This window comes from Schistocerca americana, chromosome 8, assembly GCF_021461395.2.
Source record: "Schistocerca americana isolate TAMUIC-IGC-003095 chromosome 8, iqSchAmer2.1, whole genome shotgun sequence".
Classification (NCBI taxonomy): Eukaryota; Metazoa; Arthropoda; class Insecta; order Orthoptera; family Acrididae; genus Schistocerca; species Schistocerca americana.
Genome location: NC_060126.1, coordinates 25,272,757 through 25,416,935, shown reverse-complemented (window position 1 = coordinate 25,416,935; position 144,179 = coordinate 25,272,757). Strand labels below are relative to the sequence as shown.

General features: G+C 43.9%; 1 protein-coding gene across 1 annotated transcript; it reads right to left on the bottom strand.

The window, feature by feature from the left end:
- Window positions 1-26,180: 26,180 nt before the first annotated feature.
- Window positions 26,181-130,058, bottom strand: LOC124625774. The gene is made up of 4 exons (XM_047149215.1): window positions 129,958-130,058; window positions 53,406-53,525; window positions 40,110-40,229; window positions 26,181-26,391 (listed from the first exon to the last, which is right to left on the bottom strand). The coding sequence occupies exons 1-4, from the start codon at window positions 130,038-130,040 to the stop codon at window positions 26,262-26,264; spliced, it is 453 nt and encodes a 150-aa protein (XP_047005171.1). The 5' UTR covers window positions 130,041-130,058; the 3' UTR covers window positions 26,181-26,261.
- Between the last annotated feature and the right edge of the window lie 14,121 nt (window positions 130,059-144,179).

Genomic DNA, 144,179 nt, shown 5'->3' with positions numbered 1-144,179 from the left:
ACATTTATTTATTTGACAGCCCAAAGGCTATGGACCTTAGCATGTGAGATAAATTTAGACTTGATACGTTCACCTGTTCCTGAGAAAAAGTGACTCAACAGATGGACGGACGGTCGGAGAGACAGACAGCAAATAATTTTTTTTCTTGTGATATAATTACAAACTTATAATTTTGGGATTTTTTCTTTTAGTTGTAGGCAGAAACCGTGCTTATTGTCATAGTTCATGGTTCTACGTCAAGGGTAAGTACCCTATGGTTACTGATGAGTGTGTTTGCGATTACCAAAATATGTGACATAAATGCTTTGCCTTAGAAGCTAAACTTTATTATACCACCAAGGGACCATAGAACGTAACATAAATTTCATCGTGATACGCTCACCTGTTCCTGAGAATAAGGTTTTTGAACAGCCGGACAGACGGCCAGTGGAAACCCAAAAATGGAGAGAACAAGTAAGATGTCGCGGGTCATCAGCAGTGTCTGTGCATGCAAAGAAGTTGTATAACGCAGCCATCGCGAAGTAAGCAGGACTTTTTTTAATAATATCGTGGCATGAAGAGATGAACTGGAGCGTTCGCCTGCGGGCACGCCGAGCTGATGGCGCGTGTGGAAAGTCTCAAGCACGTTCCATCCGACGCCACGACGCGGTAAAGCACCCGCGGCGCCGTGGCTAATGAACTGCCATGTTGCCCGCGACGTTCTGCCATCTTTTGTCTGCCTCTCCCCTCTTCGCGCCCTTTTCCCGTCAACATCAGTCATGCGCTTCCCCCTTCGTAGCAGAAGGGCCATTAGGTCGCGCCAGGCTCACAGCGCTGTTGAATTGCGGACTCCTGTTAACCATTACACACTCAAAATTTCTTATACGTAGTATTTAACATCTGCATAACACGTTACGGTGGTATATAACGAAATTTGTCTCGCCAACTGAAGCTTACCAGATGCTACGTGACTTGTTTTTAGATAATTCGTGTGGTGTCTTTTTCTGTTCGACTGTGGAAGCTGGACACTGAAGAAGAGGGAAAGAGACAAAATTGATGAATACGAGATGTACGTTTGGAGGAGATGGGAGAAAATACATAAAAAGTGGGGATAATGTGGAGAACAGTAAAGTAATGGAAAAGGAACGAAAACTCTCCTACGTCTACATCTACATACACACTTAACGATTCACTGTATTGTACATAGCGGACGATATCACTGCTAGTGATTTTCTTCCCTGCTCCACAGGCAAACGGAGAAACGGCTGTCTATATGCCTCCATACGAGCCCTAATTCACTTATCTCCGTGGTCTGTGCGCAAAACATACAGTGGCGGCAGTAGTATCATCCTATAGTCAGCATCAGATGCCGGTTCTCTAAATTTTATGATAGTGTTCAGCGAAAAGAACGTCGTCTTGCCTCCAGGAATTCCCATTTGAGTTCGCAAAGCATCTCTAATGTACACCGAAGAGCCAACTGGTACACCTGCCTAATATAGTGTAGGGCCCCCGCGAGAACGCAGGAGGACTCGACTAATGTCTCACGTAGCGCTGGAGCGAACTGACACCATGAATCCTGCAGTGCTCTCCATAAATCCGCAAGAGTACGAGGGGACGGAGGTCCCTTCTGAACAGCACGTTTCCAGGCATCCCAAATATGCTCAATGATGTTCATGTCTGGGGAGTCTGGTGGCCATCGAAAGTCTCTAAACTCAGAAAAGTGTTCCTGGAGCCACTCTGTAGCTGTTCTGGACGTGTGGGGTGTCGCATTGTCCTGCTGGAATTGCCCAAGTCCATCGGAATGGACAATCGACATCGATGGGTGCAGGTGATCAGACAGGATGCTTACGTACGTGTCATCTGCCAGAGTCGTATCTAGACGTAGAAGCGGACCTTATCACTCCAACTGAACACGCCCCACACCATTACAGAGCCTCCACCAATTTGAACAGTCCCCTCCTGAGATGCAGTGTCAATGATTCATGAGGTTTCTCCATAACCATACACATCCCTCCACTCGATACAATTTGAAACGAGACTCGTCTGACCAGGCAACATGTTTCCAGTCACCAACAGTCCAATGTCGGTGCTGATGGGTGCTCATGGGTACACGAGTGGACGTTCCGGCTCCGAAAACCCATATCGATGATGTTTCGTTGAATGGTTCGCACGCTGACAGGTGCTGATGCCCAGCAATTTGCGAAGATTTGCACTTCTGTAATGTTGAACGATTCCTTTTAGTCTTCGTTGGTCCAGTTGTTGCAAGGTCTTTTTCCGGCCGCAACGATATCTGAGATTTGATTTTTACCAGGTTCTAGATACTCACGGTCCACTCGTGAAATGGTCGTAGGGAAAATCCCCATCTCAAAGCTATCTCGGAGATGCTATCTCCCATGGCTAGTGCGCCGACTGTAACACCGCTTTCGAACTCACATGAATCTTGATAACCTGCCATTGTAGCAGCGCTAACCGATCTGAAAACTGCGCCAGACACTTTTAGTCTTATATGGGCGTTTCCAACCGCAGCTCCGTATTCTGCCTGCTACATATCTCTGTACTTGAATACGTTTGCCTATACCAGTTTCTTTGGCGCCTCAGTGTACTTTGCATGAAAATGCTATGAGGCGAAGCGCCCACTGGATGCACTGTAATAACTTACTGCTGCTGTCTTGACTACCAACGGCCTTGCTGTAGTGATAACACCGGTTGCCGTCAGATCACCGAAGTTAAGCTCTGTCGGGCTGGGCTTACACTTGGAAGGGTAACCATCCTGTCTGCCGAGCGCTGTTGGCAAGTGGGGTGCATCGAAACCTTTAGAGACAAACCAAGGAGCTTCTTGATTGAGAAGTAGCGGTTTCGGTCTCGTAAACTGACATAAGGCCTGGAGAGAGATGTGCTGACCACACACCCCTCCATATCCACATCCAGTGACGCCTATGGGCTGAGGATAACGTGGCCGTTGGTCGGTAACGTTTGATCTTCATAGCGTGTTCCGGCGGAGCTTACATTAGTTTTAGGTATCTTGATTTCACCTTTTTATTAATTCCAAAATTAATTTAAAGTTGTAATTTTATATAACAGTTGTTCTCACAGGGTTACAAAGAATTTTAAATGATTTTTCATTATGTCAAGATTAATCTCGTTTACCCCGTCACCCTCCCCTTTTAAAATGCTTGTCATACACAGAAAACAATTTTGTGGTCATAGAATCACAGATCTTATATATGTTATTTCAATTGTGCTAATTCTAAATCTATTCCCTTCCCATCCATTTATACTCTTTGTAAATTTTAATTGTCATTAATTTTTCAATTGTCATACGTACAATTACAGTGCATTGTTTGTTATATAGTAATACCGATTTCTGTAAAAATTATCTTTGATTCCTAGAAAAAAATTGTGACTTGTAAGTTGTTGTTGTGGTCTTCAGTCCTGAGACTGGTTTGATGCAGCTCTCCATGCTACTCTATCCTGTGCAAGCTTCTTCATCTCCCAGTACCTACTGCAACCTACATCCTTCTGAATCTGCTTAGTGTATTGATCTCTTGGTCTCCCTCTACGATTTTTACCCTCCACGCTGCCCTCCAATGCTAAATTTGTGATCCCTTGATGGCTCAAAACATGTCCTACCAACCGATCCCTTCTCCTAGTCAAGTTGTGCCACAAACTTCTCTTCTCCCCAATCCTATTCAATACCTCCTCATTAGTTACGTGATCTACCCACCTTATCTTCAGCATTCTTCTGTAGCACCACATTTCGAAAGCTTCTATTCTCTTCTTGTCCAAACTGGTTATCGTCCATGTTTCACTTCCATACATGGCTACACTCCATACAAATACTTTCAGAAACGACTTCCTGACACTTAAATCTATACTCGATGTTAACAAATTTCTCTTCTTCAGAAACGATTTCCTTGCCATTGCCAGTCTACATTTTATATCCTCTCTACTTCGACCATCATCAGTTATTTTACTCCCTAAATAGCAAAACTCCTTTACTACTTTAAGTGTCTCATTTCCTAATCTAATCCTCTCAGCATCACCCGATTTAATTTGACTACATTCCATTATCCTCGTTTTGCTTTTGTTGATGTTCATCTTATATCATCCTTTCGAGACACTGTCCATTCCGTTCAACTGCTCTTCCAAGTGCTTTGCTGTCTCTGACAGAATTACAATGTAATCGGCGAACCTCAAAGTTTTTACTTCTTCTCCATGAATTTTAATACCTACTCCGAATTTTTCTTTTGTTTCCTTTACTGCTTGCTCAATATACAGATTGAATAACATCGGGGAGAGGCTACAACCCTGTCTCACTCCTTTCCCAACCACTGCTTCCGTTTCATGCCCCTCGACTCTTATAACTGCCATCTGGTTTCTGTACAAATTGTAAATAGCCTTTCGCTCCCTGTATTTTACCCCTGCCACCTTCAGAATTTGAAAGAGAGTATTCCAGTTAACGTTGTAAAAAGCTTTCTCTAAGTCTACAAATGCTAGAAACGTAGGTTTGCCTTTTCTTAATCTTTCTTCTAAGATAAGTCTTAAGGTTATTATTGCCTCACGTGTTCCAACATTTCTACGGAATCCAAACTGATCTCCCCCGAGGTCCGCTTCTACCAGTTTTTCCATTCGTCTGTAAAGAATTCGCGTTAGTATTTTGCAGTTGTGACTTATTAAACTGATAGTTCGGTAATTTTCACATCTGTCAACACCTGCTTTCTTTGGGATTGGAATTATTATATTCTTCTTGAAGTCTGACGGTATTTCGCCTGTCTCATACATCTTGCTCACCAGACGGTAGAGTTTTGTCATGACTGGCTCTCCCAAGGTCATCAGTAGTTCTAATGGAATGTTGTCTACTCCCGGGGCCTTGTTTCGATTCAGGTCTTTCAGTGCTCTGTCAAACTCTTCACGCAGTATCTTATCTCCCATTTCATCTTCATCTACATCCTCTTCCATTTCCATAATATTATCCTCAAGTACATCGCCCTTGTATAAACCCTCTATATACTCCTTCCACCTTTCTGCCTTCCCTTCCTTGCTTAGAACTGGGTTGCCATCTGAGCTCTTGATATTCATACAAGTGGTTCTCTTCTCTTCAAAGGTCTCTTTAATTCTCCTGTAGGCAGTATCTATCTTACCCCTAGTGAGATAAGCCTCTACATCCTTACATTTGTCCTCTAGCCATCCCTGCTTAGCCATTTTGCACTTCCTGTCGATCTCATTTTTGAGACGTTTGTATTCCTTTTTGCCTGCTTCATTTACTGCATTTTTATATTTTCTCCTTTCATCAATTAAATTCAATATTTCTTCTGTTACCCAAGGATTTCTATTAGCCCTCGTCTTTTTACCTACTTGATCGTCTGCTGCCTTCACTACTTCATCCCTTAGAGCTACCCATTCTTCTTCTACTGTATTTCTTTCCCCCATTCCTGTCAATTGTTCCCTTATGCTCTCCCTGAATCTCTGTACAACCTCTGGTTCTTTCAGTTTATCCAGGTCCCATCTCCTTAAATTCCCGCCTTTTTGCAGTTTCTTCAGTTTCAATCTGCAGCTCATAACCAATAGATTGTGGTCAGAATCCACATCTGCCCCTGGAAATGTCTTACAATTTAAAACCTGGTTCCTAAATCTCTGTCTTACCATTATGTAATCTATCTGATACCTTTTAGTATCTCCAGGATTCTTCCAGGTATACAACCTTCTTTCATGATTCTTGAACCAAGTGTTAGCTATGATTAAGTTATGGTCTGTGCAAAATTCTACAAGGCGGCTTCCTCTTGCATTTCTTCCCCCCAATCCATATTCACCTACTATGTTTCCTTCTCTCCCTTTTCCTACTGACGAATTCCAGTCACCCATGACTATTAAATTTTCGTCTCCCTTCACTACCTGAATAATTTCTTTTATCTCATCATACATTTCATCTATTTCTTCATCATCTGCAGAGCTAGTTGGCATATAAACTTGTACTACTGTAGTAGGCATGGGCTTTGTGTCTATCTTGGCCACAATAATGGGTTCACTATGCTGTTTGTAGTAGCTAACCCGCACTCCTATTTTTTTATTCATTATTAAACCTACTCCTGCATTACCTCTATTTGATTTTGTATTTATAACCCTGTAATCACCTGACCAGAAGTCTTGTTCCTCCTGCCACCGAACTTCACTAATTCCCACTATATCTAACTTTAACCTATCCATTCCCCTTTTTAAATTTTCTAACCTACCTGCCCGATTAAGGGATCTGACATTCCACGCTCCGATCCGTAGAATGCCAGTTTTCTTTCTCCTGATAACGACGTCCTCTTGAGTAGTCCCCGCCCGGAGATCCGAATGCGGGACTATTTTACCTCCGGAATATTTTACCCAAGAGGACGCCATCATCATTTAATCATACAGTAAAGCTGCATGTAAAGCTGCATGTGACTTGTAACATAAATAAAAAGGAGCATGTTATGGGGGACGTACAGTTGCCAGTATACCATAAACAGTAATGTTGCAATGGTTTTTACATGATTGGCTTTTGGATAGTGCTTTAATTAAACTGATGTTTGTGGGTTAAGCAGCTTTAATTAGATAAAGCAATTTGGGATGGTTTCCATATATTGTTGTTGGAACTGATGTATGGGGTTCCAAGACTAAACTTTCTTCAAACTGTTTGAATTTCCTGTATGTTGCTCTCGCCTCTGCTCCCACTGGAGGATACAGCAATGCATGGGCGGCACCTGTTCTTCATAAGTCAGTACTACATGCCTCTAATGGCATTTCTAGACTCTGTAAATTCTTATGAGAGGGTACTTATGAAATTTTTCTGATGAAAGTAATTTATATGCTGTAACTTGTCAAAAATTGTTTCTTCAGATAGCTGGTATCATGTGCCCTAGCACCACTCAGCATGATCTTCGAATACATTATTTTGGGCCATTCAGAAGATCTATTATACTTTGTTCTGTAAATAAGTATTTTTTTTAAAACATTGTAAAGTGATTTCGATGAATTGTTTGATTATGAAATTATTTTATGTGATGTAACAATGAAAGTTGTAAACAAACAAATGCCGCATGTACCACGTATTCAGCGTCGCCTATCGGTTTAGCCCACTTAGTTTCCAATTTGTCCCATGGCATATGTTTGCACTTGTCTTGTGATTGAGAATGTTAATGAGATACAAAGTATTTAATGAACAATTTTATATGATTGACATAACACTGGTAAGCTAGAAAGTCATCTAGCAGCACACCTCTGAATTGCTTCACTGTCTTCCTTTAATCTGACCTCCTGGGGATACCAAACACCCAAGCAGCATTCAATAATGTGTCGCACCAACGTTCTGTACCTGGTCTCACTTACAGATGTACGCCACTTTTCCAAATATGACTGTGAAAAGAAAATCAAGGCAGATGGGCCACATACCGTGAGGAAAAAGAACTCTGAAAACAACTATCGAAGGTACAGTGGAAGAACAGGTGAATAAAAATGCTGGATGAAGTGATAAAAGAAACATGTCACACTATGAAGCTGCTAACCTGGAACAGGATCAGATGGAGACAATAACAGTGTTAGAAACCTGCCAATAGGTGGGTCTATGGTTGTGTCGAGATTCGCTCTCATCCTGTAGAACAACTGCTTGAAATATTCACAGCACCACGAACACAAGCCAGTCAGCGCTGTATTATGCTACTGGAGACATTCAACTGGGCTTCCATGATACCTGTCATGGGAACTGAACACAACATGACAACTGTGGACTACATGAACACTATTGCAGTCCATCTGTGTCCTTTAATGTTTGATGTCTTTCCTGACAGTGATGGTATCCTCCAGCCGAATTGCAGTCAGATAGATAGCTGGTGGGTTTGACATACCAGTTGGCTCATGCCATGAATTTTTTCCCATATGTTTTGTGTACGAAACGTGAGACAGCAGAATCTGTTCCAAAACTGTGAACTTTGGATGTAAAGGTTTTGTTCACTGTGTTCTTCGATTTGAACAGTATAGGTTGTACAGTCGCTCTCATCCTGTTGAACAAAATCTTGAACTATTGGGGACATTCAACTGGGCTTCCATGACAGCTGTAATAGTGGCTCGTGCCATGAATTTTTTTCTGTATGTTTTGTATATGAAAAGTGGGACAGCAGAATCTGTTCCAAAATTGTGAACTTTGGATGTAAAGGTTTTGTTCACTGTGTTCTTCGGTTTTAACGAATTTACTTACAAGTTCAACATAGTTGCATAAACCAATCCGAAATAAAATCCTCCCTGACCTGTGGCTAAAAAATAAATGGCTCTTACACCACAGTAATCCACCTTCTTACACTTTGTTGATTGTTGGTGAATTTTTTCTTAAAAAAGTTACTGTAACGATACTCCAGCCTCCTTATTCTCCAGATACAGCCAAATACGACTTTGTTATGTTTCCAGAAATAAATAAAAGCGTAAAGGACAGTCGTCTTAAAAGTATAGATGAGATTATAAACGCATCGGAGAGAGAGGTAAAAGCTGTTCCAAAGATAGAATTTCAGGGATTGGAAAAATCACTGGTATAATTGTAGTAGCTATTGCTGGATTTTATGAAAGAGAGAACATTGATGTAGACGAATAAATGAAATTATTTCAAAAAACAAAAATTCCAGGCATTTTTTTACCACAACTCGTCTAGAAACCGCCAGGAAATCACTGAAGTAACATTTACAGCAATAGGACTGAAACTTAAAAAAAGGGACTGTTTAAGAGTTATTGAAACTTAGGAGCGAAAAATGTTTGGAAGTAAATAGTTGATAAACGGGGTCTCCTAAATCAAAAGTTTGGACCAAATGAAACAGGGAGGATTCAGCTTTGCAGTGGACGTAAGCGGAAGCAAGAAGACATATTCAGGCGAGCAATGGATGGATGCAGGGAACGAGGAAGACGACTCGTAAGTTGGAAAGTCATCTAAAAACCCGATCAAGGGACGGGAACCACGAGAATGAATGGGTAACGATGACAAATGAACGGAGAGCGTACAACAGAATTGATGAGGAAGTGGATAACTTCAGGACGCTTCACCGACGTAGATTGGGGGGAATCCAATCTCGTGCCTAACCATAGCAGGAGACCACATTAAATAACCAGTCTCCGTATATCTCTGATTTACACACTTTCCCTTCGTTCACCAACCGACGAGTCGTGCAACTCCTGTTGTGGCGGCACACGAGATTGAATTCCTACCACTTTACGTTGATCAAGGGGCATGAAGATGGTGCAGTGGAATATCGAACCTGGTTTTGTAAATAAATCGAAAGCAAAAGAGACGGCTGCAGGTGTTTTAATTTTCATTTAGTACTGAACAGCAGAAGTAGTTGTGGCCATCTATTACAAGGATGGAGTCCGCGGCTCGTGGTCTTGCGGTAGCGTTCTTCCTTCCCGCGCACGTGGTCCCGGGCTCGATTCCCGACGGGATCTGCCTCGAGATGACTGGGTGTCACTCGCAAGTCGCCGTAGTGGCGTTAAAGAACTTGTGGAGCGGCGGCCGAACCGCCCCGCGAGGGGTCTCCCGGCCACCAATGCCATACGCTCATTATCATTATTACAAGGATGGACATACAAAGATTTAACACGACGTCTCTGAAGGAGTGGTACATTTACGTTATCAAGAAAGTGGACTTGGTTAGTCGTAGCTCTAAGTAGGCTACATAAATATTTCTTCCTTTTGTTCTTCTTCTTTCGTTTTACTCGACTTGGAATTTGGTTAGATCAATAACTTTTTGATGTTCTGTGCTATTATATTAGCGAAGTATTCTTTCATTCTTTCTGATCATGCTTCCCTTTCCTCTTCAGAGATTTGGATCGTTGGTTCGGTATTGGCTTTGACCTGGAACCCCTCTTTTTTGTCCTTCGTTATTTTTTTGCAGTTTTATCTGTGAGCATACTTTACGTCATTTGGCATTCTTTAAAGTCATTCTCCGTTCCCTTAAACCAATTTGGTTTGGTTTTTTATACAGCAGGAACAGTACAATTTTTTGATTAGTCTTTTTTGTTCATTCTGAAGAAGTGTCCTTAAAAATCAATTCTCCTTTCCCTGTTGTGCCCGAGAGTTTCTCGGTTCTTTGGTAAAGATTGGTAAAGACGACGCGGATTAGTATGTTGTTATGGAATTTGGTGCTTAGGACTTTTCTCATATCTTCCATTCTGTGATATCCAGCCTTTCAACTGGGCTGTGGCAGATCACGCGCAGCGTTGCTGCTGCGAACAGGGCTTCCGGTTTGATTACCGCGATACGGTGTTTTATTTTTGCATTTCAAGAGAGAGAGGCATTTTTATGTGTGTTTCTTGGTGAGCTGAGGGGCCAGTTCAACTTTGCTTCTTTTAGATTCTTTTGCCTTTTTCTCGAGGGCACTTCAGCTGATCCACTCTCCAAGATATGCGATGTCTTTGTCGATTTCAATTTTTTATTCTGCTACTTTAAAACGTTTCCGTGGGTTTTTAATGTTTGTCAATATTGTGTTATTTTCGAAGAACTGTTTTTTCTGCTTGTTTTTGACTCCTTCCCAGGTCTCGGTTAGTAGGACCGGATCATCTACAGAGACTATACCGGTGAGCTTGATGCCTTTGTTTCTCGTTACTAGTCGGTTTCCGCTACGAGCCTTCCTATTCCACCCTCTGACTATTTTTTCTGGCACGCAAGTAAGTAGCAGTAAAAAGAGCGTTTATCTCAAAAGAGTCGGATTGTTCTCCTCTGAATTTAGCTGTTGAGTATATACTGATAAGTATTTGTGCAATTAGGCTTGTGGTTTTGTTGTCTAGTATCGAAATGAAGGATTCGCTGTGTAGTGGGTGGTATGTTTTTGAAGTGACTGAAGTAGGGTATGTTTAGTCCTAGATTTCTGGTAGGTCATGAGGTTTTTGGGTTTTAAGGTTTATTGTGGGTAGCATCTTCCTTTCCTTAACCCCACGTGGTGTTCTCCAAGACGATGATTTAGATGGGATTCAGCATGTTCAGTACGACTTTAAGGAATATATTGCATGTAAGTCCAGGAGTGAGATCCCTCTGTACCTGTTGTCGCCTGTTTTGGATCCCTTCTTATGGAGCGGCAAGATGAGGGCCTTTCTGAGATTCTTTCATTTACACAAATTTCTTCGAGGACAGAGAGGCTCTATGACATTGATGTGGACCGTTTTTCAAAGTTCATCTGTAATTTGATATTCTCTTGAAGCTTTATAGTTTTTATGATTCAGTATGATTGTTTGTAGTTCCTTGGTTGTGGAATGTTCCAAGTCAGGACTGGTTCCTGTTGAGGTGCTTTTATAACTTTCTTTACTGACACTGAGGTGACGAATGTCATGGGATAGCTCCTAATATCGAGTCGAACCTCCTTTTGCCCGTTTTAGTGCAGTAACGCGACCTGGCATGGACTCAATAAATCGTTGGAAGTCGTCTGCAGAAATATTCAGCCATGCTGACTCTATAGGGTCCATAATTGCGAAAGTGTTGCCAGTGCAGGTTTTTATGTTGGAGCTGACCTCTCGATTACGTCCCATAGATCTTCGATGTTGCTCACGTCGGGTGATCTAGGTAGCCAAATCGTTCATCGAATTGTCCTGAGTGTTCTTCAAACCTGTCACAAGCAACTGTGGCCGGGTAACATGGTGCGTTGTCATCCACAAAAATTCCTGCGTTGTTTGGGACCATGAATTCCATGAATGGCTCCAAGTAGCCCATCATAAACATTTCCTGTCAATGATCCACGTAAGTTTAATCCACACCATTATGGAGTGCCATCATCATGTTCCACAGTGCCATGTTGACAGCATGGGTCCACAGCTTCAAGAGGTTTGTGCCACACTCGAACGTTACCATTAACTCTTACCAACTGAAATCTGGACTTGTCTGAACGAGCCACCGTTTACCAGTCCTCTAGTGTCCAACCGATGTGGTCAATAGCCCAGGAGAGGCGCTGCAATTAATGTTGTGCTTTTAGCAAAGGCACTCGCGTCGGTCGTCTGCTGCCATAGCCCATTAACGTCAAATTTCGCCACACTGTCCTAATGGACATGTTCGTCGTACGTCCCACTTTAATTTATGGGGTTATTTCACACAGTGCAGCTTGCATCTTAATACTGACAGCTCCACCAAAACGCCACTGCTCTCGATCGCTTCGTAAAGGCCATCGGCCACTGCGGTGTCCGAGGTCAGAGATAATGTTTGAAATTTCGTATTCTTGGCACACATTTTACAGCCTGAACTTCGAAATGTTGAATTCCCTAACGATTCTCGAAAAGGAATGTCCCATGGGTGTTGCCCTCAGGTACCATTCCGTGTTGAAAGCCTATTAATTGCCGTCGTGTGGCAAATCTCGTCACATGAATCATCTGAGTACAAAAGACAGCTCCACCAACACACACTCTTTTATACATTGGGTATGCGATACTACCACCATCTATATATGTACATATCGCTATCCCATGACTTTTGTCACTTCAGTGTATTATGCAATCTAATGGGAAAAAAACACGACGCACCACGGAAGAATTATCCGAACGGGATGGGGACAGGTATATGAGATTTATATGTACAGACAAACAATTGATCATAATTTCAAAAAAATTGAAAGATTTATTCAAGAGAAAGAGCTTCACAAATTGAGGAGGTCAATAACGTGTTGGTCCACCTCTTGCCCTTATGTAAGCAGTTTTTCGGCTTGTCACTGACAGAATTAGTGGATGGCCTCCTGAAGGATATCGTGCAAAAATATGTCCAACTGTGGTGTTATATCGTCAAAATCTCGTGCTGGTTGGAGGGCTCTACCCATAATGCTCGGAACCTCAGTTGGAGAGATTCATGACCCTGCTGGTGAACGTAGGGTTTGGCAAACACGAAGATAAGCAGCAGAAACTCTCGCTGTGTGCAGGCGGTCATTATCTTACTAAAATGTGAGCCCAGGATGGCTGGCCACGAAGGGTAACAAAACGACACGTTGAATATCTTCGACGTACCTATGGGCTGTAAGGCTGTAGCGGATGGCAACCACAGGACTGAAATGACAGTCCAAACCATCAGTTCTGGTTGTCTGGTCTATGACGGCCGACAGTCAAGTTGGTATCCAACCACTGTCCACAATGTCTCCAGACATTTCTTCGCCGGTCGTCAGGGTTCAGTTCGAAGCGGGATTGTTCACTGGATAAAATTAAGTCAAGTCACTGAGATTTCAAGCCGAAGACGTGTCTGGAAATGCCCTGAATAGCAGTGTGGTACCAACCTAAGTGTCGCCCGCCGTACGGCCCGACAACTAGGAAAGAGGGTCTGTTGTGACATTCCTTTTCATCATAGGACCCCTTGTGTTGTCTTCCGCGGCACCTTTACAGCACAGCGATGCGTCGACAATGTTCTACGTTCCATTTTGTGCCCTTCGTGGTAAGAAATCCTGGGATTGTATTTCAGCAAAATAATGCCATTCCACAAACAGCGAAAGTTTCTATTGTTTGTCTTCGTGCTTGCCAAACCCTACCCTGGCTGGCAAGGTCGCCAGATCTCTCCCCAGTTGACAACGTTTGGAGCATTATGGGTAGGGTCCTCCAACCAGCACAAGATTTTGACGATCTAACGCGTCATTTGTCCAGAATTTGGCACGATATCTCTCAGGAGGACTTCTAACAGCTCTATCAAACAATGCCAAGCAGAATAACTGCTTGCCTATGGGCCAGAGGTGGACCGATGCGTTATTGATTTGCCCAATCCGTAAAGCTGTTTGTTTTGAACAAATCTTCCAATTTTTCTGAAATTGTAAACATTTGTTTATCTGTACATGTACGTCACATTTACCGAATTCCGTCCCATTCAGATACTTCCTCTTGGTGCGTCTTTTTTTTAATGTCATTAGATCCAAACATTACAAATCCATATATCTCAACGTAAACCTATTTTTATGTACCTGTCTTATAAGTCAGACCATTTCGTCCATCGAAGCCGAAGAACAGAGTGGTTTCGTCCGTGATGAGATGTTGATTGCTGTCGTGGTAACATAATTGGTGGTTGATTTTCACGAGAGAGGACACAGATAAGACATTTAAATTAATATGTTAACCGCATCATGGCGTTCGGAAAAACTGTGATTGCTTCTGAACAAAATGTTAACTGTACGCTGTGCAATCGTTCCTGGATGAAGTAAGAAAGTTCTCGTGATGCAAAGGCGGCGTATCGGTGGGTTGGTGATGAAACAATTTGTGTAGAAGATACCAAATTTGAACATTACGTGGACCGTGTGTTGATGTGCATCAGTCCTGAATTCTGTCGTGTCACTCAATGTGTTTCCCTCGCTCCACAGAACGGGATATCGTGCAGACAAAAATACGTCAGTGCTGAGTGTTTAAAACTGTGGGTGCTATGGAACTGCAGCCCCACTACATCAGGTTCAAGACAGTGTGAATCGTATCATTACCTGGAAGACATACGCTCCTGGAAATTGAAATAAGAACATCGTGAATTCATTGTCCCAGGAAGGGGAAACTTTATTGACACATTCCTGGGGTCAGATACATCACATGATCACATGACAGAACCACAGGCACATAGACACAGGCAACAGAGCATGCACAATGTCGGCACTAGTACAGTGTATATCCACCTTTCGCAGCAATGCAGGCTGCTATTCTCCCATGGAGACGATCGTAGAGATGCTGGATGTAGTCCTGTGGAACGGCTTGCCATGCCATTTCCACCTGGCGCCTCAGTTGGACCAGCGTTCGTGCTGGACGTGCAGACCGCGTGAGACGACGCTTCATCCAGTCCCAAACATGCTCAATGGGGGACAGATCCGGAGATCTTGCTGGCCAGGGTAGTTGACTTACACCTTCTAGAGCACGTTGGGTGGCACGGGATACATGCGGACGTGCATTGTCCTGTTGGAACAGCAAGTTCCCTTGCCGGTCTAGGAATGGTAGAACGATGGGTTCGATAACGGTTTGGATGTACCGTGCACTATTCAGTGTGCCCTCGACGATCACCAGTGGTGTACGGCCAGTGTAGGAGATCGCTCCCCACACCATGATGCCGGGTGTTGGCCCTGTGTGCCTCGGTCGTATGCAGTCCTGATTGTGGCGCTCACCTGCACGGCGCCAAACACGCATACGACCATCATTGGCACCAAGGCAGAAGCGACTCTCATCGCTGAAGACGACACGTCTCCATTCGTCCCTCCATTCACGCCTGTCGCGACACCACTGGAGGCGGGCTGCACGATGTTGGGGCGTGAGCGGAAGACGGCCTAACGGTGTGCGGGACCGTAGCCCAGCTTCATGGAGACGGTTGCGAATGGTCCTCGCCGATTCCCCCGGAGCAACAGTGTCCCTAATTTGCTGGGAAGTGGCGGTGCGGTCCCCTACGGCACTGCGTAGGATCCTACGGTCTTGGCGTACATCCGTGCGTCACTGCGGTCCGGTCCCAGGTCGACGGGCACGTGCACCTTCCGCCGACCACTGGCGACAACATCGATGTACTGTGGAGACCTCACGCCCCACGTGTTGAGCAATTCGGCGGTACGTCCACCCGGCCTCCCGCATGCCCACTATACGCCCTCGCTCAAAGTCCGTCAACTGCACATACGGTTCACGTCCACGCTGTCGCGGCATGCTACCAGTGTTAAAGACTGCGATGGAGCTCCGTATGCCACGGCAAACTGGCTGACACTGACGGCGGGGGTGCACAAATGCTGCGCAGCTAGCGCCATTCGACGGCCAACACCGCGGTTCCTGGTGTGTCCGCTGTGCCGTGCGTGTGATCATTGGTTGTACAGCCCTCTCGCAGTGACCGGAGCAAGTATGGTGGGTCTGACACACCGGTGTCAATGCGTTCTTTTTTCCATTTCCAGGAGTGTATAAACGGATCTGGAGACAGACAAAGTGTAGATTTTCGAAACACACTGCTAAAAGCATAATGCTGTCAACTGCGGAAGTAGTATATTACGCGCCTTCTCTTTAAAAATTAACTGTTGTTGCACGTGTGGCCTGACTGGACGTTATTCTTTATGTGAACTTAAAATGTTAATATCTCTTACATATACCTTCGTTAACCAATGATTAATGATTAATCATTGACAGGAAAATTATTTTGTCTGTGTGGAGTCTGGTACTCGTAAACATTAGTCTCTTAGATGAACAGTGCTGCTGTGAACTGTTGCAACAGCACTAGTATGTGAACCTAGCATTTGCTACAAAATTCCATAACAATTTTTCTATTAATCTGTAAAATAATAATCATGCATTCTCACATCCACTCAGAGTTTTCGACATGTTTCACGCATTCTGATAACTTACGTACTAAATAATTTATGATAATTAACTAAACAAACACTGTTTCTTGCATTCCTTACCATATTTTATTATTAATGTTATTGCACAACCTAGGTTACTGGTTATATACAGTTATCAAGTACATTACTGGTTCCCAAATATGATAATGCACAGATAAACTTGATAAAATGGCAAAGATAGTAATCTCAACTTCTAAAGGTATCAATCCATAGTTTAATGTCAAATTACTTCAGTGACCATTTTCTAACAAATTAGATATGGAATTACACAATTCAGCAATTCCACTAACACTGGTGCAGATTGACATCCCTATCTGTCCAGTGTAGAAAGACTGACACACACGGTGTGTGATTTTACAAATCCCTCTTTTTGTTATGGCTGCTTGTTTGTCTTTCGGATTCAACAAGCAACTGCCTATTGTCTGAGTGTCAGTCTAGCTACACTGGACAGGCAGGGAGGTCAATCTGAACGAGGCTTAAAGAACACAATAGAAGCTAGACACTGAAGAAGCCTTATTCAGCACTTGCGAAATATTGACGGAACAATATTCAATATGCAATACATCAGTCTCCAGCCGACTTCTCTCCGACGCTCTAACGCAGCCACCATCACCGGATGGACGTTAGCCTGGTTGTTAAGTTTCTTGTTTCCGTCGCAAAACTGACAGTTAATTGTAACCCCGCACCCTCGTAATGACGATGGAAGACACAAATTGCGTCGCGATTCAATACATAAACCTCTCGCCGACTTCGTTCCAAGCGACAAACTCATCCACGGTCACCGGATAGACGATCCCCTGGGAGTCAAATTTCTTGTTTCCGCCGCAAAACTGACAGTTAATTGTCGGCCTCGCACATTCGTGTAGACAATAAACACACAGATTACTTCGAGATTCAATATACCAGTCTCCAGCCACCATCTTTCCAAAGTATTATCGCAGCCACGGTCACCGACGTTCTCCAGGGAGTCAAGTTTCTAGTTTCTCTCCAAGGGTCTATCGCAGCCACGGTCACCAGATGGACTTTCTCCTGGGAATCAAGTTTCTTGTTTCCGAACAAAACATACAGATAATTTTAACCCTTCCACCCTCATATTGACGATGGAACCGACAAATTGGGTCGCAAATCAATACATTAGTCACCAGCCGCCTTCTCTGCAAACGACTAACGCACCAACGGTCACCGAATGGACATTCCCCTGGGAGTCAAGTTTCTTATTTTCGACGCAAAACTCACAGATAATTGTAAGCCTCCCTCCGTCGTATTCATGATGGAGCACAAAAATTGAGTTGCGATTCAATACATCAGACTCCAGCCAACTTCTCTCCAAGCCACTAAGGAGCCTTCGTCACTGGATGGACGTTCTCCTGGAAGTCACGTTTCGTATTTCCAACGCGAAACTGAGAGACAATTGTAATCCTCGCACCCTCGTAACTAACGCAGCAACATTTACCGGATCGACGATCTCCTAGGAGTCCAGTTTCTTGTTTCCGACGCAAATCTGACAGTTAATTGTAGCACTCGCACACTCGGAATTACGATGGAACACCCATATTGCGATTGAATGCATCGGTCTCCATCTGACTTCTCTTTAAGCGACTAAAGCAGGCGCGGTCACCTGATTGACGTTCTGCTGGGTGTCAAGTTTCTTGTTTCCGGCGCAAAACTGACAGTTACTTATAGAGCTCGCGCCCTGTTATTGACGATGGAATACACAAATCTCGCCGCGAACAATACATCAGCCTCAGGCCGACTTCCTCCAAGGGTGTATCGCAGCTACGTTCTCCTGAGAGTTAAGTTTTTTGTTTCCGACGCAAAACTGACAATTGTACCCCTCGCACCCTCGTAATGACGATGGAACACACAAATTGCTTCGCGATTCAATACGTCAGAGCACTTCACTATAAGCGACTACAGCAGGCACGGTCACCGGATCGACGTTCTCCTGGGAGTTAAGTTTCTTGTTTCCGATGCAAAGCTGACAGTTAATTGTAGCAAACGCACCCTATTATTGACGATTCAATACACAAATTAGGTCACGAATCGCTACATCAGTCTCCAGCCGATTTCTCTCCAAGCGACTAAGTCAGACACAATCACCGGATAGACATTCACCTGGGAGTCCAATATGGTATTATCGACGAAGGGCTTACAGTTGAATGTAGCCCTCGCACCCTCGTATTGACGATGGAAGACACAAATTGGCATGTGAGTCACTACATCAGTCTCCAGTCGACTTCCCTCCTAGCGAGTAACTGAGCCACAGTCACCGGATGGACATTATCCTGCGAGTCAAGTTTCATGCTTCCGACACAAAACTGACACTTCATTTTAACCGTCGCAGCCTCGTTATGACGATGAAACATATAAATTGCGTCGCGATTCAATACATCAGCCTCCAGCCAACTTCTTTCCAAACGAATAACGCAGCCACGATCACCGGATAGACGTTCTCCTGGGAGTCAAGTTTCTTGCTTCCGACGCAGAACTGGCAGTTTATTGTAGTCCCCGCAAACTCGTATTGACGATGGAAGACACAGGTTGGAATGTGATTCTATACATCAGTCTCCGGTCGACTACACTCCAAGCGACCAACGCATCGATGGTTACCGGATGGACGTTCTCCTGGGAGTCAAGTTTATGGTTTCCGACGCAAATCTAAAAGTTAATTGTAAAGCTGGTACCCTCTTAATGACCATGGAACACACAAATTGCGTAGCGATTCAATACATCAGTCTCCAGCAGACTTGTCAATAAGCGACTAACGCAGCCACAGTCATCGGATAAACATTCGCCTGGGACTCAACTTTGGTATTATCGACGCAACACTGACAGTTAATTGTAGACCTCGCACCCACGTATTGACGATGGAAGACACAAATTGGGATGTGATTCAATACATCAGTCTCCAGCCGACCTCTCCAAGCGAATAAGGCAGCCATGGTGTCCGGATAGACATGATCCTGGGAGTCAAGTTTCATGTTTCCGACACAAAACTGACACTTCATTGTAACCTTTGCACACTCGTAATGACGATGGAACACGCTAATATCGTCGCGATCCAATGTATCAGTCTGAGCTGACTTCTCTATAAATGACTAAAGCAGGCACGGTCACCTGGTCGACGTCCTCCTTGGAGTTGAGAGAGGGCCACCACTTTCGAATTGGAAAGGCTTTAATTAAAGAAACTAAAACGCCTATTATAATTTTTAAAAATAATAATAAGATAACACATAAGTAAGCGCTAAGGGAACGCACTCTTAAATCTTTAATTATTAATCATAAGCGTGGGTTTACCACATTTAAATTCTCATTGCAATATGAAACATAAGTACATGTATTCACAACACAGCATGGCTTCAAATTTCTGCCTGGACAACCTATAGTCCTAAAACTTTCGTATTACATTCCAGCCAATCACATTAATAACTTGTAAACACGGTTGGCACTATAATCAATTTTAATAATCCACAATCACTCAAAAAACAACATCAGAAGTTCGATACGGAGCATGTAAGCCTGTTTATACTATCTTTCGGATCAAAATAGGCACGGGGGCCACCGTAACAGAAGTGCGCTAGTTGCTTTTAGGATAGGTGCTCCCATTAGCTTAATCACTGAGCAGATATTTACTTAAGCGACAGGTAAGATAGTTAATGCAAATAGAAGGTATTTCTAAAGTTTTTTTTTCCTTCCTCCCTTTTAACAAAGGGGTTTTAGTAAGGTGGAAATTACACTTTGAGGAGACGCAATAGCAATCTAGGGGGCACTCCTTCACGAGGACGCCATGCCACCACACACGTACTAAACTAGCCGCGTGCCCGCTGTTCAAGCCAAACATTAACAACACAGTTCCATATTCATGACACCCAAATAGTCTGGATCAAAACAAAACCAAAAATCCCAAGAGCGCAAGATCCAGCATAGCTTCAGAACAGATCTTACTTCATGCGGTTGCCTTCACAAATACAGATATCGAAATGAAAACAAGAACGTGTAACAACATTCCCTAATCAGCACGATGTTCTTCTGTAGGTCCCGGTAGCGCTAGACAACGCTGACATGCCAATGTTAGCAAACTTCTAAGGCAACACCCTCCAACTGACAAGCCGAAACCAATGTGACCCCTTATCAGCTCCGTGACAGGACTCGAACCCCCAACTACTGTCAGTGCAACTCGCTTAGAATAAATACAGCGCAAATAGTATGGCGGACACATATACCCAGGGATTAACAGAACACTGGACTGAACTAGAATTAACCTTAATAATACAGCACTCGATCTTGGGACACAAGGAACTAACTCCCCACCCGAAATTCTACAACCACAGGTCGGGAGGATGAACTACCAAAACATAGAAGTGAAAACGTACACAAATAACTACCAAAATACACCACTACACCGGTTAGCAACGATTGCGAATACATAGAAAGAAGGATCCTTTATTGTATGATTATATGATAGCGGAACAAACACTGGTAGCAGTTACTTCTGTAAAATATCTGGGAGTATGCGTGCGGAACGATTTGAAGTAGAATGATCATATAAAATTAATTGTTGGTAAGGCGGGTACCAGGTTGAGATTCATTGGGAGAGTGCTTAGAAAATGTAGTCCATCAACAAAGGAGGTGGCTTACAAAACACTCGTTCGACCTATACTTGAGTATTGCTCATCAGTGTGGGATCCGTACCAGATCGGTCTGACGGAGGAGATAGAGAAGATCCAAAGAAGAGCGGCGCGTTTCGTCACAGGGTTATTTGGTAACCGTGATAGCGTTACGGAGATGTTTAATAAACTCAAGTGGCAGACTCTGCAAGAGAGGCGCTCTGCATCGCGGTGTAGCTTGATCGCCAGGTTTCGAGAGGGTGCGTTTCTGGATGAGGTATCGAATATATTGCTTCCCCCTACTTATACCTCCCGAGGAGATCACGAATGTAAAATTAGAGAGATTAGAGCGCGCACGGAGGCTTTCAGACAGTCGTTCTTCCCGCGAACCATACGCGACTGGAACAGGAAAGGGAGATAATGACAGTGGCACGTAAAGTGCCCTCCGCCACACACCGTTGGGTGGCTTGCGGAGTATCAATGTAGATGTAGATGTAGATGAATCTGCACTGTCAGAATTGCACCAGTGAACAGAACAGAGGATTGCCACAGCGGTGGCCACAAGCAGGAAAGACGCCTGGATGAACTCAATCCCAAAGGACGATCAACTTAAAACATTCATACTTCTTTTCTTCTTTCCCCCGGCCCACTTCGTCGTTTGTCCGGGACTGCTGTGCACAATTCTGAGCCGTCCCCAGTCGTCCCGGCAAACACTGACCCAGCCGAACTGCTCCCGGACTCAAACCCTCGCCGAACGGCGGCTCCACAGCCCCATGATGGTTACTGTTTGTTTGCCTTCGTCGACGCAGGCGATGATTAGAGTGACATCCGCCTCCCGCGGACAACCAGGCCGGCGTTCCTCCACGGGTAGAAGTGCATGTTCGATAACAGCACCCGTACGCGGAAGGCAGGATGTCGACGTCACCAGAGCAGACACGAAGGCCACTACGCGACAACCTCCCCCAGCGTGACCGCGCTCGCCTATAAATAGTACAGGCCAAAGAGTCTGCTGCAGTAGTCACGTGAGTCGATCGTGTTACCAACCTACGGTTTCTAAGTACACCAAAGACAGAACTCGCAATCGATAGTGGTTACACTACGGGCGGGAGTTCAAACGAAAGAGCTTCGTAAAAGACCAACCCTGAACAACCGCGGAAAAACGAAATAGAAACGAAACATTAAAAGACAGCAACGAGATGCTAGAGCCCGATCGCACCCAAACACTGTCGATTACCAAAAATATTGGCTCCACACGACGCTCAGGAAACGAGCTGTGGAAAGATGGAAGTACACACGGCTCAGCCACAGTCACCGGATGGACGTTCTCCTGGGAGTCATGCTTTTTGTTCCCTATGGAGATCTGACAGCTAATTGTGGCAATCGCACCCTAGTATTGACGATGGAACGCACAAATTGCGTCGCGATTTAAACATCAGTCTCCAGTCCACTTCTCTCCAAGCGACTAAAGCAGGCAGTGTCACCGGATTGACGTTCTCCTAGGAGTGAAGTTTTGTGTTTCCGTCGCAAAAAATGACATGATTGAAACCCTCGCAACCTCGTAATGAGGATGGATCACACGAATTGGGTCGCGAATCAATACATAAGTCTCCAGTCGACTTCTCTCCAATCGACCAACGTAGTCACAATCTCTGGATGGACGTCCGCCTGGGAGTCAAGTTTGGTATTATCGATGCAGGACTGACAGTTAATTGTAGCCCTCGCACCCTCGTATTAACGATGAAAGACACAAATTGGAATGTGATTCAATACGTCAGTCTCCAGCCGACTTCTCTCCAAGCCACTAAAGCAGGCACGGTCACCGGATCGACGTTCTCCTGGGAGTCATGTTTCTTGTTTCCGATGCAAAACTGACGGTTAATTATAGCCCTCGAACCTTTGTTGTACTGATGGAACACACAAATTGTGTTGCGATTCAATATACCAGTCTCCAGCCGACTTCTCTCCAAGCGACTAACGCAGCCACGTTCACAGGATGGACGTTCTGCTGGGAGACAAGTTTCTGGTTTCTGATGATAAACTGACAACTGTAGCCCTCGCACACTTGTAGTACTGATGGAACACACAAATTCGGTCGCGAATGAATATATCAGCCTTCAGCTGTCTTCCCTATAAGCGACTAAAGCGGGCACGGTCACCGGATCGACGTTCTCCTGGGAGTCATGTTTCTTGTTTTCGACTTAAAACTGACAGTTAATTGTAGCCCTCGCACCGTCGTAATGAGTTTGGAACACACAAATTGGGTCGCGATTCAATACATCTGTGGTGTCACCGCCAGACACCACACTTGCTAGGTGGTAGCTTTAAATCGGCCGCGGTCCACTAGTACATGTCGGACCCGCGTGTCGCCACTGTGTGATCGCAGACCGAGCGCCACCACAAGGCAGGTCTCGAGATACGGACTGGCACTCGCCCCAGTTGTACGGACGACGTAGCTAGCGATGCACACTGGCGACGCCTCGCTCATTTGCAGAGCAGATAGTTAGAATAGCCTTCAGCTAAGTCAATGGCTACGGCCTAGCAAGGCGCCATTAGTAACATTGCATGTATCTAAAGAGTCTCACTTGTATCGCCACAATCTCCAGATGTACCAAAAGGATGGATTAAAGTTAAGTATTCCAGAAGCTACGTACTTTTCTTTATAGCCTTCATTACGTAACTTGTTTCAGACCTCACGCATCCGGCTTTAGCTTAGCGCGTGCCTTTCGGCTTCCTCTCATTGTGTCTAGGCTGTCTTGCCTAGACACAACAACATCAGTCTCCAGCCGTCTTCTCTCCAAGGGTCTATCGCATCCTCGGTCGCCGGATGGACGTTCTCCTGGGGGTCAAGTTCTTAGTTTCCAACGTATAACTGACATTTAATTGTAACCCTCGCGCCCTCGTACTGACGATGCAACACACAAATTGAATTGCTATGTAAAACATACAGTTGCTGTAATCACGAAAACGCTATCGAAACACTCACTCACACCATAACTGAGTGCAACAAAGTAAGTATTGGAGAAGATGTACGGCATGAAATAAATAAACAAACACAGTCGTATCCATGACTCCGCTACAGGCGTCACTAATGATAAAGAATATAGGGTATTTTGAGACAAAGTAACGGGGCGGAACAGCCAGTTCTGCCTCATGGGTTGAATTTACATCGAATAGGAAACTTAATTAGTATTTGCATAGATAGTTTAAAAGTCTTTTCCTATGTGTACCCTGTCAGGAAATGTTTAAGTACCAATGTCAACGAAAGCCGCTTTTGGAAGAGGGAGAGAGGATATTAAAAATCCTGTGCGGTGCGCATGCGCTGTGCTTAGGTGGTAGACCACATGCGTCTTACATAAAATTGCTCGTCTCGACTTTCCCTACGTCACTGCGGTCGTTATAAACAGTTATCGTTTACGCCCTGTGTGTCTACTCGGAAGCCAATAAAACAAAGGAAAAGAAAAAGAGGCACAGCAGCTGACTCAGCTTCGGCGGAGTGAGCAAACATTACGTGTATCGAGGCTCCTCATCCTCTGTTCGATGCGTCCACTCACGATTACTTCTTATCACGCTACTTCAATGGCAAAACTTTCTCTTGTAGTATTGGAAACCGTAGGGTGCATAGGAGAAGCAAGATGAAAGAACATCAAGAAGGCATCTCCAGGAGAAGAAGTAGATAGTTGCGATAGGCACATTACATTTACTGGAATGGGTAAATGATTGGTATATATGCTAAGACTTTTCTTAGTTTGTCCCATTATGAGCATGTAGTAATTAATAAAGTTGTAACATATGTGCATACAATTCATTATTAATTATTAATGATGCTTCGCCACCCAAAATATACTTTGAAGAGTGTCGCGCTCTTGAGAAAGTTGGTATGGCTTGTAGTAATAAACTAAGGCAAATTTGCTGTTCAAGGGTACGATTCCGCTGGAGTTATGTGGTGTCCGTACAGTGAACGTAACATAGAAAGTGTTTCACAATTCATGTTACACACTTCTATAGGTTATAGACGGGACTTAGTAGATCATGTTTTACATAGGAATCCATGTCTCGAAACCTCATCTAACGACGCTATAATGTCAATATTGTTGGCCCCGGCACCTGTAAGTGTACGTATATACAGGCTGATTCAGTGATGATGTTACAAACTCTCTAGGATGATGGAGAAGGACAAATGTAACAATTTCAGGTAAGGCTTCCTGTATTGGAGACAAACAGGCCGACAGATAAGCGAAAACCGTTCTGACACCTCTGACAGTGGAATACACCTGCAGGTATTGTTGTAGCTAAGATTGTAATGTAGGGAACTTTCAGAGGTGACAATATGGACCAAAACAAGGAAAAAATGTATAGCAAAAGTGGGCTCTAAAACGCATACCTTAGGAGCTGTTCAACACACAGCCGGCTCCTTTAACTTTGATGCTCTGTAGTGTCTTTGGATGACGTTTCCGGAGATCGATTACTATGTAAAAGTTGATCTCCTAAGTCCCCTCCACATCCTCTAGAAACGTGTAACATGCACTGTGAAACACGCTGTTCAGCAAACCAGAGCAATCTGCTGAATCAAGTAAAGTTACAGACTGGTCAACGATCGTGAGCCAATGTAAAGCCGATAATAGTTGTTTTATGGGGCAAATCCGTTTCACATACGTATCCTTGTACCTGACATAGAGCTTAAGAATAATTCTAAAAAACAAAGCGAGATTAAGTACATATTATTTACGAGTAAGAATGTAGCGTATACGACGTTTGGTAAAAGAAGTCTTCGTCCTAAATAAAGGCATTTGTTTGCAGCATATGACTATTGTTCAGTTTTTTACCGAAACTGGGAACATATCCGGTTCTATCCCGATGACCTCTGCCTAGAATTTCCAGTACCAAACGATGCAAGATTGAAAAGGCTGGCTTCAACCTTCTATGAAATTAAAAAAAATATGCGTGCAACACGTGCAACAGAACTTTTGTTGGAAGGATTGCGGTATTGTAAATCAGACTGCGAGGCGCTCACACAGATACTACGATTTCAGATTGGAGCTTTACAGACAGTTGTGGTACGCTAACATTTATTAGAGACTCAATAGAATAAAAAGAAGTGCCTCGTGGATAAGCAGGCCTCACTACCATGGTGGAAAGTACAGGTTCACGAACGAGTTGAATAAGGAAATGAAATATTGGATATTGCAGTGGAATGCATTGGGTTCGCAGGTTGTGATTTGCTGGACATCATTTTCGGTAAATAATGGTAACAATGTTTCCAATTTTGTGTAATGAAACAAAATGTTTTTATTTTCTTCAATTGGTTTTATTTACAGTAACTGAGTGATCGTAGAAATATGTGAAGCGTGGAGGGCTAAGTCAGCTCGATACCAGAAGATCAGTGAACTGGTCAGCTGCTGCGTGCCGCGCCCCACCACTCCGCGGAGTCGACGTCTGTGTCGCCCTGGTCCGAGTCCACGCTCTGGTCCCAGTCACCAGAGTCTGGTATCCACCACGACCATGGGGCGCGCTTGCGACCTCTGCAACACACGTGTCAGACCAATACGTCACGTACTAGTCAATAGTGATATCTGTCCACTATAGCTCAGCAGATTGCAGGAAAAAATCAAACTTAATTATGTTAATTGTGTAAACTGAGGGGCGAAGACATGATAACACTGTCGGTCCACATTTGGAACGCAGTACAACAGCAGTTCTGCGTACCATCGAATAGATAAGCGCTTGGTAGTTTTCTGAAGACACGTGGCGCCAGACGTCCACGCTCAGGTCACGCAGTTTCCGTAAACTATAGGTCGACGGTTTGTGGCTAAGGAGCTGGCCACCGAAGTGTTCCATCGCGTTCACATCAGGTGAATTTGGAAGGTGAGACGTCGGCGTGAGTACTGTGAGATTCCTTAAAATACTGTCGTACGGTTCTGGTACTGTGCCACGGACAATTATCTAGCTGGAAGATGCCATCGCTGTCTGGGAAATATCACCCACGAAGGAGTGCAGATGGTTAACACACACATGGAATCGAAGCCCACCTGAACGTGCCCCATACCGTAATACTGCCCCCACCAACCTGCATCGGTGGATCGGTGAATGTCTCGACAGTCATTCACCTGTAGCTACTATTCCCTATAGACTGAAAAAATAGCTTCTACAAAATTATACCTCCAATTACTGATTACAGCGATAATATTCTGCAAGGCCTCTCTCAGGAAAGCTCACGGCTCCTGGACCTGGTTATGAATGCCTGCGGTCGTTAAATCTGTGATGCTCGACTTTTTAATCAGATTTCAGCATCATGTGCGCAGTTATCCTACCTTCGTGCAGAGAGGCTCAGAGATATTTCCATACCCTCTGCCTTCTCTTCTGTCTTATCAACGAACACTGTCCGTGATACCTTTCCCCGACTTTAACGCTCTTATCTTAACAACACAGCAGAAACAACCGATCCCGCCAGACGAAATCCTGTTTTTCTCCACCGATCAGCCACTCCCTCAATATCCTTGTCAGTATCAGGAACCCGACCGTATAGTAACCTCCCGCATATTATCAGAGAACTTTATAACATCCCCAGCTTCATAAGATAGTTAATGACATACTACTAAAGCAATAATAAGCATTACCATTGTCTCTGTACGCACTCGTTACTCTCCTTCTCCCAACAAGATATTCCTAATGTACCACCATTCTTAGCTGATACAGTCTCCTCAAATTTATTTTCTCCAGAGCACGCTATATCAGAAAACATCGATTTTGTAGATCTATAAATTCTTTTTATATCTGCCATTGTCATTATTGCTGTTATCAACATTATTATTATTATAAGTTATCACTATTAGTGGCTACAGAATAATGCTGAAGATTAGATGTGTCAATTAACTACCTAATGAGCAAGTACTGAAGAAGTTCAGTATGACAATGTTGAGGGCGTTCAAAGGATTGGAGGTCAGTACGCACATGGCACGTTATGCCTCCAGACAGCATAACTCCTAAACCTACAAAACTATCATGTTCGACCATGGTTCCGGGTGCAATACGTGTTTCCACATCTCGCCTTATGAGGGTACGGCCATCACTGTAGATGATGATCGTTTTGGTGGACCAGGTGTTACGGTATTGGGGTGGCGAAATGTTGTGTGGTTGTAATGGCCTTCAAGTCTTTGAACACGGTACACTCGCCGGTTAAAGTTATTGTGACTCTGTACTTCTTACCCATGTGCTTTTTTTCAAGGGAACCTTCGGCCCTGACTTCATTTCTATGGATGACAGTGAGCGACCGCACCGAACAGCGCAGATGGAGAAGCTATTGGAACGACGGGACTGGCACGAACATCCCCCCTGACATAAATCCTGCCGAGCACGTGCGGGACGAGTTAGGGAGATGTGTTACAGCGAGCTCACGTGCACCAATGGCAAACCCGCAGTAGTCAACCATGCAGGTGGGGGAATGTAACGCACTGGCACTACAACTGCTTCCCAACCTCGTGGGCAGCAAGGGAGCACAACTGTGTAGTTTTCTACTTGCTGATCGATTCTGCAGGCGGGCGTCATCCGTCCCACTTCTATTGTACGTCTATGGTATCTACACCAGTAGTTACATAATTTATTAATAGTTTTCACTTTGAGATTATTATGTTGCGAATACTGGTAATCTTGTACACTGATTAGCCAAAACATTTTGATCACCTGCTTAATAGCTTTTCTGTCCATCTTTGGAACGAAATACATCGCTGATTATGCGTATTACATTCTGTTCTTAGGTTTGTGGAGAATTGTGCCTTTATATGTCCACGCACAGGCCTGTAATTCACTTAACGGGCCGCCGATTTGCGTACGCGGGGATGGTACCCGATAGCGACCCAGGTGGGTTCCATAGGATTTATATCAGGCGAATTTGCCTGCCGAGACATCAACGTGAGTTCACTATAATGCTCCTCAAACAACTGTAGCGCGGTTATGACACCGAGGCACGAACGATTATACTGCTAAAATGTGGCATCGTCGTCGGGCAAGACAACAAGAATGAAGGGACGCAGGAGAATGATTCCCATAGCAAAATACTGCTCTCACCAGTCTGCGTCCATGGCGCGCTGCACGTTGCCTCGATGACAGTGTCTGTGGAGACGACCATCGATCCAGTGTAGCAAACTGTGATTCACCCGAAGAGCCGACGCTTTTCCATTTCCTGATAGGCCTGTGCCCACTGTGATCGTAACCAACGATGTCGTTGGGTCAACATGTGAAAACGTAGGGTTTTCTGATGCGGAGCTCCACGTTCAACAATGTACAATGTACTACGAACAGCGTGCTCCGAAACACTTGTACCTGAACCAGTATTTTGCTCGTTCGGCAGATATGCCACAGATCACTATCTATACTACTTTATAGAGCAGCCAAGCCTCGGAATCCCACGTTCCGTGAAGAGTCGTGGACGTCCAAGCATTTAGTGGTAGTTTGCTGCCCTTCTACCTCTTTCCGCAGAGGCTTGCGACAGTACCACGAGAACATTCGACTAGCTTCGCCGTTTTCGAGATACCCTTTCATAGGCTCTGCGTAATAATTATCCGCCCTTTGTTAAAGTCGCTTATCTTACGACATTGCCCCATTTTCAGTCCATATCTTTGCTAGGTTGATCCGCCGTCCGCGTATGCCCCGCTTTACATACTTTTGCTACCGTGTCACGTAGCCGCAATGCCACCGGGGTGCATCCAGTGTAACGGTGGGTAAGTGATAATAATATTTTTACTGTTCAATGTATTTGCGATTTAAGTGCCAGCAACTTTGTTATGTTACGTTGTAAACTTTAACTTACAATTCCACAGTCAGAGTGCAGACGTGTTCACACTGTGAGCGCCTCTGGTGGGCTCTTCAGTTGGCGTCTCATTGCATGAGGTGTGGTTGTTTAAAGAGCGCCTCATCCAAGAATATGGAGGTCGGGGGCTTGCTGCTGTGTGAAGCAGGATAAACGGCGATCTCTGCCAGATCTGACGACAGACTGCAGTGCTGGAGCAGACGCAAGCGATTCAGAGTACGCCGTCCAGCGCACATGGGGCGCCGCAGTAAACGTTCTCTATTTCCTCACATGTTGACTCGACGACATCGTCAGTTATGATTACACTGTACACTGGACCATCGAGAACGTACCGCTGCTCAGTGTAAACGTGTCATCCGGTCGGATGAGTCACGTTTCTTGTCAGCAAGTTGGGTGGCGGTTTTCGGTTGCGGCCGTCATTTGGGTGCACGGCTGCTCGGAAAAATTCACCGCTCCAGAGACTCAGACCTGTGGCGGCAGCATTACTTTGTCAGGGACACTCGCCTGAGCGTCAGGTGGAATTGTGGCAGCAATGGAAGGCAACATGGCAGCTGCGGACATCGTGGAGAATGTTCACACCATCTGCGTTCCTTCACAGCCGCCGTCATCACCAACGGTGGTGGCATCTTGCAGCACGACAAATTTCCCTGTCAACCGCTCGCAATGGGCTAAAGTGATTTGAGTAGCATGATCGTGGACTCACACTGATTCCTTGGTCACCAAATTTGCCAGATGCGAACCAAATGCAACACAGCGAGGATGCCATCGGGCTCCATGTGCGCACCCGCAAACCAACAGGTTTTTTAAGGACATGGTTGATCTGTGCATTTATCCTTCCGTATGCTATGATATAGCAATAGATGACTAGTTTTATACGGCAAAGTGTTTTGTGAAGTGGACGAAGAACCTAAGACCCCGACAATTCATTATCGTTGTCATTTTCGTTAGTATCATCATCATTTCAGATCATCAGTTTTCTCACCAGAAAGAGCTTCGAGATGACACACATCTTTTTCACCCCAACGAACAAGCTGGCTGGACCTGCAGTCGAGAGCCGTTCAAATTCCGTCCTTCCATCGTGATTTACATTTTCGTGGTTTCATTAAACTGCGTAACAAAAATACATCGCCCTTCCTTTATTTCTTGTTGCTTACGTCTAGTGAATAAAAATATCCACTATTAAGTAAGATGAGCTAAACTTTCCCGTTCTTCCAAAAAAACGAAATCCTGCATTCGCCTTCCCTAACGCCAACCTGACGTGTTGATTCTGTTCACACCATTTCATATCGCTCTGCAGCTTTAGGCCTAAATGTTTAATCGAAACGACTGTGTCAAGCTGCATCCAACTAATGCTTTATTCGGCCGTTGCAAGACTGTTTCCCGCTCAGCCGTAGTAAGCTACGTTTTTGTACACTGAGAGCAAGCTGCCATTTATGATACAAGTACAAATTTTGTCTAACTCATTTTGTATATTCCTACACTTACTCAACGACGACACGTTCCCGTACACTACGGTGCCATTAGCAAACAGCCGCAAATTGCTACTCACCCTGTCCGTCAGATGATTTATGTATGAGGTCCGTTCAAAAATTCCGGAACATTCGTAATTTCGTGGCAGTGGTGAGTTGGAGAGAAATGCGGTTGGCATCCCTGCTCACCTCTGTGTTTTGTGTTTAAGTTCCGGAAGTTTCTGTGTTGAATGTCTGTTGGTTATTCTGTATTCCGTACTGAGTGGAACGTTGTGTCACACCGTTTGCGAATATCGAGGTGGCAGAGTTAGAACAGCCACGCTTCTGCATTGAACTGCGCGTGAAACTAGAGAGACACGCCAAATGATGCAGGAAGCCAATGGTGATGGGTCCTTAAGCCGTACTCGGTGTTTCGAACGGTTCACACGGTTTAAAAATGGTTGGACGGAAGTTAAAGATAACCCTTGTTCAGGACGCCATCCGGCGTCTACCGACGACGCTCGTGCAGGTAAGTCAACGAAACTGTGCATTCCTTCGAATACTGACTGTCCGTGAGACTGCAGAAGAATGTAACATTTCAGTTGCATCATGTGATATTCTGACATAACATCTTGAAAAGTCTCATGTTGGCACCAAGTTCGTCTCACGGCTCATTAAATTTTGGAAATTTGTAGTAAGGTCTTATGAGACCAAACTATTGAGGTCATCGGTCCCTAAGCCTACACACTACTTAATCTAACTTAAAATAGCTTACTGTGTGGACAACGCACACACCCATGCCGGAGGGAGGACTCGAACCTAGGACAGGAGAAGCCGCACGGACCGTGACAAGGCGCCCTAGACTGCCCGGCTACTCCGCGCGGCCTGCTCATAAATCAGGACTAGAAAAACCTTCGCCTCGCAATCTATCAAGAGTTTCCAGATGGCGTAAATGTGATCGAAATGCTCCTTAAGAGAATCTTAACTGATGACGAGACGTCGGTTATGATGTTGAGACCAAGGTTCAGCTTCACAATCGATTTGAAAAGGTTTTCTAAAACCAACAAAAGCTCGTCAGGTCAAATCAAATGTCAAAGCCATGCTCATAATTTTCTTTGGCGCTGAAGGATTAGTTAATCATGAATTCGTGCCACAGGAACAAAGTGTTGATCGATGATACTATCGGGACGTGTTGCGACTCTTGAGAGAAAAGAAAACGGCCTGAAATGTGGCGAGAGAATTCATGGATCTCGCATCATCACAACGCATCCGCATATTCGTCCCTGTTGTGCGTGGCTGTTGCACAGACAACGAAATCACTGTGCTGCCCCATCCTCCGTACTCTCGTACCTGACCCCTGTGGTCTGTCTTTTATTTCCAAAGTTGAAAACCCCGCTGAAAGAACGAAGATTTACAACGACAGACGAGATGAAAGAAAACTAGCAGACGGCGCTTCACGCGATACAGCAAGAAGCGTACCAAGGTTGCGTGCATAGTTGGGGACGGCATTGGAGCGGTGTATCAATTGTGGAGGAGAATATTTCGAAAGAGACCAGCCACAATAAGTAAATGGTAAACGTAGAAAAGTTTTGTGGACAAAGTTCCGGAATTTTCTGAACAGACTCTTCTTCTTCTTCTTCTTCTTACGTTACGGCCTCTGTAGGACCACGGGTAGCCCCTACGTGGACTGCATTTTCCTCTTCTTCTCCCAGAACCTCTTCATTTTTTCTCTTCTTCTCTCCCGCTCTTCTTCCTAGATCTTCAGTTTCTGTTTCTCCTGTCGGCTCCACTGGTGACATTCTAATCTTTTCCTGTATTCTTCTCTGTCATTGATCTCCGGCATATTGGTCGGTGTATATTTGTTCCTCCAATTTTATTTTCCTTCGACCTTGATCCCCAATTCCAACCAGTCCTTCCGAAGTTCAACAACCCACTTGGTTCCTGTCTTTTCCCTTGCCCTCCCTGTTGTTTCCCACACTCTCTCCGTCATTCTGTTCATACTCATCCTAACTACATGTCCAGCAAACCTTGCCCTTTTGTCTGATTTCCCCGGATATTGTTCATGTTCCTGTGCAATTCTTCCGCAGGTCTTCGCATTTACCTCTCTCCACCTCTTTTGGGACATAGTATTTTTTTCAGTGTTTTTCTCTCTTCTTTCTCTAGTTGCTCTGCCCCATTTCTTCCTAGTGTCATCGTCTCAGCAGCATATAATACTGCATTCCTCACCGTTGCCTTGTAGTGGCGTAACTTTGCCTCTGTGGATATATTCTTTTTGTTATATATGTCTCTCGTCATGCAGAAGGCTTCTTTATCCTCTCTGTTATTCCCTCCTTGCTCCTGTTCCTTCCTGTTATAAATTCTCCCAGATATTTAAATTTGTCCACCATTTGCACAGTGCCTTCCGGTGTTTGCCAGTCTGCAGTGGTATTCAATGTCTTTGTCTTGTTGTAGGCGATCCTCAGCCCCACCTTTCTGGCTACCTTACTTGTGTCTTTGCGTCTTCTTCCGTCTCACTTACTATTACTATGTCGTCTGCAAAGGCGAGGTAGTCCACTTGAGCCCTGTTGTCCTTTTTGTCCCCCACCTGGGTCTTTGGTATTCCCATTTTCTCGTTTATTGGTCTCCACTGCCTGATCACTTCGTCCAGTGCTATACTGAACAACAATGGTGACAATCCATCTCCCTGTTTAACACCAGTCTTGATCTCAAATTCTTCTGACAGTGCTCCTCTGAATTTCAACCTTGCTTTTGTGTCTGTCGGAATTTCTTTTAATAGTTCTTGTGTAGTTCCATCTAGTCCTCTTTTCTTCAGGATCCTAACAAGAGTCTGTCTGTCGATGGAGTCATATGCCTTTGTGAAGTCCAAGAAGGTTATTACTGTCTTTTTGTTTTTTAAGGCCCTATGTTCTATCAGCTGCTTCAGGATAAATATCTGTTCTATACAGCCTCTTCCCTTCCTGAATCCCGCTTGGTAGTCGCCTACTGTCGTTTCTACCTGTTCTTCAACTCTCTTGAGCAATAGTTTTGACGGCACCTGAATAGGCTCGTACATAAAAAATAAATAAAGGGCATCGTACGATTTAAATAGATTTCAGGTTGGTCTCTATGGACCGAAAACGATAAACTGATGACAGTTTTTTTGATCATCGACTGTAATAGAAGAAAGATAATTGATACTCAACCATTTCTACCAAACTGCCACACGTCATAATCAGACCCCATTAAATGTATAAATCCACCAAATTAAAATTTTTTTCCGTTGAGAAATAAAGGCAAGAGAATTGATAAAGTCAATGGCAGTGACTGCCATATCTAACTACTAAAAATCTTTATGATTTTCTTCTAATGGATGATTTCTTAAATGAGTAGTTGAGAGTCTCATTGAACGCACGTTGAGCGAAGTCTCACAGAGCAGATATGGGAGGGTCAGTGTCGAGCCATTAGTCCCGCAAGACTGCGAGTCCTACAAGAGGTGTACAAGCCGCCACTGCCGAGGAGGCGGTCAGGTGCCAGGCGCAGAGGCGCTGCGTGTGACCAGAGGTCTGCCTATCAGGCGCAGCCTGCGCCTCGTCGGATGGCAACAGTGTTTGCAGCACATTGAGAAGTAAAGGATTGTTTTCAGTGTGACATTTCCGCCAGCGCCAGGAATGCACAGCGACTCTTTCCCATTGCTTAGAAGCTACGGAGTGTACAGGACTGTGAAGAAGTGCACCCTGCAGTTGTCCTCCATTCTGGGAAACGCTGGGCCGCGGACACTTTAGAGGTCAGTTCTAAGAGATGGAATGAGAAGAAGCCATCCCGCAACTTTATGCTTGCGGGCGTGGCTGACTTAGGTTGATAATTTTTTGGTAAGAAACTGTAAGGGCACGTACCATTGGTTAACATAAATAAATTCTGGAGTGAGAGAACGCGCTTGACCAGTGCATGCATGGGGAGGCCTTTCTCGCTGGACAGATAGTGGTACTCAGACACTGACTGTTTCCGAGCTGCAGCACTGAAATTCCCCACTGCTGGTTAAATATATTAAAATCGAGTATGCGATGGAGACCGCTGGCTTATTAGAACATATCTCATTGGGCGGCTCTCAGAAGAACAACTGTCATTGGCGATCAAAATCGAAGCTCACATTCACAAAGTGAGAGTAAAAATTCCCTTCTTGCCGGAGCGCTCTGTAGAACAGTTCCATACGAAACGCGACAGGGGAATTTTCGTCAGACAGACGGACTTCGACCTCGGGCTCTGGGGGAGACCAGGCTTCGATGCAAGGCGGGTGGGTTCCGCAGCCACCACAGCAGCCACTGGCCGCTACCGGGAACTCCCTGTACGGTAAACAGCAGCTGTGTTCACAAGACGGATTGTAGGAGGCGAGTGTTCTCAATAATGCCAGGACCTTCACATTTTTATTCCAAGTACATTTATTATTAATTGCAGGCTCACCATTAGTTCAGTCAAGTAGGTACATGGGCAATTTGTTTCTGTTGTCATTTGGATCTTTCTTGATTAAAGATTAGCAATCACTGTGCGGCTTCTAAGAGCGTAGTTGCACCCCAAATGTTGTGCTGGTTCTAATTTTCTCACTCGAGATTCGTTATACAATCTTTCCCAAGTTGTTAAGGCTTCAATTAAATAGTAACATACGTTAATGTGAAGGGCATTCAGTAAGAAATGAAAAACTTTTTTGCGGCCAATTTCCGTCGAGAAAATGCACAATACGCTGTGGCACATCGTGCAGTATTCCCGCTTCAGCCTCTATACCACCATGAAGTTCCAATAGGTGGTACAGCTATACGTACGATGCCTTGAAAATGGCGTCTGTAACGAGATGCGTTCCAACAATGGAACTGTCACTGAATTTATTTTGGCAGGAAACCAGATCATCGCAGATATTCACCGGTACTGCTAGAATGTGTACGCAGACCTGGAAGTGAACAAAAGTACGGTGAGTAGTTGAGTTAGACATGTGTCACTATCGAAAGAAGATCCCGCAGATCTGTTCGATTTCCCGCGTGCCGGCCGGCCGCACGTAGCTGTGACTCCTGCAATTTTGGAACGTGCAGACACTCTCATTCGACGTAATCAACGGAGCACAATCAACACCTCGCTGCTCAGCTGGAGGTCTCTGTTGGTAGCGCTGACACACTCGTCCACCCGTTGGCGAAATCAAAGGTGTGTGCCTGCTGAGTTCCTCGTAGCCTACCAGGAGACCACCAAGAGCGAAGGATGACCATCTGCGGGGAATTGTCTGGGCCAGTGCGGGATATACATGGATAGCGGGGAGACTACTGATGCAGCAAGACGTTCGCTCCGTTGTCGACCAGCGGAGTGGCGCCAGGCGGGCATACAGCCCCCTGTAAGGTGGCATGAGGCCGTCGCATTGAACGGAGATTCTATGGAAAAATGGGCTGTTGTAGCTATAAGAGTGGGGAATAAGATGGCGTATTGGAATCCTGAATAAAACCAACCTGCTTTCAGAAAAAAGCTGTTACATTACTTATTGAACGCCCCTCGTTATTGCAGGCTCAACATGCGCTCAGTCAAGGCAGTAGATGCATGTGCGATTCTTTATGTGCTTCTTTCTTTCCTTCCTTCTTGATTAACAACCAGCAATCTTCTGCGAACTTAGTTGCATCCCCAAATGTTACGCTGATTTTAATTTGTTCACTCCAGGTGCATTGTGCATTATTCGACGTTTATCAAGATGCTTGTGCTTTAATTATATTGTAACCCGTGTTAATACTTCATAAAAGTAACTGTCCTTTGTTATGTATGCAGTCTGTGTATAACCTGAAGCCTTTAGGGACTTATAACAAAGAGAGCTTTATAGTGACCATTGTTTAATTTATAGTTTGATGAATATCATTTTTGTGAGTTACAGCACCCATGTTTTTTAGAGTCACCCTTGTTAATTAATTAATTAACCTACGCCTACATCCGAACTCTGTAAACCGCTGCTAGACATTTCCTTTCCTGTGTCACTTGGAAATAGAACAAGGAGAAAACAACTGTCTATATACTTCTATGCAACACCTAATTTCTCTTATCTTCGTGGACCTTACACTACATGTACTTTGACGGCAATAGAATCGCTCTGCAATCAGCTTCAAATGCTCATTATTTAAATGTTATCAATAGTTTTCCTCGAAAAGAACGTCGCTTTCCTTCCAGTGATTCTCAGAGGAGTTAGCGAAGCATCTCCATAATAATTGCGTGTTGTTCGAACCTACTGGTAATAAATGTAGCAGCCCGCCACTGAATGTAGCCCTTTAATCCTACCTGGTCTGCATCCCAAACATTGGCAGTACTCAAGAGTGTGTCGTACTAGTGTTTTTTGTTATGTGGTATCCTTTGTGGAAAAATATTACCACCTTGCAGCAATGTCAGTTGCATTTGGGAAATCTTCAGAGTGTCCCGTGTATGCTGGATTGTCTGCCTTTCTGCTCCACAGTCGCTCTTTGTAGGCGTATTTGGTTTCCTTTTATACAATGACTCCGCACATTTGCAATGGTTCATCTTCATTTGGTTAAGAATTATACAGGATTTTCTTCGATGGACAAAGCCAGAAGGGTTTTCAGCAGTACTTTCCTAAAATCCTCCCAATAAGCCGAATTCGACCATTTCATATCGCTAGACATTTAATCGACTGTACTGTGTCAAGCAGCACACTATAGACGCTGTCTTCGGATATTGTGGGTTTGTTTTTCCTACTGATTTGCAGTAATTTACATTTTGTACATGTGAAGCTAGCAGCCATTCATCACACCAAGAAGAAATTTTGTCTGAGTCATCTTCTATCTTCCTACAGTCATTCAATTTCGACACCTTCCTGTACACCACAACATCATCAGTGATTATTGGAAGTAAGTGGAGCAAGCAAATAAAGTGTAATAATGGCCTTCCTCAAGGGTCCGTCTTAGCTCCTCGCCTCTTTAGCATTTGTATTGCAGATACACCTGCAACAACATCTCGAAAATTTTGATACTCTAATGAGTGGGCACTAGCTGCACAACACAAGGAAATTAAGAAAACAGAGAATGTTGAAACAAATGATTTGGCTGCTCAGGGAAACTATTTCTGCAAATGGAGGGTCCAGCCCAGTTCAACAAAGACGGAGATTTTGTGCTTCGACCTGAACAATAAATTTGCAGATATATAACTTGGAATTCGTTTCAACAGTGCCACCTGAATTCACAATAAATCTCATAAGTATCCAGGAGTTACTTTAGACAGAAAGTTAAGGTGTAAGGCTGACGTGAGAAACGCAAGGAATGAAATCAGACAGAAATGTGGTGGGACGTGGGGCCCTCCGGCACCTACATTATGAACGACAGTTTTAGCTCTGATTTAGCTGAACTGCCCACACACCAAGAAAACAGACATGGTACTAAATCACACAATGAAGATGACTTTGGTCACGATTAAGAGTACTCCCACCTTGTATCCAGCTGTCCTAAGTCATACACCTCCACCAAAACTGCGAAGTCAACAAGCACTTCTTAGAGAGTTTGGAAAAATGCAAAACAATTAACAACTTCCTATCCATTCTTTCACTGATGACACGAATATTAAACGACGCAGCTCATGAGAACCATCATTTTCGGAAGCTATATTTTTAGAAAATGGCGACTTTTTTATTGTGCAATACAGGGAGGTAGCCTGGAAAAATACTATAAATGCAGACCTACAGAAATTTCGAAGTATTGCTGAAAAACTTTCTGGCTTTGTCGATCGAAAAAAAATCCTGTATAATTCTTAACCAAATGAAGATGAACCATTGCAAATGTGCGGTGTCGTTGTATAAAAGGAAACCAAATACGCCTACAAAGAGCGACTGTGGAGCAGAAAGGCAGACAATCCAGCATACAAGGGACACTCTGAAGATTTCCCGAATGCAACTGACTTTGCTGCAAGGTGGTAAGATTTTGCCACAAAACATTTAATATTCTTGTAGATGTTTATTTATATTAGATCACTGTTTACAATGCAAATTCGAATTATAGATCGTTTCATTGGATGACAGTGGCTAATACCACGTACTAACAATTTCTGTACAGAGAGGTAATTTGGGCTGAGCACTGAAAGTAAAGGTGAAGTGGGCCACATGTTCCTCAGAAGCAACTACCGGCCAAAGAGGCGCTGGGAAGAGACTTACGTTTTCTGCAGGGGTGAAGATTTACTGTCCTGAGAGAGAGAGAGAGAGAGAGAGAGAGAGAGAGAGAGAGAGAGCGCAGAGTGTTTAGGCAGAGAAGTGCAGGTGTGCCTCGCACATCGTCTGCACTGCGGCCAACGTGCCAGCGAGCTGACCATTGGTCCAGTGCAACTGCTGGTCGTACTTCAGGAGGTGACATGCGTATAGGGAGACACTCACAGTAAATGTGGTGAGTTTCATTTGCTTGCCTATTGAGCATTTTCTGAAAGCGTCAGTCAGAGTGAAGGTCTTTTATTTCTCACAGTTAAACAGCATCAGCTAACATTGTGCCTGTATAGCAACAGGGGGCGCCGTCTAAAGGAAGTGAAACATATCTTCTGCAAATCTCGAAATCACATGTCGGGGTAGAACCCGATATTGCATGCTTCATATTTATATAATTTTTTGCAATCTACATGTTTTTTTGAGAATAAATAATTTACGCTATCTAAGTTGTGATTCATTTTAGTAGCACCCCAATAGGAATGATGGTGCTACACTGAAGTGAAATAAAACCACAACACGGTACCTTATTTTATGGAAGTCTCTAAGAGTATGCAGTCAATGGCAGGGTCATCTTAATCATTTGTAGGCACAAAATTGTATTGTGGAGAAAACATTAGGCAACCAGACATGCACACGCCATATGTTACAGACACTGGGGCTTTACAGTTCAGTTAACTGTATTTGTAACTCAGGCGTTTAGTCATGAATGTCACTTAGCTCACGTTCATTAACGCGATCCTTAGTAACTGAACACGATGAATGCAGTGGTCGGTGGTGCGAGGCGGCCGTACTCACACTTTGCGTACGTCGACGGCGCCGTAGCCCACGGGGACGTGCTTGACGCTGCCGCCCATCGCCTCCAGCGCCGCCATCGTCTGCAGCTGCGCCAGCCGCTGGTCCGACTGCCTCTTCCCCCTGGAAGCGTGCCACACGCACGATTCATTAGCAGCTGCTGCACTCACGTTGTGACAGACAAAGAAATATTGGAAGTAGGTATTGTTTAATCTGTTTAACTCGCCGCTCTTTTCATAAATCAGAGATCAATTGCGCGACACGATCTATTTCGAATAGATTGCTTCAGATGAAAACTCCTTCGTGAACCTGTAATTATACGTAACAAAAGTTGGTTCCGATGTAACGTCACAACACTCTCGGTCACTATGTATAATTGCGCGAAATTATCAGACCGTTTCCATATCGATCTATTTAATTGTGTTTACTTTGTCAGTTTTTTCGAGTCGATCAGGTTTTGGTATTTGGTTTCACTCTGTTATTAACATATTCTGGAAGTCAAAACCACCTGTTATTCGCAGTGTCGTAACACGTTTGGTGGGCTTTAGCTTCCATCAACTAAGCCTGAAAACCCGTCGCTGGAACAGTACTCGCCTAAATTATGGCATTAAAGAAACAAAATGCTTTTTGAAGCAAAAAACGAAGCTCCGAGAAGGAATTACCTGAAAAGGACGGAAATCGGTGGATGTAATACACATGTACAGAAAACGAAGTATTACAATTTCAGAAAAATGTGATATTTTATTCGAGAGAAAGAGGTTCACAAATTGAGCAAGGCAATTACGCGTTGGTCCACCTCTGCCCCTTACGGAAGCAGTTGGTCGGCTTGGCACTGATTGACTCAATTTCTGGATGTCCTCTTCACTGATATCGTGCCAAATTCTGTCCAATTGATTCCTCAGATCATGAGAATCCCCATATGATTGGAAGGCCCTGTCAATAATGCTCTAAACGTTCTCAGTTGAAGATATCCGGCGATGTTGCTGGCCAATGTAGGATTTGGCGAGCACGAAGAAAAGGAGCAGAAACTTTCACCGTATGTGGGTGGGCACTATTTTGCTGAAACGTAAGCCGAGGGAGGCTTGCCGCGAAGGGCAACGAAACGGGTCGTAGAATATCTTCGACGTATGGCTGTGTTGTAAGGCTGCCGCGGATCAGAACCAAAGGCGTCCTGCAGTGAAATGTAGTGGTAGCCCAGATCACCACTCTTTGTTAATCAATAATTCAAGAACAGTCTTAATCGCATATTTCCTACCGTTATGTAGACAGGAGTGACACCACTTGCAGTCGACCAATGGTGTAAACGCCCAGAAGATGACCCCTACGTCGGGTTGGAACCAGTATGCGGTATTATAACAATAATAAATGCGATTAAGACTGTTCTTGAATTACTGATTAATCATACTAATCGCTGCTTCTCTCCACAACCACGTTGTCCAAAAATCACTCCTTGTTGCCGGCGATATGGCAGACGACAGTAAGGTTGGTAAACCACCGGTGTCCGGGGCGTCTCCAGACATGTCCGGTCATAGAGGCTCATTTCGAAGTGGGACTCATCGTTGAAGACTACTCCACTCAGTGATAAACTGGTAATGTTTTGTTGCCCTTTATGGCATCCATCCTGTGCTTACATTACGGCAAAATGATGCCCACCTGCAAACGCCTAGCCTTTTCTTTTCGGGATTTTCCCACAGCCCACAGTTCAATACTATACAATGCCGCGCTCCAGACGTACATTCTCAGAAACTAATACTAGCAGACTCCTCTAGGCCAGGCATAGCCTCTTTGATTGTGCTCCGCTCATCTCCTTTTTATGTCCTCCTAGCTTCGTCCGATTAACTTCTCTTGTTCGCGATCACCAATTTCCATGTTAAATTTCTCGCTACACTCATTCCTACTGTTTGTCATTTCTTTGGTCTTGTTCTGTAGTCCGTACTCATTAGACTCTTTGTTCCTTCAACAGACCCTATAATCCCTCTTCACTTCCTCCTAGAATAGCAAAGTCATCAGTGAATATTATCATTTATATTTATTCATTCTGAATTTTAATCGCACCCTTCAACCTTTCTTATATTTCCGTCATTGCTACTTCGATGTTTAGATCCCAACATTAGAACAGTCCCTCTTGTTCCCTTACCTTTTTGAAAGAAAGCTGGTCTTCATCTAACAGATCCTAAATTTTCTCTGTTGTCTATAATATTGCAGTATCATCTTTGGGGAGTTGGGCATATAGTCCGTGCGTCTGACATCTGATAATTCACGCATTAAACGCGTTCGGAAGAGCCCTCCAGTAGCGTGTTATAAAACATGCTGCTTGTATGATATATGTTATATGGACACATGAGTCGTGCTCTCATTGCAGCTTTCTTTACTCCAGTAAGCAACGTCGTGTGTGGAAGGCCATGAATAAAACTTTCGCTATCGTTTAGGTAACACAATTCTTCCGATAACGGAAGATAATGGTTGCAATAATTCACTGTTATCGTTTTTATTGTAGTATTCAGTCTGAAGACGTGTTTTATGATCTTCACGATAGCCTATACCGTGCTAGTCTCTTCATCTCACGTAAGTATTGCATTTTAAATTCATCTGAGCCTGCTTACTATAGCTAAACCTTTGTCTACCTCTATAATTTTTACACCAAGCACTTCGTACCATTACGCAATTGACGAATCCTTCGTGCCACAGTGTATGTTCTATCAACCGGTCTCTCCTTTTAGTCATATTGTGCCACAAATTTCATTTCTCCGCAACTCGAGTCAGTTCCTCGTTAGTTAGTCGATCCACCCATCTAATCTTCTGCATCCTTCAGTGCCAGCAGAGTTCAAAAGCTTGTCTTTTATTCTTGTCTGAACTGTTTATTGACTACTTTTCATTTCCATAGAAAGCTAAATTCGAAACAAATACTTTGAGAAAAGATTTCCTAATATTTAAATTTAATATTCGATATTAACAAATTTCTGATTTTCAGCAATGCATTTAACGTCTTCTGTGCTCTGGCCATTGTCACAGAACTCATCCCCTGCCTTTCATATATCATTACATACCTTTATGTTGATGTACAGAATGATAACTATTGAACTATATGAATAAAACGTAAATTAGTTGCAAACTACGGGGTGCATACACTTTATTGAAGATGTAAACGTCACTACAGGTAATCAGATTTACGTTGTGATATGTTCGATATGCTTGCCACCATTAGCGATGATGTGACGCAGACGAATAGCGAAATTCTGCATGATCCGCTGAAGCGTCGGAACTTCGATGCTGTCAATGACGTCATGAATAGCTGTTTCCAGCTCAGCGATGGTTTTGGGGTTATTGCTGTACACCTTGTCTTTAATATAACCCCACAGAAAGCAATGGCACATGTTGAACATCCAGAGGATATGGCGGCCAATTTAAGCCAATGCCAGTGGCCTCTGGGTACCCCAGAGCCAGAATGCTGTCCCCAAAGTGCTCTTCCAAGACATCAAACACTCACCTGCTTCGATGAGGTCAAGATCCGCCTTGCACGAACCGCATCTTGTCGAAATGAGGCTCAGTTTGGATAATGGGGATGAAATTATCTTCCAAAACATTCACGTACAGTTCGGCAGCCATCGAGCCATCAACAAATATCGCACCGATTATTCCGTGACTGGACATTGCACACCACGTAGTCACCCGTTGAGGGTGAAGATACTTCTCGATCGTGAAGTGCGGATTCTCGGTCCCCCAAATGGGCCAATTTTCCTTATTGACGAACCAATCCAAATGAAAGCGTTATTCACCGCTAAACCAAACCGTACAGCGCGTACTAATTCCCATCATACCCCGCGGCCAACCGTGCAGTTTGAACGTCCTAACACAAACGGTTCAGAAGTTATCACGATTTTATTTCATACAGTTCAATAATCATCACCGTGTAATTAAACTACATACAAACTACACAGCTCGTCATCATCTTAGGATTCTTTCGAAGAGCCGAGTAGGGTGTGTAAAACAATTCGCTAGGAGTTTTCTCTATCTTAATATACTTCTTGCCTTGATATAGTCTACCAATTTCCTCCTTTAGTCTTCAGATCTTCCTTAATCTGATCCAATCATCTTTTTCTGAGTCGTCCTATCGATGCTTTTTCCTGTACGTTTCCACTCAACCAATGCTTTGGCAAGCGGCTATTTTTCATCCTCTTCACACGTCCAAACCACAACTGGAAGAACTTAGCCAGTCATTGACAGACCCACTTTCATATCTGCTCTAAAGTTTTCATTCCTAATTTCATGTAGTCTTCTGCAAGATTGATCGCATGCTGGTAGCTTGCTCAAACTTGCCTTGTTGATTACAGAGAACTCCCAGCTGTATGTCATAATCGGCCCGAGATACGTTTCAAATATGGTCCGTTTGGCTCTCATAGGATCTCCCTTTACCCACACTTGATGGAAAAATTCGGATTTCTTTCTTACTCTGTTCTGTACTTCTATTCTTGCAGTTCTTTCCTTAATATTGTAGTTTCCAGGTAATTGAAAGCATCCACACATTGTTTTCTCTCCATCTAGCTGCCGGCCGGTGTGGCCGTGCGGTTAAAGGCGCTTCAGTCTGGAACCGCGTGACCGCTACGGTCGCAGGTTCGAATCCTGCCTCGGGCATGGATGTGTGTGATGTCCTTAGGTTAGTTAGGTTTAATTAGTTCTAAGTTCTAGGCGACTGATGACCTCAGCAGTTGAGTCGCATAGTGCTCAGAGCCATTTCCATCTAGCTTCAGGTTTCCCTGGACAGACGTCCTGCTCAAAATCGTCGCTACAATTCTGCTGGTGCTCACTGTCAGGTGGTACTCTTTAAACTTGGAGTTGTACTCGTCTAATCTTCCCTCTACCACCAGTTCTGTTTCTCCCCAGGTAGCGACGCCATCACCAGGGACTAACACATTGAGATTACCATTTACTATCGCTTTGATTTCCTTTATAACCACTCCTATAAATGCAATAAAAAGTAACAGGGAAAGTGCACTAATCTGCCTCAGTCCTCTCTCTGTCTCCCTCTCTCTCTCTCTCCCTCCCTCCCTCTCTCTCTCCCTCCCTCTCTCTCTCTCTCTCTCTCTCTCTCTCTCTCTGTGTGTGTGTGTGTGTGTGTGTGTGTGTGTGTGTGTCCTGAAGCAGTGGCTGTGGCTGTATAAATGAAGCTGAAATACACATATGGATCTAATAGACGAAGCAATTACGATACGAGTTGCAATATTTTATCACACAATAATTTATTCAGTATGAAAATAGTTGAAATTTATTACCTACAAATCATAACTGACATCCCTGCTAATTACGTAAGGCCAGGCGGTATGCTATTGAAATAAAAGTCAGGGAGGGGTATTCAAGAAGAATCCCGGAATAATCCCCCAAGACGATACAGCATTCAGTCTCAGTTAAAAGGATGATTGACAATCAGGAATATGCATGACGATGCTATATCGAATGCACGTCTATGAAAGTGCATAACCAAATCAGATAATGTCATGTTGGAAAAAAAGGATCAATCTCATCGTGATCAACTGAAAATTTACTCACTCGGAACCAAACGCAACAGTCTCGGGCTTTGTGATGGATGGAAAATTGGTTTATACGGCAAGAAACTTCGTGTAATATTTGTAGATGGCTTAGAGACAAGGGAGATTTAATAGGTAACTAGAATTTAGCGATTTTACTCGTATTTACGACAGGTCGGTATTCGTTGCGTTGAGACTGTTTAGCACGAGAGGTTCAACGCTTCAGCACCGCTTTCTTATCTCCTTCACTTGTTTTAGTACGAGCATCGGGCAAAAGTCCCTTGTGCGTCACAAAAGTATATGACTGAAGACCACAATTCAGATATTTTCTCGTATTTTTTTTCTCCCTCGATAAGAATCCGTTAGATATCGTATTACGCAACATGTACTGGCTGTTTTTATTAGTGTCTTTATTACTGGACCCCATATTTCAGATATTTTTTTTAGCATTTTTTGCCTCGTTAGGAATCCATTAGATACAGTCTTACACAACTGACGCGAAGATCAATGTGAATTCCGACGATTGTCACTTGTAGAGAGACAACGGGACTGATTGCCATTAACGGACCGGACTTGGACCTTTGAATAAGAGTTCTCGTTGTGGTCGCCTGAACTGACGTCACGTTGTGTTTATAAACATCAGAGACCCACGTTCAGGCTCTTCGGTTCTTGTATCTCTACTGACGACGCTGAGAGTGTCAAGTACGTACATGACACTTGGGACGTAACGTAAGGGAGCTGGTAATAAAACACGTTTTAAAGCTACTGTTAACAATGCCATGGATTTAGACATAACCTTGCTGCGCTGACGGCTAAGCTCACGTGCCAGACACGTGCCTAGTGTGACCGCTCAATGTCATTCAGTACGATCACGACGACACCCCTCGATCGACGTTGGCACTCGTGGTGTCACTCGCCTTCAAACATCGCAGTGGACGTTTGAAAATTCATGACGCTAGCTCAATGGTCGTCAATTGATTTAAATGTTATTCCCGGCTGACTCTTAATTCAATTACTGCCACGGGGGTGAGGAGAAAGAACACATCCTGGTGGTACCAGCATTATGCGTATTTAGATGTTAGATTAACCTGAATGGTTAGCAATGTTCCAGCGATTCTATTCGAACTCTATGCTGATGTACCGACAAGGAGCATTTTCGCAGATAAACATGCAAGTACGTAATGGATGTTCAGTTTCTCAATAAGGTTCGTCGCACTCACACATTATACATCCGCTGTAAGAACAATTTCATGGATTTACATTTTTGGTGTCCCCAATATTGGTTGGCTAAATATTATGACGATACGTTTTATACAACCTCCACAAATATTGTATATCATGTAGTCAAGGCTACGTAATGAATCCGAAATCGTGGGTTAAATTGAAATGTAGTTTGTTTATTAACACTTTTCTTTTCACTAACTAAATATGAAATATGAATCGGGATTGGAGGTGATGATCCTATGATATCTGGTAGTTAATGAGCGAACTATTTTTATGCTGGTGCGTTGTTTGTATCAGTTACCCCGGCAACCGTCCAAGGATAAGATTCTCTTAATGTTCCGCGCACGCGCGTTTCACAATTTTACAAAATGCAGAATTACGTAAACTATAGGTTTCCGTTGCGTACAACTTTCGTGGGTTCCACAACCATAATAGTTTCCCAAGAGTACTTTCCCAGCTAACACAAAGTTCGAATTATGTTGTCGGAATCATTTTCACTTCACCCGAGAATAACCGCCTCTGATCACTTCGTCACACGTAATGTATTTTAAACGTGCTTGAAGACTCTTTAAATAATCTCCTTAACGAATTTCGCAGTCGCGTACCACTTTTTCATCGACTAGCCCGATCGCGATAACTGAAGGTAGAGAGCTCAATAATGTGTTACATGTTCTTTTATATGTATTAAAAAACAAACGCGCCCCTATATCTTTCTGTCCCGCTTGGTCTTTGCTACTTTGCTTTTTATTACGTTTCATTATATTGCTTCTTAGTAATACTGTGCAGTTATTAAAGTTTCGTATTACTTTCCCCTTTTTAATTCTTCCAAAATAAAGTCTATTTATCCCCCATTTTAATTAATATGATGCCAATTGACACGTCTGCCCGCAAAGTACCGTTATACTAGCCAGAATGAATACTTGCACTGCACTAAAGTGCTTTTGACAGCCATCTAAATACACAGTGTGAGGTAGCTAAGACGGGTCAGCGCGAACATACCCAGAATGACGGTGGGGTTGTCGCCCAGTATAGAGGACAACAAGGACAATTTCCGGACGTTCAGAACTAATTTTTATCGTTTATAATCGCCGAATTACGACACCGACTTAGTTCATTACTGATGGAACTGTGTACCTTTTTCTGTGATATTTGAAAGACCTTCTAAGAGAAGCTTCACTACATAACATGTATTGATCGAATAATATGAAGATAAGAGTGCCGCGAACCATTGTCCCGCCGTCGGAAGAAAAGGCCCCTTTCTGTTATACCAGATGTAAGCAGGCACGTAGCTCACAAGGGAAACTAGCCGTTGCACCCCGCTCAGATTTAGTGGTAAGATGGTCCAGTGGGTAGCCCGTAAAAAACTGAACACAGATCAAGCGTGAAAACAGGAAGGTGTGCTGAACAGCAAAATAAAAAAAAATATCAGTGAACGGTCCAAGGACAGGAAGTGCAATGCAGAGCAGCTGGAGAGCTCAGGGGCTTAGTGCTTACCTGACCGGCACGGTAGCTCAGCTGGCTGGTCTCTGCAGTGAAAAACTGAGTGAGGGGGTCAGAGTCGGAATTCAGTGAATGTCACGTGACGTCTGCTACGATCAAATACAACGAACCATAATGGGAAAGAAAGAAAGAAAGAAAGAAAAGATCACGGTGTCTGACTGTTAAGCGGGTGCGCCGTTTCAAAACTATATGTCATTTGCTTTTATTTTTTTCGCAACAACATGAACTGTCCATCCGGTCATTGAAATATTTTTCCTCTTTCTGTATTCTTGGCAACTGTCATACAATAGATTGATTATAGAATAAAAGTCATGTGGTAAGAATACGTTACCGTCGCAAATAAATGTGATGAATAGTGAGAGCAGGAGGGATACCACATAGACGTCTCTCAGAAATGAAAACAACAAATAAACAGGTGTGAACTGTGTTACAACAAAGGAATTCCAGATTCAAAACTCCGAAAATGGAACGCAACTTCAAAAAAGTTAGAAACATACGTTTTGTCAGAGTACAGAGAGACTGTGTGATTGTGCAACCGTTGTGTTCATTTGTTGAAGCTTATGTGACAAACTATTATGTTTTCATCATTTCCTTGGCAGTGATCACATTCACCATATTCATACGAACACCTAAATCGGGCAAGGAGGCATATCTCACTCACTTACCAGGCTTACAAATTAGGTGCGTCGGTAAGAGATTCGTATCATATGACACTTGTACTGTCACTAATGCCGTGTATGACATGCCAGACGTGTTTTCTGGTGGAGGATTTTGTTGACTTGTCGCCTTGTCGCCATCGTTTGCGGTTCCCATTCGAAATCCACTTCCTTTCGGCTGCTAATAGAGTACTTGCGCAGAATCAACTGCCATTATAGGCCTCTTTCTTACACCTCGCTGTTGCAAACGGACACAGATTTGAATACGGTGAACAGCGAAAGAAAAAAAATTGATACCACGGAGGTTCGAACACAGCTCCCCTGCTTGGAAGCCCACCGCAGGGATCACTGAACCACGGCGCCATTGTTGTATCAAACTGATCTATATTGCTATTTTTGTGTTTGGACCATTCACTGTGTCTATCTCGCTTTTTCTTTCACGATTCAGCACACCTTCTCCCTGTTTTCTTGCTGATCTGTGTTGGGTTTTGACGAGCTGTCCACTGCGTCCTCTTAGCATTAAATCGCAGTGTTGCAATTCGGCGACTATAAATCGTAAGCATTAGCTGTGAACGTCAGGAAATTTGCCACATTGTCGCCTATAGCCGCACCTCGTTATATTTACTCATTCTGGACATATCTGGGGAGGCACGTCTTAGCTCCCTCAACCTGCGTAACCTGACAATGTCGCAACAGCCAAAGCAGATGCGTAGTGAGAAATAATTAATTCTCTCAGTATATGGCCACAGAGCTAGTGGAAAAATAGTTTTAGTCCTTAAACAAACTCTTAGCAGCGATGGAATCCAAAGAAAACATATCAACTGCCTAGATCTTCTTTTATTATTAGCATGAAAATCACCACAAGAGATATTTTAAAATTAGTACATTATGTCAAGACTGAAGAAATTGTTAGATAAAAAAAGAGGTATTTAACTGAATACGAACAAAATATAAAATGACGGTAGATGAAGGAGGCAAAGGTGAATACAATCGTCTAAAAAATAAGATTGACAGAAAGTGCAAAATGAAAAAGCGTGAACGCCTAGATAAGAAACGCCAAGCTTTAGAAACACACACCACAATGGAGAAAACATACGGGTACAAGAATACATTAAAGAGAAGTGCCCGTACAAACTTCAAGAACTCAGATCGCAAGTTAGTACCAAGCAAAGAAGGAAAATCTAATATATATATACTGTACAAGGGAGCCGAACATAAAGACAATTTTATAAATGTCGTTAGAACGGTAAGCAGTGGTTGAGAGTCTGTTCTCCAGATTATTCAATCTGTACATCTAGCAAGCAGTAAAGGAAGCCAAAGCTGAATTTGTAGAAGGAATTAAAATTCAGTGAGAAGAAATAAAGACTTTGAGTTTTACCGATGACGTAATTCTGTCAGAGGCAGCGAAAGACTTGAAAGTACAGCTGAACGGAATGAACAGTATCTTGAAAGGCGAACGTAAGATGCAGATTAACTAGTGCCATTAGTCGAAGTAAATCAGACGGTGCTGAAGGTATTACATTAGGAAATGAGAAACTACAAGTAATAAATTGGGCAGCAAAATAACTAACGATGGCCGAATAAAGGAAGATATCAAACGCAGACTGAAACAGGAAGAAAAGATATCTGAAGTAAGGGAAATGTTTTAACAGCGAATGTAAATTTAAATATTAAGAATTTTTTTCTGGGTATATTTGTCTGGATGTGAAACGTGGACTTCAAGGAGTTCAGATAAAAAGAGAATTGAAGCTTTTGAAATGCGGCGGTATAGAAGAATGAAGATTGTAGGGGCAGTCGCATAACTAATGGGGAAATACTGAACGGAAAGGTGTCCAGACTGGATTATTTAAAAACATTAAAAAGTTAAGACGATGATTTTAATGTTTCAGGTGTTCCACATAGTCTCCCCGACACTTGAGTTCAATGCATAGAACGTTCTTAGAATCATGTGAAACTATCAGAAAAGCACTTCTTCGCGATTTTGTACAACTCGTGTGTCACACTGCTCGTATGTCGGTTATGTTGCACCATCATGTGAATTCCTGCACATTGGTTTTCGTGGTACGTTCGTATTCGTAACATCGTCTCGTCGCCGGTGATGATTTTCTCCAGAAATTAATTGCCCGCATTATGCATTTCAATCACGGCGCTGCAGGCGTCCTCGCGTCATTGTTTTTGTTCGGAAGGCGAGGCGTGCGGCATGAACATTGGCCACACTTTTCTCTTCTTAAAAACATTCTGGAGAATGTCCTGCACGTAAGCCCACTATTTAACACTGCGTGGTCACAGCTGACTGATCGCATGCAGGTCTTTCGTTGTTTACAGTTGTCAGCTGCCACCACAGCTACTGTGCTGCCGCCGCTTGTATGTCAGGAATAAAACCAATCTTTGAACTTTTTGGACTGGCGGTGTACGGTATAAATTTACTAATTAAGAAAACAAGCAAGCGGTTGATAGGTCACGTCTTGGGATGTCAAGGTATGTTTAGTTTAGTAATGGAGGGAAGGATGTCGGGTAAAAATCGCAGAGCGAGACTAATGTTTGACTATAGCAAGTCGAGCCACGCGGGCGTAGGTAGCAGCAGGTACGCAGAGATGATGATGACTGCAAAGGATGGACCAGCTGGGAGACATGGATGGATTCAGACTTCGTTCTGAAGTCCACAACAACTTCAGCAACAACAACAACAATAACAATAACTATGACAACAGTATATCAAGGAAGAAGTTAATCTAGTTGTGTGGGTGTCACATAACGAAATATTGTACTATTGTGCGGATTTCATAGTTCCCTGATTGATATAATTTTACAGTTAATGGTATAAGATTTACAATTAGAAATACGTAAGTAAATCCGGTCTTCCCTTCTCATCTACGTGCAACACGGCGGACGATAAAGATACGCGGGCGCTGAAGACTTCTTTACTCGGAGACCACAGTTGATTCTCCGGGTAATACATAGATCACCAATATGGGGACGAGAAGGACATATTTAGTCTTAATTGGAAGACTATTCTACAGCTCTCAACGAAATTATCGTGCAGACGTTATATCACAAAATACAAATTATTACAATTTCGGAAAAATTGGATGATTTATTCAAGGAAAAGAGCTTCACAAACTGAGTCAGTCAGTAACGCTTACGTCCACCTCTGACCCTTCTGCAAGCAGTTATTCAGCTTGACATTGATTCATAGAGCTGTTGCATGTCCTCCTAAAGTATATCGTGCAGCAATATGTCCAATTGGCTGGAATCTCATTGACTGGAGTAGAATTGCCTTCGATGCTGAGTCCCGCTTCGAGTGGAGTCCAGGCGACCATCGAAGACATGTCTGGAGAGGCGCCTGACAGTGGTGGGTAATCACACCGAATGTCGCCCGCCTTGCGGCCCCGCAATCAGGTGTGATAGGCTTGTGTGCCAAGTCTTTCCACAGCAGGACGCCTTTGGTGGTCATCCGCGGCACCCTCATGGCACAGCGGTACGTCGACGGTGTTCTGCGTCCCGTTTTCTTGCTCCTCATGGCAAGCTATCCTGCGCTTACATTCAGCAAGGTAGTGTCAGCACTCATACAGGATGAGTTTCTACTGCATGCCTCCTGCTTGCCAAACCGTACCTTAGTCAGGAAGGTCGCCAGACCTCCCCCAAACGAGTACGTTTGTAGGATATCCCTCGAAGGAACATTCAACAACTCTATGAATCAATGCCAAGCCGAATAATTGCTTGTATAAGGGCCACAGGGAGTCCAATGCGTTATTACTTTGCTAAATCTGTGAAGCTCTTTCTTTTGAATAAATCATCCATATTTTGTGAAATTGTAATCATTCGTTTGTGTGTACATGCGCATCGCTACTACCAGTTTCAGCACCATTCCGGGAATTCCTTCGAGTTGCGTCTTTTTTTTTGTCTTAGAGCGTACATAGAAATTAGTACGACACTGTAACGGTATCTTCTCTGTCATGTGACGAAAACAGGCAGTGGCAGAAGTACGTTCGGAGTACAGGCCTACTAATGATGATAGTGTGTAACAAAAATGAGCTTTTTGTGAACAAATAAATGGAGTACATCGCAGTCAAAAAATACACGTAAGCTAGAAAACAGGCAAACGGAAACATAAAAAGCGAAAAATTCCACAAAATTAACATCAAGCTTTGCTATCAATCTGGACTAGTGATATCGATGTACACATTGATTCGAAGATATCGAAAAGCAATGCCTTACACCAATGTTTCAGTGGAGCTCGTACTTTTATGGCAAGCGGAGTGTAGGCTCTTGGTAAACATAAGAAGGCAAAGTCAGTAAGGCAGCATATATTTTGTAGAAACCTTGCAAGCTTATGGGCAAGTCAGACACAGACGATGGTCACTTGTTGCAAGGGTCAGCTGTGTGGCCGTACTCACACTTTCTGCACGTCCACGACTCCGTAGCCGACTGGGACGTCCTTGACCTTTCCTCCCATGGCCTCCTTGGCCAACATCGTCTGCAGCTCCGCCAGCCGCTGGTCGGACAATGTGCGCCTCCTGGAAGCGAGATGGAGAGGCTCAAGTTATCCGTGAAAACTGAGGGAAAGGATACAAAGCGAAAGAAGTCTATTTCATCATCGCCACGTCCTTTCAAAACACACGAAAGTAGCCGCTCACTGCTACTGTTTTTACGAAATTCTGGCAGAGATTGTAAAACTAAACCTAGCAACTAGCGGATTTGGTGAATGTAAGTGACCACATGCACTAGTAAGATGCCACAAAATGGTACGCTGGTTGCTCAAGCACAATTATTTTGTAGAAAAGTATTCAGTTACCACAAGCGCATTACCATGACTGTCAATACTAGATTTAATTGAAACAAAAACGTAACTGGCATATTAAGGGAGGACACACTGAAACCAACGAAAATTGTGAAATTTTTTTATTGGCCCTTCATTTACTACATGATACTGAAATTTCAATTCCTAAATATTACGTACCAATTCCACTCCCAAGTGTGATAAAAATAGTAGTTGGCAAAAGCTTGCACGGGGCCATACCTCTTTCTTTTTCTGTATTTCCTCATATTATTTATTTCTGTGGCTTTTTCTTCCAGTTTTATACAATTATCATGCAGGGAAAGCTAGTGTAGTACATCAGGAAGGCTGTGAAATACATCACAGCCATTCATTTTGTATTCTTTGATTTATGGTGTTTGTTTACAAGTGGTTGCTAAAGATTAACGTTTAGGAAAGTTGTGTGCAGATCTATTATTACAACCTGAAGCATGTCTCGTTCCAGTAAAGTGTAATTATTAAGCATTAATAATTTTGGCAGACAAGACCTCTATAGAGGCTAAATTTGATCCAAGAACTTTCACACTGTATATATCGAAAGAACTTGAAAGCAGGAGATTTGCTGCCGCTGACGTTATTGCTGCTCAGATCAAACACGGAAGACAAGCAAAGAAAAGACTGCTTCAGGATGAAGAAGGGTACGCATAACGTTTCCACTTGTTCACCCAAAGAAGGTAAGGCCTTATACAAACACTGCCAATCTTTGATTCAGATTTCCCGTAACTCACATTTTAACAAATTTATGTAATTTCTTCTCACAAATAACTGATGTTAGGGTACTTAAATTTGGCATGCAGGTAGTCAATGCCGTAGTGAAATATTTTATAGAAGGAATTTTCATTTAAAACAATAGTACGGCTTTTATGTAAGACAAAAGCCCTAAACTTTGCTGAATTTTTTTTACAGACATTTGGTTGGTTGGCTGATTTTGCGGAGGAGATCAAACAGCGATGTCATCGGTCCACAGATATTTGGAGAGCTGTAAAAATCCAGCAAAAGAAGGTATCAAAATTTTGTTCCACAGATATTTGTAATAATGCTCAAATTTTATAGAGAAATGCATTAATTTCGGTCTGATAGATTTTTCAAAACTGGAACATTTTTACTACCTTATTGAAAAAAATTCCGTTATTTGTTACTTAAAACATATAACGACAATAAGCATGCAAACCTGTGTGTATATCCACGTAACATTTCACAACAACTGTACCGAATTTAGTTCATTGCCTTCAAAACTTTGGACTTTATAAGGTTTTTTCAAGGTATTCCAATTTCGCATACGCCCCTCTTTAATTTGGGAAACAAAATTTCGCATAACAATTCCGACTGTATCTCAGATCTGAGATGACACCACCTCAGTGCTGAAATGTACTTGTTGTCACACCTTGTGCAGAAACGCACCCCTGCCGTGAGCACTGAGCGATTCCACCCCTCTGTTCCGAAGGAGCGCCCTGCCAACCTGAACACTTTGAGCTTTCAAGTTGCTGTCTCTATACTGCGTTGGGTAGCACAGCGAACTTTGCGCATTTTAGATGTAGCAAAAGATGTTCATAATTAGGCACGTGTGATTATATATACCGGCCGGGGTGGCCGAGCGATTCTAGGCGCTACAGTCTGGAACCGCAAGACCGCTACGGTCGCAGGTTCGAATCCTGCCTCGGGCATGGATGTGTGTGATGTCCTTAGCTTAGTTAGGTTTAAGTAGTTCTAAGTTCTAGGGGGCTGATTACCTCAGAAGTTAAGTCCCATAATGCTCAGAACCATTTTTTGATTATATGCAATCCCATTAAATTGATGCCGGAAGAAGGAAACGAAGAAGCGAAACTCTCATGGCGCATGGAAAGGTTGCGGGAATCGCTAGCTATTCTACTTGATAAGTGAATTGAAGAGCCGAAGCCACCATTGAAGAAACGTATCACCAAATTTTATAAGCGTCAAGTAATAAAATAATGGTGATTGGTATTTTCTGCTACATATCTTTGGTATTCGACTGTGTGAATCACAGTACTCTTCAAGATAAATTGAAGTTTTATGGGATTAGTGGAATAGCCAACTTTGATTCCATAAGGAACTACTGTGCACAGCGACTGCAGACTATAAGTAAGAAGAGGCACACAGCAATTACTTGCAATCCCATTACTATTTATTAGTCTTGCATGTTTAGATTTCAGCTATAAGTTACCATCTTCCGTAGTGAAATACAAGGAAAATTACAGAAACAGAATTTACTTTACATAGAACAATAAGTAAAACACCAGGTAATCCAATAGAAGTTATCCATTTTGGTCAACAGACCATTTGACTCTTTCTGCAATCAGCATAATACAGTTGGAGCTATACCATATCTTTATGTATGAAATTTTACATCAGTAGAGAGCTTTTGTATGTTCTTTTAAATGAACCTGGTTAAATCAGCCTTGTCATGTTAATCTTCATTATTTCGCTATTATGTTAGCAGATCTTCATAAAAATTGCTTGTAAGGACTTTTATATTAAATACGTAGTGGATCACTTAACCACTATGATATGAGGTTTTAGCTTTTGACGAATTTCAAATTGGTTCGTACTATATTTTATAAAGACGATCTTCAACAAGAATTTTAAATTTATTAATTTTTATTTCTACAGTGATGTAAGAATTTTGTATAAGATAGTTGTATGGACGTATTAATGCTCCCTGGCGTTGGTTTTGATCGATCGCTTCACCACTAAAATACGAGCAAGCACGTTCTAAGCTGGCATTTCCTGAAAACTGCAAAGTGAATTGCTAATATGCTTGTTGATTTTAGATAGTTTTTTACATTACTGTATTGAAATGAAACTCTGCTACTTATTTCGTAACACAGAGGGCGTTACTTGGTGTATGTGATGTAAAATAAGGCTGTAGTACATGCTGTAAACAATCGCCTCAGTTCCTTTCTGCCTATACACCACTGAGATCATATGACGACTTGTACTGCCACCAGTTTGTTGGATGTAACTCAAATGGTATGTTGGCCAGAATGGATAGCTAGTATTGGATAACATGATGTTTTACTTATTGTTCTATGTAAAAGAAATTAATTCTGATTCTGTAATTTTCCTTCTATTTTCGCGCTTAAGATGGCTATTTATAGCCGAAATCTAGATATGCAAGAATAATAAAAACCAATCGGATTGCGACTGACTGCTGTGTGCCTGGAGCCTAGATCGTCAATATTCCGTGCTGGCTGCAGGCCCTGCCCATAATCCTTCAAACGTTCTCAACTGGGAACAGATCCGGCGACCTTGCTTGCGAAGGAAGGGTTGGGAAAGCACGAAAACAAGCTACAGAAACTCTCGCCGCGTGTGGGTGGACGGTATCTTGCTGAATTGTAAGCCCGGAACGGCTTGCCATGAAGGGAAACAAACCGGGTGTCAGTCAGGTTGGTATAGCACAGCTGTCTGGGGCCTCTACTGACACACCTTCGCTGGTCGCTGAGGCCCCGAATCTCATTGAGTGGAGTAGAATTGTCTTCACTGAAGAGCCTCGCTTCTAACTGAGCCCTGACGACCAGCGAAGACGTGTCTGCAGACGCCCTGAACAGTGGTGGGATACCAGCCTGACCGCCCCCGCCAAACTTCCCGACAACCAAGAGTGACGGTCTAGGGTGCCATTTCATTTCGTAGCAGGAACCCTTTGGTTGTCATCCACGGCAAGCTAACAGCTCGACGGTACGTCGACGATATTGCGCGTTCCGTCTTGTTGCCCTTCGTGAGAAGCCATCTGGGCTCACTTTCAGCAAGATAATGCCATCCCGCACAGGCCGAGAGTTTCTGCTGCTCGTCTTCGTGCTTGCCAAACCATACCTCGGGCAGAAACTTCGCCAGATCTCTGCCCAGTTGAGAACGTTTGGAGCCTTATGGACAGGGTCCTCCAGCCAGATAGAGATTTTGAAGGAGTTACGCTCGAACTGTACAGAATTTGCACGATATTCCTTAGGAGGAATGAAAAGCCGAATAACTGCTTGCCCCAGGGCCAGAGCTGGACCAGTGCGCTTTGGCAGTTTGTAAAGCTCGTTGTTTTAGATTAATCATCCATTTGGGGGGGGGGGTGATCATTTGTTTGATGTACGTCACATCTTAAGAGTTCCGTCCCGTTCGTATAATTCCTTCGTGGTACGTCTCATTTTTTTTCTTAGAGTGTATGTTTTAGGTAGATATACCATTTGCTGGCTGGAGCGTTGGAGCGGGCCTGAACGCGCAGTGGCTGTGAAGGCTGTTTGCCAAAACGGTGACTGTCTTGCTGCTGCGACCCAGGAATACCGTTGACATTTCAACCTTCGACAGAGTGATCCTGTATAGTTGACACACACAATCAGGTTATGAGTAGAAAACTTTGAAGAAACAGGAAGTCCAGTTACCCTGAAATCTCCAGGAAAATCCAGAAATTGTCAGTAACATGGAAGAATAGAGGAGGTGCAAAATGTAATCAAAGAGTCCAAAGCCTTATGTAAGACAAATTGCGGCAATGGTGGGAGTGTCCAGTCCTAGTATGCACAGAATTTTACGGAATGATTTAAAGTTGCAGTCGTACAAGATACAGATTGTAGAAGAGTCAAATGGAATTGATTATGAAAAGCGAATAACTTTGTGTATTGAAATTTTGGCTAGAATTAGGGATTTGTGGTGAGCACATTTTCATCTGAGTGGTTATGTGAACAAACTAAACTGTCGTTGTTGGTGCCTGGATAATCCTCAGAAATCAACGTTCCTGATACAGTGTGGTATGCAAACACTGACACGTATCACCGCTATGCTGCCATGGTTGACATGTTCTTCGCGTCTGAGTCGAACAATTTCCTGCAGACGAGTACTGGTTACAGCTAGATGGTGGAGGGGGAACAGCTTAGCATTTAACGTCCCGTCGACAACGAGATCTTTAGAGATGGGGCACAAGCTGGGATTAAGGAAGGATGGGGAAGGAAATCGGCCGTGCCCTTTCAAAGTAACTATCCCGGCATTTGTCTGAAGAAATTTAGGGAAAACACGGAAAACCTAAATCTAGATCGCCGGATGCGTGTTTCAACCGCCGTCCTCTCGAATGCGAGTCCAGTGTGCTATGCACTGCGCCCCCTCGCTCGGTAGCTAGATGATGGTACGTCTGATTGTGCTCGAACTTCAGTGGCAGCAACTTGCAGAACGTTTGTTAACCACAGCATTTCAAGCAATGGGGACATTTGGTTGCCTCCCACATCTGCCGAGTGATTGTGGTTACTTCCTTTCCGGGTTCCCGAAACACACCGTGTATGCTAGACGTCTGCACACAATTGCCGAACTGAAAGACACCAGTCGTGCAAAATTCAGAAATGTTATCACACAGATGCTTGAATGTGGCATGAACGATTTACAGATTGTCTGGGTGTCAACGTGGCAATATACAAGACATTATTTTTTAAAACATGAAGAGTGCGTGAAATGGCAGTACACAAGTTTTTCTTTTTGAGAGCGAAAATAATCCTCGGTGTGTTTCGCTATGCTTATATCGGCCCGTTTTTTTTTGCCACACCTTGCATATAGCACTATATGTAAAATTCAGAAAGAGGTAGAGAGGTTGAGAGAGAGAGAGAGAGAGAGAGAGAGAGAGAGAGAAAGAGAGAGAGAGTGGGAGAGGGAGAGGTAGAACCTGACTCCTTCATTACCATTTCCCGAGTTTCAAATTATGTCTGCTCGTGTACAGTGTGGAGAGAAACAACCCGATTACACTTAAGTGAACAAAGTCTTGAGATAGCGATATTCACATATACAGATGGCGGTAGTATCGCGTACACAAGGTATGAAATGGTAGTATATTGTTGGAGCCTTCATGTTTACTCAGGTGAGTCATGTGGAAAGGTCTCCGACGTGTTACGGCCGCACGTCGGGAAACAACAGACTCTGAATGGGGACTGGTAGTCGGAGCAAGACGGACCGGGCACTTCGTTTCGAAAATCGTTAGCGAACTCAGTAATACGCGATCCACAGTGTCAACATTGTGCTGAGCATATCATATGTCAGGCGTTGCTTCTCACCACGGGCAACACAATGGCCGACGGCCTTGACTTAATGACCGATAGCAGCGGCGTCTGCGTAGAGTAGTCAGAGGCAACACTGCGTGAAATAACCGTAGAAATCAATTTGGTACGACGAACGTATGCGTTAGTACAGTGCTACAAAATCTGGCGTTAATTGGGTAGGCAGCAGACGACGGAAGCGAGTGCCTTTTCTGACACTGTGACATCGCCTTCAGCAGCCTTCCCTGGCCTCGTGACCATACCGGTTGGCCCCTGGACGAATGGAAAACGTTGGGCCGGTCAGATGAGCCCCGACTTCAATTGGTAAGAGCTGACAGTAAGGTTCCAGTGTGACGTACAGCTCACGAAGCCGTGGACCCAAGTTGTAAGAAAGGCACTGTTGAAGCTGGTGGTGGTTCCATAATGGTGTGTTGTATTTACATTTAATGGACTGGGTCTTCTGACCCAACTGAACCGATCATTGACTAGAAATGACTATGTTCGACTAACAGGAGACCATTTGCAAACATTGAAGGACTTCACGTTCAAAAAGAACAACGAAATTTTAATGGATCACCATGCGCCACGTCATCGGGCAACAATTGTTCATGATTGGTTGGGAGAACGTTTTGGACAGTTCGAGCGAATGTCTTGGTCAACCCGGTAGCCCGACATGAATCCCATCGTACATTTATCAGACATAATCGAGTAGTCAGTTAGTGCACAAAATTCTGCATCGACAACACTTCTGTAATAGTGGACGGCTGCAGAGGAAGGCATGACTCAGTATTTCTGCAGGGGACGTCCAACGCCTTGTTAAGTCGATGCCACGTCGAGCTGCTGCACTAGACTGGGTAAAAGGAGGTCCGATACATATTACGAGGTATCCAGTACAATATCGAAGCAATATAGTGGTTGTCGATGCGAAAAACTCTTTCCACATAATAATGGTCGGGTATGTAGTGTTGTCGACCTACTAGTCGAATACTATTGTCGCACATCAGATTAAGTTAATTAGAGATTAACAAGTCTTCCAGACCAGTTACTACATTAATAAATATTTACTATAATTTGATTTATGGTTGTTTTGAACGACAGTTACCAAATAGACCATTACGGTTGCCTGGTATGGACATACTGTACATATATTTCCCAATCGTAACTGGAATTTATTCAGAAGCTACTAATTTTCGTTAAGATGGCGTTTTCACTTGCAAGGGAGTGGTTTGTACTGTGATCGGTCCTTTGAATATCAAAACGCCGGTGAGGCACCACAGAATCGGTTCTGGCAGTTATTAGAAGTCAGTATCAGTCAACATAATACAACTAAACAATTTTTCCAAAGCCGTGCAAATGGGTGCAGTTAGGTTGGCTGTGAAAAGTAGTGCCCTCTGTGCAGTCGGCCGAGTTCTTCGAATGGCGATGTTTTAAATTATCTCAGGAGGGAGAACTCTGCCTCTCTGCGAGTAGATACTTCTGTCTTTCTGTAGCCAGTGTAGCCGATGTCCAGCACCGTGTGGCCATAACTTCCAGGAGCCACATTGAGAAAGTTTAACTGATTGCTGCAGGAAGCAAAACGGCCGATAAGAGACAGACGGTTAGTCGGAGAAACAATTACTTATCTTGTTGCTCGCTAGTCGCGACACAACGAACGCCTCCATGCCTCTACTAAGGTAATCTGCCACGTTCTTCTGCAATGTGCCACCACTGCTAGACAGTGGGCTACCTAGGTCGATACCATCCTCACCGGCGTTTCACAGTTGGCAACGGAAGCTCATCCTATAGGCAGGCGCCAGTAGCAGTCTCATACGGACCCGGTGGAACCAATGATGCGCGCCCGCTGAGACATACCTCCAGGGGCTCCGACTGTGAGGCCCCTCTGCTGGCCCGATAGAGGATGGCCGGCGGCAGCTACGTGGCCCAGTCTCTGTCGCAGTCTTCGGTCTTACTCAGCCTTCGACACTTTGCTCGTACATTACTAGAGGCAGCCTCACATTACTTGACGCTCTTTTACTTCCTGTAATAGTTGGACTTTACTGCTGCTTGTTCTTTTGTTAAGTTCCTTCGCAATGCTTGGAGAAAGCTGCTGCTGCTGCACCACTCTGCACCACTCTGTAGCGCACCTCTCTTTATGACGGTGTATGAAGCAGTACGCAACAGATAGTATCTCTCTCGCTTAGTTACGTGTTTTATGTCTTCATTTTGTGTCCAGATGTTACTTATGCACGTGGTTTTCCTTGATTGAGCGAGCATTGTCTCCCGGTCCCGTAAAAGCGGATCTCCACTAAGGCAAACTAGGTGGGACGTTACGTGCTACATGTCGCCAATTTTAATTATTCTACATGAAACTGTTCTACAAAGTTGCTGATGCCCCGAAAATGTGTTGCCCGCTATCGCATGATGCAAGTTGTGTGTGTTTGTAGCATGCGGCTCAGTCAGTTCCTCTGAAGCAACATGAGAGCAAAGCACCATGTCTTCACCAACGTCTTATAAGAAGCCAGTAGATCATATTACAAACCAGTTCCCTCCTTCTTCAGGTTATGTATCACTACAACTATACTACAACTACAAACACACTGAATATGATTGAATTACCTTATAGCTCCCTAACACGAACCTTGCTCAAGAGTCCTCCAGGGCTGGTGGTTTACAGTTTTTTCTTGCTTCATCAATGTCTTATAAAAAACTAGTAGATCATAATGGAAACTATTTTCCTCCTTGTTCAGGTAATGCACCACTTTTCTTTAACTGTTGTAGTTTTTTTTTACATTTATGGTAGAATACTGTTGTTCATAAATTCTTCATTTTCTTGTTTGCTTCCAAAACACTACAATCACATCTTTTAGCGGGCTGCTCCAGCTTATCGTTTCTCAATTTAGTGCCTTTGTAATCACTACTTTTGGCGACTGTTATAACTAATTTATATCTTTAATGCTTGGTAGTATGTTTGAAACTAAATGTTTAAACTTCTTTCTCCTTTGCTGTTCATCATCCGTTGTTCCATCCAGTGCCTCTTAGTTGACTACTTAAATCGCTATATTCATCAAGTAATCACAATTAATAAACAGAGAAAACATATAGGTAAATTCGCAGGATATGAATTTTGCAGCTAGTTCTGACCAAGAAGCCTCTAGCTAAACAAAAAGTGGGGAACATGGTATTAAAATGAGACACGAACTATAATTTTGTGAACTACAAACCACAACAGCAAGGATGACATGCTGTAGGCCGAAATGTAACACACAGTGTGGTGGAAAAACGCAGATTATAAAACGAACCATAAAAGTAACAAAGTCATTGATGATGATACAGTGGTAATGAAACATATTTGGTGAGAGATAACGCCTCTGACTGATGGTGCCTCTCAACTACAGGAACTCATTAAGAAAGCAATGTCAGGCCACGTTGAAAGAGGTTTTTGTAGAACACAACATGACTGCAGATACTCACTTGCTCGTAGAGTAGTGAAGAACACCTTTGCGTTATTTGCATCAGCGTTTCGTGAAACTGTTGCTGCAATAAGCGTTTAACTTGAGGACTCCTTGAGAAAAAGCTCCACTTCAGAACCACTGTACTCGCCTCAAGGAAAATTTGACACAGACACAAGCAGTGGAAACGTTGTTCATGGATCATGCTCGTCCGAAATTCGGAATGCTATTGGCACGGAGAATTTGCAATGTAGACTATGAAGGTCAAGTTTAAAAGCAAGAAAGTGTGGGATGAGCTTATGACTTTCTGTGTTGTAGATTAAATGAAGGACGCGTGCCTTGCCAAGATCACTACTGAGGTGTGCATAGCAAGATGAAATACGTATTCTTAGACTGCAAGGAAATGGAAACTCTGAACTGAACTACACTCCTGGAAATGGAAAAAAGAACACATTGACACCGGTGTGTTAGACCCACCATACTTGCTCCGGACACTGCGAGAGGGCTGTACAAGCAATGATCACACGCACGGCACAGCGGACACACCAGGAACCGCGGTGTTGGCCGTCGAATGGCGCTAGCTGCGCAGCATTTGTGCACCGCCGCCGTCAGTGTCAGCCAGTTTGCCGTGGCATACGGAGCTCCATCGCACTCTTTAACACTGGTAGCATGCCGCGACAGCGTGGACGTGAACCGTATGTGCAGTTGACGGACTTTGAGCGAGGGCGTATAGTGGGCATGCGGGAGGCCGGGTGGACGTACCGCCGAATTGCTCAACGCGTGGGGCGTGAGGTCTCCACAGTACATCGATGTTGTCGCCAGTGGTCGGCGGAAGGTGCACGTGCCCGACGACCTGGGACCGGACCGCAGCGACGCACGGATGCACGCCAAGACCGTAGGATCCTACGCAGTGCCATAGGGGACCGCACCGCCACTTACCAGCAAATTAGGGACACTGTTGCTCCTGGGGTATCGGCGAGGACCATTCGCAACCGTCTCCATGAAGCTGGGCTACGGTCCCGCACACCGTTAGGCCGTCTTCCGCTCACGCCCCAACATCGTGCAGCCCGCCTCCAGTGGTGTCGCGACAGGCGTGAATGGAGGGACGAATGGAGACGTGTCGTCTTCAGCGATGAGAGTCGCTTCTGCCTTGGTGCCAATGATGGTCGTATGCGTGTTTGGCGCCGTGCAGGTGAGCGCCACAATCAGGACTGCATACGACCGAGGCACACAGGGCCAACACCCGGCATCATGGTGTGGGGAGCGATCTCCTACACTGGCCGTACACCACTGGTGATCGTCGAGGGGACACTGAATAGTGCACGGTACATCCAAACCGTCATCGAAACCATCGTTCTACCATTCCTAGACCGGCAAGGGAACTTGCTGTTCCAACAGGACAATGCACGTCCGCATGTATCCCGTGCCACCCAACGTGCTCTAGAATGTGTAAGTCAACTACCCTGGCCAGCAAGATCTCCGGATCTGTTCCCCATTGAGCATGTTTGGGACTGGATGAAGCGTCGTCTCACGCGGTCTGCACGTCCAGCACGAACGCTGGTCCAACTGAGGCGCCAGGTGGATATGGCATGGCAAGCCGTTCCATAGGACTACATCCAGCATCTCTACGATCGTCTTCATGGGAGAATAGCAGCCTGCATTGCTGCGAAAGGTGGATATACACTGTACTAGTGCCGACATTGTGCATGCTCTGTTGCCTGTGTCTATGTGCCTGTGGTTCTGTCAGTGTGATCATGTGATGTATCTGACCCCAGGAATGTGTCAATAAAGTTTCCCCTTCCTGGGACAATGAATTCACGGTGTTCTTATTTCAATTTCCAGGAGTGTACATTTGTATAAACGTAATCCACGAATTAAAAAAAATCTTTTTCTGTGGATTACTGAGACTGACATAGTAGGCTATTGCAAAAAGTGCCCTAGATTTGGTACTTTACTTTTGGTGTCATAGAACTCACGTCTTTCCTTGTCGACAGGCGGCGTGACTGGCTGGCAACTACTTGCCCAGCCCGACGTGCTACAAAGCCGCATGCAACGTGTTGCCATGTCCCGTCCTAATCTGTTGCTCCTTGTAGCATCCCTCGTAGACTAAAGCCACATGTTGGCTCTGTGGAATGGCGCCTTAGTAACTGTCTCGTATCCAGATCATTTTTACACCTAATTTCATTGCGTTTTTACTTTGTTCAAACGTACGGTATTTATCAAAATTGAGTAAAGATAGTCTAGTTGTTGTGAGTAGTAGAGATGACGCACTTTCCGCTTTCATACTTGCCAATATGTGGCAAGGAAGTTATTAGCTGTAGGTGACGGGGGTGCTGCAAATTCTGTAGAAATTGTCAGCATATTTGCAACTTTTAGGATTGAATATTATCGCCGACTGGCCGAGCTACGTGACTGAAACTATCAGGAACATTGCGCAGTATCGTCGTACACTCAGGTGACAAAAGTCATGCGGTATCCCCTAATGTCGTGCCGGACCTCGTTTTTACCTGGCGTGCTGCAGCAAGTTGGCGTTGCGTGGACTCAACAAATAGTCGGAAGTCTGCTGCAGAAATAATGAACCGCGCTGCCTCTACAGCCGTGTATTAATTTAACAATATTGCTGGTGCAGGAATTTGTACGAGAAGTGACCTCTCGATTATGCCCCATAAATGTTCGATGGGATTCATTTCTGGCGATGTGGGTGGCCAAATCATTCCATCAAATTGTCCACAATGTCCTTCAAACCAATCACGAAAAGACGGTCCTGGTGACATGCCTTGGGGAAATGAACTTCATCAATGGCTGTAAACGAAGTATCCGAACATAACCACTTCCAGTCAATGAGCGGTTCAGTTGGACCTCAGGACATGTAAACAGAGCTCACACCATTACGAAGCCACCAGCAGCTTCCAAAGGGCCTCGTTCACTTTACTTCGTAGAGCCAGCGCCACACTCGAATACTACCATCAGCTCTTACCAACTGAAGTTGGGACTCATCTGACGGTTTTCTAGTCGTCTAGGGTCCAACAGCGATGGCCATGAGCCAAGGAGAGGCGCTGCAGGCGATACAGTGCTGTTAGCAAACGCACTCGCCTCGGTCGTCTGCTGCCGTAGCCCAAAAACGAAACATTTCGCCACCCTGTCCTAACGGATACGTTCGTCGTACGTTCCATATTGATTTCTGCGATTACTTCACGGACTGTTGCTTGTCTGTTAGCACTGACAACTCTACTCATACACCGTTGCTCTAGGTGTTTAAATGAAGCTTGTCGGTCCCTGTGTTGCCCTTAGTGATAGGTAATGTCTGACATTAGGTATCCTCGGCACACTCTTCACACTGTCGCTCTCGGAATCTTGAATTCCTTAACGATTTCAGAAATAGAATGGCTGATGCATCTAGCTCCAGCTACTATCCCGCGTTCAAAGTCTGTTAATTGCCGTCGTGCGACGGTAATCACGCAGTAAATCTGTTCACGTGAGTCCCCTGAGTGTACACGACAGCTCCGCCAATGCACTGCCGTTTCGCGCCTCGTGCACTCGATACTACCCCCATCTGTGAATGTGGATACTGCTATCCCATGACTTTTGTCACCTAAGTGTGTAATGGGCATGGGAAGGAAATAAGAAAAAGCAAATGTGTAAGCGGCAGATACGTTAGTGGTAATGGCGAGTGGGGTGTTTAATTTTTCAGACATTTTTACGTTTCCTTCAGTACCGTTTGAGGACACTTGACGCATGAAAAGACGAGAACCTCAAACTGGTGTACATTTATTGTTCTGCAGTTCCGCGCTCACAGTGTAGTACAATTTGTATAAATCACCTGTGTTGTGCTTGCCGGTTAAATTCTGTACATCGTGCCAAATGCGCTGTGTGACGAAAAGTATCCGGACACCTGACTGAAAATGACTTACAAGTTCGTGGCGCCCTCCATCGGTAACGCTGGAATATCGTGATGGGCCATGCTTAGCCTTGTTGACAGCTTCCACTCTCGCAGGCATACGTCCAAGCAGGTGCTGGAAGGTTTCTTGGGGAATGGCAGCCCATTCTTGATGGAGTATTGATGTCGGTCGGTGAGGCCTGGCACGAAGTCAGCGTTCCAAAACATCCCAAAAGTGTTCTGTAGGATTCAGGTCAGGACTCTGTGCAGAAGAGTCCATTAAAGGGATGTTATTATCGTGTAACCGTCACAGGCCGTGAATTATGAACAGGTGCTCGATCGTGTTGACAGATGCAATCGTCATCCCCGAATTGCTCTTCAACAGTGGGAAGCCAGAAGGTGCTTAAAACATAAATGTAGGCATGTGCTGTGACAGTGCCACGCCAAACAACAAGGGGTGCAAGCCCCCTCCATGAAAAACACGAACACATCGTAACACGACCACCTCCGAATTTTAATGTTCGCACTACACACGCTGGCAGATGACGTTCACTCGGTAATCCGCCATATCCACTCCCTGGCATCGTATCGCCACATTGTGTATCATGATCGTCACTCCACACAAAGTTTTTCCACTGTTAAATCATCCAATCTTTACGCTCCTTATACGGAGCGAGGCATCGTTTGGCATTTACCGGCGTGATGAGTGGCTTATGAGCAGCCGCTCGACCGTGAAATCCAAGTTTTCTCCCCTCCCGCCTAGCTGTCACAGTACTTGCAGTGGATCCTGATGCAGTTTGGAATTCCTGTGTGATGGTCTGGATAGATGTCTGCCTATTACACATTACGACCCTCATCATCTGTCGGCGATCTCTGTCAGTCAATAGACGAGGTCGGCCTGTTCGCTTTTGTGCTGTATGTGTCCCTTTACGTTTCCACATCGGAAACAGTGGACCTAGGGATGTTTAGGAGCATGGAAATGTCGCGTACAGACGGATGACACATGTGACACCCAACCACCTGACCACGTTCGAAGTCCGTGAGTTCCGCCGAGCCCCCATTCTGCTCTTTCATGATGTCTAACGACTACTGAGGTACCTGATATGGAGCATCTAGCAGTAGGTGGCAGCGCAATGCACCTATTATGATAAATGTATGTTTTGGGGGTGTCCGGATACTTTTGATCACATAATGTTTCTATTATCGGATAACGAATCTAGCACCTGGAAGTGAAGATGATTTGAGAAATGCGACCAATGCTGTAATGAATAAAATTCTTTCTTTGTAGGTAGCGAGCGCGCAGTTCTGTAAACCCGAGAAAACGCGGAGGACCAGACTAAAAAAGAATAATATGACTAAAGGAAGCCACCGACCTCAATTATAATCGAGACTTGATGCCGAAAGAAAATTAGTAAAAAGTATTCTTGAGCTCCAGACTGCAGGATTTGTTCCATCAAGAAGATATGTTAGGAAGATTGCCTACAATATGGCGAATCTGGTAGATTTAAAAACTGCATATAATAAAGATGAGAAAATCGCGGGAAAAGTATGGCTAAGTTCCATTTTAAGAAGTAATTCTGAACACTGTATAAGAAAAAGTGAACGTTGTTCTCGTACAAGAATTGAAGGGATGAACAGAAAAGAAACATCTGATTACTATGAACTCTTCACCTAAGTGCTGAGAAAAAATACTCTTCCTTACAAACCTGGATTCATATGGTAAGCTGATGAAACTGGACTCCATAAACAGTATTGCTGGACAAGCGATTGCTCTTAAGGGTAGCCAAGACTTAAAGTTATGAAACTGTCAGACAAAGACGAGTCAGTTACTGTTTTGGCTTGCTACAGTGCAATAGGCTACTTTTATCCCCTCTCCCCACTTATTGCTTAATGTCGGGCGTGTACAGGAAATCAGAATTTCAAACGGGGTGGCACGTTCAGGGACAGTTATCAGTATGAGGCCTGAGTCAGCCTACATTAACGGAGGCTTGTTCATGGATTAGTTGCTAAACTACACTCCTGGAAATGGAAAAAAGAACACATTGACACCGGTGTGTCAGACCCACCATACTTGCTCCGGACACTGCGAGAGGGCTGTACAAGCAATGATCACACGCACGGCACAGCGGACACACCAGGAACCGCGGTGTTGGCCGTCGAATGGCGCTAGCTGCGCAGCATTTGTGCACCGCCGCCGTCAGTGTCAGCCAGTTTGCCGTGGCATACGGAGCTCCATCGCAGTCTTTAACACTGGTAGCATGCCGCGACAGCGTGGACGTGAACCGTATGTGCAGTTGACGGACTTTGAGCGAGGGCGTATAGTGGGCATGCGGGAGGCCGGGTGGACGTACCGCCGAATTGCTCAACACGTGGGGCGTGAGGTCTCCACAGTACATCGATGTTGTCGCCAGTGGTCGGCGGAAGGTGCACGTGCCCGACGACCTGGGACCGGACCGCAGCGACGCACGGATGCACGCCAAGACCGTAGGATCCTACACAGTGCCGTAGGGGACCGCACCGCCACTTCCCAGCAAATTAGGGACACTGTTGCTCCTGGGGTATCGGCGAGGACCATTCGAAACCGTCTCCATGAAGCTGGGCTACGGTCCCGCACACCGTTAGGCCGTCTTCCGCTCACGCCCCAACATCGTGCAGTCCGCCTCCAGTGGTGTCGCGACAGGCGTGAATGGAGGGACGAATGGAGACGTGTCGTCTTCAGCGATGAGAGTCGCTTCTGCCTTGGTGCCAATGATGGTCGTATGCGTGTTTGGCGCCGTGCAGGTGAGCGCCACAATCAGGACTGCATACGACCGAGGCACACAGGGCCAACACCCGGCATCATGGTGTGGGGAGCGATCTCCTACACTGGCCGTACACCACTGGTGATCGTCGAGGGGACATTGAATAGTGCACGGTACATCCAAACCGTCATCGAACCCATCGTTCTACCATTCCTAGACCGGCAAGGGAACTTGCTGTTCCAACAGGACAATGCACGTCCGCATGTATCCCGTGCCACCCAACGTGCTCTAGAAGGTGTAAATCAACTACCCTGGCCAGCAAGATCTTCGGATCTGTCCCCCATTGAGCATGTTTGGGACTGGATGAAGCGTCGTCTCACGCGGTCTGCACGTCCAGCACGAACGCTGGTCCAACTGAGGCGCCAGGTGGAAATGGCATGGCAAGCCGTTCCACAGGACTACATCCAGCATCTCTACGATCGTCTCCATGGGAGAATAGCAGCCTGCATTGCTGCGAAAGGTGGATATACACTGTACTAGTGCCGACATTGTGCATGCTCTGTTGCCTGTGTCTATGTGCCTGTGGTTCTGTCAGTGTGATCATGTGATGTATCTGACCCCAGGAATGTGTCAATAAAGTTTCCCCTTCCTGGGACAATGAATTCACGGTGTTCTTATTTCAATTTCCAGGAGTGTATTTTATTCCCCGAAAGCCTCTAGGAAAAATCTTTTTGTCTTTGATAGTCATGCTTTGCATATGGACAATGCGAATTTGTTAGTAGTAGCACAAACAATGACATAAGTCCACCGAGTCATACCACATATTATCTTCCACTACTGGTCTGTGTTGCTTTCGGATCACAAAAGAAATGCTGGGAACACGTTTGCCAGAAGTTCATGAGAGTGAACAACGGCATCAAGAATATTTCCTGATCTCATTTTGCGAATTATTGAATACAGTGTGGATTCAATTTGCTAGTGTTCAGAAGTGCGTTTAAGCATATAGAGCCAATATGGACGTTGTTCCACATTACGCTTATGTCTTATACTGAGACCAAAACCATTCCTATCATTCTTCCCCAAGACTTTTTCATTTAGTTTTTCTGTTTTTACTTCCCGCAAAGTAAGGTACAGGTACTTCAGTAGCATCTTCTAATGTGGATTCCTCATCTCATTTTCCAGATCCCATTTCTCCCCAGAAGGTGCAAGCTCATCAAGTTCTGAAATGGATGCTTGTTTCCAATCTCTGCATTTAATATCCATCAGAATCTTCAATTAACAACATCCAAGGCTCTGACAACTTCCTGCCCTATTCCCTCATAGTTAAAATCGTCTTGTTCAAAAAATGAAACTAAATGCATTTAACATAACGAATCCAGCTTACATTGTCAGACAAAAAAAATCAAAGAATAAAATAGGAAAAAAACAAATAACAAGAAGCCTGCTGAAAAAGTCACTCGTAAGATACGGAGAAATGAATCTAGGTTGTCGAAGAAGCATGCAAGAGTTTTCAAGAACGGACGGACAATACTGGAATTAAAGTTATCATCAGATGATAACAATGAACAGGAGAAGGTTCTTCTCTGCCGGCCGCGGTGGTCTCGCGGTTCTAGGCGCTCAGTCCGGAACCGCGCGACTGCTACGGTCGCAGGTTCGAATCCTGCCTGGGGCATGGATGTGTGTGATGTCCTTAGGTTAGTTAGGTTTAAGTAGTTCTAAGTTCTAGGGGACTGATGACCACAGATGTTAAGTCCCATAGTGCTCAGAGCCATTTGAACCATTTGAAGGTTCTTCTCTCCGACAATGTGTCAGAGGAATTCAGTGAAGATGAGTGCGTGGGGTATCTGGAACCGTACTCTGAAACACGATCTGGCCACGATGTGTAGTGTGCGAACGCTGGTTGCATGTAGACTTCGATTTGCAACAACATGTGTGACGTTTGTGGAAGGAATGAAAACAAAAAGCAGCAAAAATTACAGTTACACCAAAAGTAGAATAGTAACTCGTATCTTGTAATTTATTTGTTTGTTTAGACACCTGTCTACGTAGAGTTTCATTCAGTTTGTATGTTTACGTCAGTTATCGTAAGTATTTATAAAATTTAAGAGTTACTCTGACTTCTTTATCGTTTCCATTGGTTTGCAATTGTAATAAGAACTTCTTAAGCCAACTGTAAACCAGTAGGCTGGACTTGCTCTTATATATTTAAACGAACCAGTTCCAAAGTACAGTCATGGGCAGCTCTCCTACAGATGGTATGTCGTCTTACCTACGCTAGGAGGAGAGATGGCAAAATACAGATACGGTTTCAAATTCCAGTTTCATTGATATACACTGGTGTCCAAAATTAAAGCAACAAACGTAAAGGTTGCTTTTATTTTGCCACAAAACAGTATATACAGGTGATAGTAAAGTAGAAACAATGTAGAGAATACAGAAGCGTAATCAGTGGTAGCATGCATAACGATAGACGAAAACGTTCTTCGTGCTCTCCAACTTACCGAATTGGCACACACGTACTGGCAACTGGTTGCGCTCTATGAGGTCGATCGTTATCACCCATCAACACGAAGTCTGGACCCGCAGCACCTCGCAACAGCCGCACATAAGGTGCCATGATATCCACACGATACATCACAGCAGTCAAACATTGCCGACCCACCTGTACAATTTCGTGTAGATGTGTTCGTGTGGTTGCCTGCGCACACTGTAGGTAGCCTCCTCAATATCGATCTCTTTCCACAGTGTTTGAGTCCCGAAATCGTATTCCATGTTCACTCCGGATGCGAATCCGTCGAGAATCACTCTCCAGAGCGAATCGGGACTAATCTGTGAAAAGAACATTGGCTCTCTGTTCGACTGTCCAAGTGACATGTTGACGCCTCCACAGTACACATTCCCGTCTGTGAAGACGCGTCAGAGATAGACATACAACAGGTCTCCGATAGTAAAGGTCACTCCACCGAAGCCTTCTGTACACCGTTTGCCTCGGTACGCACATCCTCGGTAGGTTTCCCGAGGTGTTTTGCTCCAGAATTCAACAAACTGGTCACACAGTTCCGGTAAATTAAGGGCTCCAAACAGCGTCCCAGATGTGTTACACTGGGCTCAGATCAGGCGAATGTGTTGGCCAAGACATGTACCTGAGTTGACTATCATGCTCCAGAAACCGCCACAGCACGATTCTGGTCTTGTGACACGGGCAGTTTTCCTGCTGGAATATATCGTGACTGTCAGAGAAGGCATCAAACATGCCATGGCGCCTTCGATTATTTCTACAGATTCCACTGAAGCTCAGATGGATGCTACCCATAGCGAAATACTGCCCCCTCTGGCTTTCGTCTGTGGTGGAGTGCATGTGTCATTCAGTCCTGACACGACTAGCGAGCTGGTAAAACAAGAAACATAATACATCTAATCGGACGCCACGTTTCGACTAATTTTCGGCCCACTCGTGATGATCCCACGCCCACTGCAATATTAAACGACGGTGTTGTTCGGTCAACATGCTGCAGAATCCAGTGCTGAACTATGTACCGGGTATTGGAGAAGTAAGAACTTGAATTCTGAGCCATTTTGTTATATGATGGTTGGTAGCCGTGGATGCTTTTGTGTTTTTTTATGTGCAATCGTTCCCATTTTTATTAGCCTGATAGCTTCTGTGCGGTGAGCATTGTTTTTTTATGTTTATTTTTCCTCATTGAGTAGATTACAACTGAGCGACATATCCAAGTTATAAAGTTATTACAAAACAGTGAAACTCCCGTTGACACTCGAACTGAATCATCAGTCCGGAAGTTGATCTGGAAGTTTGAGACCACCAATTCTGTTTCAAACGTTAAGGAAACAGGACGACCACGTTCCGTTCTAACACAAGAAAACATTTTTGTCGCGCATGACAGTGTGACCGTAAGCTCCAGAAATCGGTTCGCTGGCGAGCTCAATAACTGAGTTTATCACGTAGTTCACTCCGTGAAATCCTTCCAAAAGATCTCAAAATGCGTACGTACAAGATTCAACTTACACAAGATTTGAAGTCTGCAGATGATGGAAAGAGACCTCGATTTGCTCAAAGGTTGATGGTTCGACAAGCGGAGAATGAGTACGCCACAAAAAGAATAATTTTCTCAGACGAGACGCTCTTCCACCTCACTGAGTACGTCGACAAGCAGAGCTGCAGAATGTAGGGGTAGCGAAAATCCGCGAGTGACTGTGGAAGGTGAGATGCATCCACAACGCACGGCTACCGAAACATGCTTTATGGCTGGCTTTTCCCTCTTCTTGATGGAAGTGTCGATTTTTCGTTTCAACAATATGGTGCGACATATTACACATGCCATGAAGCGATTGCTATGCTGAATCAAAAGTTTCCGCGAAAAATTCTGTCTTTGCGTGGCAACCAGGAATGCTCTGCCGGATCATGCGATCTTACGCCTTACGACTTTTTTGTGGAGTTTTGTGAAATTAAAAGTGTACGTGGATAAACTACAAACAAAACACCAATTGAAAGTGGATATCTCCACGTGCGGCTCTTGTCGTCGCTAGAATGACACCCCACAAGGACGGACTATAAAATGACGTCTCGTGGAATGATAGATTACGTTAAGCAATGCAGCCTCACATCTCTGAGCACAAATAAACTAGCAATGTATTTTCTTTTTCTGGTACTTTCTAGGAAGCGCGCAATGGAGGGTACCACTGAGTATAGTTAGTTATTAGTGAATCGTAAACTGTGCGGTTTACTACTGAAGTAATTATTGATTTCAAACAGCAGTCAGTTTTTACGACGTACGTTCAGTAAGTAATGCAACACATTCTTTCTGAAAGCTGGTTGCTTTTATTCGGGATTTCAGTACAACATATTGTCCCCGACTCGTTTGGCTGATAACTATTTTTCAACGCAACCTCCGTTCAGTGCGACGGCCTCACTCGTGGCGGGCCCTGCAAGCCCACGTGGCACCAGCCTACTGGTGGACGTCTTGCTGCATTAGTGTCCTTCCCGTCAGCCACGTATTGTGTCCCACGGAGTGCATCCTTCATTGTCTCGTGCAGATGGAAGTCGGAAGGTGCGAGATCCGGGTTGTAGGTGGCTGACGTTCCGTGAAGGTTCGTGAGCTCGCCTCTGGTGCCCACACTTGTGTCACGCCGTGCGTTGTCACGGAGAAGGTGAAGATCGTTTGCTGTTCTGTGGCGACGAACACCCTGAAGTCGCTTCTTCAGTTTCCCCAGGGTATCAGAGTACACTTCAGAGTTGATCGTTGCACCCGCGAGGACAGACACCGAACAGATTAACCTCATCAGAGTCCCAGACGACCCTCGCAGTGACTTCACTGTCTGAGCGTGAGGCTTTGAACTTTTTCTGCTAAGGAGAGTTTTATGGCGCCACTACATGGATTGCCGTTTTGTTACCAGTTCGAAGAGATGAACCTATATTTCATCGACTGTGATGGTGTTCGACAAAAAATTGTCACGATCAACCTCGTCACGTTTTACCAGTTCCACACAGATGGTCCTCCGCTGCTCTTTACGGTCTTCTGTTAGACTGCTTGGACTCCAGTGGGCGCACACGCCACACCCTTGAGTACCCCAACTGGTGGAGGAGTGTGTCAGCACTAGCACTCGAGCAGCGATGTGTTTGACTGTGATCTGTCGACCTCGTTGCAATGATGGCAGACACCTCACCCAACGACTCATCGTGCTTTTGTTCAGTGCCAGGTCACCTTATACATTCCGCAACCTCCTACGAATATCTACGACGCTGTCCTTTTCGCTAGGCGAATTCAATAACAACTTCTTGCTTGGAGCGGACCTTCGTTACATGAACTTGATCAAACCATAGGGGCTGAAGCGGGAATATTTCACGATGTGCCACAACAAATTCAGCGTTTCTCAACCGAAACTGGCCGAGAAAAAAAAGTGTTACTTTACTTATTGAACGCCCTTCGTAGCAACATCCCTTATGCTACAATAGAACATTGATCGCTTCGCAATCAGACTGTCATAACGCGGGGCTGATAATTAACCCGAAAACACATTAGTGAGTGTGGCTGTCCAAGTGTAGACTCCACCAGCCATCTTTCCTGTTTCTTTTCTGTGCCACGCGAAGCACACATACGAAGCAACGACGATCACAGTATCGGATCGCATTGTCAGCCTGCAAAGATTACTCTAATACCGGACATGGTTAAACAAGTGGTAGCTGCAATAACAAAATACATAATCTGCGATGAAGTTAATCGGTAAACTTATGACAAATGCCACAAAACAAGAGAAATATATCGCCGTGGAAGGATATAAAGGGTGTCTGGAAATTCCTGTTAAAGACTCGTCGGGCTTGTAAATAGGACTGAATAGATAATATTTTGAATAGGAACCCATGCCTGGAGACTTCACCCAGCGATACTACTGACCTTCAAACGTGTAGAGGCCGGTGCCTATAAATATATGTGATGATACTACAATCTTGTAGGATGATGGAGCTGAATAAATGTATCATTTTGAGGTAAGTTTTGCCTGTACCGGAAACGAACGGGTCGAAAGTTATAAGCGAAAACCACTCTGATTCCTCTCACAGTGAAATATTTGTTCTGTTACTGTTTTTAAGCTTGTTGGGTAGGGTTAGCCAACTTTCAGAGATGGTATAATGTACCAAAAAAGGAAAAATGTCCAGTTAACATTGGTTCTAAAACGCATAATTGACAAGCTATGAGCACTTTTCACCTTCGCCACAACTCCTCTGTTGAAGAAGCCCTCATGGCTCCTAAGGTATGCATTTTGGAGCCCATGTTTACTGGACTTGTCTTGCTGAAAGTTGCCTATCCAACGGTCTCAGCTGCAGGAGTGCCAGTACGTACATTCCACTGTCGGTGGTATCAGAACGATTTTCGTTTATAAATTTCGACTCGTTCGTTTCCGGTACAGGATCCCTTACCTCAGAATGATACCTTTATCCTTCTTAATCATCTTAGAAAGTCTGTAACATCTTGACGGAATAATCCTGTATATTCATACATTTGCATGGTACCGAAGCTTATAACTTTGACACTCTATAGTGTCGTTGAGTGACGTTTCCAGGCATGGGTTCCTATACAAAATACTACGTACTCACTCCCCTACAAAAGTCCTAGTAGTTTTTAATGAGAATTTCCGAACACAGATTATTCGTCGAGATATCTTCTTCCCTGCCATTTTGTGAACTTTATACCCTGCGGTCATTCCTCCCAGTCTTCTTGCGTTTTACGTTGTTATTGTTCACTTTTGGTTTGTCTTCTTGCTGATAAAGTTTCTTTTACGTCTTCTGCTGCTGCGTGGCTTCGTCAAGTACCGCCGTTCCCCATTCGCCTCCGTTGCTCTTATTACCGTTCTCCCGTTACCGCGTGCCGCCCCCGCAGCGCCGCCAGGCCCTACTGAGGCTCGCGGTTCGCAGAGGTCGTTACGCTTCTGTTCAGCAGTGTGTGGCCACGAAACGGTAGCCACTCAGCGTGGACCATTGCGCCGTAATCGAACGAATTTGAGCGTGTCAGGCAGTGCTGTTTACGTCTGACTAAAAGCTCCTGCTGGATTAATCTGTGATTGTTGCGTTCCACTGTATCTGGAGGCAGGAATTCCGAGCAACTAATATAAATAATTGTGATTTGAAAACAAAAGAACGTTCAAAATTTAACTCGTACTTTGTTTTCCTCCATCATTTCGATTCACGCTTCATGCTCTACTGCACCTGTCTGAGTAAAAGTTGATTCATACCCTCTGTGATTAGCAAAAATTAAAATGTGTGAATTTTATATCTCCTTATGACAACAGACTTCTTAACCATTGACGATGACATGGCGTTGCTACTTGAGAACGATGTAAAAATGATGCTTCCTGTAACTCGGACAAAAGTCGACCTCAAGGCAGCATACAATACACCGAGATCCTGATGCAGACACCAACTGATAGGTTGAAAATCAGGTGGTGGAGAATGTGGATACCTTCTGTTCACCGGGAGAAAATTAAAAGTGTTCGGAAATTCCCACTACAAATTTCTAGAACTTATAGAGGGGAGTGAGAACAAAATATTTTGAACCCCGTGTTCAGAAACATGCAGTTTCCGTTCAGTTCGGATGTTCAACTCATCTCCTTCTGCCTGAGGAACTGAATTAGGCGTGACACGGTGCAATTATTAAGTAACAATTTGAAAGGAAACATGAGAAAACATCCACGTATCACTTAAGCACGTTTATCTGCATTAACACTTAAACATTACGTGTTTGCATTGCCCCAAAACAAAATAGAATTCAGCATACTGTACGTACAGGACAGTACTGATGGATTAGAACAGCGCATCGACGTGGCGACCACCTATGTTGTAACAGACATTGTACCCAAGAAGCATGCTCTGATACAAACTCTCCATTCCACCTGCTGTTTCTTCAATTTCTAGCGCAGCGGCCAGCACTCGTGCCCGCAGTTTCGTAAATTAAACTGTGCATACGACTCTAAAAGAAGAGTTACACGTCACCGAATCTTCCCTATTGCGCACACACAAAAAAAGTTCGTTTCTGGGCATGAGTTACTGTTCAAAATATTTTGTGCTCATTCTCCTGTACAAGTTCTAAAAGTCTGTAACGAGTATTTCCGAACACCCAGCATAACAAAGAAATTAGAAGCCAACAAGAGCATAACAGACAGGTCACAAACGCTGCATTTGGCAGGACAACGGTTAAGATCTCCGTCAGTCCATTCAGATTTAATGTTTTCATCAGGTCAGAACCAACAGCCGTTAAGTACTTCAGGAAATCGATTTTAACCATCAGCTGTATCATTTAAACTACATATCATCTAGCAGTTTCGTTCATAGACCATCATCAGTGCGTATAACGTAAAACAGATCAATTAAAAACATAACCCATTTTCCTTTTAAACTGATAAAACGTAAAGGCTGTCTCAGTGAAACCACCCAAACAGCCGTCACAATCACGGGGAACCTAAATCAGCTGTTTTCAGCCGTCGTCCTCCCTAATGCGAATCCAGTGCGCCACCTCGCTCGGTATGTGGGGATGGCGGTAGCTTCGCGTACACAAGGTATGAAGGGGAAACGCGTTAGAGGAGCTGTAATTTGTACTCAGATGAGCCATGTGGAAAGGTTTACGATGTGGTTATGGCCGCACAATTGGAATTAACAGACTTTGAACGCGGAATGGTAGCTGCAGCTAGGCCCATGGCATACTCCATTTCGAAAATCCTTAGGGCATTCATTATTAACCGATCCACAGTGGCAAGAGTGTGCCGAGAATACCAAATTCCGCCGGCCGAAGTGGCCGTGCGGTTAAAGGCGCTGCAGTCTGGAACCGCAAGACCGCTACGGTCGCAGGTTCGAATCCTGCCTCGGGCATGGATGTTTGTGATGTCCTTAGGTTAGTTAGGTTTAACTAGTTCTAAGTTCTAGGGGACTAATGACCTCAGCAGTTGAGTCCCATAGTGCTCAGAGCCAATACCAAATTCCAGGCAGTAGCGCTCACCACGGACAACGACGGAGAGCAGCGGAGTAAGCGTACAGTTGTCAGTGCTAACAGGCAAGCACCGCTGCGTGGAAAAACCGTAGAAATCGATGTAAGACATATGACGCAGCGTATCCGTTAGGACGTGCGGCGCAATTCGGCGTTAATGGACTATGGCAGCAGACGACCGACGCGAGTGCCTTTGCTAACAAAACAACATCGACAGCATCGCCTTTCCTGGATTCATGGTCACATCGATTGGACCCTTGACGACTAGAAAGCCGTGGCTTGGTCGTATGAGTCCCATTTCAGTGGATCAGAGCTGACATGCTCCCGTGGTCTAGGAGCAGCGTCTTTGATTTGTAATCAAAACGTTTTCATTCCCGGGTTCGAACGCCGCCACCGCTTAAATTTCGAATAAAAATCATCGGCAATGACGGCCCAAGACTTCTAGCGTAAGAAGTCACTCTCATTCAGCCAACGACGTTGTCAAAGAGAGCGGAAGGGTGGACAGAGTTTCGGGCACTCTCTTGCCCTAGGGGAACTGCTCCTAAAGGTGGAAGAATCAGCTATGATAAACGGCGTGAGCATGCAGAACGCAATTGAAACCACTGCATTAAAGACACATAATGTGTATCCACAGATATGTGGCCTGTAATTGAAAAAGTGCCATAGTGATCTCACCATTCGCAAAAGATTCCAGAATAGTCCCTCGTTCGGATGTCCGGGAGGACGTTTCCAATGGGGAGGTGACCATGAGAAAAAGATTGGGTAACCAAAGAAAGGATAATGTTCTACGAGTTTGAACCTGGTAGGGAATCTAGAAAATCTGAAAAGGGAAGTGCCAACGCTCAGTCTAGATATAGTGACGGTTAGTGAACTGAAATGAAAAGAAGACAGAAATTTATGGTCAGATGAGTACAGGGTAATATCAACAGCAGCAGAAAATGGTATAACAGAGTAGGATTCGTCATGGATAGGAAGGTAGGGAAGGGAGTTATTTAATGTATACAGTTCAGTGATGGGGCTGTTCGCATCAGAATCTACAGCAGACCAACGCCGACAACCACACTTCAAGTATTCATCCAACGTCGTAAGCCGGGGATGAAGAGACAGAGAAAGTATATGGATACTGAACGGGTAATTCGGTACGTAAAGGGAGATGAAAATCTAAAAGTTATGGGGTACTGCAATACGGTTGTGGGAGAGGGAGTAGACGAAAGGGCTACGGAAGAATATGGCTTTGTAGTAGACATGAAGAAGGAGAAAGACTAATGGAATTCTGTAATATATTTCAGCTACTAATAACGAATACACTGCTCTAGAATCACAAGAGGGGGAGGTATACTTGGAAGAGGCCGGGACATACGGGAAGAATTGAGTTAGGTTACTTCATGGTCAGTCAGAGATCCCTAACACAAATACTGGATTGTAAGGCGTATCAAGGAGCAGATATAGACTCAGATTACAATTTAGTAGTGATGTAATTCAAGAGTCTCGTCAGGAGGAATCAGCGTCGAAAGAAATGGGTACTAAGGAATGAAGAAATGCTCTTGAAGTTCTCTAAGGCTGTAGATACTGCAATAAGGTATAGCTCAATAGTCAGAGAGTGGCGGACATCTCCGGAAAGGACACTCACAGGCACTAGGAGGAAAAACATAGATACGAAGAAGGTAACAGCAAAGAAGACAGGGTTAACAGAAGAAATAATTCAAGTGATCGATGAAAGAAGCAAGTGCAAAAAGGTTCAGGGAAATTCAGGAATACACAGGTACAAGTAACGTAGTAATGAAATAAATACGAAGTGCAGGGAAGCTAGGGCGAAATGCCTGCACGAAAAATATGAAGAAATCGAAAAAGAAATGATTGTCGTAAGGACTGACTCACCATACAGGAAAGAGAAAACAACTTTCGGTGAAATTAAAAGCAAGTGTGGTAACATTAAGATTGCAATGGGAATTCCACTGTTAAATGCAGAGGAGAGAACGGAAAGGTGGAAAGAGGAGACGAAACTGAAATGATAGGGTATCGAGTATTAGAATTTAAAAGAGCTTTGGGGGACTTAAGATGGGGGACAGACAGCCCTCCTTCAGAATTTCTAAACTCCTTCGGGAGGTGGCAACAGAACGACTAGTCACGTTGGTGTGTAGAATGTACGAGTCTGGGGACATACCATTTGACTTTCGGTACAACATCATCGATACAATTTCACGGAATGCATCCAAGTTGCTGACAAGAACAATATACAGAAGAATGGGGAAAAAATTGATCGTGTGTGAGATGACGATCAATTTGGCTTTAGAAAAAATAGACATAAGAGAGGCAGTTTTCACATTGCGGCTGATAATGAAGCAAGACTAAAGAAAAATCGAGACATGTTCATGGAATTTGTCGACCTGGAAAAAGCGTTCGGCAATGTCAAATGGTGCTAGGTGTTCGAAATTCTGAGAAATATAGGATAAGCTACAGGAAAAGAAGGGTAATATACAATAAGTGTAAGAACTACGACAAGGGAACAATAAGAGTGGAAGACCATGAAAGAAGTGCAAGGATTAAAAAGGGTATAAGACAGGGATGTAGTCTATCGCCCCAACTGTTCAGTCTATATATCGAACAAGCAATGGCGGAAACAAAAGAAAGATTCAAGAATGGAATTAAAATTCCGGGAGAAAGAGTATTAATGATAAGATTCGCTGATGGCATTGGTATCATCAGTTACAGTGAAGAAGATTTGCAGGATGTGATGAATCGAATGAACAGCCTAATGAGTGCAGAATATGGATTGAGAATAAACAGAAGAAAGACGAAGGTGATGAGAAGTAGTATAAATGAAAACAGCAACAAACTTAATATCATAATCCGTGATCAAGAAGCATATGACGTTAAGGAATTCTGCTGCCTGGGCAGCAAAATAACCCATGACGCACAGAGCAAGAACAAGACAAAAAGCAGACTAGCACTGGCTAAAAGGGCATTCCTGGCCGAGAGAAGTCCACTAGTATCAAACGTAGGCCTTAATTTTAGAAAAAAGATTCTGAGAATGTACGTTCGCAGCACGTAATTGTGTGGCAGAGAAACATGGACTGTTGAGAAACCGGAACAGAAGAGAATCGAAGGATTTGAGATGTGGTGTTACAGAAGAATGTTGAAAATTATGTAGACTGATAAGGAACGAGGAGGTTCTCCGCAGTATCGACGTGGAAAGGAATATACGGAAAATACTGGCAGGAAGAAGCGACAAGATAGTAGGACATCTGTTAAGACATCACGGAATAACTTCCATGGTACTAGAAGAAGCTGTAGAGGGTAAGAAGAAGAGCTGATGATAGCATTCTAGTGTGGCACAGATAACATGAAGCCGTGGACACAAACTGTCCACAAGGTGCTGTGCGTGCTGATGGTGTCTCCATAATGGTGTGGGCTATGTTTACATGGAGTGGCCTGGCTCCTCTGGTCCAGTTGAACCTACTTGGTGACCATTAGCAGCCGTTCAGGGACTTCATGTTAGCAAACATTGGATTTTTCATGAATGACAATGCACCATGTCATCGGCCCACTATTGTTGGCGATTGGTTTGTTTCTCGATTGGTCTGGTCAATTCGAGCGAGTAATTTGGCCACACAGATCGTCCGACATGAATCCCACCGAACATTTACGGAACATAATCAACAGGTTAGCTCGCACACAAAATCCTGCACCGGCAACACTTCTGCAGTCAAGGGCAGGTAGCTATATAGACAGCAGCACTCAGTGTTCCTGCAGGTGACTTCCAAAGACTTGTTGAGTCCATGCCACGTCGAGTCGCTGTATTATGCCCAGCAAAAGGAGGTCCGACACGATATTAGGAATTATCCCACGACTTTTGTCATGTCAGGCGTGAGGTGGACACACGCCACATCAATGTCTACTAATAGCTTTCTGTATATTTTTAATATAGCGTATTTTGATGACTCCTGCCGCTACGCCTTCTACCTCTCTCTGATCACTAGTTTGAAAACATCTTCAGCTGGTACCCAAGTATGTTTCTTGTTTTCAACACAAAGGATTGCTTTGGTGAAGTCGTCTGCTGTTTCACTTCCAGAAATATGCAGCGACCTTTTACCTAGCACATGATGACATTATTTGGTTGGGGCAAATGATCTCTAATCATTTAACGAACTGCTACCCATGCAGAAGGAACCGTTAAGTCAGACGAGCTTTACTTGTATACCCCCCCCCCCCTGCGGGTCTGAGGGTGGGGGGTAAGAATAGGCCCGAGGTATTCCAGCTTGTCGTAAGAGGCGACTAAAAGGAGTCTCACACGTTTTGGCTTTTATGTGTTGGTCCTCTATAGGGTTTGACCCCTATTCTTCAAAAATTTTCCGAAGAGTGAGCCAATTGGGGAAGGGCACCTTACATGGTGCATCGTGTCCGCTATGCATTGAGGTCTTTAGCCCATTTTCTCGTCGTTGCATTGCAGTCCCTCTCATTCTCTGTCTTTTGGGCGAGGACACTTTCCTGCATTTTCCACCATGCACTATGCTGTGCCGCTTTCTGCGCCGACGATGACCATGGGCTTCTTTGCCTCTGATATCCAGCATGGTAGCCAATCCGTTGTGGTGGGGCCGCCATGTACCCTGTTGGTTGTAGCCCCCTGACAACACAGGGATTGCTCTGCTGATGCCTGCGCCATTAACTCACCACGTATACAGGGAGTAGATGCCCGTCTCCCTGGGGCATCAGGACTCCCAGCAATGGCCGTCCTGCCAGGTGGCCCTTGCTGAGGCTGCGTGGCGGCCTTGGGGAGGGCGCTTCGTTGGAGTGGGTGGCATCGGGGCGGATGACACGCAATGAAGCGTGGTACGTCATCTCTTTCTGGTGGCGACCCACCAGCAGTCTCTAAGAGTCACAGGGCTCACTTGAATGCGCAGAAGTATGACCTCATGTCAACGAAGCCTCAGTTTTTTGTGGAGCATTTAGAGGACAAGTTTGGGCAGGTGGAGGGCTTGTCCAAAATGCACTCTGGGTTAGTCTTAATAAAAACAGCATCCTCTGCCCAGTCACGACCATTACTCGCCTGTGACAACCTGGGGGATGTTTCTGTTTCCATCACGTCCCATAAGAGCTTAAATATGGTCCAGGTTATTCCATAGGGACCTTCTTTTACAGTCTGATGACGCGTTGCACGCCAGTTTGAGCGGCGAGGTGTTCATTTCGTCCTACCTGTCCATCGGAGTCCGAGGGATAGTTTGCCGCCGGTGCCTTCATCTTGGCATTTGAGTGTGACACATTACCCAAGAAGGCCAAGGTGATGGTCTGCCACTGTGATGTCAAGCCATACATCCCTCCCCCGATGCGGTGCTTTAAGTGCTGGAAATTCGGACATATGTCTTCCCGCTGTACTTCGAGCGCCTCCTGTCGAGATTGTGCCCCGCCTCCAATCTGTGTCAACTGCAGAGAGCACCATTCCCTTTGCTCGCCGGAATGTAGGATTCTACAGAATATGGAATATAAGACCCTGGACCGCCTGACCTACACTGAGGCTAAGCGAAAATATGAGAGGCTCCATCCTGTGCATATGACATCAACCTCTGCAGCCGCTATGACAATGGTTTTACCTTTTCCCGTTTCGCCGCGTGGGTGGCACTTCCCTCCCTGTTGCTCCTGCACCACCTACTTTGGGAGCAGCACCCCACTTCTATGCCGGAGAAGCGTATGTCTTCTTCAGCTTCTCTCGCCAGGAAGGGGTCCCTTGGGTCACTCCCTTCCCAGGTTCCGATCAGTGGAAAAGCGGACACCCGCCAGTGGCTGAAGCAATCACAGGTGGCTGATTGTACGGCTTCCCGGTCCTCCTCAGTGTCTGTGGCTGCCCCAGTGAAGCCCCCTCCCCCTTCTCCCAGCCAGAAACACCGAAGGAACAGGGAGAGAAACCAAAAAAAAACAAGGCACCCAAGAATCCAGACCTTGGGGTGACACCCGTGCCACTGCTTCCCACAAGCTCTGTGTCTGAGAATGTGGTGGAGATTCTGGCGTCCGCTAAGGACCTAGATCTCGCCAGACCCTCAGACACAAAGGATGTCGATCGCACAGGTGCTCAGTCGGTGGCAGCAGGTGACCCTGAGGCGTAATCTGGCTCCTTGAGCGCTTCATGCCTTCCCAGTATAACAAAGACGTCATCCTCCAGTGGAACTGCGGCGGTTTTTTCCACCACCTGTCTCAGCTATGGCAATTGTTAAGCTTTACACCTGCTTTCTGCATTGCCCTCCAGGAAACCTTGTTCCCAGCAATGCGAACTCCTGTCCTCTGCCGCTATAGGGGATATTAGAGGAACCGTATCGAATATAATAGTGTCAGATGGCGTTTGCGTCTATGTCCTGAACTTGGTGTACAGTGAACCTGTACCCCTTCAAACTCCTCTTGAAGCTGCGGCTGTCAGGATAAGGACTACCGAGGAAATAACTAACTTGTATCTTCCTCCAGATGGTGTGGTACCCCTGAACGTCCCTAAACCTTTACTCTTTCTGGGAGGGCTTTAGACAAGGCAGACTGGGAAGTGGGAAGCCTTCACCTCTGCTTTCACGTTGAATCTTCCCCACATGGTGCCATCGATGTTGTGGTTGACCAGGTGGCCACAACGGTCGTTTCTGCCGCAGAAAGCGATTCCTCGTTCTCTAGAGTGCCCCCAGAGAAAGACGGTTCCGTGGTGGTCGCCGGAAGTCGCTGAGGCCAATAAAGACCGTCGGCGAGCTCTACAGCGACATAAGCGGCTCACTTCCCTAGAGCACCTCACAGCCTTTAAACGGCTCTGTCCCCACGTTCGTCAGCTTATAAAAAGACGGAAACAGGACTGTTGCGATAGGTATGTCTCGACCATTGGGTGCCATACGTCACATTCAAGTCTGGACCAAGATGTCTTTTCGGGTAGCAGATCCCATTGGGTGTCCCTAGTGTTTACATCAATGGCTTGTTGTCTACCGACGGAAACCCAATTGACGAACGCTTTTCTGAGCACTATACTCGCGCCTCTGCATCAGAGAATTATTCCCCAGCCTTTCGCGTCCTCAAACGGTGAATGGAACGGGGGGTTCTCTCGTTCACTACACACCACAGTGAACCCTATAAGGCCCCATTTACAGTTCCTCTGCGCCCTTGCATGTTGTTCCGACACAGCTCCTGGGCCGGATCGGATCCACAGTCAGATGATTAAACAAGTTCTCACCTGACTACAAGCGGAATCTCCTCGTCATCTTCAACCGGATTTGGTGCGATGGCGTCTTTTCATCGCAATGGCGTGAGAGCACCGTCATTACGGTGCTCAAATCCGGCAAGAAACCGCTTGACGTGGATAGCTGTCAGCCCATTAGCCTCACCAACGTTCTTTGTAAGCTGCCGAAACGTTTGGTGTGTCGGCGGTTGAGTTGGGTCCTGGAGTCACGTAGCCTCCTGGCCCCATGTCAGGGCGGCTTCCGCCAGGATCGCTTTACCACTGATAATCTGGTAGCCCTGGAGTCTGCCATCCGAACATTTTCCAGACGCCAACACCTGGTTGCTGTCCTTTTTGACTTACGTAAAGCATACGACACGACCTATCGACATCATATCCTTGCCACATTGTATAAGTTTCTGGGGCCTGCTCTCGCTTTTTATCCAAAATTTCCTACCGCTTAGTGCTTTCCATGTTCAAGTTGGTGCCTCCCATAGTTCCCACCATATCAAGGAGAATGGAGTCCCGCAGGGCTCTGTAATGAGTGAGAGATATTTTTAGTGGCTATTAACGGTCTAGCACCGGCTGTAGGGTTTCTGCATTTTGTACTGCTGCTCCAGTACTGGTGATGCTGAGCGGCGCCTACAGGGAGCCATCTACAAGGCGCAGTCATGGGCTCTAGCCCACGGCTTCCAGTTTTCCGCCGTAAAATCTTGTGTCATGCACTTCTGTCGGCGTCATACCGTTCATCCGGATCCAGAACTTTATCTTCATGACGATCCACTCACTGTAGTGGAGACGTATCGATTCCTAGGACTGGTTTTCGACGCTCGACTGACTTGGCTTCCTCATCTTCGTCAGCTTAAGCTGAAGTTCTGGCAGCACCTCAATGCCCTCCATTGCCTGAGCAACACCAATTGGGGTGCAGATCGCTCTACGCTGCTGCAGCTCTACAGAGCGCTTGTCCAATCCCGAATTGACTATGGGAGTGTGGTTTATGGTTCGGCACCGTTACTCGACTTTGGGTTCGGCTAGTGACTGGAGCTTTTAGGACGAGTCCAGTCACCAGTGTACTGGTGGAGGCTGGTGTTCCTCCACTACAGATCAGACGTGCACAACTGCTCACCAATTATGCTTCACACATTCGTAGTTCTCCTCAGCATCCGAATTACCGTCTCCTTTTCCCGCCCGCTGCAGTCCATCTCCTCCATCAGCGGTCCACGTCGTGGGTAACGATTGCGGTTAGCATATGGTCCCTTCTCTCCGAACTGGAGTCCTTCCCTTTACCACCTCTACTTGTGGTCCGTTCACGTATGCCTCAATGATGTACGCCTCGGCCGCAGCTTCGTCTGGGTCTTTTGCATGGCCCTAAGGACTCCGTCAACCGCGCCACTCTCCGCTGTCACTTCCTCTCGATTCTTGACGTGTTCTGGGGCTCTAATGTGATTTACACCGACGGCTCGATGGCTGATGGTGACGTGGGCTTTGCGTATGTAAATTTGGAAATTTGTGGAGAGTTCCTACGGAACCGAACTGCAGAGGTCATCGGTCCCTCGGATTACACACTACTTAATCTAATTTGAACTAACTTACACTAAGGACATCACACACACACATGGAGGATATATGGAACAACACTCCTTGCCAGATGGCTGCAGTGTTTTCGCTGCAGAGCTGGCTGCCATACCTCGTGTTGTTGAGCACATCCGCTCTTGCCCTGGCGAAACATTTCCCTTGTGTACTCGCTCATTGAGCAGCCTACAAGCTATCGACCAGTGCTACACTCGCCATCCTCTGGTAGTGTCCATCCAGGAGTCCATCTATGCCCTGGAACGGTCCCGTCGTTGAGTGGTGTTTGTGTGGACCATAGGACACGTTGGAATCCCAGGCAACGAACTTGCCGACAGGTGACGTGGGAACCGCTTCTGAAGTGTGGCACCTCCGAAGCTGACCTGCGTTCTGACTTAATGCCGCAGCGTTTTACGGATTTGGGAGACGGAATAGCATAACAGTACACACAACAAACTGCTTGTCATTAAGGAGACTAGGAATGTGTGGAAGTCTTCCACGCGGTCCTCTCGCAGGGAATCAGTTGTCCTCTGCCGGCTCGCGTTGGCCATACGTGGCTAACGCATGGTTACCTGCTCCGTCGCGAGGACCCGCCTCTGTGTCGCTGTGGCTCCCAAATGACAGTCGTCCACCTCTTGCTGGACTGTCCTCTTTTAGCCACTCTTCGGAGGATTTTTAGCTTCCCCAGCATCCTACCTTCGTTGTTGGGTGACAATGCATCAGCGGCAGCTTTAGTTTTACGTTTTATACATGAGAGTGGGTTTTATACTACTATGTAGGTTTTAGCGCATGTCCTTTGTCCCTGTGTATCCTCCACCCTAGTGCTTTTTGGGTGGAGGTTTTAATGTGGCTGGCTCCTCCTTTTTATTCTCGTGGTCGGCCAGCCACTGTAATCTGCTTTCTTGTTTTACTCTTTTCTGTTTCTTGGGTCTCTCTGTTGTTTCCCTGTCCTCTTTTGTTCCTTTTCGTGTTTTTTTTCTTTTCTTCGTTCTTTTTGGTTTTTCATTTCTTTCGGTATGTGTGCTTGTTTTATTCTACCCCTTGTGATATAGGAACAAGGGACCGATGACCATGCAGTTTGGTCCTTCCCCCCCCCCCCCCCCCCCCCCGACTCTCTTAAACCAACCAACGAACCTGCTTGTACGGCGATTTTAGGGTTTCGAACATCACAGACCAATGAAACACCCGTTTGCGTCTAAATCATTGTAGACGATGAAACGTGGTGGTATGAGGGTCGCAGCATGTTGTTTTTTTCGAAGGGTAGAGTATAAGCTGTACACTGCCTGTTACGTCTATCAGTAGACCGTCTGTGCCACCACGACAGCTCTCCTGATTGCATTATGTAGCGTCATAGGAAGTTTCGGCAGTTTTGCTTCAAGAACCAGCCGTTGTCTTTTTTTTTTTTTTATTTCCTCGCCGTCGCTAGCGAGGTTGGGCTGCCAACAGTACAGAAGGGTACCCTTCAAGATCGAGCACCTAAACCGATAGAAATCGCCTTAAAAAGGAGAACTATCCATAAGTTTTAGAATTATTGAAATTACGAACTCGTTTTGATGGAGTTTTAGAAGAAATACTGAAAAACTACTGCAGCAGTAATACTAAAAGGTGAAGGCCCTAACGTGGGAGGAGATAATTTGCCAGACGTCGAGTAACTCTGATGGTGTGACGAGCAGGTGGGTCAGTAATTGGGAATCTGCGTAATGTGGGACAGTGCGTGATAATGAGACGTAAGTTTCAGGATGGTTGTAACGAGGATGAAGATCAGGCCATGGATATGAGGAGCGAAGAGCAGTAGAGGGTTGGGTGGGGATGTGTGGGAGGACAGTGAGCGAATCAGATCTCCTACAGGGGATACATGTTGGGTGAGTCCATTGTCTGGGAATAAGAGTGTGACTGGATAGAGAGAGGATGTGGAAAGTGTGAACGTGTTTGATTAGTGGGCTATGGTGGTACAATTCCAGTATCAGTCTACGATTCGAAAAAGTTGGCTAGATGGAGTCGAGTTTATGAGAGCAGAAAGTAATGAGCTGGGAAATTATTCGTGTAGAATTGCGCAAATGGAGTGCGTGTTTTTCACGGATTTGGAGAAAGTAGCGAAACGGATGTCCAGGCTAGATTGTCATACCAGAGGATGCGACGGATCAAGGATTTGTAGATCTGAAGAACGCCGGAAGCCTGCTACATTATTATGATTATTGTTATTATCGTATGTTGGATAGTACATTACACTTACTTACAATTGCAAAATATATCTACAGTATTTAAGTAAGACTTCGTGCATACCAAACTGATCTTGAAGCTCAAAGTTCGGCAGTCTTGATGGCTGAAACATGTTCTGGGCCCAGGTTCTCATCTGATAGGGTAGTTCGAAACCAGCGAAGGCTCTTCTTTTAAATTTAGTTATTACTTCCAGTCGCTTTGTCTCGCCACAGTTCTATCCGTGGAGCGGAAGGTGACGATGTAATGGCTTCAACATTACGAAGAAAGCTCTTTTTCGACTTCTCCCTAGAATGTGATGCTCCGCCTCCAAAGGTGGGATGCCTTCACCACCAGGACAACAACTATAATGAGACCAATAGGCTTTTTTGAAATCCAACTTTGATAGTGAACTCCAATAATATTGAGGCTACTCCTTTGTTTGGAAGGTTAGTATTTTGCGATTTCTATTGGATGTTTGGTATCTAGGCTTACACTGTTAGTTTGCATTTGAGGGTTAGTCCGAGGTATTTTAGAGTATTGCCAAATTGTGTAGGACAGTAATAAATGGTAAGAAGAGTCGTGAAGACAGCTATTGCCGCTGGGGCGTCCTATAGTTATTGTTTTTGTTCTGAATCGATTTGTCTTGAAGATTTACGGGATTCTGCAACAAGTGGTCTGGCAGACTTCGAGGTGAAGGCACGATTCCGATTTGTGGAAGGTACTGTGTGGTAGAGGGCTGACACAGCCAGTTCACCGTTTCTAGCTCCCTAACTCTGTATTTCGTTTTGCTTAGAATTAATGGAGACTAATAGGGATGCGTTTTAGGACGATAAAAAGAGACGAAACAGAAACCATACAACAAGCGAAGCTTTACGAAAACTAACTGATGATTCGGCACGGATAACTGTTGTTGAACTGACTCAATCATGCGTTCAAGAGCCATCTAACAGAAGGAGGCGTAACTAACGACCCCCCGCTCCAAGACAGCAACGGCAATGACTTTTGAAAGACTTCATAAAAGACAGAATTGCCGTCTTCGATAGATGAAATTATTTGTTTATAAAATTCACTATTCAATTTTGGCCTTCAATCCTTTGCAACTGGAAGAATGAAAATTTCGTGCTTTACTACACGTCAAAATTTGAAAATATGAGACTTGTATACGTGCCGTCATCACATGATCCATGTTCGTTGGATGAGTATGTTAAATTTATGGCAGCTTTTGTGTGAGTAACGTCAACCTGCTGGACACGTTCACTGTTCGATAGCAAATAAAGGTGTTGCCTAAGCAACAAAGATCGCTTTTCGAATGTGTTCCTCTCGTCAACAACTTTAGCTGTACCAAACAGTGAACGTGTCCAGTAGGTGGACGTCAAACACTTTACATTCTCAGATATCGGACAACCCCCACGTGGGGACGTACGATGTGCGGCCGACCTTGAAGGCATAACGTCGCGACGCATCGGATGTACCGTGTGATGACGACACCTACACGTAGTTTATGTTTTGTAAGACTTTGAACCCCAGCCTAGAAAAAAAATTATAAGAATTCCAGTTACTTCCGGGCCTTCTCAGGTGTTTTCAATTTTAGCGCAGCTAGTGCCTCTAGAACGAACTGCAATCAAGCGGTTGCCGCTCTGACGGTGACATTTGTCTAAGCTGTGTGTTTCCCTTTCTGAATCATCACACAGTTTGATGTGGCCTGCCAAGAGTTTCTCTGCTGCGCCAACCTCTTCACCTCAGAGCAGCATCTTCATTCAACGTCCTCAATTATTTGCTGGGTGCATTGAAATCTCCGTCTTCCGCTACGTTTCTGACGCTCTACTTCTCTCCAGTACCGTGTAAATTACTCCCTGATGTCTTAACACACGTGCCACCATCCCGAGGTGGACATAAATCGCAGACGCAGCACGCTAACACGGCACGATACTGCAACAATACAGACGGCTATATGACGTTAAACCTAATATTCTTGTAACTTAACACGCCTATTCTATTCCAGAGCAACATGGATCTTTTCTTGAAATACTTCTTTGCCGAGTTCACTGTTTCGCTACTAATCAAAACGAGCGAATTGCTCAAATATAATTCATCTACATCTACATCTACATCCATACTCCGCAAGTCACCTGACGGTGTGTGGCGGAGGGTACCTTGAGTACCTCTATCGGTTCTCTCTTCTATTCCAGTCTCGTATTGTTCGTGGAAAGAAGGATTGTCCGTATGCTTCTGTGTGGGCTCTAATCTCTCTGATTTTATCCTCATGGTCTCTTCGCGAGATATATGTAGGAGGGAGCAATATACTGCTTGACTCCTCGGTGAAGGTATGTTCTCGGAACTATAACAAAAGTCCGTACCGAGATGCTGAGCGTCTCTCCTCCAGAGTCTTCCACTGGAGTTTATCTATCATCTCCGTAACGCTTTCGCGATTACTAAATGATCCTATAACGAAGCGCGCTGCTCTCCGTTGGATCTTCTCTATCTCTTCTATCAATCCTATCTGGTATGGATCCCACACTGCTGAGCAGTATTCAAGCAGTGGGCGAACAAGCGTACTGTAACCTACTTCCTTTGTTTTCGGATTGCATTTCCTTAGGATTCTTGCAATGAATCTCAGTCTGGCATCTGCTTTACCAACGATCAACTTTATATGATCATTCCATTTTAAATCACTCCTAATGCGTACTCCCAGATAATTTATGGAATTAACTGCTTCCAGTTGCTGGCCTGCAATTTTGTAGCTAAATGATAATGGATATATCTTTCTATGTATCCGCAGCACATTACACTTGTCTACATTGAGATTCAATTGCCATTCCCTGCACCATGCGTCAATTCGCTGCAGATCCTTCTGCATTTCAGTACAATTTTCCATTGTTACAACCTCTCGATCACCACAGCATCATCTGCAAAAAGCCTCAGTGAACTTCCGATGTCATCCACAAGGTCTTTTATGTATATTGTGAATAGCAACGGTCCTATGACACTCCCCTGCGGCACACCTGAAATCATTCTTACTTCGGAGGACTTCTCTCCATTGAGAATGACATGCTGCGTTCTGTTATCTAGGAACTCTTCAATCCAATCACACAATTGGTCTGGTAGTCCATATGCTCTTACTTTGTTCATTAAACGACTGTGGAGAACTGTATCGAACGCCTTGCGGAAGTCAAGAAACACGGCATCTACCTGGGAACCCGTGTCTATGGCTCTCTGTGTCTCGTGGACGAATAGCACGAGCTGGGTTTCACACGACCGTCTTTTTCGAAACCCATGCTGATTCCTACAGAGTAGATTCCTAGTCTTCAGAAAAGTCGTTATACTCGAACATAATACGTGTTCCAAAATTCTACAACTGATCGATGTTAGAGGTATAGGTCTATAGTTCTGCACATCTGTTCGACGTGCCTTCTTGAAAACGGGGATGATCTGTGCTCTTTTCCAATCCTTTGGAACGCAACGCTCTTCTAGAGACCTACGGTACACCGCTGCAAGAAGGTAGTTGCTATTCCTAAATCATATTCACTGACGACAAAAGTGACAGAAAAAGGGCAGTAAGGCGCATGGAGCACGTGGGCGATATTTTATAAGAAAACTACGATACTCTCTACACGAATTTCAAATTAATAGACATATTTAAAAATCAAGAAAATATGTTCATTTAAAGGGCTTTTAATGCTGTTAGTTGTGTTATCCCTTTTGTCACACAGCGCAACGTTAATATGCATTACCTTTTTTTCCGCTCTCTGATCATTGCCACGCCTTGTGTAAAGGTAAGCGTGTCTCTCACAGGAATTGAATTTTTAATCGTTATTTTACATAAAGTTCATGAATTACAAAATTATTCTACCAACTATGACCTTCAGAGATCTGCGGTTTACCTTCAACATATCTGCGCGAGATGTAACATGAAAATCTCTGTATTCACGACCAACACTTTCACAGGCAAATAGTCAGTCCGAGCAAAAGTAACCCTAGATAATAGATCCACTGAGCAGGTATTTCCTTTCCCATACATTGCGTGTCACGTAACTTTCTGCACTGATACTGCTATTACCCCCCGTCTGAGTACATACCAAATGGTTCAAATGGCTCTGAGCACTATGGGACTTAACATCTGTGGTCATCAGTCCCCTAGAACTTAGAACTACTTAAACCTAACTAACCTGAGGACATCACACACATCCATGCCCGAGGCAGGATTCGAACCTGCGACCGTAGCAGTCGCGCGGTTCCGGACTGAGCGCCTGAACCGCGAGACCACTGCGGCCGGCTGAGTACATACCAGACTACATGTGAAACGACCCGAAGAACATTATCTGGGAAAACGAGAAATCGAACGAAATTGAAATGTTCCAAAGTAATAGCTGCGAAAGTATTGTTGGCCATCTCGGAGACTTACGTGATGAATGCTAAACATCCTGGTAATATACGGCTACCAGAAACGAACCGTGCAACACTGCATGAAATAAATTAACAAATGATTACGTGCGATGGATTTTTATGAAGTAGAAGATAAAATCAACAAAATGAATAAAGATGGCTTTAAAAAAGACGTTTTATTATTTAGACCGAATGGCAAAAGAGAACTGGGAATGCCAGGGAAACTTTTGGCAACAAATACTTCTGCGTACGGAAAAGGTGTATCACATACTCCTTTTAAGGGAAAGAGAAAGAAATACAATAGTCTTCCTTTAATAGAAATATACCCTATGTACTTGGATGGGCCTAAAATATAAAATAAATACGAGTTTGCGTTTTCGTTTACGTTTCATTTTTCATATCGGGACTTTTATCTCCAGATAGTTACCTGGAAATCAAGAAAGGCGCCAAACCATGTTAGCAAATTTATGAACGCAGAGATTGCACAACCAACGGTAATCTACCATGGAAGTAGAATCTACGTACGTTCTCAGGTAAGAGAGACTTCTCTGCATATCTTGTGCATCAAAAAACATTGACGGCAAAAGTGAATAAAATAAACCATGTTACGTGTACATAGAAAGAACCAACGCACAGTTTAAAGTCTTCCTTTACTTATATGACGGATGGACAGAAAATTCATAATTTAGAAGCAAACTTACAGGAGAGAATAAGTGAACTTTTGACAATTTATTTTGTGGGGTGGAGGAGAGGAAAATAAAATTTTGTAATCTGCAAAATGCACCGTGCCTTGCGCCTAGTAGGACGCTGATAGACAGCATATTTTGGAATCAGTAGTGAAGTAACTAAGGGCATGCAGTACTTCACTAAACAGAAACTACAATATCTTATAAAATTTGCAGGTGTTTGATGTTGTATAAGCATGAGTAGGTCTATTACAACTTAAATGTGGGTTATGAACTTAATTTAGCCATCGATGCAAAAGGTTAACGACGGGCAATAGTAAGGAAGAAAAAGTAAAATGAATACAAATATACACTATGGAATTTATTTCATTTTATTATTTGATTTTTGCACATTACTTCCTGATTTCTTTGTTTCATTTTTGTTGTTGATAATATTACATTAAGCTGAGAAAAGGTCTTAAATTTCTCAACATACTAGCATGACAGCCTTTGCAAACAGGTAGATAACAGGTTAATACGACATGTTAGAGACACGCTAGGGAACAGGTCAATTAAAGTGACAATCTCAATAAAGGAAAAGAAAAAATTGATCATTTCGGAATGCTTACAGTCATTTAAGTAAAGTAGAAAGACTTTATGTGCTAATAAATGTAGTCTAATAAATGTATTAATAAAGACACACATAAATAAGAAATATTTCTTCGCTGGTAACAAAATCTGCAGATATAATAATTATAGTACAGAGAAGTCAGCATAATTAATAATTTAAAATTCAATAGTACTGAACGGTTGTTACGTAATTAATGAAACGCAGTTGGTAAAAACATGATAACATAAATACATAACTAAACCTTAACATTTAACAACGTAATGATAAATGACCGAAAGTGATCTAAGTATTGGAATTGCTGTTTAGGAAATACGTAATATCTCTTTAGTACCCATGACAATGAATAAACGCTGGAATTCTGCATGCCAAGGCAATACAAGAGAAGTGCAATAAACTAAAAGTATACGTATAATAATAGACAAAGACTTAGAGGAAAATGTGTATTATTCTAGAATGAGATTTTCACTCTGCAGCGGAGTGTGCGCTGATACACAGTTTTAATCTTCCAGGAAGTTTCATATCAGCGCACAATCCGCTGCAGAGTGAAAATCTCATTCTGGAAACATCCCCCAGGCTGTGGCTAAGCTATGTCTCCGCAATATCCTTTCTTTCAGGAGTGCTAGTTCTGCAAGGTTCGCAGGAGAGCTTCTGTTAAGTTTGGAAGGTAGGAGACGAGGTACTGGCAGAAGTAAAGCTGTGAGGACGGGGCGTGAGTCGTGCTTGGGTAGCTCAGTTGGTAGAGCACTTGCCCGCGAAAGGCAAAGGTCCCGAGTCCGAGTCTCGGTCCGGCACACAGTTCTAATCGTGTATTATTCTGTTTGCTCTCGTCTAGGCATTCAGAGAGCCACGTGCGATTACAGTTCTTCACACCATGTTGATTTCTCTTCCTTTCCCTACGATATTCCTTCATTGTTCCGCTGTGTGCTTTTTCCTCTCTTCAGTCCATTTTGTGTGTTTTTGCTGAATTGGAAAACTTACACCCGCAACGCTTTTATTCTAAAAGCGCCCCCCCCCCCCTATCTTTCTTCTTTTCTGATTTTAAAATGTTTATTGAGCTTTTGTATGATGATTTTTTTTCCAAAGGTATTGGATGATCTCCTTAGTTAAACTTTTGTTATCCATCTTGTACACATGACTAAAGAAATCAGTCATGTCTTTTTTATTGTTCTCTTTATATTTTCTATTCTGTATATTTTAACAACACTTTTTAATTTCTAGCAGGTGGTGACTTTTAGTGGACCAAATCTTTTCCTTGTAATTCTGCTCTGCAGTGTTTCTACTTCATCCAACTTACAGTTTAATGTTAGAAGTTCAATTTTCGCCGCTGTGCTGTGGTGTTCCCTTTTAAGGTTCTTAGATAAGAATTTTTATTGTAATCCATGTTACGATAAGCTCCTGCCATCTTGTGGCTCCTTACCTCTGCAGCAAATTTTTCTTAACCATTTCCTTGGATTATTTGTCGTAAATATTTGACTTTCTCGTGTTTCACAGATATCTGTTATTAAAAAGTTCGGAATACTTTTTATTTTTGTGACATTTCTTGTTCAGCGATTCTTATGTTTCTTTTGTTGGCTATGTCCTCCGAGAGATTCGTTTTTATCACAGCATTTGTTAAACTGTCTGAAAGTATAGCAAAATCATCATCTAATGTCAGACAATTCAGTTGAGGGCCTATGTTCTCTACCTCCAACGTTACTGGCGAAATTTTTTGCTTAGGGAATTCTTCATTCCACTTTCTTATGATTTTCTTCACAACACATTTGAAAAGAGTTGGAAGGAAACAATCGACTTGTTTCACTGCTGTATTTGTTTTTAATTTTTCTGTTGCACCCATACATTTCATTTTCGAGGTTGTATCTGTGAGAGACTCACGTATTAGGTTTGCTAATTTAGCTTCAATTCCTCGTGTTATTTTATCTATAGCATCCCTGTCAACAATGCCAACAGGTAATAACTCTGTGATGAATTATGGATTTTAAACTGAATATGTTTCGATTCTTTCGTACATCGGTATGTACGCTAAACAGTGTCAGATGTTCACTCAGCCGAGCAAAATTTTTGAGAATATGCTATAAGCACCTGGCAGAAGACAGGCCTATATGGATCAGTAGCTATTGACATCTTTATTGCTGCCGTTGTTTGGATCTTCGGAATTGAGTATTTTTCATTAGATGTTACTGAGCCGTGCTGCGACTTGCGTTGATGCTGTTTGCAGGTTTCCGCCCTCTCTTGAAGACCAGACGGTGTCGCTCGGTTGGCATGGTTGCAGTCATGTGTTTCCTTCTCGTGTTAACTGGCGCCACTCGGTTTCGCAAGCCACTCGGTGGCAGCAGCGGCGATTATCGGTATGTAGTAACTGTTGCCCTATCTTTGGGGCCACGTCGTTGTTTTTCCGGGTCGTTTGAGTGGGCAGTTCGGTTGGGGACTCAAGAGGAGCCAGATCAGCGCACTGCCAGAACACGCCGGGACCGCTGGCGGCACGCACGGACTGCCGCATGGAAAGACTGTGGTCACGAGGGTGCACAGCATCTTCATAAACCGGATCCAGAAACCTCTACGACGGTGCATTTCAATCCAAGTAGAGAAACTTCCACCATTGTCACATCCCGCGATTCTCCAGTGACTTGGGTTCGTGTTGCTGCTCGTAGTGTCGCCGAGGCGAAGAGCTGCGAGTGGAGTGCTTGGGGAAGGCGAATCTGAATAGATTTTCTCGACATCTTATTACTATTTAGTGCGTTCAACTTGTTACAATTTGTTAAGTTCAACCAGTGGTGGTAGTGATTCCTTTCTCGTTCTGGGCGCTCTAAGCACAGTGTTCTGGGGACTTAGTGCAGACTGCCGGTTCCAGCTTTGGCGTATTGTTCCATCGTTGCATTTGGTTTGTCAGACGTCAGGTAGATTCAGTAAGATTATGGTTAGTCATTCGTTAGACAACCACTAGCCTGAGTTACCATCTTGTGAAGTGAATGCAACTCTTGGCTGCCTATCTCATCGCTCGCGAAACTGCTTGTTGCAAGACCTTCTTAGAGGTCCATTCCTGGAGCAACGTCCCTTGTTTTTGTAAGACATATGTGTTCTTGAAGGAGATCTGATGGCCAGTAGTTCAGTGTAGCGGTCCTTCAGTCCACACCTTCTGCGAGTATAATCTGCCTCAGTATCCTTTAAGGAACTATTGTTCTGGTCCTTGTGTTTTATTATTGTATTATGTATTACAATACCTTGTAATGCCTACATTAAAGGTTATATATGTCTAGTTAATAGTTCTGGTCGCCTTCTGGAATAAATATAGCAGTCAATTGCTATTCACAGTATATATAAATGACCTTGTGGATAACATCGGAAGTTCACTGAAGCTTTTTGCGGATGATGATGTAGTATATCGAGAGGTTGTAACAATGGAAAATTGTACTGAAATACAGGAGGACCTGCAACGAATTGACGCATGGTGTAGGGAATGGCAATTGAATCTCAATGTAGACAAGTGTAATATGCTGCGAATACATAGAAAGAAAGATCCCTTATCATTTAGCTACAAAATAGCAGGCTAGCAACTGGAAGCTGTTAATTCTATAAATTATCTGGGAGTAGGCATTAGAGTTATTTAAAATGGAATGACCATATAAAATTAATCGTCGGTAAAAAAGATGCCAGACTGAGAATTCTAAGGAAATGCAGTCCGGAAACAAAGGAAGTAGGTTACAGTACACTTGTTCGCCCACTGCTTGAATACTGCTCAGCAGTGTGGGATCCGTACCAGATAGGATTGATAGAAGAGATAGAGAAGATCCAACGGAGAGCAGCGCCCTTCGTTACAGGATAATTTAATAATCGCGAAAGCGTTATGGAGATGGTAGATAAACTCCAGTGGAAGTCTTTGCAAGAGAGACGCTCAGTAGCTCGGTACGGGCTTTTGTTGAAGTTCCGAGAACATACCTTCACCGAGGAGTCAAGCAGTATATTGCTCCCTCCTACGTATATCTCGCGAGGAGACCATGAGGATATATCAGAGAGATTAGAGCTCACGAACAATACGAGACTGGAATAAAAGGGAGAACCGATAGAGGTACTCAAGGTACCCTCCGCCATCACCGTCAGTTGGTTTGCGGAGTGTAGATGTAGATGTAGTGTTCAGTGGATGTTGAGTGTTGTGTTCCAAAGTTTACCATCATCTTATTTCACCCGTTTGGTGGTCAGTTGCTTGTTTTTTAATCAACCGTCACTAGTTTATTTGCTGTTTTAGAGAAGGTTTCTAAATTTTTATATTATTGCCCTTAATGGCGTGTAAGTCCTTCAGCTGTGATTGTGATCATTTGCCTTAAGATTCTAATTTGGTACTTGTATTTTAGCAGTAAGCTAATTATTTACTGCCATACCTGGAGTCTGATAAACAAATCTTAATTTACTGCCATTCCTGGCGTGTAACGCTTTCTGCCCAGACCACAGTGGCTTGCTTTTAAAAAATTATCTGTGTTGTCTGCATTTAATGGTGATTTTCTAAATTGTAACTCACTGAAAGCACTATTATTTACACAGTTGTTTATTCCTTCATTAATAACGTGTGGTATTTTTATTTGTTGCTGAGTCTGGAATTACTGGTTTAAAATAAATTTGTGTAACTGTAAAAGGCTCCCAACAGTAAATGATTACAGCCCTGTCCGCAATCGTAACCGAATCCTGCCTTCCCTTTACTACCAGGTTTCAGTTACCTGTTGTCCGCATGTCTTCAAAATATAATTGTAGGTCATCGATCGATTTTAAACGCTCAGCATGTGTAGATTCGACTTCTCTGCACTAGATTTACTGTTTTATTGGGTTTTAATTACTTCCAGTATCGTTTTTGTAATAGCTATATATAAAAAAAGATATACTCATGAGTAACTGTTTCGTGTGAACATTTAATTACGTTCAGTGCACTATTCACTATGGCAGATCATAAATACTTGAGATTATGTACACTGAAAAATTACGGATCAGATTTTTATATTTATTTATCTCTAATAAGTAATCAATAATTGAACGACAGTTAGAATACGATTTAGAAAAAAGGCACAGGATTCCAGCCCAAGGAATAATGAAGAAGGTCTGTACCGTGACCGCCTACGACTACAGCTGAATTTCAAACGTAGTTCAACAAAAGGTATTTATAAAATGTAGCTATAAAACAACGGGACTATTGCTGTAAAACGTTTTTCCAAACATACACCTTAGTTATTGTCACCTTCATTATACTCCCCTCCACTATGCCTACAGCTCTCCACCCGAATTTTCCACTGATGCAAACAGGGATGGAAGTGTTCCTCCGTGAGCTCCTTTATGAGTTGTGCCGCATTTCGTTTCACTGCTACACCGGACTGGGATCTTGTTCCTTTTAATTCGATTTTGACCTTGGGGAGAAGATAAGTCTCACGGTACTAAGTCAAGCGAATAAGGTGGGCAATGTAACACTGGCACTCTGTACTTCGCTAAAAACCTCTTAAAAAACAATGCGGTGTGAGTATTGTTGCAGAACACATGACTTCTTTTTCCACACATCGGGTCATTTTTTTATTTTCTCACAGAATGTGCAGGAATCTCAAGAAAGTATGTTGACTAATAGTTTGACTTTCAGGAAACCATTGAAGATGCACTATTCTATGCATTAAAAAAATCATCATCGCTTTGAAACTTGTTTTGCTCATTCGAACTTTTTTCGCTGTCGGTGAAGTTTGGCACTTCCAATGCATAAATTGGTGCATAATTTCAGGATCATAAGTGATAAACCAAGATTTGTCACATCTTATCAGTCTTCCCAAGAAAATAACAGGAGTTTCAATGGTGTTCAAAGTGTGAGAATTTTCGGCACCAGTTTCGCACACATTTTTCCCATTAAACTGGATATGTAAAATTTTCCTGACGCATTTATTGTTAATTTCTACAGTTCCAGCAATCGATTGAGTACCCAACACGCGGTCAGATCGAATTATATCACTTACTTTTTCGATATTTTCAGTCGTTTTTTGATGTTGAAGGGCGTCCCGGGCGTGAATCGTCTTCTATGGCTTCTCGGCCATCTTGGAGACACTTAAGCCACTCAAAACCTCACGTACGTGATTAATAGTCTCCGCCATATACTTCTTTTAATAAAAGATATAGGTATCAGTACCAGCTTTTCCAAGTTTCATGTGAAACGTCACGACAGTTCATTGCTCTATTATTACCCTTATGATTTTTCTGGCAAAACAAAGTACATTTCTTACACAGACGAAGGCCACATCCACGATGATTTGTATACAGACGCTGCATTCAACTGACAAGGATTCTCGCTTCACAGCTGTTGGTCATTCATCTTTGGCGCATGCGCACTTACTCTGTGACAACATCAGTCTCGTTACTTTGTAGCCACGTCTCGGAAAATATCACTGACTGGTGAGCCAAAGCACTGTGGCCACTACCTGTCGCAGACTGTTACGGCTGTAGTGTTGGTACGTGGACATGACCACACCGTGAATGAATGTGCCCGAATTGTAGGTGTATCATTGCCAACTGACCAACGTGTCTAAAGGAATGGAGTATGAAGGTGTAAGAAAGATGGTCGTGAAAAGATCGTAACCATCAGTGACCGGAGTCTATTGGCACGACTTGCTAATGACAGGTGGTTTAAACCCGACAGGAAGTGCCACTCTCAGTGAACCCACATCCATATCAAACACTTTGCAAGACGAACATCACGAAGGGACCTGCCCGCAATGGACATTTGATGTCACATACCTTGCAAAAGGCCACATACGGTACTTCTCAGGCGGCGCTACAGCGGGACGACTAGCGTAGAAACGAGAGACTAGTCATCCGTAATTGTACTCAATGCTTTCTCAGAAAATTATTTTGAACAATTTGTTCATGAGTTCACTCGAAGCGTAAATGGTTGCGAAAGCATACTTGACTTCTTAACAACAAATAATCCTGGACTAATAGTGAGTATTGTGGCGAATACAAGAATAAGCGAGCACAAGGCAGTTGCTGCTAGGCTGAATACCGTAACACCTATAACCATCAAAAAGAAACACAAAGTATATTTATTTAGAAAACCTGATAAAAATGCTCTTAACGCCTTTTTAACAGAGAGTCTTCTGTCCTTCCGATCTGATCATGTAAGCGTAGAAAAGTTGTGGAATGATTTCAAAGAGATAGTATATACAGCAATTGAGAGATATATACCACACAAATTAGTAAGTGATGTTATTGATACCCCATAGTACACAAAACGGGTCATATGGCTGTTGCAGAATGAACGAAAAAAAAAAAAACATGCTAAATTTAAAAGAACGCAAAATCCCCAGGACTGTTAAAGTTTTGCAGAAGTTAGAAATGTAATGCGTACTTCAATGCGACAGGTTTTTAATAATTTCCACAACGAAATTCTGTCTCGAAATCTGGCAGGAAACCCAAAGAGTTTCTGGTCATACGCAAAGAACACCTGTGGCAAGACGCAATCAGTACCTTCTGTAACATCCACGAGATAAATTTTTGGCTACAGTGCGACGAGAGGAAATCTATGCCTCCAACAGTTATGAACATTATCTATTCGACGTATGAAAAAACTGTGAAAACTTATAAATATTAATTATTTATATAATATTCTATGAAGTAATTGGACTTATCGATGTGTATTATACAAAGAAAATGATCATTGTAAATTCCTTTATGATCTGCGTTTGTCTTCCTTTGTTTTTACCTTTTGTTGGTTGGCTTTTGTAGGTTTCGAATGCATATCAAACTGAGGTCTGTTAAGAAATTGTAATTATTTGTTAATTATTACTTGAAAATAGAGCTCATTATTATTATTATTGTACAAATTTGGCCGTTAAAGACCGTGAAAACAGTTATTTCTTGCGCTTCTGGGAAGTCTTCTTTCTCTCAGTCCACACTTCTTTCATTCTTACGCTGAAGGCGGCTTTTCTCTCTTCAGACCATTTAGTTCCACAAGTCTTCTTAATTTTCACACCGAAACCCGCGAATGAATTCAGTTTTTTTCTAAAAAGGTTTCTGTTAAATATTGTTTCCTGATCTATGTCCATTTTTTTTAGATATCTTTCTGTGTTGATAAACAATAAATTTTTTTTTTTAGATTTGCGATGTACGAAAATATTTGTTTTGTAAGCCTATTCTGGTTCATCCTCATGATGTGAGCATAAAAGGAGCATCTTCTTTTTCTAATTTCGTCTGTAATTTTGCTGCACTTCGTATACACTTCTTTGTTGCTTTTTAGTCTGTATACAGGCTTGCCTTGATCATCTGTTATTTTCCTGTGTCCAAGAATTGTCCTCACAATTCTTCTTTCACGATTTTCTATCTGTTCTGCGTATGTAAAATTTGCCAGTGTTTCTGATGCATATAGTATCTGCGGTCTAATGACAGTCTGGTAGTGTCTGAGTTTAATGTTTTTGGATATACATTTTTTTGAATACATTTGTCTGCAGTAGTGAGTTGCTGTCTCTAGTTTTTGTATTCTAGCCCTGCAGGCTGGATGACCTTTTGCCACAGGCTGAATTAGTTCACCAAGATATTTAAAATGTTTAGATACCTGTATTATCCCGTATTTCGTAGTTATTTTCTATGGTGGATTTTTGATATTTGTAATGATTTCTGTCTTTTCAAATGAAATATGCAAGCCTGCTTTTTCAGCAGTTTCTTTAAGTAATTCTATTTGTTTTATTGTGTCTTTTTGTGTGTAAGCTAAACAGGCGAGATCGTCAGCGAAGGCAAAACAGTTGGTTTCAGTGGCTTTGTAGCACTTCCCTCCAATTTGGACTTTCTCAACTCCATTCTGCTATGACTTTATCCAGAACACAGTTGAAGAGTACCGGGGACAGCGCATCTCCTTGTCTGACGCCGGTTTTGACCTCGAAATGCCGTGAAATTTCTCCTTGGAATTTTACTTTTGATGTTGTATTTGTTGATGTTTCTTTGATTATGGTGATTGTTGTTTCATGTATTTCATATTCTCGAAGTGTTTTGATGAGTGTGTCCCTATCGATTGAGTCATAACCTTTTTTGAAATCAATGAATGTTATCAAATATTTCTTGCTCCTTGTAGATAAATAGTTCATTGTTGTTTTGAGGTTAACAATTTGTTCGGCGCAGGATCTTCCTGGTCTGAAGCCAGCTTGATATTCTCCAAGTTTTCCCTCTATAATTGGTGATACACGATTGAGCAGGGCTTTTGATAGAATTTTGTATGGGACTGGGAGAAGCGATATTCCACGATAGTTGTTAACATCCCTTTTGTCACCTTTTTTAAACAAAGGGTGAATTAGGACAGTTTTCCAGTGACTTGGGATTTTCTTGGTTTCCCATACTTGTTCAAGTTCTTTGTGTAGTGCTTCTACTGATGTTTCTCCCCCAAGCTTGAGCATTTCTGCTGTAATTGTGTCTTCTCCACATGCTTTCCTGTTTTTGAGATTTTTGATTATGTTTGTGATTTCCTCTCGTGTCGGAGGTGTTGAATGTGTTGGTAATGTTTCTGGTTGCGTAAAACTGAGAGTCTGGATGGGTGTTTGGCAGTTTAGGAGAGTCTCAAAATATTCAGCCAGGATTTCACAGTTTTCAGTATTGTTGGTGGCGAGAGTCTTATTATTTCACATAAGGTTTAGGCAAGGGGACTGGTATCCTCAGAGTTTCTGGTTGAATGTTTTGTACCAAGCTGCCGTGTTGCATTTCTTGAAATTCTCTTCGATTGACTCCAGTTGTTGTTTTTCATATTGTCTCTTGGTGTTGCGAATAGTTTTCGAGGCATTCTTTCTGGCTTGCTTAAAGTCATCAAAGTTGTTTTCAGTTTTATGTGAGTTCCACTTTTTCCAGGCTTTAAGTCTTTCATGCAGAACTTCATTACAGTTGCTGTCCCACCACCGGTGTCTCGGTTTGCTCTTTTTTGGAAAGGTTGTTTCTGTTGCCTCAATCAAGCTGTTCTGAAATTCTTGGAGGTTTTGTAAAGGGGAGAATGTCTTTAGTTTTTTCTGAAAATCCTTGAGGTTAAAGTTGGACTTAAGGTTGTAATTTCTCAGGGTTGTAAGATCAAAATTTATTTTATTTCTGTTTTTATATTCACCGTTTCTGCTTTTCTGTTTGTTTTGTGGGATCAGTTTAGTTTTTATTTTCGTGAGATAGTGATCGGAATCGAGGTTTAGAGATTTTCGGACACGTGTGTTCAATATTTCTTTTTCACATTTGGAGGAGATGGCAACGTGATCTATTTGAAATTCTCCGATACTCTTTATCGGAGATACCCAGGTTTTTTGTTTTCTGGGAAGATGTTTAAAACGTTTTGACATTAGCTTGAGTTTAAACTGCTTACAGAGCATAATTAACCTTTCTCCATTTTTGTTGGTTCGTTTGTGTGCGGGAAAGTTGCCGACAATATCGCGGAATTTCTTTTCTTTTCCAATCTGAGCGTTAAAATCTCCTAGAAGTGTTTTTGCATTGTTTTCTGGGATTTCTGATATATGATCCTTAAGGTTTTCCCAGAATTCATCTGTTTCTTCCCTATTTTTAGCATTATTTTCGTCATTTGTGGGAGCGTGAACATTGATTAATGTGTATTTTTTATTTGCACATCGAAAAGTGAGGAAAGATGTTCTCGATGATGTTGACCAAAAATGTTCGACAGAGCTCAGAATTTTTGTGTTTACAACAAAAGCTGTGCCAAGCTGAGGGCATTTCTTCTTTACAATTTTTCCAGGTTTTCCTTTAAATATTCTGAATTTGTTTAATTCAAATGTGTTTTCATCAGTGAAGCGAGTTTCTTGTAGCGCCACAATTTGTATGTCTTCCGTGTGTAACTGGTCTGTAAGGTGCTTAAGTTTTCCCACTTTGAGAAGGGAGTTTATGTTGAGAGTTGCTATGTTGAAGATTTTCCTGGGTTTAATCTTGTTGGATTTGCATGGTGTTGCAGACTCCCCAGAATCCTTGGGTCTGCTTGCGTCGTTGCCGACGGTGGATTGGCCACCTGGGGTAGTTTCGTTATTGAAAGACATTTCTATCATGCGTTAAGATTGTAACTGTTGAAATTCTTCAAAGTTGGGGAGATTACTTGCGTAACCTACCAGGAATACGACTAACGTTGTTAGCGTTAGAAGGTTGCTTGAAACAGCCGCCTCTAACATGAGGAACAGACGCTGCCCACAAGCCGCCCAATCTGGGTACAGACGCTTGCAGTTATAGATTTTTGGTTCCTCCGCTCTCTCAGCCGTTGGGAGTTAAAAATTCCTCATCCGCCTATTATTATTATAAATATGAGTGAATAATTATTTGTAACTTTAATTCCTCTCTCAGTAAGCATTATCTGTGTTAATTATTTCTTTCCGCTGCAAGGAGCGCAGCCATTGATGATAGCGATTTGTACCGCGTTTTTGTCTGTATTTTACTTAGAAACAAATCAAATGTTTGCTTGATGAAGTCTAAATAGTGCACAATACGAAAGTAGAGTTTCTGTAAAGTTTAATAAGCAGTTAAAATGCTTATTTGGTCTAACAATAGAAAGTCTATCAATTGTCTGCCGCCATCTTAACAATTGTCTCAGCGGCAAATTCAAATTACGCAACTCTGCAGACATAAATGCTGAACGTAATAAAAATGTGTAAAACTAAATGTGCACCGGTGGTCCCGAATTCATTTTAATGAAAATAATTCGAATCAGATTGGTTCTTTAAAAACAGTGCTCATAGCACGATCGTTATAACAAACTTTCCTAGCTGATGTGTGGAGCCGAAATTAATTACGCACGAGTTGCGAAGAATATTGTTTCAGGTAACATACGTCAGTGTTGTGCGCGGCTGATACTCGGTGGTTTTAATGATCATTTTGCTGGAGATAACTGCTTCCATCTTAATCAATAGTTGTATAGAATCTGTTGTATGAACTGTGATTTAGTGACACTTACACAACTTACAGACAACACTTTAACACGACGTTAACTTGGAGTTCTTTAGCAACTTGATTAAATCTTTAGCCGGAAGAAAAATTATTTAGTAATTACTCAATGTAATTAAATAAGATTATCATTTCCATTTACAAATTAGTTAAATACCAAACCACTGAATAACACAGCGAACGCCACACTTCACTGCTCGATAACAACGGTGAAGCCACGGATGACAGTGGCACTAAAGCAGAGATGTTAAACACGGTTTTCCGAAACTCCTTCACCAAAGAAGACGAATTCCAATCAAGAACAACTCCCAAGATGAGAAACACAGAAGTAGATATCCTTGGTGTAACAAAGCAGCTTAAATCACTTAATAAAACCAAGGCCTCCGGTCCAATTTATATACCGGTCAGGTTCCTTTCAGAGTATGCTGATACAACACCTCCATATTTAGTAATTATATACAACCGCTCGCTCACAGAAAGATCTGTACCTAAAGACTGGAAAACTGCTCAAGTCACACCAATATCAAATGGTTCAAATGGCTCTGATCACTATGGGACTTAACATCTGAGGTCATCAGTCCCCTAGAACTTAGAACTACTTAAACCTAACTAACCTAAAGACATCACACACATCCATGCCCGAGGCAGGATTTGAACCTGAACCGCAGCAGTCGCGCGTTTCGGAACTGTAGCGCCTAGAACCGCTCGGCCACCGTGGCCGGCCACACCAATATCCAAAAAGGGAAGCAGGAGTAATCCTCTGAATTACAGGCCCATATCACTAACGTCGATCTGCAGTATGGTTTTAGAACATATAATAAATTCGAACATTATGAAGTACCTCGAAGAAAACGATTTATTGATACATAATCAGGACGGATTCAGAAAATATTGTTCTTGCGAAACACAACTCATGAAGTAATGGGTGCTATCGACAAAACGATTTTAGATATCCGGAAGGCTTTCGACACAGTTCCTCACAAGCGTCTTGTAACCAAACTGTGTGCCCATGGAATATGGCCCCAGTTGTGCGACTGGATTCGCGATTTCCTGTCAGAAAGGTCACAGTTCGTAGTAATAGACGGAAAGTCATCGAGTAAAACAGGTGTAATATCCGGTGTTCCTCAAGGAAGTGTTATAGGCCCTCTATTGTTCCTGGTCTATATTAACGATATAGGAGACCATCTGAGCAGCCGTCTTAGATTGTATGCAGATGATGCTGTTATTTACCATCTTGTAAAGTCATGAGATGGCCAAAAGGAATTGCAAAATGAGATAGATATGATACCTGTATGGTGCGAAAAGTGGAAATTGGCCTTGAATAAAGGAAAGTGTGAAGTTATTCACGTGAGTACTAAAAGAAGTCCGCTAAATTTCGATTACGCGATAAGTCACACAAATATGAAAGCTGTAAATTCAACGAAATACTTTGGGACTAAAATTACAAATTACCTAAGTTGGAAAGATAAAGATATGTGCAGTGTTGACTCGAATAACCTCTTTGAAATTACGAAGGTAGCACGAACAATAAATAAGGAGTGAAAATTTATCTTCAACTTGTACAGAAACCATTCTGTAGTCATAAAGAGTAGAAGGGCACGAGACGCATTAGCTGAGAAAGGAGCCAGACAGGGTTCTAGCCTATAGCCGCTGTTATTTACTTCGTACACTGAGCAAGCTGTGATGGAAACCAAGGAGAATTTTCTAAATGGAGAAGAAATGAAAACTTTACTGTTTGGCAGCGGGATTGCGATTCTGTCAGAGACGGCAAAGGACTAGAAAGAGCAGTTGAATGAAATGGACAAGGGCTTTGAAAGTGGTTGAAGGATGAACTAGATGAAGAATTGGGACGGTGAATGTAGTCGACGAGTTTTGCTAACCAGGCAGCAAAATGACTGATAATGGCCGAAGCAGAGAAGATATAAAACGGAGATTGGCAACAACAAGTAAAGAATTTCTGAAGGAGTTAATTTTGTTAACATCGGTATAAACTTAAATGTTAGAAATAATTTTCTGAAGTTATTCGTATGGCGTGTAGCCTTGTGCAGAATTGAAACGTGCACAAGAAACAGTTCCGATAAGAAGAGAACAGAAGCTTTCAAAATGTCGTGCTACTGAAGAACGCTGGGGATGAGATGAGTTGAGTGGATAACAAATAAAAGGTACTAAGTCGAAAGGAAGAGAAAAGAATTTTGTGGCACAACTTGACTAAAAGCAGTGGTCTGTTGATCCTATTGCATCGAAGAATCGTCAGCTTGGTAATGGACAGAAGTGTGCGGTTGAAAATTGTTAGCAGACCGAGGCTTCATTATAGAAACAAGGTCCAATGGGATGTAGGTTGCAGTTGTTACGCATCTTGCACAAGGGTAGAGTTACATGAAGAGCTGCATCACTTCATCCCCTCACCATCAACAACAACAACAAGTTCAGAATTTTTTAGTATACACGCATACGAAACCATCCACCTCCAACTGAAATTTTCCTTGCCGGAGCTGCGTTTGATATTAAACGTTACAGGAGCATTGTGTGCTTCGAACCTATTACTGTTTGCAGAAAAACGAAACGGGAAGATGAGACAAAAGTGTACCTGCGACTGGCAGCGCGCGGATCGTCTCAGTTCCCCGACGGGTCATGAAGAGAAATGGCAGAGGAAGTAACAACGGCGGAGGAGTCGCGTCGACGTAATATCGCCATACGGCACTACCGCATCTGAAAGTCCATGTCCTATGCTTTCCATGTTCCAGTTTCCTTAAATGGCTCTGAGCACTATGGGACTCAACTGCTAAGGTCATTAGTCCCCTAGAATTTAGAACTAGTTAAACCTAACTAACCTAAGGACATCACAAACATCCATGCCCGAGGCAGGATTCGAACCTGCGACCGTAGCGGTCTTGCGGTTCCAGACTGCAGCGCCTTTAACCGCACGGCCACTTCGGCCGGCCCCAGTTTCCTTATTGGGCGGGTTTTGGGAACAAACACATTTATTTGTAAAAAGGTATAATCATCTCTTTCAATATTACAAAATTCCATAATGAAAATGTGTATTCTGTCATTAATACTTCCTACTCCGGGTCATAGTGACGCTGCTCTGTAACGACTTCCACGTGAGCGTCCCCCTTGTTGAAGATGAAGGCGAACACTGGTATGGAACACTTACGTGATGTTCCTCTTTTAACTGTGCGAAAGTAGTCTGCCTGTGTTCTACATACAGTCGTACACGTCTGCGTCCCCTTTTCTCCTGGCGGCAGCGCACTGATTTGCGGCGCTTGTTACTATTTGATGAAGTTCGAAGCGAGGTATGTCATTGAAATCCTCTTCTAAAATTCTTTCGAATGGCAGAAAAATTGATTCCATAGTTCGGCAGCTGCAAACCAAAAAAATAACTTATCCGCTTCAGAAAATTTTCTACGCTGCCCACTCTAACTTGACGATGACAGGACCACGTTCTTCATGTATTTTGGTTAACTCGCCCTAGTTTTCACTTATATAATCTAGTCAGAATTTGTTGTTATTGTTGTTTTTTATTGTGGCTTTCACTGTTTGATTTGATGGAGCTCACAATGATAACCCTGTGCAAATCTCTTCATTTCTGCGTAACTACTACAATCTACATCCTTTGAATCTGCTTGCTGTATTCATCCCTTTGTCTCCCTCCACAGTCTATACCCCCAACACATCCCTCTTTGACCAAGCATTGATGCCTCAGGATGTCATATGAAACTATCACTTCTCTTAGTCCCGTCTGTGACATAAATTGCGATGTCCTTTTTAGTTATCCAACCTATTCATTTAATCTTCAACATTCTTATGTAACTCCACGTTTCGGAATCTTCTCGTCTGAAATGTTCATTGTCCACCTTTCACTATGGTACAAGGCTACATTCCAGACAAATACCTTCGGAAAAGAATTTCGAACATTTAAATTTATGTTCGATATTAACAAATTTGTTTAATCCAGAATTGTTTTTGTTGTTGTAGCCAGTGTGCATTTTATATCATCTGTACTTTGGCCGTCAGTAGTTGTTTCCCAGGCTTAATCCTAAAATTCATCCACTAGACTGTGCGCAGTAAGTACAGCAAGTGTGGGGATGGTGGTAGTGGTGGGTGCTGCGGGCAGGCGCCGTAGGGGAGATGTCAAACGTTGGGGAGGGGGGCAGCACCATTCTAAACGAAAACCTATACTCGCATCTTCTGTAAATATTTAGTGGATCCCCTCCACGCCCACACTTGCATGGTTTCCAGCCAAAAAGATCTACTTTTACCTCTGTTTTTCTTAGTATGTAAAAAGAATATCACTGAGAAAGGGAGAAAAGCAGCGATTTGTTTTCGCCTGAATTACTAAACATTTGTAGCTTTTAGAGAAACGCCATGAGTGGCGAATTTTGAAGAATACCTACATTTCTCTTCTTCCAATGTTAAAATTTGCTTCTTTTGCCTCACCTTACTAATATGTTGGGCAAACGTAGTTGTGAGATAATTCTGAAACAGTGGTTCATTAAGTTTATGAAGTAAGGAACTGAGGACAAGGACGGTTAATAGTTTATAAAAAAGCACATCCTTGCTACAAAAATAAATGTGTAATATTTTTCCTTATATTGTCCCAAAGCCTTCAGCACTTTTCCAGCAGAAAATAGATGGCTCTTAAAAATTATATTCTTCCATCGAAGAAGTCTGTAGTTAGTGTAATAACACAGCAGATAATGAAGTTCCACATAAGAACCATATGGCAAAACACTCTCCTCTTTGCATTCGTCAAAAACGGATTTGTGTATCTCAAATCGTTGATGAGATGTGAGGAATGTTACGGATATTTCATTCTGGCTTTTTCGCTGGTGGATGCAATCACAAATGAGAGTGCTAAGAGATCAGTTTTTCTGAGATTGGTCACAGATACCTCCATATCTAAAGAAAAATTCAGTACGTTAGCTGAAGTTCATAAGCAGCACCGTTGTTGTTGTGGTCTTCAGTCCTGAGACTGGTTTGATGCAGCTCTCCATGCTACTCTATGCTGTGCAAGCTCCTTCATCTCCCAGTCCCTTCTGCAACCTATACTTCTGAATCTGCTTAGTGTATTCATCTCTTGGTCTCCCTCTACGATTTTTACCCTCCACGCTGCCCTCCAATGCTAAATTTGTGATCCCTTGATGCCTCAGGACGTGTCCTACCAACCGATCCCTTCTTCTAGTCAAGTTGTGCCACAAACTTCTCTTCTCCCCAATCATATTCAATGCCTCCTCATTAGCTACGTGATCTACCTACCTAGTCTTCAACATTTTTCTGTAGCACCACATTTCCAAGCTTCTGTTCTCTTCTTGTCCAAACTATTTATCGTCCATGTTTCACTTCCATACATGGCTACGCTCCATACAAATACTTTCAGAAACGACTACCTGACACTTAAATCTATACTCGATGTCAACAAATTTCTCTTCTTCAGAAACGCTTTCCTTGCCATTGCCAGTCTACATTTTATATCCTCTCTACTTCGACCATCATCAGCTATTTTGCTCCCCAAATAGCAAAACTCCTTTACTACTTTAAGTGTCTCATTTCCTAATCTAATTCCCTCAGCATCACCCGACTTAATTCGACTACATTCCATTACCCTCGTTTTGCTTTTGTTGATGTTCATCTTATATCATCCTTTCAACACACTGTCCATTCCGTTCAACTGCTCTTCCAAGTCCTTTGGTGTCTCTGACAGAATTACAATGTCATCGGCGAACCTCAAAGTTCCTTTACTGCTTGCTCAATATACAGATTGAATAACATCGGGGAGAGGCTACAACCCTGTCTCACTCCCTTCCCAACCACTGCTTCCCTTTCGTGCCCCTCGACTCTTATAACTGCCATCTGGTTTCCGTACAAATTGTAAATAGCCTTTCGCTCCCTGTATTTTACCCCTGCCACCTTTAGAATTTGAAAGAGAGTATTCCAGTCAACATTGTCAAAAGCTTTCTCTAAGTCTACAAATGCTAGAAACGTAGATTTGCCTTTCCTTAATCTTTCTTTTAAGATAAGTCGTAAGGTCAGTATTGCCTCACGTGTTCCAACATTTCTACGGAATCCAAACTGATCTTCCCGGGGTCGGCTTCTACCAGTTTTTCCATTCGTCTGTAAATAATTCGCGTTTGTATTTTGCAGCTGTGGCTTATTAAACTTATAGTTCGGTAATTTTCACATCTGTCAACACCTGCTTTCTTTGGGATTGGAATTACTATATTCTTCTTGAAGTCTGAGGGTGTTTCGCCTGTCTCGTACATCTTGCTCACCAGATGGTAGAGTTTTGTCAGGACTGGCTCTCCCAAGGCCGTCAGTAGTTCTAATAGAATGTTGTCTACTCCCGGGGCCTTATTTCGACTCAGGTCTTCCAGTGCTCTGTCAAACTCTTCACACAGTATCGTATCTCCCATTTCATCTTCATCTACATCCTCTTCCATTTCCATGATATTGTCCTCAAGTACATCGCCCTTGTATAGACCCTCTATATACTCCTTCCACCTTTCTGCTTTCCCCTCTTTGCTTAGAACTGGGTTTCCATCTGAGCTCTTGATATTCATACAAGTGGTTCTCTTTTCTCCAAAGGTCTCTTTAATTTTCCTGTAGGCAGTATCTATCTTACCCCTAGTGAGATAAGCCTTTACATCCATACATTTGTCCTCTAGCCATGCCTGCTTACCCATTTTGCACTTCCTGTCGATCTCATTTTTGAGACGTTTGTATTCCTTTTTGGCTGCTTCATTTACTGCATTTTTATATTTTCTCCTTTCATCAATTAAATTCAATATTTCTTTTGTTACCCAAGGATTTCTACTAGCCCTTGTCTTTTTACCTACTTGATCCTCTGCTGCCTTCACTACTTCATCCCTCAGAGCTTCCCATTCGTCTTCTACTGTTTTTCTTTCCCCCATTCCTGTCAATTGTTCCCTTATACTCTCCCTGAAACTCTGTACATCCTCTGGTTTAGTCAGTTTATCCAGGTCCCATCTCCTTAAATTAGCACCTTTTTGCAATTTCTTCAGTTTTAATCTACAGTTCATAACCAATAGATTGTGGTCAGAGTCCACATCTGCCCCTGGAAATGTCCTACAATTTAAAACCTGGTTCCTAAATCTTTGTCTTACCATTATATAATCTATCTGATACCTTTTAGTATCTCCAGGATTCTTCCATGTATACAACCTTCTTTTATGATTCTTGAACCAAGTGTTAGCTGTAATTAAGTTCCGCTCTGTGCAAAATTCTACCAGACGGCTTCCTCTTTCATTTCTTAGCCCCAATCCATATTCGCCTACTATGTTTCCTTCTCTCCCTTTTCCTACTGTCGAATTCCAGTCACCAATGACTATAAAATTTTCGTCTCCCTTCACTACCTGAATAATTTCTTTTATCTCATCATACATTTCATCAATTTCTTCATCATCTGCAGAGCTAGTTGGTATATAAACTTGTACTACTGTAGTAGGGATGGGCTTCGTGTCTATCTTGGCCACTATAATACGTTCACTATGCTGTTTGTAGTAGCTTATATGCACTACCTTTTCTTTATTCATTATTAAACCTACTCCTGCATTACGCCTATTTGATTTTGTATTTATAACCCTGTATTCAGCTGACCAGAAGTCTTGTTCCTTCTGCCACCGAACTTCACTAATTCCCACTATATCTAACTTTAACCTATCCATTTCCCTTGTTAAATTTTCTAACCTACCTGCCCAATTAAGGGATCTGACATTCCACGCTCCGATCCGTAGAATGCCAGTTTTCTTTCTCCTGATAACGACGTCCTCTTGAGTAGTCCCCGCCCGGAGATCCGAATGGGGGACTATTTTACCTCCGTAATATTTTACCCAAGAGGACGCTATCATCATTTAACCATAGAGTAAAGCTGCATGCCCTCGGGAAAAATTACGGCTGTAGTTTCCCCTTGCTTTAAGCCGTTCGCAGTACCAGCACAGCAAGGCCGTTTTGGTTAGTGTTACAAGGCCAGATCAGTCAATCACCCAGACTGTTGCCCCTGCAACTACCGAAAAGGCTGCTGCCCCTCTTCAGGAACCACACGTTTGTCTGGCCTCTCAACAGATATCCCTCCGTTGTGATTGCACCTACAGTACGTTGAGGCATACAAGCCTCCCCACCAACGGCAAGGTCCATGGTTCATGGGGGGAGAAAGCAGCACCATATTATGTAAAATACACCAAAAGTAAAATGATATCGACTCCCATTTTTCATCGCAAAAACGTTTCGAATTTTGCGCAGTTTCTCAAGTAAATGCAAATATCACAATAACTATGATCGTTAAGGAAATGACGAGTAAGTCATGATGAAGCTGACATACAAAGTTATAAGTTTTTCACGAAATAGTTTCTGTAAAATCAGTTGAGAAAAGTTACAGGACGTGCGCCTCTATTGTGTCATCTGAGCTAGTCACCGACTAGTCGAATGTTGGCAGATAATATTGGCCTCATCTTCCAAACAAGCGAATGAACTCTCCCAGCGCTTCAGATAAAAACTAGTCACTGTGCATCGGCCGTCGTATCGTGGGTGGACTCTGCCGTTAGTGTCTTGTTTCTCACTCTGACCTTTCCACAGTGCCACACCAAATTCCTGCCGTATGCTGACACAAAGAGTCGACAAACTAGAAACAGTTGTATTTGACAAAGTGTCTTGCAATATTAACCAAAGTGATGCAATCAGGACTTGTTTTATACACACAGGTGACAAAAGTCATGGGCCACCTCCTAATATCGTGTCGGACGTCCTTTTGCCCAACGTGGTGCAGCAGCTCGACGTGGCATGGACTCAACAAGCCAGTGGAAGTCCTCTGCAGAAACAATGGCAGTCCATAACTGCGAAAGTGTTGCCAGTGCAGGGTGCTGTGCACAAACTGACCTCTCGTTTATGTCCCATAAATGTTCGATGAAACTCATGCGAGGCGATCTGGGTGGACAGATCATTCACTCGCAGTGTTCGGGATGTTCATAAAACCAATCATGAACAGTTGTAGCCTGGTGACACGGTTCATATTCATCCGTAAAAATTCCATCCTTGATTGGGAACACAAAGTCCGTGAGTGGAGGCAATAGGTTCCCAAGTAGCCGAACGTAACTATTGTCAGTCAATGATCGGTTCAGTTGAACCGGAATACCCAGTCTATTCCATATAAGCACAGTCCCCACCATTATGGAGCCACCACCGGCTCCCACAGTGCCTTGTTGACAACTAGGATCCATAGCGTCGTGGGGCCTGCACCACACTCCAACCCTACCAGCACCTCTTACCAACTGAAATCGGGACCCATCCGACCAGGGTACGGTTTTGCAGTCGTCTAGAGTACAACTGATGTGATCACGAAACCAGGAGAGGCGCTGCAGACGATGTTGTGCTGTTAGCAAAGGCACTGGCGTCGATCGTCTGCTGCCATAGCCCATTAGTGCCAGATCTCGCCCCACTCTCCTAACGATTACGATAGTCGTACGCCCCACATCGATTTCTGCCGTTATTTCACGCACTGTTGCTTGTTTGGTAGCACTGACAACTCTACGCAAAGGCCGCTGCTCTCAGTCGTTAAGTGAGGGCCATCAGCCACTGCTTTGTCTGTGGTGAGAGCTCATGCCTAAAATTTCGTATTCCTGGCACACTCTTGATACTGCAAAGCACGGAATATTGAATTTCCTAACGATTTCAGAAATGGAGTGTTCCGTACGTTTCACACAAACTGCCGGCCGAAGTGGCCGTGCGGTTCAAGGCGCTGCAGTCTGGAACCGCAAGACCGCTACGGTCGCAGGTTCGAATCCTGCCTCGGGCATGGATGTTTGTGATGTCCTTAGGTTAGTTAGGTTTAAGTCGTTCTAAGTTCTAGGGGACTAATGACCTCGGAAGTTGAGTCCCATAGTGCTCAGAGCCATTTGAACCATTTTGAACCACACAAACTACCATTCCCCGTCCAGAGTATTTTAGTTGCCATTGTGCGGGCATAATCACGTCGGACACCTTCTCACATGAATCATCTGAATAGAAATGACAACTCCGCCAACCCACTGCCCTTTTATACATTGTGTACACGATAATACCGCCATCTGTCTGTATATCTGCATATCGCTGTCCCATGACGTTTGTCTGCTCAGTGAATATTAATAGTTGGCGCCAACAAACGAAGAGAAAGATGATAATTTACAAGTCAAAAGGAATGACTGTAGGTTTTTGTCTCATTTAACCTTTTACCACAGAATGTTCTGTTCTAGGAACAACACAATCAGAGCTCGCCGCAATACTGAAGATAAAAGAAAGCATATTACTGTCACACTCCAGAAAGCATCTTTTTCTTGCATAGGCATATGCATCACGACACACTTTTAACATAATGACTATGGGGGTCAGTGTTCAAGTATAAACATTGCATTTGCACTCTCTTTCACTAACATATCCTTTCGCAGTCGCATTAGATGATACGTTATATTAACAATGTTGCGCAAATGAAAGTAAAAAGTCACATTTACGTGCCCATTAATGTCAATAGGTGGTTATTATACCCAGAACAAAGATTAAAATTTGGTCATCTATACTACAACTGCTAGTTAACTACATATGATATGCATGCAGTAATAGTATACATATATCACTGTGTTAAATAACTACACTCCTGGAAATGGAAAAAAGAACACATTGACACCGGTGTGTCAGACACACCATACGTGCTCCGGACACTGCGAGAGGGCTGCACAAGCAATGGTCACACGCACGGCACAGCGGACACACCAGGAACCGCGGTGTTGGCCATCGAATGGCGCTAGCTGCGCAGCATTTGTGCACCGCCACCGTCAGTGTCAGCCAGTTTGCCGTGGCATACGGAGCTCCATCGCAGTCTTTAACACTGGTAGCATGCCGCGACAGCGTGGACGTGAACCGTATGTGCAGTTGACGGACTTTGAGCGAGGGCGTATAGTGGGCATGCGGGAGGCCGGGTGGACGTACCGCCGAATTGCTCAACACGTGGGGCGTGAGGTCTCCACAGTACATCAATGTTGTCGCCAGTGGTCGGCGGAAGGTGCACGTGCCCGTCGACCTGGGACCGGACCGCAGCGACGCACGGATGCACGCCAAGACCGTAGGATCCTACGCAGTGCCATAGGGGACCGCACCGCCACTTCCAAGCAAATTAGGGACACTGTTGCTCCTGGGGTATCGGCGAGGACCATTCGCAACCGTCTCCATGAAGCTGGGCTACGGTCCCGCACACCGTTAGGCCGTCTTCCGCTCACGCCCCAACATCCTGCAGCCCGCCTCCAGTGGTGTCGCGACAGGCGTGAATGGAGGGACGAATGGAGACGTGTCGTCTTCAGCGATGAGAGTCGCTTATGCCTTGGTGCCAATGATGGTCGTATGCGTGTTTGGCGCCGTGCAGGTGAGCGCCACAATCAGGACTGCACACGACCGAGGCACACAGGGCCAACACCTGGCATCATGGTGTGGGGAGCGATCTCCTACACTGGCCGTACACCACTGGTGATCGTCGAGGGGACACTGAATAGTGCACGGTACATCCAAACCGTCATCGAACCCATCGTTCTACCATTCCTAGACCGGCAAGGGAACTTGCTGTTCCAACAGGACAATGCACGTCCGCATGTATCCCGTGCCACCCAACGTGCTCTAGAAGGTGTAAGTCAACTACCCTGGCCAGCAAGATCTCCGGATCTGTCCCCCATTGAGCATGTTTGGGACTGGATGAAGCGTCGTCTCACGCGGTCTGCACGTCCAGCACGAACGCTGGTCCAACTGAGGCGCCAGGTGGAAATGGCATGGCAAGCCGTTCCACAGGACTACATCCAGCATCTCTACGATCGTCTCCATGGGAGAATAGCAGCCTGCATTGCTGCGAAAGGTGGATATACACTGTACTAGTGCCGACATTGTGCATGCTCTGTTGCCTGTGTCTATGTGCCTGTGGTTCTGTCAGTGTGATCATGTGATGTATCTGACCCCAGGAATGTGTCAATAAAGTTTCCCCTTCCTGGGACAATGAATTCACGGTGTTCTTATTTCAATTTCCAGGAGTGTATGCAGAAATTATAATGCAAATGATCGAATGTTATGTGCCAGTTGTCAGGTTTTTTCATGCCTTTTTTAAAGTCCTTGAAGCTACCCGAACAAAAAATAATCGCATTAAAAACAACTACGTTATGTTTTGCTATCGTAGCTGCATGTCAAGAGTACTACCAGTGGGAAGACCATGGTCTGGAAGCTTCCAGTCCATTCAAAATCACTGTTACAAGACCGGAAGTAATTCACTTCAAAATTACAAAGAGTAGTCAGATTTCACAAATTCTGGAACTCTATGACTTCTTTATCGTAACATAAAGTACAATATCTCTGTTCTACCCACAGGCGAAAATTCTCCATAATGTATGACGCATGGATGTGGTTACACTCGGAATGATTAAGTCCTCAGCACATCGAGTGGAGACAGCTGACACGGATGACTAATATCTTTGAGAACAGATTCTCACTCTGCTGTCGGAGGAGGAGGATTGAGGAGGAGGAGATTAGTGTTTAACGTCCCGTCAACAACGAGGTCATTAGAGACGGGGCACAAGCTCGGATTATGGAAGGACAGAGAAGGAGAGCGGCCCTGCCCTTTCAAGGGAACCATCCCGGCATTTACCTTAAGAGATTTAGGAAAATCACGGAAAACCTAAATCAGGATGGCCCGTCGCGTGTTTGAACCGTCGTCCTCCCGAATGCGAGTCCAATGCGAATCACTACGCTTCCTCGCTCGATCGCTCTGCAGCAGAGTTTGCGCTGACTTGAACCTTCCTGACAGAGTAAAACTGCGTGCCAGAGTGACACTCCAAGCTCGGATTTCGCCTTTCGTGGGGAACTGCTCTGCCAAGTGACATATCCATTGAGCCACAGAGAGACAGACTAATTCCGGAAACATTGGCCTAGGCTGTAGTTAAGGGATTTCTCTTCAGCAACCTTTCTTCCAGGCCTAGTCCCACAAGATAAGCGGGAGACCATGTGCGAAGTTTGGAAGGTAAGAGAAGAGCTACTGGCGGAAGTAAAGCCGTGAGGGCGGGCCGTGAGTCGTACGCTGATCGCTCAGTCCTCACAACACTTTCCTAAGTTCCATGTTTGACTCGCGGTCAAGCACAATTTTAATCTGCCAGGACGTTTCAATATGTTAGAGACCTTCAGAGTACCTAGGGTTACAGTCTACTGGAAGGCAAAGATCTTACTGCAATGTTGTAAGTGGAAATTTATGACCACATTCGACAGACTGTGCCACCATGACTCTAGTGCGTTATTTAGTTGAACAATGTGTATCAGCAGGAACATTAAAACACAAGATAATTTTTCGAACAAGATTTGTTTCATATTCATGTCTAATAGTATGCGAACTGCTAGCTGGTTTCGCTCTCCAGGAATGCAGTTTCCCAGAAAACCGATGTGAGGGACTGAACAGTGGTCCAACAAAGAAACATCACCAACTGGACGTAAAATTTTAAGGAGAAAAAAAAAATTGCAGGCTATCAACCCGAACAATCGATACTGTGCACAAAATTGCCCCATAATTTTAACTAGTGGAAAAAATCATCCGTTGGAGCACAAATTAGGCGAATACGTTCCTCTTTAAAAGTCTCTGGCAGAATAGTGCGGAAAGAACTGTCACAACCCTCATTCCACCCAAAAATCTATCTCCTTTTTCTCTCATTGGTTTAAAATGTATCCCACTGCCATTTTTGTCCTCTCTCGCTTACACTATCTCGCTTTGCCTTTCTTTCCCACAGCCTCCGTCTCCACCAAACCACAGCACCTCACAAATTCTGGAGGATAGAACCTACTTTTACCCCTATACCCACTTGATTAAATTTACGGTTCTAAATGCACACTCCTCTCTTGCTACGTGTTAAAAGTTCGGCAGTATTGGACGATCCAAATCCCCAAACCTATCTACTGTTTTCACTCATATGTGTTTTTCATTTACATCGCCTTCTCTCTACTTTACTTCCACTGCTTCTATCTCTTTCTCTCCTAATGCTGTTGTCTGTCACTGACCATCGAAATCTCTCTTTGGGTTCCACTAGTATTGCCTTCGTCTCTCTTTCTCTTTCACTGCCACTTTCTCTCTCCAATAATCGACCTCTCCTCCGTCTTTTTCTTCTTCTGGCATTATCTTGTCTCTCTTCCACGACACTGTCTTTCTACTACTCTCTTTTAACACAAAAAGCAAGAGTGTGATAGTAAGCCAAAATTTTTGGTCCGGAAATAGGAACTGAGGCAGTTGGTTGCCCACTTTTCTGTCAGAGTCTTTTAAAGGGGAACATATTTGCCTTGTTTATGCTCCGACATGGGCATTTTTCCGTTAGTTCCCTTCTTATTCCTGCAGCACCCCAGTGTGCTGCTTATAATTCTATAGGAAATAATGTTTCGACAGTTTATTTGTATACGTTGGTATGTATAAACAACAAAGACGTGCGAAAATGTAAGGTTAACACAAAATCGTTTGTTTCACTTCTGATTAGTATATGTCTATTATTTGGTTTATTATTGCTCTCCTGTTTTAAATGCACTACTTTTTTAGCTGTTGGGTGATTTTCCCTTATTTGACTTACGTATGTTCTTTTTGTTTCGGGTTTTTATTTATTTTTATTTTTGGGTCATATAATACGCACGACTTGTGATTTATATCTTAAAAGACTAAAAATGTTACTATAAAAGTTTTACTGAATTTGTAGTCTTTCCAGTTTTACATAATTTTTGGGAGTCATTTTCAGCTCTTTTCAGGCATGTAAAGAACATTTTAGTCCACTTTTTGTTACTGCAGCGGTTCTTTGGGCATATTTCTATAAGGGTGAAGCACTCGTTGTACAGAGACAGCGCGTCATAAAGTTTTATTGGTGAGAAAATGCTGACTTGAAAAATAGTTTGGTGACCTCAGAACTCTAGCGATGGCCCTGCAAGGCTTGTCATATCCTCAATACGTCAGGAAACTACATTTACGCCTCAGACCGGAATATTACACGCTTATTTTATTTGCATTAGTACTATAACTTCGAACCTGCGGATCTCGGTAGCGGTTATGATATCGAAAAGAGTTTCAAAGTTCCCTGAGAACATCAGCTTAAAAAGATATGGTACAAATTTCGAATATTTTCCACGAATAAAAATGATAGAAGTGAACGTTCCGAAAGGCGATACCAAGGACGGTTAAAACTTGATTTGGATGGTTTTCTGCATAAGAACGGCAATATTAACCTCTAGAAGTTGGTAACAGATAATGATACCGAAAAAATTTTTGAAGTTTCCCGAGAATATCATCTTAAGAATAAAAATTTAGAAGGTCTGCCATGAATAGGAATTACAGAAGTGTCCATCCCCAGGAACCTCCCACTAACAAATGTTGGTTTTATAAGCCGCCTGTGGTCCGCCGTAGACCATACCTAATGCTTGCTCTCTTTGCAAGGGCTGGAGGAAGTCTTTAAATTTGTATCCTAAACTTTAGGATAGCTACAGTATGCCCGTTCTTTCGACGAGTGTAAAAATTATAGCTACACCAAGAGCTATCCAAAACAGGTGATCCCTTAACTGTGTGATCCATAAACCCGAGGTATAATTCCCTGAAAAATCGTGTTTTCGCGCTCGGCTTGTTGGAACATCTTGTTGCGGTAGACTGATAGATAGTACGCAGTTATGACCCGCGGAAAGTACAGCGTTCAAACATTTGCACCCTCCGGCTGTTCGTCACTCGCTCCGCTCCGCTCCGCTCCAGCCGCCAGATGTCAGGGCACGCTGTGTGGTGTGCGTTGGCGCGGCGCAGAGTTTCCTCTTCGCAGCGTCGGTGAACCAACAAGCGGCAGGGCTTTGTTCAGTGCGCAGAGTGACCGATTTCTAACCGGTAGCTGGTGCCAGAGATCTATTTGCTTTCAACATTCTTATGTTGCGATTCACAAGTGCAATGTAAATTAATGAAATGAATGAGTTTGTCATTAAAGAAGTAGGTAGCGCCATTTAATTTAACATAGCTGTTGTACTTTATTTTCTGTGGACTGAAAAGCTAACAATGTTGAAGTGAAAAACATTTGCAAGAGTTGCGTTATTCAATGCCACCGGCGTGATTAAATTGTAAATTGAAAATCATTGACTCCATTTCATAAGAACTCTTCGTTTGGTTAAGATTATTGCCTTTGATCCCTGCAGGTTCTTCCATTTCTGCCGATCTTGAGCTTCCCGTCGCCAGTTCAGTCCGACTGTCTTTCTCAGTTCTCTGTCGTATCTATCCGGCAGTTCGCCGCTATACCTCCGAGGATGTCTCCCGCAGTCGGAGACGAAACGTCAGGAGAGAGTTTTATACTTCGACCACGGCCTATCAGCCCGGAAGTTTTAAATGAAGACAATACCGGCAGTGAAAGCTTACATTGTATGATCAACTGTTGTTGTTGTTGTGGTCTTCCGTCCTGAGACTGGTTTGATGCAGCTCTCCATGCTACTCTATCCTGTGCAAGCTTCTTCATCTCCCAGTACCTACTACAACCTACATCCTTCTGAATCTGCTTAGTATATTCATCTCTTGGTCTCCCTCTACGATTTTTACCCTCCACGCTGCCCTCCAATACTAAATTGGTGATCCCTTGATGCCTCAGAACATGTCCTACCAACCGATCCCTTCTTCTAGTCAAATTGTGCCACAAACTTCTACCCAATCCTACTCAATACCTCCTCATTAGTTATATGATCTACCCATATAATCTTCACTAACTATAATTTCATTTAATCTTCATGTCTCACGGCCATAAGTTATTACTGGCAGTATACATTGGTCAAAAGCTGTTTTCTTCAGCTCAGCTAACAACTTAGACTTCAAAACTGAAGAGTGTCTTCCATAAGCTTTCCAAACTAATATAATACGTTGAAATATTTCTGATTTTGGGTCTCCTTTTATATTCGACAGTTGACCGACATAGACGTATCCTGTGGCCCTTTCCACCTGTACATCTCCAGCAAACGTACTTCCCTCCGGTGTCCATTCGTTCATGACGATCTTTCTTTTGTCGTGGTTTGTTTTAGGCCAACTTCAGAGCAGACTAACCCAAGATCACTAACAAACATTATACGTTATTCCATATTACTTTCAAGTAGAACCTTAGGTTACTAATCTTTTCCCCAGAATTTGGATTCTCTCTCTTTTGCAATCGAATTTAGACACTGCTTTTTCGAAGACCGCGGAAGAGGTGGTAGTATCATCGAAGCATGAAAACTAAGTCCAGTAAACATGAGTCTTGAAATGCATACTTTCTGAGACAAATACGTGCTTAGGGGAGGTGGTCAGTGTAAAGTCCATTCATGACAATGCGCCCCTCTGCGCTCCGGCGTAAGGAATGGTGCACCCTTTGAAGTATACCGGGTTGTTGTTACATCGGCTGGCACGCATTGAAGATGCGACCCTGTGGTGTCCGCATATCGTTGATTGGCGTGGCGTAGATCACTTCCTTCAAGTGTCCCCATAACCAAAAGTGTAGGTGATTGAGGTCTGGGGAACGAGCAAGCCAACTTGTGGTCCTCAAATGTCTGTGTCGGATATCTTTGCACACTGTCATAAAAGTGTGCTGGGACACCATCGTACATGAACCACATTTGTATTCGTTGCTGCAATGGCACAATCTCCAGCACGATATGCAATACATTAATGATAAAGTCCAGATAATGCGCCCCAGTTAACCTTTGAGGCACTACGTATCGCCCTATTAATCTATCACCAACTACGCCTGTTCTTACGTTGATTGAGAATCGGTGTTGATGCCTCTTTACTGAGCTGCTTGGGGTTTACATGTGTCCATTGGCTCTGAGCACTATGGGACTTAACTTCTGAGGTCATCAGTCCCCTAGAACTTAGAACTACTTAAACCTAACCTAAGGACATCACACACATCGATGCCCGAGGCAGGATTCGAACCTTCGACCGTAGCGAACGCGCGGTTCTAGACTGTAGCGCCTAGAACCGCCTGGCCAATCTGTCCATTCATGCTGGTTATGGAAATTCGCAATATTATCTCTTGTGAAACCTGCCTCATGGGTAAATAAAATCTTTGATGGGAACAGTGGTTTTGCGACACACTTCTGCAACAGCCGCTGGCAGAACCGCCGCCTGCCATGATGATCCTGTGGCCTAAGGGCCTGAACGCGCTGTAGATGACATGGCTACAGCAATTGTTTACGAAGAACCACTCACCTTCTTCTGTTACTAATAGTCGCACGCTGGTACCAGGGTTTTTGCGGACTGTGCTTGGCCTTCCACTGCCCGTATTCCGAGATGCAATGGTACCTGTGTCCCTCAGACGCTGGAAAAGTCTCGAACAGTTTATCAGAGGGCACTCTGGATATTTTTCAGTGTATGGGACATGGAATGGCAGGCTAAGTCCATTTTCTAAACCATAGCAGAATATCGTATCCACCATTGCACTTGTCGAGTAGTAGGCTTCCATTGCTAACAAGTGGCGGAAGAGAGAAAATGTAAATAAATGTACCACACCATTTGTACGTACAGACAGCGCAGTAACAGTTAACACGTAAGTGAATCCGCGTCTGAAAGAAGGTAAAACACCATAATAATGCACCCAGGGTTGACAGTACAGTAGAATAATGCACACAAACATGACGAAAACTAACGACCAGAACCACACATGTGACTGCAGATCACCTAACGGTTGGTAGAGTACTGTGAGTAAGACATCATAATACCCTGCCGACACATTTGACGGATCGCCAATGCAACGACAGTGCTAATATTCGCAGCCAAGCGTCACGCACGCCTTCCTATAAATACGTGTTTATTTCGGAATGTATGCGTTGCTGGATCCACGTGTTTTGGAAGTGAAGAACGAAAATCAAGGAAATAGAAAAACAAGACAGGAAAATACTAGAAAGGTCCACGGGTGGGTTCAGAAAGATGTGACCTGGATAAAGAAACCGTCGAAAGAACTCTACGAACAGACAGAGACGATTACAATCATCTACATCTACATCTACATCCATACTCTGCAAGCCACCTGACGGTGTGTGGCGGAGGGTACCCCGAGTACCTCTATCGGTTCTCCCTTCTATTCCAGTCTCGTATTGTTCGTGGAAAGAAGGATTGTCGGTATGCTTCTGTGTGGGCTCTAATCTCTCTGATTTTATCCTCATGGTCTCTTCGCGAGATATACGTAGGAGGGAGCAATATACTGCTTGACTCCTCGGTGAAGGTATGTCCTCGAAACTTCACCAAAAGCCCGTACCGAGCTACTGAGCGTCTCTCCTCCAGAGTCTTCCACTGGAGTTTATCTATCATCTCCGTAACGCTTTCGCGATTACTAAATGATCCTGTAACGAAGCGCGCTGCTCTCCGTTGGACCTTCTCTATCTCTTCTATCAACCCTATCTGGTACGGATCCCACACTGCTGAGCAGTATTCAAGCAGTGGGCGAACAAGCGTACTGTAACCTACTTTCTTTGTTTTCGGATTGCATTTTCTTAGGATTCTTCCAATAAATCTCAGTCTGGCGTCTGTTTTACCGACGATCAACTTTATATGATCATTCCATTTTAAATCACTCCTAATGCGTACTCCCAGATAATTTATGGAATTAACTGCTTCCAGTTGTTGACCTGCTATTTCGTAGCTAAATGATAAGGGATCTATCTTTCTATGTATTCGCAGCAGATTACACTTGTCTACATTGAGATTCAATTGCCATTCCCTGCACCATGCGTCAATTCGCTGCAGATCCTCCTGCATTTCAGTACAATTTTCCATTGTTACAACCTCTCGATACACCACAGCATCATCTGCAAAAAGCCTCAGTGAACTTCCGATGTTATCCACAATGTCATTTATGTAATATCATCAGGAGAAGAACGGCATATTTCTTCAGACACATACATAGGATGAACGAAAATAGACTGACCAAGAAGACTTTTAACATAGTGACAAGTAATATCGCAGAAATCAACTGCCTGAAGGGAATTGAAATCTTCACAGAAGATATGACAACAGGAAAAAATACAGAGAAAAAAATCAGAAAACAGAAATTTCAGTAAACTTTCAAAGAGAAAAAAAAACAGGAAAGAAGTGGACACAAGAGAGGAAGAACAAATGCAGTGAATATGTGAAAGGTATTTGGGAACAAAGAAAAAGAGAGACAGAAAAAAATGCCATGGAAACTGTGTTTTAGTGCTCTCCCATCCGTTGGTTTTCCGTTACAAATAAATGATTTTTAAAGCGTATTTTTGTGGGCCCATTGGATAGAGTGGTCACAGAACATCCTAGTACGGCATTTATTTTATCCATATGTATTAACATGGACAGTAACACACGAAAAACAAACCAGTACAACAGCGACACCTTCGCCCTGTGCGTTGCTGCCTGCTATCGCCATGCAGGCGCGCTGCTCAGTCGCTGCTGGAGTACCAGTTACTCTTCCGGTTATACTGTCGCTCTTAATACATATCGACAAAATGAATATTGTGTGAGACTAATTGAGAACCGCTCTATCGAATGAGCGGTTAAAATGCTGCTTAAGAAACCATTTCATTTGTAACGGAGAAAACAAACAGGCGCTTTCCGCCGACACTGGACGTCACGTGAAAGGTGTCAAGAGCTGTATTTCTTTGGGCCGTCTCCATCCACACAGTTTGAAAATGAAATTGCAAATATTTGCCAAAACACCAGAGAAAACGTTCCTGACTAATCTTAGGAGCGACGCCCTGTATATACAGGTCGTATCATAGTTAAAGGCGTATGCAGTTGATTGAACATGATACTAGAAGCAAAAAGGTGGAGTAATCTAGGGCTCTAATATACATACCTTACGACCTACGAGCAATTGTTCATCTTCGCTACTGTGAAGGCAACTCTTCACAAGTGCTCGTAGCTCGTAAGGCACGCATTTTAGAGCCAATGTTTACTAGACACGTTTGTCTTCTTTTGGTATATACTACCTTCCCCAGAAATATGGAAACCAAAGAGACTGCAGTAGAAGAGGTAAGAAACTTTCCGGCAGGTTCAGACTGTGTGCTGGACCGAAGCTCCAATTCCGGACCTTTGCTTTTCGCCGGCATGTGCTCTACCGGCTGAGCTACCCAAGCACGACTGACGACCCGTTCTCACAGCTTTAATTCCGGCAATACCTGATCTGCTACTCTCCAAATTTCACAGAAGCTTTCTTCCGAAACTTGCAAGACTAAAATTGCTGAAAGAGGCCCCGATTACGTCAGCATTCCCCTTACACGTCGCCGCCCATCGCAAAGACCAATCTTGCCATTTAGATTTTTGTTCATAATTTCCAGCAACTGTTCCTGAAGAATGCCGACGGCAAGAGATAGCGCACTAGTTGAGTTGAAAGTTGTTGTTGGTGTGCTATTTCTCCACATCGGAAATCTTATTATTTCATTCGCACCTCCCCCCCCCCCCCCCCACCCAGTTCAATCGGACTTCTTTTGGGCACATATACTTGCTTCACACAGTCAAAGAAAGAGACTGAACGTTATAAGAGCTCAAGAATTAGCAAGACTACTTCACACAGTGAAAGTAAAATTATGTTCTACTACGATTTCAAAAGAGCAACTTCAAATATGTGGCGAAAATCGTGAAAAAATGTAATACAAAATAAAAATATTGGCACTCAATGTTGCCTTTCTGATATCGATAGATCGCTATACGCGTCGGAAACATATCGATTCTCTGAGACATATTGATACATATTTTTATCGATACTTTAGCATCCGTTGTAATACAGGCCTTTGTAACGCAGTACCGTTGAACGGAGAATATGTAGAGAAATACGATTTTGTAGCCAGAAGAGCCGAGAATAACATGTTGTATTGGAAGCCTGAATAAATCCAACCTGCTTTCAGGAAAAAAAGTGTTGCATTGCTTACAGAACGTCCCCCGTACATTCCACGAGTCGTGATTCTGGCTTGTGTAGCTCTATGAAGCTTGTGACGCTACGGGTCCGCCTGGCTGAAAAGTCTGGGACTGTCGAGAGGGATTCGTCCGCCAGAAACCAGAGATGCTCCTCCCTCCTACCTGGCGGAGGCGCGGCTGGCGGCTACCAGCAGCAGCAGGAGCAGCAGGAGAGTGACTGCAAACGAGCGGCCGGCGGCGGTCATGGCTGGGAGGGCGGGACCAGGGCCGAACCACTGTGCACTGTGCCGCCGCCGGCTCCCCTTATATACCGGCAGCCGGGGCGCCGGCCGACGCCACCCACCCGCCAGTCACCGCCACCACAATTTGCCAGACGAGGGGCAGGCGACCGAAGCTCTCTACGTGATTAGCTCTGCGGGCCTGCGTACACTCTCGCCTAGTCCGAGGATCGTTCTTTCGCTGTCAGTTGCGCGGTTATGAATGGCTCGACGTGGGTTAATGTCGCAGGTGCTCCGTACTGACACACAGCTCCGGCACTTTATTCCGACTTCTGTAGCGCAGCTGATTCGGCTGTGAGCAGAAGCGATTCACGCTACAACACCTGCCAACTGTTACGGGTTGCCGCGTGGCTATGTTTGGAAGTAATATTAACATCGATATAAAACGAACAATTCACGAGAACAGAATCACTCCCATCGCTATTGTTGGAGTCACTTGAAATCGGTGCCACATTACACTTCTTTACGGATCTATGATGTCACTGTCAGAGGAATCCTCCTCAGAAGTATGAAAATATTCTATATCTACATCAACATTTACATACATACTTCGTGTGGCGCGTGGCGAAGACTACCCTCTGCCGTTACTAGCCAATACCTGGCAAATAGATCGAGGAAAAACCACCTGTCTATATGGCTTCGTTCGAGCTCTAATCTCTCTAATCTCATCTGCGTCGTCCTTACGCGAAATGTACAGTGCGACAGTAAAACCGTCCTGCAGTCAGCCTCAAAGGCTTCTTCTTTAAGTTGTCTCAGTATGCTCCTCGAAATTTACCTCATCTTTCCTCCACGGATTCTCAATTGGCTTTCCGAAACACCTCCATAACACTTGCGTGTTGTTCGAATCTATTGGTAACAAATCTAGCAGCTCCCCTCTCAATTGCATCGTTCTCTCCCTTTAACCCGAACTGGTGCAGATTCCAAACACTGGAACAGTACTCCAGATCAGTACTCCAGAATAGGTAGTGCCTTTTATACCATCTCCTTTACAAATGAACCACACTTTCCTAAAAGTCACCCAATACACAAAAGTCGACCATTCGCCTTCCGTACTACAGTCCTTGCGTGCTCATCCCACTTCATATCACTTTGAAACGTTACGCCTAGATATCTAAACGACGTGACTGTGCCAGGCAGGACACTAATAACGCTCTATTCGAACATTGTGGGTTTGCTTCTCCTGTTCATCTGAATTAACTCACATTTTACTACATTTAGAGTTAGCTGCAATTTATTGACACAGCTAGAAATTTCGTCTGAGTCATCCTGTCGCCCCGTGCAGTAACTCAGCGACGACACCTTTCCGTAGTCCACAGCATCACCACCAGACTGCTGCTCAGCCTGTCCGCCACACCATTTACGTGTACAGAGAACAACATCGGTCCTGTCACACTGCTCTGAGGCACTCCTCAGGATACCCTTGTCCCTGATGAACAATCTCCGTCGAGGGCAACACACTCGGTTCTGTTACTTAACAAGACTTCAAGCCACTCACATATCTGGGAACATATTCGCTATGCTCGTTGCTTCGTTAACAGTCGGCAGTGTGGCAGTTTGTCAAATGCTATACGGAAATCTAAGTATATCAAATCTCGCTGTTGCGCTTCATCCATAGTTCGGAGGATATCATGTAATTAGAGGGCAAGATGAGAGACGCACCAGTGATGCTTTCTAAAACCGTGCTAATATTTGGACAGGAGCTTTTCTCTGCGAAGGAAATTTGTTGCATTCCAACTGAGAATACGTTGAAGGATTCCGCAGCAAAGCAACGTTAAGGATACTGGTCACTAATTTTGCGGGTCGTTCTGTTACCTTTTTTCCAGTTGCTTCGGACATAGCGCTAGGCGAGATACTCACGATAAATGTAAGGTAAGCAAGGGGCCAATGCAGTAGGGCACTCTCTGTAAAACGGAATTGGGAATTTAGTCACATACTCATCCGGTTGTGCATTCTCACCAGGAGCATCTGAATAATCCCAGTCAGAAACCTCCAAAGGCATTTCAGGTTCGTTCATTTCCTTCCGTATTCTGATTAGCGCCACCTATAATACCGGGAAGAAGTTAAGGACGAAAGTAGTAACAATTTGAAACGTCTAAATACAATCGAAATGCTATATAAGTGAAAATTACACTATGGCAAGCAAGTCTGATGCATTCACTACTCGCGTGGACACCTATCAATGAAGAAGCTACTGTGGAATAACGACTGTATTATGCAAAGACTGCTACTCACGATATAGAAGAGATCTTGAGTCAGAGAGAGAAATAACAATAGGACCACCGTACATGTTTCTGCCAAAAGACCTTTTTCTAAAGTAGACAGCACACGCACATTCATGCAAGCTAGAGTTGTAAAACTGCCGTAGGATACCACAAGTAAGCGTAAAGTACGGTAGTTCTCACGATCGGTTTGGTCACTTAAGGTCGTACCTGCGTTATCTGTGCGTTAGGTGTGTTGCATACCTATCGGACGTTACCTCATTACGATAATTTCTTTTACGTCTGCGACCAGTGTCTTATTAGAGTCCCCTAAAAATTGGAAGCGGTAAGCCGTCTAGAAACTGAGTGTGGATATACGAGGGTTAGAACTTGAATAGTGGCAACTATTTATTCACAACCAATACAAAAGAGTTAGATGTTTGCACCTGTTACTGTCCTTCAAAGTAGTCACCAGCGTTGTGTAGAACCTCTTGCTAGCGATGTGGAAGGCGAAGTATACCGTTAGCAGAGCCTGTTCTGTTGATGATGCGAATGGAGCGATCTACTACCTGCCGAATCTCTGGAACAGTTCTGAAGAGAATGCCACGAAGTAGTTCCTTCATCTTCGGAATCAAATCAAAGTCACAATGACTTAAGTCCGGAGAATGTGGTGGATGGTTCAGTACTTCCCAGTCCCATCGACCGAACAGAGCAGCCACAGCTTGCGCTGTATGTCCCGCGCATTGTCGTGCAAAATGATGGGTGGCTTGCGCAGGAAGTGTCCCCGCTTCTTTCGCAAAGCTGGTCGCAGGTGATGCTCCAAAAACGAACAGTAATACTGTGCATCGACGGTCTTCCGCGGAGGAACGTAATGCTATTGGATAATACCATCACAGTCGTACACGAGAATCACCGTAACTTTCACCATACTGGGGATGCGACGCACTTTCGAATTCGCGGCGACTCATAATGACGCCATTCGTAGGATTTGCGGTTCTGTTTTGGCTTAACCTACTGAACGCTTTTGTGCTACTTACTTAACCTCCTGTCTGCTGCGTAAAAATAAAAATCTACAGCAAAATTGAAATTGTCAGTGGCTTAATTCAGGTTTTGTTGGAAAATGGTTGATCTGTGACGTGAAACAGAGAGATGTTGTTGTGAAAATAAATAAAACAGTACAGATTCATCTTATAGATCTAGAAAACGCAATTTCCTTAGCAAGAAAGGTAATATGAAAAAAAAACGAATTGTAAACAAAAAACGTATGTTATATCGCTTCGATATTTCGTCGAACTTATATAAAATATGTTTCTGTTATTCATTAACGACTTTCGCATTTATTAAAAATAACAGGAAACTCTTGCGTTTGGTCATGATGAAAAACGTTCTATAGATTGCAAAATAACAAAAATAATTATATACATATTTATCATTTGTGCATGTAAAATGTACTTGCATCAGAAGTAATTGCTCTGGTTGCACAAGGCCGATAAAGATAGGTGATAAACAATTTTATTACAGCCGGCCGCGGTGGCCGTGCGGTTCTGGCGCTGCAGGCCGGAACCGCGGGACTGCTACGGTCGCAGGTTCGAATCCTGCCTCGGGCATGGGTGTGTGTGATGTCCTTAGGTTAGTTAGGTTTAAGTAGTTCTAGGTTCTAGGGGACTTATGACCTGAGATGTTGAGTCCCATAGTGCTCAGAGCCATTTTTTGAATTTTATTACTTTTAAACTGCCGGCCGAAGTGGCCGTGCGGTTAAAGGCGCTGCAGTCTGGAACCGCAAGACCGCTACGGTCGCAGGTTGAATCCTGCCTCGGGCATGGATGTTTGTGATGTCCTTAGGTTAGTTAGGTTTACCTAGTTCTAAGTTCTAGGGGACTAATGACCTCAGCAGTTGTCCCCCATAGTGCTCAGAGCCATTTGAACCATTTGAACTTTTGAACTTACAGTAAGAATATAAAATACACAGTGGATTAACACTGAATGATAAACAAACAAGAAACAAAGAGGAATCGTGGGCGCGCAGTAGCTGTCTTCCACACTCATTTATATTCCTTTCCCTGCAAATGCCATTAATACTACCGGTAATCCCACTTCTTATTACTTTATGAAGCGTATCAAAACTACCAAACCGTAGTTTTGGTAGAGCGCTACCACAGTCCAGAACACGCGCGCACGCACGCAAACACACAGACACACACACACACACATGTGAGATGTCATTGGAGGCCCTAGGATACGACAACAACTAAACGGGCAGGAGAAAGATGCAGGGTGTGTTTACTGAAAGCTGTTTGTTGCTTCACGGTAGTTGGTAGTTCTTTATTTAACAAGATGTACTTAAAGCATCAATAACATAAACATCAATAGTAGCTGTAGAGCCCTTTAGTCACTCGTATAATCTCCACCGGCCAAATGTGAGTTCTCTAGAATTACAGAAAGACCATTACCATAAAAAATTTGAGAACCACTCACTAGACAGTAAACTTCAAAGAAGAGATGTGGTCCTTATTTATAAAATTTAGAAAAAAAATTACGAGTTCAGGATTACGATTAAAAAGCTTGAAGGCGCTTCTGGTGCTAGCAGATTAGAAACCGAAGGACTTAAAAATTTACATGTTCAGCAATCCACAGTTAAAAGATCTTCTAATCAAAGGAAATCTTAAGGCAGAAATAACAAGACGAGGCCGTGCTGACGGAGGCAAGGCCTGACTAAGATGGTTTAGGGTAGCGGACACTTTGATTTAAAGTAAAGTCCGGAACCCGTAGGAAGCGAGGAGAACCTCAGTGGCTACCGCGTGACTGGGGGCGAAACATGCAGGTGGTGGATAATGTGGCGGGGCCGTCGGTTCCAACGCTACCAAAAACTCGGGGAGGCCGAGAGCAAGCAGAAAGGCAAGTCATTCTTGCAAGGCTGAAGATCAAAAATAAGTAATTTCTCAAGACCGCTTGGAGGAACGCAAAATGCAAACCCGACCTCAGGTACCGACCAAAATGTAAGTGCTACAATGATTGCATAGATAAAACAAAGGTAATTAACCGGTTAATCGTTTAATAGTAATGTCCAAACATAACGGTTTTATTAAGCAGCCCACTGTTAACAATACCACCAAAAAGCAAGTTTACTCAAGTAAACTTAAGATGTCCATTATAATTATCCGGGCTGTTATGCCGTGGTCGGTTGATGAATTCCGTGGTGATTCCCAAAGTTTCGACTCCGACTGCGGGAGACATCTTCAAGGGGGTCCGTAGCTTGATGGAAGGTCCCACACACTCACTGGCTCGCAACTGACCGCCGCTAAATTCCGTGTCCGCGCGCCCCCGCGACGCGGCGTGACGTCACGTGTTTTGAAAACGTCAGTGCAATTGGCTGCTGTCCGTTGCCGTCGATCGCCGTTGCCATCACCCAGTAGTGGACGAGTGGTACACATCTTCTTTAACACCGGCATCCATATACCGTTTAATTTGACGCCCTCCTCCTTTCGGTTGAAATTATTTGGCTGTTTAGCGATTTCGATTGCCTCCCTGTAGAGCCTTTCGTAGTATCCGCTCGTGGCCGCTAGTACTTGCGTCTCCTCGAAACGAATATTGTGGTTCCCTGGCTGGAAAGCATGCTCCGCAACAGCTGATCGTTCCGTTTCTCCTCTTCTACAATTTCCCTTGTGCTCTTCCAAACGTTTAGAAACAGTTCTTTTGGTGGTACCCACATAAACATCACCAGAGCCGCATGGGATCCTATACACTCCAGATTTTTCCAATGGTTTGCGAGCGTCCTTGGCAGGCCTAAGGTATTCCTGTATCTTCCTGGTGGGCTTGTAAATTACGGTAATATTCCGCTTCGTCAAGATCCTCCCTATTCTTTCCGTTATATTTTTAACAAACGGCAGGAAAACCTTAGATTTTGCAGTAGCCTGTACGTCAGTATGATTTCTGCGTGGCTGCCTCAAAGCACTTTTTATTTCGGCGGACGAATATCCGTTCTTTGTTAGTGCATTGTGGAGATGTTCCATCTCAGCGTCGAGCAACTCAGGTTCAAAAATATTTCTAGCTCTGTCCGCTAACGTCTTGATAACACCCCGCTTCTGTTGTGGGTGGTGGTTCGAATCCCGGTGCAAATAACGGTCCGTGTGCGTGGGTTTGCGGTACACTGAGTGGCCCAAACTACCATTTTCGTTTCTAAACACAAGCACATCGAGGATATGTAGTTTGCCGTCTATCTCCTCCTCCATTGTAAACTGAGTTCTTGAGTTTATACTGTTCAGATGTTCGTGGAACCGGCTTAGTTCCTCCCTACCATGTCTCCACAACACAAACGTGTCATCCACGTATCGGAACTATACATTTGGTTTCTTGCTGGCAGTACCTAAGGCCTGTTCCTCGAATTTCTCCATAAAGAAGTTCGCAATTACGGGACTTAGGGGGCTTCCCATAGCCACGCCATCCGTTTGCTCATAAAACTGTTCATTCCACTTGAAGTATGTGGTCGTCAAACAACACTTAAACAATTCTAAAATATCGGCAGGAAAAATTCGATCCAGCTGTTCCAATACATCATTAAGTGGAACCATGGTAAACAGCGATACCACATCGAAGCTGACCAATATGTCCTCCGGCTGGACCACTATGCCATTCAATCTGCTGATGAAATGTGTCGAATTCTTTATATAAGAGTCGGAACGGCCCACACGTGGTTTTAACAGCGTAGTCAAAAACTTGGCTAACGAGTAGGTGGGCGAACCAATGGCACTTAGTATCGGTCTTAACGGAACATTTTCTTTATGAATTTTGGGCAATCCATAAAGCCTCGGTGGTAGCGCAACCGAACTGCAGTGACCTTTCTGTACACTCTCTTCAATGGAGGACTTTTTTATTAACCGCGACACAGTTCTGAGAACGTTGTTAGTGGGGTCCTTATTCAGCCTCCTATATGCTTGCGGATCCAGTAGATCCGTAATTTTTCTCTGATAGTCGGCCACATCCATAACCACCGTTGCGCTTCCTTTGTCAGCTGGGAGAACCAAAATACTATCGTCGTCATTCAGGAGTTTTAAAGCTCTTCTCTCACCCACAGTTATATTACTTTTCGGCGGTTTTGCATTGGCTAATATTCTCACTGTTTCTATACGGATTTCTTCAGCTGTTACAGAATCTACACTGCGAATTCCTACTTCTACATTGGCTATAGTTTCTTCCGTGGGCACAAAACGCGGACTAACAGCAAAATTTCCTCCCTTGGCAAGCACAGATGTCTCATCGTCAGATAACGAACGTTTGGACAAATTGATAACGGTCCGGGAAACGTCTAAATGCCGAACAGTCTGATTAGGTAGCAAATTATCAAACTTCTTCTTCTGTCTACTGGACGTCGTCAACATACGCTTCCCCATGGTATCATGCAGTAGTCTATCAATTTTATCCCAGTCACCGCTGCACAGTTTATTACTGATCGTAATATGGAGAGACATTAACTTGCAGTTTGTGCTTGCCAAGTCCCGTCGGGTCTGCTGAATGCGCTCTCGCATTAAGGCCGCCTCAGTCCGTTTGAAAATGCGTTGTGCCTTTCCCGAATAGAACAGTCGCTTTATCTTCAGAAACTTCGGTATAACGCCGACAGCTCTGCAGCGAGACAGGAATGTAAAGGGGACACAAAAGCTGCACTCTTTTCTTCTGGAGTCCTTCCAGGCGTCGCACTTCTCTTGACATCTCCTCCCCGTAGAGGCGTCTGATACTAAAATGTAAACTTTCCGGGCGGAAATATCGTGTCCATTATAATTATCCGGGCTGTTATGCCGTGGTCGGTTAATGAATTCCGTAGTGATTCCCAACGTTTTCGTCTCCGGCTGCGGGAGACATCTTCAAGGGGGTCCGTAGCTTGATGGAAGGTCCCACACACTCACTGACTTGCTACTGACCGCCGCTAAATTCCGTGTCCTCGCGCCCCCGCGCCGCGGCGTGACGTCACGTGTTTTGAAAACGTCAGTGCAATTGGCCGCTGTCCGTCGCCGTCGATCGCCGTTGCCATCACCCAGTAGTGGACGAGTGGTACACATCTTCTTTAACACCGGCATCCATATACCGCTTAATTTGACGCCCTCCTCCTTTCGGTTGAAATTATTTGGCTGTTTAGCGATTTCGATTGCCTCCCTGTAGAGCCTTTCGTAGTATCCGCTCGTGGCCGCTAGTACTTGCGTCTCCTCGAAACGAATATTGTGGTTCCCTGGCTGGAAAGCATGCTCCGCAACAGCTGATCGTTCCGTTTCTCCTCTTCTACAATTTCCCTTGTGCTCTTCCAAACGTTTAGAAACAGTTCTTTTGGTGGTACCCACATAAACATCACCAGAGCTGCATGGGATCCTATACACTCCAGATTTTTCCAATGGTTTGCGAGCGTCCTTGGCAGGCCTAAGGTATTCCTGTATCTTCCTGGTGGGCTTGTAAATTACGGTAATATTCCGCTTCGTCAAGATCCTCCCTATTCTTTCCGTTACATTTTTAACAAACGGCAGGAAAACCTTAGATTTTGCAGTAGCCTGTACGTCAGTATGATTTCTGCGTGGCTGCCTCAACGCACGTTTTATTTCGGCGGACGAATATCCGTTCTTTGTTAGTGCATTGTGGAGATGTTCCATCTCAGTGTCGAGCAACTCAGGTTCACAAATATTTCTAGCTCTGTCCGCTAACGTCTTGATAACACCCCGCTTCTGTTGTGGGTGGTGGTTCGAATCCCGGTGCAAATAAGATGTAGCAAACAATGCTTGAGAGCTAATACCTAAACACGAAAACATAGAGGTAATAAAATACATAACACTGAAAAATAAATTTCTTCTTTTAAAAGTAGTGCTGGATCTCACCGAGATCTGTTGACATGAGTACAGATAACGAGCCAGCATTTATCGGGCCGCTGGCATTTGCTTATCACGCCCTCGAATGATTTGCATTTCGTGCACAAGTCGGCCAAGCGCGAACTTGCCACCTCAAAGGTCAGGCTCAAATGGTTCAAATGGCTCTGAGCACTATGGGACTTAACATCTATGGTCATCAGTCCCCTAGAACTTAGAACTACTTAAACCTAACTAACCTAAGGACAGCACACAACACCCAGCCATCACGAAAGGTCAGGCTCGATATTCGACCTCAATGGTCACTAATATATGTGATGCCCTAGAACGTATTACAGACAAATCAATAACGACAAAGATCACCGAAATGCTGAACAAAGTACAATAAAAAGGAAAGTGTAAATACGCTCAAATACAGTCCATAAAAGGAGTTTACACAGAGAGGTGGGCGAATACAGTGGCTTGAGTACGGAGTGACGGTTAATAACGGGGAAACCAACCTAACGGGAGCTAGTCCAACACCGGAGCACATGCGCCAGAATCCACAAGCGGAAGTACCTTAACCAAACAGAGGATATGACGGGCGGTTAACGGCGAAAGTCAACGTGATCAAGACGCCCACGTCAGCAGACGGTCGCTCCCCAAACCCAGATAGTCAATCGCGGGCAACAGTGTAGAGCCCCGCTCTCAACCAAGACGGCGCACTTGAACGAGCGACCGCCGACCAGGTCCCGTAACCGCTCGCTCACCGTTCGTCACACGTTTCTCTGTCTCAATGGCTCGCCGTCCGTCAACAACCTACCTCCAATTCCTCCTAACCAAAGCGCCAACTACCAGAATGCCGAAGCGCCGCCGACAGGAAAATGGGTGTGTGTATGGATGTGTGTGTCGGAGGGGGGGGGGGGGGGGGAGGTTGACTTGCGTGAATGGATTTATGTCGTTTACTTTAGAAAAAGGCCTTTTCGCCGAAAGCTCAACATGAATGACAATGTTTTTATTGTGTCTGTCTAGGCCCCAACGCCTCCTCTACATGCTGAGTAGCAATCTGTCCTTGTCGTAATACATCTACAGAAAGAGAGTAGAGATTATTTACAGAATCGAAGTCACATCTATAAACCAGCTTCAAACGACTGATAACCTGATTGACTGAACACCTTACAAGTGAGTTAATGTAGCAGATGTTCGACGTTGCACATACTAAACCTTTGTATCTGAAGACACACAATCCTAACTACGTTGCTTTTATTAGTTACGGATTATTCACCCATAGATGCAAGATAAGTATAGTTTGCGTAGTTTTCGCTCTTTTTTAAGAAAAGTAAGTTCTTCACGTGTGTCAATGTTGACGATGTCGTACCTCCTGAACTACGTGTCCTAAAGTGATAAAATTTTGCAGGTAAATTCAGCGGTACACGTGGATACAGCCCAAAAACTCTGTTCCGAGTAGACTTAGTTGTACAGAAGTAAGAAGTTGAAACGTCATGCCAGCTGCTTAAGTTTTACCGTATTAACAACCAACATTTACTAGGCGATAAACTCTTTCCTTTCCATTTTTTTGTGGGTCTATAACCGATGAAAAGCTTAGAAAAGTTTCAAATCTTCTTTAAATATTGCCAGAAGCCTCTGCGTGCTCTCATTATCAAACACGAGTAATCATATTGTGGGTAATTGTTGTTCCATTTCAAGAAAAGCTAGTAGCCAAACTTTATGACGTCATCTCTCATCAACTACGTCTTGTAAAATAATAGAGTTTTCCAGATACGTTTAGTGGGATATATCGATACTGCCTACAAAATGTACCGCAAACATTTCTAACATGAAAGTAATAAATTAAAACGTCACCCCTGATCCTGAGGCTTTACTGCATGAACAGCACAAACGCAGTAGGCGGAAAACGTTCTTCCCGTTTTTCCTTTCATTAATTTCCGGGGGGGGGGGGGCGAGGGGGGAGGGGGGGGGAGGGGGGCGGGGAAGGGGGGAGGAAGGGGTCAAGAGGAAAATGTTTCTAAAATGTTTGAAATTATATGTGAAGTTTGTTCGCAATAGCTAAAAGGCCTCACACACAAATATTGGATGAATATAGTCTGGGTAATATGAACGCCGGGAGTTAATGCTGCTTCGAGACATGTACACAGTTTCTAATAATCTTCAGTACTTAACTTAGTGTGTTACACTTTGAGAACGTTTCAAATCCCGTCAGGAATTATATAAAATACTCAAAATTAAATTTTTGTTGTCTCTCGAAACCGTTAGAAAGACGATTTGCAGCTGAGCCGTTTAATAAAATAGATCTCAGTGAAGTTACAGTGCTTTTAATACCACCTCAGAACTGAATAAGACGCATCTCCTGTAATTTTACTAAATTTTGACCGTGATCGAGTTTAGGACAGTTTGTTTACGCAGTCGGACTCAACACTGATTTATTCGTGTCCGAAGCACAGCATAATAAGCATACAACAAAATACATTTCTGTTAGGCCAGACAAAACAGTTGTTACGAGCTGCAGCAAGGTAATATTACGGTCGGCAGTATACATCGGAAGCAAGGAAATTGCAATATTTAAACCCAGAACTTCATGAAGTAAATAAAGTTCTTTACTGAGTGTTTCGTGAGAAATCTATTTCAAGGAATCAACTTTATACTATGGTATTGATTTTACGCTTTAGAGTTGGATACTAACATGAAAAACCCCGGTCTCACATTAACAATTACAAAAATAATCTGCATGGATCCGAATAAAACAACATCAGAACTTATCATGGAAATCAACCTGCACACCCACATTCATTACAAAGATATTCCATTAGCACAAATTCACATAGACGAATATACGCTTGCCTCACTTACAAGACTGTCAGATGCTAAACAAAATTTAAATCTTTATGTTACATGTTTGTTCAAATCGTACTGCCAGAATCAAGTTACTCGTATATTTTCCAAACTAATGGCCAATTCATATTATATTCCAATTTAGCGCAACGTCTTAATTGGTAACCTTTTCAGCTTTACTCAATCGGCAAATTGTTTTTCAAGCAAATGTTATCCTCTGACAGTGTTTATTAAGAAAATGTGACAGTTTTTCGTTACAATTATTACGCCAAGATATATTTTAGTATTCAAACCGAGATCGTATCACAGGTATCGTTACTTAGGTCAATAACATTCTGGATGCACACGTAAATTAAATTTTTCCACCATGTTCACAAAAGAACACACTATAAATACCGACCCAAGTGTTTTTACAGTACTAAAGCAAACGGTACTTTGCCTGAAGGCTATACTATACGAGATGGCGTCGGTGAGTGTTGCATAATTGTAATCCCAGTATTTACGTTGGTCACGCATGGCTCTTTTTCTAATTACCAGTAACCATGCAGCAATATAGAAATCATTTCACATCCTCACATGCATAACCAACGTCCATCCGAGCCTCCATTTCATATCAACTGTAGATATTTTAGTCTCGCATCCACTGGCCGGAAAATGCATCATAGCTTGATGGGTAACCGCCGACTGCTGCCTTATTCGCTATTCGCTACGTTTTCCATCGGCGCGCTTTTTCCTCAATGACAGAGAGAAAACGACACAACTAACGCTTAGTATGTTGTGCTGGAAGGCAAACTGGTCGGTTTTCAAGGAGGAACCCCATACGGAAACGCGCAACTTGGGCGCTGGAGAGCACCGAAATCCGGGAACAAACGGTTGTGAGGGTTTGTGTTCCGATTCGTTTTGGTTTTTGAATGCGGGAGGCACGCAACACTTTAGGCATCTGTGTACTACGGGTGAACGACCAGAAGCTAATAAAATTCCCGCGCATGCTCTCAGCCCTCCATAAAGCCCTTGTGCGTGTACTGCTGCGGACCTTGTGTGGTCTGCCGGTACAGTAACGTTGTGACATCAGTGCAACATGTACCAGTGGAAATGACCGAGATGGTGCTTGCACACAGTAAAGCGGACTTCAAGCGGAACGTTTTCTAAACATCACTCGACATTCACAGCGATCGAGAGACGCCTCAGGGAAGCCGGAAAGTTGCACATAGATGTTTTCTACCAGAGATGTGTCCATAATGCAGTAAAGTAGTAGCATTTTCTGTTTGGTATTTGCGAATACTATCACTAGTGTAGCGTTTGTTCTCTGGCAGCTACCGAAACGTGATGCGGGTCATCCGTACTCTGCTCGTACAGCTGGAGCAGGACGTGTTGACCAGGTTGGAAGGGGAGCCAGCCACCAGCACTCGGAAAGTGACAGGCAGGAGGCAGATTTCAGACTACCAAACAGATCAAAACAAAAATTTCTGTTCCGACGCTGACAATGTTGAGTGTTTATGTGTAAAGTTGAAACCAATAGTAAAATGCGTTTTAGACAGTACATGCCGAGTAAAACTGACGGACGGGAAAAACCTACCGTGGTTCAACAAGAATGTTAGGAAACTACTGCGAAAGCAAAGAGAGCTTCACTGCAAATTTAATCGCAGCCAAAACCTCTCAGACAAACAGAAGCTAAACGATGTCAAAGCTAGCGTAAGGGGGGCTATGCGTGAAGCGTTCAGTGAATTCGAAAGTAAAATTCTATGTACCGACTTGACAGAAAATCCTAGGAAGTTCTGGTCTTACGTTAAATCAGTAAGTGGATGGAAACAGCATATCCAGACACTCTGGGATGATTTTTTTTTTTGATCATCAGTCTACTGACTGGTTTGATGCGGCCCGCCACGAATTCCTTTCCTGTGCTAACCTCTTCATCTTAGAGTAGCACTTGCAACCTACGTCCTCAATTATTTGCTTGACGTATTCCAATCTCTGTCTTCCTCTACAGTTTTTGCCCTCTACAGCTCCCTCTAGTACCATGGAAGTCATTCCCTCATGTCTTAGCAGATGTCCTATCATCCTGTCCCTTATCCTTATCAGTGTTTTCCACATGATAATGGCATTGAAACAGAGGATGGCACGCGTAAAGCTGAAATACTAAACACATTTTTCCAAAGCTGTTTCACAGAGGAAGACCGCACTGCAGTTCCTTCTCTAAATCCTCACACGAACGAAAAACTGGCTAACATCGAAATAAGTGT

What these genes read in the sequence shown, in the direction of transcription:
- LOC124625774 (XM_047149215.1), bottom strand. Translation starts at nt 130,040, where the DNA reads ATGACCGCCGCCGGCCGCTCGTTTGCAGTCACTCTCCTGCTGCTCCTG. An exon ending in GTCGTGGACGTGCAGAAAGT is followed by an intron (nt 40,230 to 53,405) that starts GTGAGTACGGCC and finishes GCACGCTTCCAG; the next exon opens with GGGGAAGAGGCAGTCGGACC. An exon ending in GCCGTCGACGTACGCAAAGT is followed by an intron (nt 26,392 to 40,109) that starts GTGAGTACGGCC and finishes CGTGTGTTGCAG; the next exon opens with AGGTCGCAAGCGCGCCCCAT.